General features: G+C 42.1%; 3 protein-coding genes across 4 annotated transcripts; 2 read left to right on the top strand and 1 right to left on the bottom strand.

Moving 5' to 3' along the window:
- The first annotated feature begins 10,720 nt into the window (after positions 1–10,720).
- On the top strand, positions 10,721–14,503 carry LOC147620928 (dnaJ protein homolog). Its single transcript, XM_086825198.1, has 7 exons — positions 10,721–11,306; positions 12,166–12,337; positions 12,823–12,964; positions 13,048–13,181; positions 13,329–13,471; positions 13,568–13,766; positions 13,967–14,503. The coding sequence occupies exons 1-7, from the start codon at positions 11,157–11,159 to the stop codon at positions 14,287–14,289; spliced, it is 1,263 nt and encodes a 420-aa protein (XP_086681324.1). The 5' UTR covers positions 10,721–11,156; the 3' UTR covers positions 14,290–14,503.
- A 24,119-nt stretch (positions 14,504–38,622) lies between these two features.
- Positions 38,623–42,456, top strand: LOC147620927 (DOMON domain-containing protein / dopamine beta-monooxygenase N-terminal domain-containing protein). Its single transcript, XM_086825197.1, has 2 exons — positions 38,623–39,085; positions 39,323–42,456. Exons 1-2 carry the CDS (start codon positions 39,028–39,030, stop codon positions 42,016–42,018), a joined length of 2,754 nt encoding a protein of 917 aa, XP_086681323.1. The 5' UTR covers positions 38,623–39,027; the 3' UTR covers positions 42,019–42,456.
- A 17,861-nt stretch (positions 42,457–60,317) lies between these two features.
- Positions 60,318–105,871, bottom strand: LOC147620926 (MACPF domain-containing protein At4g24290-like). 2 transcript variants are annotated; one of them, XM_086825199.1, is made up of 8 exons: positions 105,478–105,871; positions 104,862–105,155; positions 104,334–104,572; positions 91,553–91,754; positions 91,150–91,221; positions 90,772–90,955; positions 90,522–90,688; positions 60,318–61,914 (listed from the first exon to the last, which is right to left on the bottom strand). In XM_086825199.1, exons 2-8 carry the CDS (start codon positions 105,126–105,128, stop codon positions 61,219–61,221), a joined length of 1,827 nt encoding a protein of 608 aa, XP_086681325.1. In that variant the 5' UTR covers positions 105,129–105,155; positions 105,478–105,871; the 3' UTR covers positions 60,318–61,218. The 2 variants fall into 2 exon arrangements, with proteins under 2 accessions (XP_086681325.1, XP_086681326.1); XM_086825200.1 differs by having other exon boundaries at positions 105,495–105,799.
- Between the last annotated feature and the right edge of the window lie 6,150 nt (positions 105,872–112,021).

Below are 112,021 nucleotides of genomic sequence, written 5' to 3'. Positions count from 1 at the left end.
GACATAGAGGGATTAGAGTGGGATCTAGGTAGTAGACATGTAATGCTACAAGTGAGAATTTAGTGGACAATGCAAGTAGAGGGCAATTTAGGTAGGATATATGCAATGCTGCACATGAAAAGCTTCTTAACCTAGTGGAAGCCTTCATAGGAGATAGTATGTCTACTTTGGCTCACCTCCGTAGTTGCTTCAAATGAAGTGGTCCTACTAAGGAAGGAGTGGGGTTTCCAAAAGCAGAAGGAAGAATAATTACAATACTCCAATAATTAAGGAAGGAATTGAAACAAATGAAGACCAATTATAGTACTCCAACAATTAAGGAATTGAAACAAATGAAAACCAAAGAGTCCAAACCAAAGAATTCATTGCTCCAACTAAAGAAGGAAGTGGAAGTAGATGAAAAGGACAAATATAAGGTGTCCATAGTACAGTGTAGTCTGTGCCACACCCTCAATCTATCCCATTGGTGATTTTCCCCAACAAAAACATTGTATTGCACATGAAAGGACTTGGTACCACATCTTGGAGTCCTTCTACATGAAGGGGTTTAGGAATGTGCAACAACTTCAAGGTATGCAACCTACTCAAGTAGAGGACAACTCAAGTAGAGGACAACTTCAAGGTATGCAACCTACTCAAGTAGAGGACAACTCGGTGTCCCTTTGAAAAGGTATACCTTTATTTCTATTATACTTCTACATCGAGCTCCAATTTTGATACTACCCTTATTGTATGCAACTTCTCGCACTTAAGCTCTAGCACCACTTAAGCCTCCACGAACATATCCCATCATATGCTTTAGGTGTGTTCAATATGGCCATACTTATAACATGTGTGAGAATGCTTCTCCATGTATGAATTGGTCGACCACCTCTATAAGGGTTGCTCCAAGAGCCATTCAATGCCACAACTACACACTATACACCCTAATGGCAAATGCGTTAGGTGTATTTTGAGATCTCATTTGAGCCCTATAGCATTTTGGAAAAAAACTCTTAAAACTCTCTCAAAACCAATACACAAGTGAAGCGGATATGTATCATAGAACTTTACTAGACTTTAAAAAAATATATAAAGAGATTTTGATTTTGGACAATACTTGGGAACTCTCTCATTGGTTGTCCTCTTTTGTAGTAAAAGGAAAAAGTCTTTTACTTCATAAATTACTCATTTGGAACTAATAAGAAACTCGATGATGTGATGCATATAATCTTTGCAAATATTCATAAGATTGAATGAAAACATCTGATATTTAGAATATCCCTTAAATAAAGATAATATTTTCAATACTTGCAAAACTGTTTCAACTGCAATTTCTAGTAATTGTCAAATTTGAAGCATCATTTACAATACTTCTCTTTCTCTTTCTTGGTTCTTTAGCTCTTAGTATTCTAGCGTATGTTGTTTTTGTCATTGTCCACCTTTAGAGATTGCCAATCTTTTATCAATTCTGCAGTCTTGTACAACATGAAGGTTGAAAATGGAAACTGGAGACCTCGAAAAATGTCTAAGGGTGCTTGGGTTCTTCTTTAATGTAAGATGAGAAAGATGGATACTTGATTTACATTTGTTGATAATAAGAAATCTAGAGTACTTGACTTTGACTTATTAAGAGACCAAAAAAGTGGTAAAAGAGGGTCTTGTTCCAACATGTCTACATGCACAAATAATACCTGCATCATTGGTTGTTCACACTTTAAGTAGTGGTGTTTCGAGCCTCAATACTAAATGATCTAATATGTATTCTCTTCTACATCTAGAGAATACATACTAGCCATTAACCACCATGGTTGTTTAAGTTTGTGTTCTCGAGATTAGGTTTTTTTAACACTTGGGAACTAATAATATTATAACATCTATTTTTATCTAATCTAAAGGTCACTCACTTGTGCTTTAAAATGTCATTTATGTGTAGTATCTTGTAGAGTTTCTAGTGCGTTTCTTGTCTTTATTTATGATCTCTCCCTCTTGCTTGGCAAAAAGGGCAACCACGTCACTAAAGGTCAATGCTAATTCAAGGACTCATGTCTCATTGATGGTTTCCCTCTTGCTTGGAAAAAGTGTTACCTATGTAACTAAGCTATATTGAAGATAATAGCTATTCTCACCAAAGATAGTTAATTAGTCCTAAGAAATCTCGTTTCTATGATACATAATCTCATGGAAATACAAAGATCATGCTATTTCTAATCCAATTATATTTTATTTTAGAAAATGCAATCTTAACTTTATTATGTAATACGGCTAACAAATTTTGCAATAACCTCAAAACTCTTTTAAAGACAAGTTATGCATGCTATCTTCAAATACTAATTTTGCAATAATGAAACTTTTCATTTACTAAAGAGCACGATGTTACTTTCCATTTTTCTTCCTTCTTAAACAAATGTTGCCTTAGTTTGTAATTTCTGCAAGGTCTCAATAGACAAGATGAGTGACAAAAAACTCAAAGTGGAATGATCCAAGTGGTAATAATGTCGGTTACAACTCAATTGAGTTGTAGACAGAGTAAAAAGGTCCACCTTCGGATGCCGTAGAGAGCTCAGATGATAAACATGGAAACCAATGATATTGTCTTCATTTTGCAGGTTTTCAAAACCTCTTTTGCTTGGTCTCCCACTTGTGCAAAGGAAAGATTTTTGGGCTTTACATACTTGAAAAGGCTTAATATAATAAATATATTTGATATGGATACCTTAAACTATTTGGTGCCTTTTAGGGGTTGGGCGACATGTTCTACTCACCAAATCCTCATATCTTTACATATATGAACTCTCTAAACGATGGCATAGGAAGACTAGGCAAGAGTAAAGATTAGAGGCGACACAAGAAGACTAGACAAGAGTAAAGGTTGGAGGCGACATAAGAAGACTAGACAAGAGTAAAGGTTGGAGGCGACATAAGAAGCCCAAGATACGACAAGAAAAGTCAATAAGAGAAGTTCTGAGTAGAACCAGAGTGAGGTTACTAGTAAGGATAAAGGGAAAACAAAGGTAATTGGTCCAAAATAACTTGAGAGGTGTTGAGCAGGACCCGAAGTAAGGTTGGTAGTAGAGATAAAAGAAAGACCAAAGTAACCAAAGATAATTGAGTAAGGTTGGTAGTAGAGATAAAAGAAAGACCAAAGTAACCAAAGATAATTGACCACGTCAGCAAAGCAGTATGTTGATAGCTTGATAAACATGGATGATGTGAACGACATCTTAGAATTCTTTGTTGTTAGAAATGAAGAATCGAAAGCTGTTGCATGAAGATTCAGTTGGGGTGCAAAACAATTAAAATAACATAGTGCCACTATATACAAGGGTAGTGAAGATACCAACAAGGCCGAAGAAATAGAGTATGACCTCTGCAAATTAATTATAAAGCATGAAGCTGAACATAACACTGAGTTGGCTGTTGAACTTAGTTCCCAACTACTAGAAGACGCAGCTCTTGGCTAGGTTAATGGGGCAATTTGAAGAAGAGGAATTTGCTGCAGAATAAATTGTTGGAAACAAGATAAAAAACAGCCCTAGAGGTAGACAACATTGTCCCATAGGTGACAATCACACTTCGAGTAAAGAATATACCTGGAGCTCTCTACTGCATGGAGGATCATAAGTAAATATTATCTTAGGACAATAGATAGCTACGGAGCTAGGTCTGATGAATAGACAAGCAACACCAATTCAACATAAGAATGGTGGATTCGAGGATAGTGGAATGCTTGGGCATAATAAAAAATGAGGAGATGATGGTGGACAAGATACAAATTTCTTGTCTCGTTTGTGGTGCTAAAGATGGAGTCAATTACAGTGCTCTTATTTGTGATGGGCATGGGATGATAAAACAAGATTGGAAAAGGGATACCATCTCCATCAGAAGGGGTAAGAATAAGACAAGGATTGCAGTCTTAAGGGACACACTTGTCAAAATCAGTAGAGCAGATGGTATGATTGCTACATGCAGAAGGACTAAACTCGATGGAAGGAGTAGATGACGACAAGGAAGAAAGAATCATAAGGGAAAACATTCATCTAGTCACACTGTTCATGGATGTGGGAAAAATAGTAGCTCAATACATTACACCCACACCTCGACACAAGAAGTCTAAAGAGGACAATCAAGAGAGCTCTCAAAAGGATAGACAAAGTTCACAGAAGAAGGTTGAGCCTAATAACCACATGGAAGAACTAGAAAAAATGAAACACCCGTCAAAGTAGTTGAAAAATGAGAAGCTAAAGGAGAAAATGTGCAGTGAGCCTATTAGAGTGTAGAAGTAAATCTAGGTCCATAGAATGATTGGTAGAATAAGTGCACATTTGGAGGAAAAAATATGAAAATGAATGAAAATCAAGTGGTTTCCTTTCCTCAAAGTCCTACATGCGCCATACCCTCATCATTGACAACAACTATCTAGGTACGTCTTTGGATGGGAACACTATGATTGGTCCATAGTACGACCCATCACCTAGATTCTCATTAAAGGTGCATGCATAAGTGGTTGTTTCCTCAGTGAGCCAATTACCACATCCTTGCAGTAACGTACCGCGATGACAACCTTCTCATAACTCTATGTTAGCTTACAATGGAGCTAAACTCTCACACACACACAATGCTCAATGAGAAGAACACAAGGGTGTAGAGTGTGTGAAAGAATGGCTATGTTAAGACCTTTATGACACTTGGAGAACAAATTCTAATTATCAAGCACAAAAATTAGAACATAACATAGACTTGCACAAATGCATAAACCTTAATAAACAAGAGAGCTAGAGAGAATAAGAAAGAGATCATTTTGACACAACATTGGGTCGAATCTTCCCTGGTGATTGTAGCCCTTGTACCACTGACCCATATTTCTATGCATTAGAAAGCTTGCTTTTTAAAAATTCAACTCCAAAATCAAAGCATAAGCGCTTTTCAATTTTTGAGCGTAAAATCTCTACAAAAATATAGCAAGCTACAAATATAAAGTCTTGGGTCTACCAAAAGTATAAAATACTAATTGGTATATAAAAAGGTTTAAGGCCTTAGCTTTACAAAAATATTTATGCCAAAATATGAAACCATAAAAAATATTCACATGTCTTCCAAAATATCTTAGTGGTCCAACATATGTTCCACCCTGCGATTAATACATAATCTGCCACTCAATTATCATCTACATCCAAAATAATATTAATCAGTGCACACAGTTGATTAAACACATTAATTGTGACTATATCACACCAATGCACACAGCTGATTAAACACATTAATCTTGGTAGATGATATAAATAAAGGTTCATCCAAATAAAATATCTTAAAACATAATAATGGGCGTCCCCATAGAGGTTATGATTAACATTCCCTCTTACTCAAGTTGCAATCGACCTTAATTGCATGGATGGTATGAGTGGATGAGATTTTGGTAAGAATGGGCGTCCCCATAGAGGTTATGATTAACATTTCCTCTTGCTCGAGTTGTAATTGACCTTAATTGCATGGATGGTATGAGTGGATGAGATTTTGGTAAGAATGAAAAAAACTTTCTAGCATCCATTTAGCATCTTCAATATGATGATTAACATAAGTGTTGCTTATGTGTGTAGTGATGGTCTTATGGTCAATGATGATAGACTCAGGTATAAGATGTTCTTCTTCTATAATGTTGAAAGATACATAAAATCTAGGGGCTAATTCTACCCCATAGGTTACTTCCTTGTCCTTAATTTGTCCTTTTATTTTTAGAATCAGATGAGGTGAGACTTTATTTTTAATAGGTTAGGCATACCAGGATCATTAGAAATACATTTGTATTCAGAATTACCCTCTTGCTTGAGAGAGAAGTCGTCATCGTCGTCATGGTTGAATCATGCAAAAAAAAGATGTCGAAGAAGCCGTATGGTGGAGAACCTTGATGCTTGAATTGCCTTTGAAATTCTCCTCTTGCTTGATGCTCAATTTGCTAAAGGCCTTGCACCCCTTTGGAAGCTTTTCAAAGTAGATTTATAAATTTTGAGAAAGAAGCATCGAGAAGTCCAAAAAATATAGGTAGTTGATGATAAATTGCCTTTGAAACCCCTTGATGTTGTGTGTAAAAATCAACCTTGGATAAAACCTTTGAAAACCTCCTTGTGAGTGGAATCCTCAATGAAATTTGGAAAAAGCACACCTTCACAAAACCTTTGAAGTTCTCTTGTTGGTTGTAACCCTTGATGGTCATTTTCAAAAAAGTAACTCTTTTGTAAGGTTTTACTATGAGGCCTAGGCTTTTAACGTTAAGCCTTAGAGGGCTTTTAAGAAATTAAGCCTTGAAATCTTGGAAAGGTTTTTAAAGCTTCTGAAGTTAAAGCTTTTTTTAAAAAGATAATAAATTTTAGCTTATGATCTATAAAGCTTTAGACTTAAAAAAAAAAAGCTTTTGAATTTAAAGCTTCATAGCTTTTAAAGATTGTAGTAAGCTCTTAAAAAAAAAAGGTTATTATAAGCTTTAAAGCTTTAACAATTAAAGCATATGGTACCTCTATTGTTTGACTTGGCGCTCTCTACTGCAGTGCGATCCTTATGCTGCATGGACACTAAGCTCCCTCATCACTTTCATTTCCTTGCAAGCTTCTAGACGATCTGTTGAAATTCTGTGCCTGTTGGCCTACACTTGCTCTTCTCTGCCAACGTTTGCAGAAACCAGGCTGCCATTGTTGGCTACAGCCTTGTGCTTCCCGTGATGGACCAGCATTCAAGCTTTTTGTTGATTAAGGCTGCATATTACACCGCTTTGACGACTATTGGTATATGCTGCGTTGATGGCTGCTGTTGTTTGCACAGAGAGCCTTGTTGGCAAGTAAGTCAAACATCAATAAAGCATACATGCAAAGGGAATAATCAGAGAGGGATTTTTATGCTCTTTGAGGTTGGCACTTCTCTCTTGGGTATCACCCACAAAGAGCTACCGCGCGACTCCATTAGGTGCATCTCCATCTTTGGCTTGCCACTCCTTTCTCATGTGCCTCCCATGAGCTTGCCACTCCTCTACCCGGTGCCTCTTCACCCTTGGGCGGCGCTGCCCTCGCGTTTATCTCCCCTCTCTTGGGTGACACCTATGAGCTCGCCACTCCATCTAGTGCGGCCCATGAGTTGGATGCCACTCTTCCTCGAAGTGGAGCCCATGCACTTCTCTCACCCCACTGTCACTCCTTACTAGGGCGATGTTGATGACATTGTCGACCATGTGCCACTCTACCCTCCGATGTTGTTCATGATGCATCTTCTCATGGGAAATCCTTTTCTAGGTTTGGTGCATGAAACCGTGCCAATGCTTTCTTCGACAAGTACTTTGTTGACCTTGATGTGGCATTACAATCTAGTGTTCTAGATGCGTTGTTGCTACGGCACTCATGCATGGGATAGTTTATCACCACTTTCGCAATTTGAAGCCCACATTTGAGGAGGGCCAGTGATGGTGTGCTACTGAGCCTAGGATAGTCTTACAACACACTTAAGCGTAAGATGCATTCAGATGGATTGGTTGCTAGATGGAACCCATTAGTGTCCTACTAAGTACACATTGTGCCACTTCTCGCATACTTTAGATTCATTGTCGGGCACTTTAGGTAGGGTTTATGAGGAGACATAGCTTGGAGAGTGGGGTTGAGGGTGCCATATGGGCTGGTAGTGGTCTTGCACCTAGATGCACTGGTTTATTGGACCCTAAGATAAGGGTGATGATAGAGGTTTTGGGAGGAGCATTGTCATGCATCACCAGAGTACAAGAAGGCATTGTGAGATAGGGTTCATTGTGGGGAGTACATAGTGCATGGGGCTTGCTTTCTTGAGATGACACAAACAGAGTTGTACTCTGAGTTCAAGTCTTCACTTGTTGAGATCACCATCAGCCACACCAACATTCATCCAAGGCTTATAAGCCTTGATTTGTGCGCTACTTGAGAAAACGTGACACATGTCTTTGTAGGTACCCTGGTGGATTTTAGATTTTGTATGATGTCTTTCGTGGCTTGTTTGGGCATCAAGGGGTGGTGCCTTATAGCATGAGGGATTTTACTCACTCGCTATTATGCCCGCGAGCGGAGGATGCCATCATGGGATGGCTTGTGCCATGTGGGGACATTTACCTCGTGTGGCAGCTTGGCCATGCTTCACTTGTGCGAGAAGGATTTCTCGGTGGTCAAGGTGGTGATATGGCAACAATACGAGTATGTGACACATGGGTAGTCGAGAAGATTACAGCTTAGCACGTGGCGAGTGCTTGAGCACATTTATATCTTCTGTTGACTACACACATCATGCTCGATCTGGTGATTTTGGCTTGGGAATTACATCTTGCCTTTATCAAGTTAGGCTCAAGGGGCTCAAGGGGGTATGAGTGAAGACGAGAGTTGGCGTGATGTGCACGATAAAGTAAGGGTGGAAGTGGCTTTTTGTTGATGGTTTAACCATTGGTCTGGCTTGGGAGACACTATATCAGAGGAGAGGTGAGAGGGGGAATAGAGGGCGAAGGAAAAAAGTATGCAAAGTGGGACAGGCAGGCAGAGGAGAGTCAACACAAGCAGAAGGCGAAGCTGGAAACGTAAGCAAAGCGCCTATACCTTAAAGGGAAAATCCATATTTTGATTTTTTTTTGGAAAGTTTTATTTTACTAGTTGATTAATAGAACATGGTGATTAATTTCTAAGGGCACACCTTAGTCTTAGGGTGGAGTGATTCATTGTCTTAACACCTTAATCAAGTTACTCATCCTTCTTGGGGGAATGGGATTTGAAGCTTCACAAACTTATTGTTGATTCTTGCATATTAATATTTAACTTGTATTTCATATTCACTCTCTATTGAAAATTTGTGATTGTATCATATTCATCTCTCAACTAAAAATTCATGATTATATTATATTTACTCTCATCTAAAAGTTCATGATTGCTCTACACTATGTAAAGGGTATTAAATGTTCAATTAATAAGAAGATCCGGCCTCCTCAATTTCTTCTTGCCCAACTTACTGTCCTAGCAATCCCCACCATTTGATTGTTAACCTACGCTATTGACAAAGGGATGTTTGGCCCCTCTTAGACTAAATGTGCGTGCATGCGTGTGTGTGCGTGTAAAGAGAGAGAGAGAGAGAGAGAGAGAGAGAGAGAGAGAGAGAGAGAGAGAGAGAGAGAGAGAGAGAGAGAGAGAGAGATGGTCATGTGCCCTAAAAGATCCATGAGAAAAAAAATTATATTAATTTCTATGAAAGGCCAAAATGGCATCTGAAACCAAATTCACAATAAAGGTCTTGAGCCAGATTTGTGGTCTAATAAGATAAAACAATAAAAAAGGGGAAAAAATGCTACTAAATCAACTACTATGCTAGGCATTAGATCTATTTCTCTCAACTAAAAGAGATTTGGTTTTATTTCAGGTTTTGGATTGGGTTTTGGTTTGATAGTGTGGAGATCTTCAATGCAGGCTCTACCCTCACAATAGGTTGCCCACTAACTTGCCTTCTTTGTGAGTTGCTTGAACATTGGTTCATTCTAAATTCTTATGCTTGAGTTGCATTAGGGTCAATTTCTATATGATCCACATCTTTATGCTTTTAAGTTTGTTTAGAACCCCAATATTGTTAGATTTGGTGTGGTGAGTGATTATTGCATGATTACCTTATCATGTTAATAGGCGGCTCAAAAACAAAAATACCTTGTCATGAAATGTGATCTAATATGATCCCATTTGATCATTGGCACGACTTCAAGTAATTGATCACTCCTCATCTCCATCTATTTGCCATCCTTCTAGTAAATAGCCCACATGGATTTGAAGGGCCTTCGACTCGATCTATTTACCTTGATTTCGATAGTGATTTCAAGAATAATTTACTGTCGCACATCATCATTGATTGATGCTACTAGTCATCTCTTGGAATTTTTGCTTCACCTTGGCTTTCACCCTTCACAAGAGTTTCAATTGTTAGACTCGATTTATTTTGGAGGGTCACAAGACGACCCTCTAGCTCATGACGCTGCTCCTTTGTGTGACATTCTCTTGTCGAAGTATGTTGATTTGTTCTAGCAATTAAATGGATTATTTTCTCTCTGTAGGGTGGTTGTGCAACATTGAATTGCATGTAGATAAGTGCTTTGACATGCTTGAATACAAGGAAGATTAATTCTTTTATGTATCAACCCACTCGTTTGTGTGTTTGTGTGTGTGTGTGTGTGTGAGAGAGAGAGAGAGAGAGAGAGAGAGAGAGAGAGAGAGAGAGAGGGGCTATGCATTGCGCATTGCAAGATGGACACAAAGATGTGCAAAACTTGAAAGGATCTATAAAACCTTGAAAACAACTTGCTTGAATTTAATTGAAAGTGAGGGGGACTTATATTAATCTTTTTGTTTTGGATTGCTAAGTCTTAAACTTGATTGAAATACCCCTAAATACTTGAAATGGCAAGATTTGAAAGTGAGGGACACTTGTATTTAATTTATTTTTGGATTGATAAGTCGTGTAGGTGTGCATTCTAAGTAAACATGCAAGGTAACACAATCAAATGGCAATCTATCTACTCTTTATTCAACACAACTTACGGCCAAACGCTCGGGAGAAAAGAGGCCAAGAAGAAAGGATGATTTTTGGATTTTTGGATTTGAAATGAAATATAAATTTTCAAGTTTGGGAAAGTATTTTTTGTTGTATGGGGTAATAATTATTAACTACATTTCTCAAATGGCACGGGTAATAATTATTGACTACATTGGCTTTACGACCTTTTGGTTTTTCCACTGATCGCGAGAAACTCCTGGAAGGTTCCAGCAAGCGCATCTTTTGTGTGTTAAAAATCCCATCAAGCGCTCGGGATCTCTGTTTCTCTGCGTTGTCGAAGCCCTAGCCGCTAATCCTGAAGCCCTCCTCTGTTATTGTCTGAATTTCTCGTAACCCTAGCCAGTAGGCCTCTTGTTTTCTGTGATTTCGAAACCCTAATCCCTTGCTTTTTTGTGTTTCTGGAAACTCTAGCCATCAGACCTCTGGTTTTTTGCGTGTCCTAGTTATCGCAAGTTCCGTCGCCTCCATCGACATCGATTGGGAACCCTAGGCATCAGACCTCTAGTTATCGCAAGCTCCATCGCCTCCATACATCGATTGTCTAGCAACCACCGAGCGGTAGCTATTGCAGCTTAGCATCCAACACCATCACAGCCATGTTCGGCCGGGCTCCCAAGAAGAGCAACAACACCAGGTACTATGAGATTCTGGGGGTCTCCAAGAACGCCTCTGCGGATGAGCTCAAGAAAGCCTACAGGAAAGCAGCCATCAAGAACCATCCTGACAAAGGCGGAGACCCTGAAAAGGTACTCCGTAACTCTCCTTTTCTGAAGTTAAGGCCGGAACGTGATTGTATTGCATGTTCTTCTTTTCTTCGTGACCTTTAATTGGGATATTGTAGGAAATCTAACTTTTCTGCACATGGCTGCAAGTTTCGTAATTATTCATACAATACATACGCGCACTTCCGTGTTTAGCACTTACATTTTCGGGGTTTCACAGATTTTATTGCATCAAACACATGCGTATATAAATACATAACGAGACACGTATCACACAAATTGCAGGAAGCATTGGTCCTGAATTGCAGGAACTAATTCTTTACTGCCAGATTTTGTCACCGGAAATTTCAGAAATTAATGCCTGGCAAGTTTTTTCCGATCTGATAATCGGAAGCACATTGATTGTTTCTGCAAGTTTCTTGCACCACATGTACATCCACACATACAAGCTACATGCATATGTACATGCATGTCCAATTTATAGGGAAGCTTGATCTTGAATCGCAGGAAATATTTCTTTGCTGCCAGAGATTGTCACTGGAAAATTCCAGGCACACCCCCCACCACCAAAAGAAAGAAAGAGAAGAACACATGCATGCCTACAAACATAATTCACTTACAAATTTTCACTTGCATTTTCTTAAATCATGCATGCCTGTACACACTTGCATATTCTTACACATTATACAAACATGCAAGCACTTGCTAATGTATGTACATATGTAATGCTTGTACGAATCATCTATGGACACACACGTGGAAGGAGGCATTTTCTGGTGCCAGCTTGTGCACTTCGCTATGACCTTACAATGATTAGATCAAACATTTCTGATTATTGTCCTTAATTCTACATCTATGTTAACGAGTCCTTTGCTCATTTCAGTTCAAAGAATTGGCACAAGCATATGATGTCTTGAGTGATCCAGAGAAGAGAGATATTTATGATCAGTATGGAGAGGATGCCATCAAAGAAGGCATGGCAGGTGGTGGTGATGCACACAATCCTTTTGACATTTTTGAGTCTTTCTTTGGGGGAGCCAATCCCTTTGGTGGAGGTATGTCTTCTCTGCTTATATGAGGACAGTTGGGTGCTTAAATTTTATTCTCCTGCGGATATGAAATGACCTAATATGTGATGTAAATGATTAAATGCTAAGCTATGCCCAGTGTATTAGTTGAAAATCACAAAAAAAAGTGAATCCTCTGACTCGTAAGGGGAGCTTGTGGCCCGGGCGATGCCATAACTTGGCCAATATCCCGGAAGGGCTTCTACTGTAGGGTTAAATCTTTCTAATTACTCAAGCAAGTGTAGCGTGTTTTAGAATTTGACTTCACACAAACAGTCCAGCTTTATTGATACCTTGAAGACATAAATACTATGATCTTAGGTATGTTTTGGCTCATTGTTAATCTTGGAAGTTTCCAACTTTTGACAGTGCTCTGTTGATGCCCTAAGCTCAAGGACAAGTTCTTTCAAATAAAGATGATGCTCCTCAAGGGGCCTTAATATTCAGTATCTAACTTCATTCTCACTATGCAGGTGGAAGTTCAAGAGGCGGACGGAGGCAGAGGCGTGGGGAGGATGTTGTCCACCCATTGAAGGTGTCTCTAGAAGAGCTGTACAATGGAACCTCCAAAAAGCTATCTCTGTCAAGAAACGTGTTGTGCACCAAATGCAAAGGGTGAGCTGTTACTGTCAATTTCATCTTCAACTCATGTTGATTGCATGTGGAATGCAATGCACTCATTATATGATATTTGCCAGCACGGGATCAAAGTCTGGCTCCTCGGTGAAGTGTGCTGGTTGTCAAGGATCTGGCATGAAGATATCTGTCAGGCAGCTCGGACCCGGCATGATACAGCAAATGCAACATGTCTGTCCTGACTGTAAAGGCTCTGGTATGTTTTTATTGCTTATAACATATAATGAGGTACAAACAGTTTTTAGTTGTCACAGTCACTGGTATGGTTTTATTGCTTAAAACATATAATGAGGTAGAGACAGTTTTTAGTTGTGGGTTTTTGACCATGACTGCTCTCTCCCAGGTGAGACGATAAGTGAGAAAGACAGATGCTCGCAATGCAAAGGTGAAAAGGTGGTGCAAGAGAAAAAGGTTCTAGAAGTACATGTTGACAAGGGCATGAAGCATGGACAGAAGATCACTTTTTCTGGTGAAGCTGACGAGGCGGTAAGTGGTTTATTGATCAATACACAGCTTCTACAGACCTTAGTGTCTGCTTTTGTTTTATCTCAAGTCTTGATGGAGATGACGGGGTTTGTGCAGCCTGATACTATTACTGGTGATATAGTGTTTGTCCTTCAAGTCAAGGACCATGCCAAGTTTAAGAGAAAGGGTGAAGACCTCTTTGTGGAGCACACATTAACTCTTTCTGAGGCCCTGTGTGGCTACCAGTTCATTCTCACTCATCTTGATGGGCGCCAATTGCTCATAAAGTCAGTTCCTTCAGAGATCGTGAAGCCTGGTAAGTATATCCAGCTTCTCTGATTTGCACCATTTGATGGTTTTGAAAGTATCGTCGCAATTTGTAGCTGTATGAGGATGTTAAGCGAGGTATAGGGTGGTAGGTTCTATATGGAGTTGTTCTAAACCAAGGTTGTGAGACTTGGATTGTACTTAGTTAAATTGTTTCATTAACTACCCTGTTTTGTTTAAACTTGACAGGACAATTCAAGGCCATCAATGATGAAGGTATGCCCATTTATCAACGGCCTTTCATGAAAGGCAAATTGTACATCCACTTCTCTGTGGAATTTCCAGAGTCTGGTTCTCTCTCCCAAGAGCAGTGCAAGGCTTTGGAAGCTATATTACCCCCCAGGCCTTCCAGTGAAATGACAGATATGGAACTTGATGAGTGTGAAGAAACGATTCTACAGGATGTGAACATGGAGGAGGAAATGAGAAGGAAACAGCAGCAGGTACGGCAGGAGGCATACGAAGAAGAAGAAGAATCAGCTGGGCCACAGGTGCAGTGTGCCCAGCAGTAGTTGTCTAAGTACGTGAAGCTCAGTACAGGAATGAAATGAAATGGGAATTGAGGCCTGTTATATTCTAGGCTGTTATTGCTGACTAGAGGATATGATGATTGTACAGCAGATCAGTTATGAGGTGATTGAACTGATAAATAATGAAATTCCAGGTCATTGGCTTAATCAAGAGATGAATATAATCAAAGAGGATCATGTAATGTTTGTACGAAAATCATGTAATGTTTGTACTGATTTATTTATGCTGTATGCTTTTGCCATTTAATTTGTTTAAGTTGTCAAAGAGGGTAATGGAGTTGTAGCCGGCGGGTAGTGGTGGGAGCTCCCGAATGGGAACTGGGGATCTGAAGTTCAAATCCCCTCACGTGCCATTGAGCAGTCACCTTGGGCAAGTTATCATCACTGCCTTTGGGCTGCCTTGAACGTCTACTGTTGAAGGATCTACTATCTGAAAAAAGAATAGAAATCTAAAGAGGGTGAAGAGGGAAAATATATTATAAGAGGGGAAATATATCATTTTATAATAAAAAGTAGGGTTTTTGTAAAAAAATGCGAAGCAGCGTACTTGATTGCTATAACATTGTGATCTTCAAGGAATAGTTATATAGCTTCCTTGATCATTATGTCCAAACTAGCACCCTTCTGCTGCTTGGCCAACTTTTCACTGCTGGAAAGTGCTAACAGGGCAGGCATGACCGTGTGTGAAGGTCCTTAGATCTGGTAGGCTTGTAAAGACTTGACAAAGTCACAGTGCTCTGTTTAAGTGCATGAGCGGATGAGCGGATGTTTAAAAAGATCATGATTGCACAGAAGCAAGTAACAAGAGTAATAACTGGCATTCAAAAGGAACATCTTAGAGAGGAAAGAAACTACCATAGGAATGAAGGTCATCTGCAGAGACTGCCCTTCGCATAGGTGGAAAGCGAAGGTTTGACGTTCAGGAGACTCTAGCTCTTATAGCCAGCAGATTAGCCCTGGTTGTGAATGTTATTTTTAGAAGTAAAAACTGGTTGTGATGGACATTATGATGAAAAGAGGTAATCACGGTCCTTAATCAAATTGTTTTTCTTAACCTATCACCCTGACCTTCCCTCACCATTTTCATTTACCCCTTTTGCATCATACCATTACAAAGACATGTTCACACGTACCCACCATCAAAACTCCTTTGGCAATTCTTAAATCACCACCATCAACAAACTCACTCGGCAATTCTTACCATCAAAACCCCTTTGGCAATTCTTGAATCATTTCCTTTGGCAATTCCCCAAAATGAAAAACTGCACCCAACCCAAATCTATCTTGATAGATGAAAGCTTAGAGTAGCTGCCATATATCCAATCGCCAGCGATGCATCAATCGTTCCTTTGTAAATGCATGTGGCATATCCAATCGCTAGCGAAGTATCAATCGTGCCTTTGGTAGAGTGCTGTAATTGCTAAACTCATGACTAAAGCTTTCGTGTCATAGGTGTCTTTTATTGGAGTGACCCTGTGTACTAAGGTGACCTTGTCTACTAAGCCCATAAGAGGTGGGAAGCTTCTTCAACCACCTTATCTAGAAAGATGGTTCGGTCTTATCTAGAAAGATGGTTCCCTTCCAATCAAATGGACTGTCCATGTTCTAGTGAAGGGATGGGGGCTATTCATTAAAAGGTATTCCTCTTTAAATCTATTACAAAGACAGTATCTAGCCATATCAAACTCTCTACCAATCTTGTTGATGAGTCGTATCAAGCTTTCATTGTTCCGTTTGGCTCCTTGAGAGCCCTTCTTGATAATCACTAAAAGGTTAAGTTAATGCGATTTTTAGCCTTCAAAGAAGTATTATTTTTGGCATCCAATTGCTTCTTCATGCACTCCGAAATTTAAGTGCTCTTATAAAGCAGATATACATGAAGTACAAGATGTGAGTCATATAAACATCGCCACTGGTTGGCGAGGATTGAAAGAATTACGTCGACTTGTGAGACTAATATAGATATCTTCACTAAGGATTGATTTGTGAAGATGGTAGCATCATTTGGAGAGGTTTGTAATTTGAAGGAAAATTTCAGGTGATGGATTGTACCATTGACTAGGCTTTCGCCCACCATGGCTCCCCCATCCAGAGATGTACCTAGAAGTTGTCGATGGTGAGGATTTGGTGTAAATGTTCTCCAATGCATGAGTATGGATATGTACTCACGGAGCAGCTGCTACATTAACATAGCCAAAAGAATAGTAAGCTATAAGCTTAATAAAATATAATGGCTATTGAAGATCCTTGGGAGTTGCTTGTGATATCCTACCACTTCTAGTAGGTAGGCCCTATGTGTAACTCCATTGTGTTTGTGTGTGTTGTTTTTTTTGGGTTACCACCTTGCGAGCAACAGGTGGTTGTGGTGGCTACTCTCCTTTTTGAGAGAATAGGTTCTTATGTCTGCCGCATAGCTTTTGCACTTATGTTTCACATCTAGAGGGGTTAAAAGAGCATTGTGAGTTTGTCTTTGATGTGCTCATAAGTCTCCGTTGTTGCAGACGTGGGAATTGATTCTTGAATTTTTGGCTCAAATGTTGTCGAGGTGGTAGGTAAGACTGGTGGTGGGCTACCATTGGGATTTCTTGAACACACAAGCTCTTGTGTAAGTGTTGAATGCACGAGAGTGGTTGAGTGACTTGCTTGGTGTTGCTTGGGCCTTCATTCTTGTCGAACTCTAGGTGAAGTTGTTGGGATTGAAGTCGATAGCGAGGTTGTCTTCACTTTGTTCGATTTTTATGATAAGATTACCATCATAGTATCCTTGTTGTTGAAGCACGGACACATGCACCCATCTTTGATGAACATTTTAAATTAGTGGCTAATGCCTTTGGTGCTGATGTTTGTTTCTTTGAACATGCTTAGGGGACTTTTTGATGCGCTTGGGAATCCAAGCTTTGGTATTACTTTGGTAGTACCGTTGTGCTTGTAGTAACTTTTTTAGTATCCACAAGTCTTGTTGACTTGGTGGAGCTCTTTGAGAAACTCGCATAGGCTTTTGTGGACGGTGTTGTGGAAAACTTATATTTTTCCTTGGCAGCATCGGGGTGTTGCGTTGAGGAAGAGGCTTTGACTATCGAGGCACCCAAATTTGATTGGCACCTTCATAGTAGCCTTGAGAAACAAGTAGCTCCTTCTCCACCCACATGTTGATACCATTAAGATACCTTGATTTTGGCTATCTTGGTGGAGTTTTCTTTTTGGTTGATGTGAAGTAGCTCCTTCTCCACCCACATGTTGATACCATTAAGATACCTTGATTTTGGCTATCTTGGTGGAGTTTTCTTTTTGGTTGATGTGGAAGGTTGTGAGCCCTCCTTCACATTAGTTGGTGCTGAGGCTGGAGGTTTGAGACTCTTGGTTATTTTTGACAATGATGAGGCTAGAGTCTCTTGTGGAGTGGCTTTTGATGATGAGGCTTTCGAGCACGTGGTTGTCTCCTTTGGTGAGGCTCGTGGATGAAGAGGTATAGGCTCCGGGGCTTTTCCTGTGAGTTTCTTGTTAGAGATAGATGGTTGTGCGGGGGGAAACTTCTTCAAGAATAGCCATCGATTTGTGAGGTTTTGACATCGAACTTCGTTTGGTGAGGATGGGGTTGAAGGAGTAGATGCTTTATCGGAGTCGGTCGTTGACGCAGATGGTAGGTCATTGTGTAGAGGGGCTTTCGTGGAAGAGGCTTGTAACTTTTTGCATTCTGCATCATGGAAATCCATTAGGGTTGGATCCTCTTCCTTGCGGTATGGTATTGTCAACTTGGTGTCGTTGACCATCATGATGACCCTATTGGTGGCAAAGCACAGTGTTGCTTGGGCAGCAACAGTCCATTTATGCCCCAAGATCAAATCTACTTCCAACACATACTCAACCACAAAAAACTTGCAAGTAAGGGGTTAGTTTCAATATACATTGTATGTTCAAAGTACCCCAAACATGGCATGTTCAAGTCTTGTGTAAAGGGAATTCTTTTAGCATGAGCCATGAGTGTTGGTTGACCTAGCAAATCCCATAATGCGAGGGTCATGAGATCGTGTTCCCATGTTGGATAAAGCTATGCTTGAGCTGTGATTTTATTGGAAAGTTTCAATCCAACGAGAATCCTAGGGATCTCTTCAGTAAGATATGTTGGAAGTTCCAGCTCCTCCAAGGTCTCTTCCTCTCGTAATAGCAATTATACAATGCTTGCAAGAGTGTTCAAAGTGTCTGTTTGCGTGGATTCATCAATTGAATACAATAAGTCACGTATCCTGTTGAGATATCGAGCTCTAGTGAGGCGGTGGACATTGATGACCCGCCTGGGGGATAGGCCCCGCACTTACACCACTGGCATGGTTGGTGAGATCTTGGGTGATATGCGGCCAGTGGGATAACAGGCTGTGTGACAGCCACTCTAGAGACTGGCATAGTTATAGCGCCAGCTCATTTAGTCGGGTTCACACTATAGAGAACCCGTGTATGTATTTGGTTGAGTACCTTTCATATGGTGTGTACTCTTATTCTTGTATATGGTGTGTTGAGTGATGAGTAGAGAAGAAGAAGATTTTCAGCCTCTCACCTTGTGTGTTCTCTATTAGGGTTTTGTGAGTGTGTGTGTGTGCTTGCAAGAGCTCAAGCTCTCTTCCCCCCTGCATCTTTTCATGGTATCAGAGCCTGGTTCGTGCTAAGGGCTGAGCTGCAAGCAAGAGAACCACAGGAAGCGGTACGAGGGTAAGAGCTTCAACTACTCTTCCCTATTGTGTTGGTGACTACACCCTTGTCGGGAGCTCTACGGGAGGCACCGGCAAACGATCTCCGATTGAGGAGCTTTCTTCGCGGGAGTGAAGCTATAGGGCAACTATACAGTCCTACGGACTACAATTTTCGGACCGAAAACGCGTTTCGGGCGCGTCTGGACCTCCGTTTTTCAGAAAGCAGGCGATTTCGAGCACTGCGGGTAAGTCATCGATTCTCTGCAGAACTCTGTTTTACGAACTGCAGGAAGACAGATTGACTGTGCAGGCACTGTTGGTGCTGCAAAGAGGTCTACAGTTGCCATTGGGTGTATGTATGCACATTGAAGTCACTGTTGGTGACATTTGAGATTACTACAGTACCGCTGTACAGAAAATACAGCAGTTTGTGCAGAAAAACCAGAGTGCAGTTTCTGGTGAAATTGTGTGTTTGGCAAGATGTCTAATGATGGCATAACACAGATTGTGGCTGAGAAGCTGGATAAGAATAACTTCCATGCTTGGAGGTTTGGTGCAAAAAATGGTTCACATGTAAACCATTTTTTCGTATATTTTTTGGACACACATTCCGAGGGCGTGAGAGTTCAAAAAATGGTTCACGTGTGATGCGGACCCCTAGGACATGAACCCTTAAGGCTTGAGAGTGTAGAAAATGGTTCACGAGTGAACCTTTTTTTTTTGGGAGTCTAGTAGGAAATTCAAATTTCCTTGTTTGGGAGGGATGTTTTTTGAATTTTAAATTAAGGAAATATAGACATTTTTTCAAAAAGATAAGTGGGAATAAAAAAAGTCAACCTTTTTATGACACCTCCTTACACCCTTCATAAATGACCCCAAAATGGATAATTTGACAACTCATGGGCATCTACTCATTGAATGCTCATTAGTCTTAATGAGTTATGTAAAAAAGTGATTAAGAATCAATCAAAGATTAATACTTTCACTAATTGTTTTCTCTTTTACACTAATCAAGGACTCTAATTAACTACTAATTCATAATTAATTCACACAATTGAGCACATCATTGGATAGAGCAAGGGAATGCTAAGCTATGTGCACCATACAAATGTGTAAATTAATCTAAAATATGATATCAATTAGACTCTTAATTTTGGTCTCTTCTTTTAAGGCAAAATTAAGCAAAAGAGAGTCAAGTTTCTCCAATTCACGAAGAAATTGATGTAATTAGGTGTTTTGAAGCATGTAGATACTCCCATCCCTTCCATGAAGTCTTCATGGTGCCGTTCTTCTCATCAGCATGCTTCTTGAATAAGATTAATCATTCTTAATAACAAAAGCTAGTCCATTAAGAGAAATTAGTTGAATTCAAGGGTTTTTAATGGTTTTGAGATTTTTTTTGAAGGATTAAGCTACTCCTAATGCTTGCTAATACTCTAATGCAAATAATTTCAACAAAAAACACACAAATTAAGCAAAAATTAATGATTTAAGTTCTATTTTTAACACTAAGAGAGCTAACATTCACTAAAAGTTGCATTGTTTGATGCAATGGATGCAAACTAAGCCTAATACACTCTATGTGCAAGCCCTAAGAGCATTAAAAATCACATTAACAACAACAAAAACAACAAATTAAACTAAAAATTAAGCAAAAAGCATTCTTTACAAAAACAAAAAAGAAAGCTATTATACAACAAATCACCATCAAATCCATATCTTTTTCATGGAAAACCATTAATCAAGACAATGGGCCAAGGAATGGTTCCCCGACAGCGACGCAAAAAATGTTATGGCTCACCTTAACCCCCATCAAAACACACCCAACAAGAGATTACCTAGTGAACTGCCACTGTCGTGAGGATCTTTCTAATGGCCGAGCTCACAACCCTTGAGGTCTCCAAGCTCTACAACTCCTTGAGAAGCAATTCCACCACACCTCCCGTCGCACGAGCATTGTCACACTGCCGTGTTGCATTATGGGTACTCATCCCTCCTCTCACCTCACATCACTCACACACACTCACTAGCATACATTAGAGAGAGCAATTAGCAAGTGCAAGACAATTACACAATGGGAGAGTATGTTGTATTATGAGAGATATTCACTTATATACATGGCCATAAGTGTTCACACTCACTTAAACTGTGACCGACCGGGCACTTTAGGCTCATAAGAGGCCTAATGCTATTACAATGACTACTCTCATAATATATCCATGAAGTACATCACTTGATACTTCATCCTAACTTACTACAACACGCTCTTGAATGCTATTACAATGACTACTCTCATAATATATCCATGAAGTACATCACTTGATACTTCATCCTAACTTACTACAACACGCTCTTGAAGCAGGAATCGCCTTAAGTATTCCATTGGACCATTACGGACGCTCATCCAAATTGTAGATTTGGACACCATTGCTTCATATCTTGAATGTATGACCCTTTGGTGTATCTACCTTGACTCCTTGTTGATGTAAGATAATGGCAGGAGCTCTTGTTAACTCTACGAATGGGTTAACATTCTCCTCTTCTTGATGGTGATCGCATCCTCGTGATCGCGTTGTTGAAGACCTTTGTGGAGAATGGACAAGCTTTGTCGATGGCTTTGATGTTGAGTGACGTTCAATGGTCTTTGTTCCTTTGGAAGGAATACGAAAAGCTAGTTAGTGAATGAAAAGGTTAGTGGTTTATTGGGAATTCCTAACGGGGTGGGAGTGGGTTTATCGCGAATAATTATATTGTTATTTTTATGTGAGCATTTTTTTGGGGGGTTTTTTACTCACTTTGTTTTTGGCAATCATAAGCAAGGTTACATTCGATTTGTGTTAGTGGGGAAACTAAGAGATGTTAATAATGGGAGAGAAGAGAGGGAAGGATCCGGAGGAATGTAGACATAATCAGAACGAGACCAAGCAATTAAAATATAGTAGAAAATTAGGTGGAGATTGTTAAAGAGAATGCTACAAAAGTGTATCGTAAATTTATTGACATGAGGTGTAAAGTGGAAGCAAGAATTTGCTCATATATGTATGACCAACTTGCTTTCCATGACTATGGACCAACCTTCTTTCCATGACTATGGGCAATGCTATACCTCAGGCATGTTTAAATCCAAAGTAAACATCCTGCCATTTCTGTTACCCTTTGCAACGAAGCTACACTGGTTTTTGAAGTCTTTCACAAAACATCCTTGAGGATTAAACCTTACTTGTAGACCTTGCTGAGCCATTTGTCTAACAAAAACCAGGTTCTTTATAATATCTGGAACATGAAGTACATTTGCCAAGTACTTCATTTTGCCATCCTGCATAGACAATGGCACTCTACCAACATGCACAATGGGATGTGTAGTATCATCACCTATTTCTACATAACCTAGTTTTTTTGTTTTCTACATATCTCTAAATCACTTTCCACCATGACTGGTCATGTGGTTAGAGGTGCTAGAATCCATATACCATATTATCTTGAGATCCTGACACATCTTCAGTTGTGGAATTGAGCATGTGCTACATCACAAACAACTGCTCACTTCTATCATCACCACCCTATTTACTAGATGATGCATAGTTGCCTTGCCCACAACTTTACCTTTTTAATGTCATTCTGCTTTTTATAGCAGTCCTTTGCCATGTACCTTGGTTTGCCATAATAATAGCACTCTATGCTATTTTCAATCTGTTTTCTTTGCCAACCACCTCGGCCTCTTTGGCTCCCCTTGCCTCTAGACTAGTCTCTTCTACCTCTGTATGATTCTGCTACAAATCATTGGACTGTTGTTTTCCAGAATTTTGGCCTCCTCATCAGACACCACTTTAGTCTCGATCACGATCTCACCTCTGCCTCTACCTGAATTAGAGTAGAAGGCCTGTTGTGATGTGTTCTTGCTTTGTGAAGAAGAGTCCTCCCCTAGAGACTTTTCTTCTATGATTAGCATAGACACCAAGTCCCGAAAGTTGGGAACATTCTCTCTGACTAAAATGGAGTCTTGAATGGCTTGTACTCTTTGTCAAGCCCATTCAAACACACACTTACCAAATCATCATCTTTCACTTATACACTGATAGACCCACGGGATTCAACAATGCTCTTTATCTTTAAAGCATACTCATTGTTGATAGAATACTTTTCTTTTCCACAATATGCAGCTCTTGTTTTAGCTGCACTTTCCTTGCCTTTGTATTGGTTTGGAACATCTGCACTAGGTTCTGCTATGCAATTGCTAGAGTGTTAGCATCCTATATGTGTCCTATCATTGTGTCTGTGACACTGATCAAAAGCCAATGCATGACTTTCCTTGCACCGTGATTCTAATCCTTGAATGCCTTTATATCTACTGGAGTGGCATTCTTTTCAGACAACTCTGGAGGCTCCTCATTGCCTTCTTCGACATAGTTCCAAAATTATTTATTTTGAACTTCCATGCATGGAAGTTGTTCTTTTCCAGCTTCTCTCACTGACAATCAGATTGAGTCCGTCAAACATGTTTGCCTGTGCAACAATCAGAAACCTACAAACAGACAATTTCTATATGTAACCTATAACACAATAGTATCTGCTATAATTGCTGCAACCCGATACTTCAGCACAATTTGTATGTCACCAAATTTGACCAGAGTATATGTACATGCATCCAATATCAATAACACGTGCAAACACTGTCTACATTCCCACAATGCATTGCTGCATAACCAGATTTCGACCAAAGATAGCTCTCTACCAAAGCTTCTCGAAACTACCGAAAATACCTTATAGTGACCAAACAGAGACCGAAAAACGAATTTGGTCGTAAAACTGTTACATTACAAAGTATTGCAAAACCACGCAGTACAAAGTACTGCATACCACATAGGCACCTATAAGTCTACCCTCAATCGAATATGTGTAGCTCTCGAAGCTATCGAGGGGGTGTTGTTCCTAAACAAGGAGAGAAAGAGATAATGATGCTCTTACCCGTGTACCGCTTCCTTCCTTGCTTGTTCTTGCCTCCTTAGCTCTCACATGAACCAGAGCTCTAAAACCATAAAGAGAATGCGGGGGAGAGTGAGAGCTTGAGTTTCTTTTGCAAGAAAACACACGCACACACACAAAAGAGAGTGTAAGACACAAGAGAGAGAGATGGATGGCTGAATTTTCTTATATCTTCTCTTTTCTACAAACCATATAACTAAAAGATAAGAGTACATATATAAAGGGAAAGTACTCTCCTATAATAACATACAATAGTCGGTCCATATTGTGAATCCGACTATACGAGCTGGCGCTATAACTATGCCATAACTCTAGTGACTGAGGAGTGTCAAGAAGCTTATGATCATCTCTGAAGAGCAAGCATTGGCAAGCATGCCTATTTTGCGACCCCCCAATTGGGATCTCATATTTCACGTACACATTGTTATAACTAAGAATTTATCTATACATTAGATGAATGTAAAGAATGTATTTCTACATGTTGATTTACAGGAGGAGCTCTACATGGTGCAGTCGCGAGGATATGAGGACCAAGCACATCCAGATTTTGTTTGCAAGTTGGATAAAAGCCTTGTATGGTGTGAAACAAGAAATTAGAGCATGGTCAAATAAGATAGGAGAGTATCTTGTCACAATTGGATTTCATTAGTCTATAGATTTTTTTTGCTTTATGTAAAAAATACTGACATAAGCATTATTTTAGTTGCCATCTATGTTGATGACTTGATTTATCAAAGGGGAAAATGATAACTTAATTATCACAGAGGACAATGATGATGACATTCATGAGGTGAAGATGCTCCTTAAAAGGATGTTTGAAATGAAGGATTTGGGTGAGCTACAATACACATGATAGGATTTGGCTATTACAGAGGCAGTATACTTTGGACATGTTATCCAAGTATGGAACGATAGGTTATAAGCCAATATCAACCATTGGAGAAGAACACAAAATTGGCTAGGTGATCTTTTGGAGGACCCTCCTAGGTACATGCACATTGTAGGGAGTTTTATTTACATGACTATCACCAACAAGCCAGATTTAATCTATGCTATCGGGTTGGTGACTTCGTTTTTATGCAAGCCCCAAGGAAGACAAACTTAAATGTTTATGAGAGGATACTCAGGTATATAAATAAAGTCCACACTACACTATGGACTGTGCTATGTGGCTAGAGTACATGTATAAGTATATGTGTTGGTAGTGTCTCACGCACGAGATCTGCTACTAGTGGCTTCATGTTTTCTTTCAGGAGTTCTACTATTAGTTGGAGAAACAAAAAGAAACCAATGGTTTCTTTGTCAAGTACAAAGTATAAGGGTGCTACTATGGTAGCATGTGAGATAGCTTGGTTGCAGAAGCTACTGATAGATATGGGTGAGCCTATGGATAGGGCTATTATCATTACATAAGTAGCATAAAATTGGTGAGTAACCTAGTGTATCATGTTAGGTAAAGCACATTAAGGACATCACTTTGTGAAGGAGAAGGTGTTAGCAGGTGACATAGATTTGGTGTACGTCAGCATAGAGGATCAAGTAGCTGTTGTGCTGCTACCTGGCTGTTGACATCTTCACAAAACCATTGGGTACAGAGAAGCTCCACAGTTAAGGAGCTTACTTAGAGTACATGGTGTGGATTCGAGCTAAGGTGCTGCAAGTGGTTTATAGAACACTTTGGTGGATTTGAGTTATGACATAGTTATAGCGCCAGCTCATGTAGAAGGAGAGTAATTTTCCTTATAGTATGTACTCTTATCTTTATGTTATGTTTATAGATAAGAGAAGAGAATTAAAAAAATTCAGCCATCCATATCTCTTGTGTGCTTGTTTGTGTTTGTGTGTGTTTGCTTTGTAAGGATATCAAGCTCACCCTCTCCCCTGCATTCTTCTTAGTTGTGATGCACACAACTAATCTTATATCACATGTTGACCCAGCCCACTCTCTTGCCATATATCACATGTTGGCCCCAACCTACTTTCTTGCTATATAACTTGCTAGTCACTAGTGGTTTAGTAGTATAGTATTGAATTCAAAACTATCCTTTTCGCCAAATCTATCATGCCATTGGTCTTAATTCCACATCTCACATAGCATATTCACTTCAATATATTTCTCCTTATTGAGCAGAGTGCGTGTGAAGTTCCCTTATTGTTAAGCAGATCACTCGTGAATTCAAAACTACCCTTTTCCCAAATCTATCATGCCATTGGTCTTACTTCCACATATCACATTATTCACTTTGATTGCTTTAAAATATTTCTCTCCTTGTTGAGTAGAGTTCCTGTGAAGTTCAACCCTAACAAAGCAAAACTTGACAACCTTTAAACTCTTAGGGATGAAAGGAAATGCGATTAATAGTAGCCAAAACATGATTAGAACATAACTTGTTCGAACTAAAAATAGTTATGTTCAAAATATAATTTAGGGTTCAGATGCACTTATTGTGATCTGTTTTTCCCAATCATATTATCATTTATATGTTCAAAATATAATTTAGGGTTCAGATGCACTTATTGTGATCTGTTTTTCCCAATCATATTGGTGATGTTTCCCAAAATAGCCATGGGTTTTAGTGATATGTTTTGAGAAACACTAGTATACAAGAATAAAACATGGTTATACAATTGGATGCATGCATTAAAAGAAACAATCATAATAGCTTTAAAAGAATGTCAGTAACAATTACAAGTTAGAGGGCTGTCTGAACTAGGTGTGTCACAGATTGCGTTCGATGTTCCATGCCTCGATATAACATCATCATCTTTTTCCTCCACCTCCTCGTCTTCCTCGTCCTCTTCCTCCTTGTTATCCTCGTCGTCTTCACTTATAACATTTCTTTTTTTGGTGACTTTCTTCTTTTTCTAGGGAGGAGCAATTCTCTCCATAGTTAACTTGCCACCTTTCTTTTTCGTGTCTGCATTTGTTGCACCTTTGATTTTCCTACCTGCATCTTTTGATCTTGCAATTGTGGTACTCTATCTTGCATGCAACATTTGTAGGCAATACTTGTTATAACTTGACGAGTAGGTTGTTTTAATCCTTCGGCTCTAGACTGCTTAGGTTGATGTAAATCTACATCGTTTAATCACATTAAAGGAATTCTGAATTATGCAAGGCATGCAACGTATCACATGGAGCAAGGAGTGGGACTATACCTTTCCACAAGGCCTTCTTGTTAGGGGGTATGTCTCATTAGAATAATCTAACCACTATGGGCACAAACCCCAAACCTTTTTTTTTTGGAAAGTTCTTCTATCTAGCCTTCTGGATATATTCCAGTATCCTCGCCCTCACTCAACACCCAATTATTTGTGGGATAAAGCGAAGCTTGGGAAACAAAACTATGTCTTTCATCAATACCCTAGTAAATAGGTATTATAGGACCTTTTCTCCAAGTATAAGATTTCGACAAATTTTATAAATTACTTTAAATAAGTTAATTACAAGTTAACTTATTTAATTAACTACAAGTTAATACATCAACCTTAGAAGAAGAATTAAATGGAAAACTTAAATGAAAAAATATTTATGAACACAAGACAAAAGCATTGGGTCCAATCTGCCCCCCATATATAAGACCCACAGTCTCACATATGAGTATTTCAATGATTTATTAAGGTATGAAGTAATTTGATACAATCATACATCTTCTCATCAGAGGAGAAAAGAGAACATAAAAAGAAAAGAGAGCTTCATCCAAGGAACCTGCAATTCTTACAAACCATGTTTAATCTCTCTCTCTCTCTCACTCATGAAATAATTAAACCATATAAGGAAAACAATAAGAGAATTAATACTCCTTGTAGATGTTTGCCTGTCTCAGCTTGTCTTGACTCCCTGTATACAAGTACAAGCCTACAACTTGCACCCACTGTATCTCTCTGGTTTTTCACCAGAATATAGTCGAGTTAGTACTTAAAATTACGAGAATAGGCTTGGTCTACATTTAGCACGGGCTGTTTCGCTAAATTCAACCGTATGCAAAAATCGACCTACTTTTTGGGGATCTTTATCATAAATATGCTATTTTTTATCATAAATTTATTTTCTTTATATTTCTCTAATTGTTTAGATACATTCATGTACTCTCATCTTTGACTATAATTTTTATTAAATAAATATAATTAAATTCTCAAGAAAGTTCACTCACATAACAGTCCTCCCGGCGGTTAAGAGAGCAACTATCCTTAGTTGTGTAGCTTGTAAATCCTAGCCTAGAAATTTGACAAAAGAAAAGTCCAACAAACGAGCAGGGTTGTAGACATGGTACATTAGATCATACATTACCAATAAAGTGTGTTTGGCAAGTCCTACCAAAATCATCAACAACAAAGTATGCATGTTAAATATATTTCTTTTTTTCGTCAAAAAATAATAAGAAGCATACCCGTCATACCAAAAGCCTGATATTGTTGTTAAGATATCAACCATCTTGATCCATTGTCTTATATTCATGCCATATTCACCCTGGATCAATGAACAACACATGCTCACACTCTCTCCAACTATACCAGTTGTCCATCACACAATGTTAGCAGCTCACAACTACTAACATTGACAGTAATCATGAGTACTAACCCATAATCAAGTCCAGTTTTCCCTAAGCCATGGGCATCCCCAAATGACCCTAGAGGGTGATCAAACACATCAGATCAGTGCCTCTTTCCGAGAAAACAATTGTCATCTAGTGTATGGCTGAGAAAACCCTTCTCGATAATTACTCACACCATATCACCACCATCACGTCCCAGACATTCCCGCTTACAAGCACAAAGCCCGTCAATCTCACCAACCTACACAAGGTTGTCCATTCAAACACACTATAAGTTAGCAACACATGCTAAAAGTCCACGACAACACATAAGTAATAAATCCAATACTTAGTTCCAGCTATCCCTAATTTCATATATCCTACACATAGAATATTCAAAATCACCCAAGTGCCATGCTATGAACATAGTGGTAATTAGGCGTCCCCAATTAACCACAAAAAGATGAACGGACAAACTGTGACATCCCTCCTGCCCGGGATAGCAACTGTCCTCAGTTGGTGCTATCATATCAACTGTTCTCAGTTGCTATCCTCAGTTGCTATCATATCAACTGGCCCGTTTGAAACTAAGATTGGCTGAGGTTGGGATAGGTGGGACAAAATCGTTCAGGTATCCATTTAAGAATTGACAAATAGAGTATAACTGTTAGTGTGATTGAAATTATCGTTCAAAACAACTTAACACTCCAAGAGATGTGAATCGTTATGGTTTCTATGAATAAGCAATATAAAATTCTTGAACATAATTTGTGAGCAAATTAACATCATAACAATGAAAGATAAATTGATTATGGATACAAGATAACAGATACTAACCTTGAGTGTTGAAAAGTTATCTGAGAGGATGTGAGATTATAAATAAAAAATAGATAGAAATGACTTTTCAATACATTGAAAGTTTAAATACAAATATAAATATGAATGACTAGCAACAATTTTAACAATCTTGATTAATAAAATGAAAACTTGAATTTAACCATTTAATAATAACTCCCTCTTATGAATGAAAAATAACAAAGTTCAAGACATAAAAGAAAGATAGATCAAATTAAACCGAACAAAATAAACTTGTACAAAATGTAACTCAAATCCTTAGGTTCGAAATGGCTCAAATCAACAAGTCTAAATATATGTGCTTACCTTAATGTCAAAGGAGATAATGAAAAGATTAATTCCTATTTGAAGTTGAAATAAACTTGAATAATAAACATGAAACTTGGCAATCATAAGATTGAGTTAAGAGTAGGAAGGTAGCATCTTACATAGATTCGATTGCAACAATGATGTTTTGCAAAATAGCAAAAGCATTATAGTTCAATTATTAATAGGTTAGTCCATAACCCACATCTTTGATTTTCTTTCCCTGAGCATGTGAAAAATCTTGAACTTGGCCTATAGCTCTAATACCACTATTACATGACCTTTTTCCAAGTACAAGATTTCAACAAATTTTATAAATTACTTTAAATAAGTTAACTCTACAAGTTACTACATCAACCTTAGAAGAAGAAGTAAATGGAAAACTTGAACGAAAAAATATTTATGAATACAAGACAAAAGCATTCCAATCTGCCTCCCCATATGTAAGATCCACGGTCTCACATATGAGTATTTCAATAATTTATTAAGGTATGAAGTAATTTGATACAATCATACATCTTCTCATCAGAGGAGGAGAAAAGAGAACATAGAAAGAAAAGAGAGCTTCATCCAAAGAATCTCCAATTCTTACAAACCATGTTTAATCTCTCTCTCTCTCTCTCTCTCTCTCTCTCTCTCTCTCTCTCTCTCTCTCATGAAATAATTAAACCATATAAGGAAAACAATAAGAGAATTAATACTCCCTGTAGATGTTTGCTTGTCTTAGCGTGTCTTGACTCCCTGTATACAAGTACAAGCCTGCAACTTGCAGCCACTGTATCTCTCTGGTCGAGTTGGTATTTAAAATTACGGGAATAGGCCTGGTCTACAACACAACGAGGGCCGTTTTGCTAAATTCAACCGTATGCAAAAATTGACGTGCTTTTTGGGGATCTTTATCATAAATATGCTATTTTTATCATAAATTTATTTTCTTTATATTTCTCTAAGTCTGTCATCATCCACAAAGTGTGAAGACTCTCATCATCCACAACGTGTGAAGACACCTAGTCCCACAACATCTCAGTTTGCATCAGTCTCCCAAAATTTTCAAGTAGTGAGGGCAAGTTCTCATCCTCTTCTTCCATCGGCTGATAATCCTTTTTTGAGAGCTCTTTGGGGCAGAAGAGACTGTTACAATAGTTTCTTAGACCAGATTTGACATAATCTCACTTGGCCCTACATTTTCGGCGCTCTTGGACATTGTCGGGGTTGAGAAATGTTAATGACCTCTGGCTGTTGTGGACGAGATTTTCAAGATTAGGTTTATGAAGCCATTCTACAACATACAACATTACAAATGAGTTAAAATCCAAGGGGAGAGGCGTCAGTTCATTTGTGTGTATTTACAGAGTGTGTGTGTGTGTGTGTGTGTGTTAAGGAGAGAGAGAGAGAGAGAGAGTGAATAAAGTTTGTGTTTGATTATTTGTATTTCTGTTTTTCAACATGTGTGTATTTGTGGGGGGAGAGATGCATGCATGTGTGTATTTGTGGGGGGAGAGATGCATGCATGTGTATTTATGGGGAGAGATGCATGCATGTGTATTCATGGGCAGAGATGCATGCATGTGTATTCATGGGGAGAGATGTGCAAGAATTTGTATTCAAAAATGAAAAAGAGAGAGACAGATAGTCATGTCCTTGCTCCTGATGGCCAATACAAAAAAAGGCATCAAGATGACCTTTTATAAACACACAAACTAATTATGGTTAGATCTAACCCAATCCAAACCCTAACCTAACCATGCACTTGTTTTCTCTATCTTATGGAATAGGTTCGAGCCTCCCCTTAATATAAAAGTAAGATGATGGTTGTCTATAGTAGCCCACAATGTATGCAAAACCAGTAACACCCATCCTATGGGTGATCCAGAAGGGACAAGTTGCCAACATCAACACATGAGGGCTCAGCATGAACTGTAGCAGCATGCTTAAGAACCTTAAGTAAGGGCTTCCATGGCAGGGGCCTTTGTTGCATAGGTAGGTAGGCTCATTTTAAGGAGGGAATTTTCTATTGTAGGGATCAACAACCCCCCTCTTAGAGTTGGTAAGGGCCCTTCATCATTTAAGGGGGATCCTTTATAGGAGCACATGCCCATCCTTCATTGGGGAGAGGTAGTACATGATTAAAGGAGAGAGTTCCCCCATGTGTTAAGGGGATTCTATGGCATGTGGGTGCGAGGTGGGCCTTGCTTTTGAAGATAGGGTCAAAAAACTCTGAGAAAGAGGCCTTGGTTTCTTCTGTGCCAGCAAAGTGATGTACTAGCCCCAACAATCTTGGGGGCATGGTTCACATAGTTGGTGTAGGGATGCCTTCCAGAAGTATATCAAACAAGGTTGATGGGAGAGGTCATTCTAGGAGACTACATGGCAGCTATAGTGGGCCTCAGCAGAGGGGGCTTTATGTTAAGGAGCCCTTAAAATGGTATTTGAAGTAGTAGAGAAGGTCATTGGGTGGCTGTGGATGCTAAGAGGCATACGTGTGCTGAGAAATTTTCATAGGGGAAGGTTGCGAATAGAGTTTGTCCTAGGCACAAGGACGTGACTACCTTTCCATGAACATGCAAGTAATAGTTGATGAAGGGGCATAGGAGCCAAGTAGGGCATGGAGGTAAGATTCATTTGTAGGATGAGGGCACCATTAGTGGCAGATGACACACAAGGGAAGGATATGTTATTGATTGCAAAAACACTATTTTTAGCACTACATGATGTGGCCATATTTGTATGCAGGTGTGTGTGTGTGTGTGTGTGTGTGTGTTTGAGAGATTGATAAAGAGAGATAGAGAGGTGGGGTGTGTGTGTGTGTGAGAGAGAGAGAGAGAGAGAGAGAGGTGAGGTATGTGTGTGTGTGTTTGAGATATTGATAGAGAGAGACAGAGGTGAGGTGTGTGTGTGAGAGAGAGAGAGAGAGAGAGAGGTGAGGTATGTGTGTGTGTGTTTGAGATATTGATAGAGAGAGACAGAGGTGAGGTGTGTGTGTGTGTGTGTGTGTGTGTGTGTGTGTGTGTGAGAGAGAGAGAGAGAGAGAGAGAGAGAGAGGTGAGGTGTGTGTGTGTGTGTGTGTGTGTGTTTGAGAGAGAGAGGGAGAGAGAGAGAGAGAGAGAGAGAGAGAGGTGTGTGTGTGAAAGAGAGAGATGGAGAGAGAGGTGAGGGGTGTGTATGTGTATGAGAGAGAGAGAGAGAGAGAGAGAGAGAGAGAGAGAGAGGAGGTGTGTGTGTGTGTGTGTGTGTGTTTCAGAGAGAGAGAGGTGTGTGTGTGTTTTAGAGAGAGCGAGAGGGAGGAGAGAGAGTGATAGGTGAGGGGTGATGATGAAGTGAGAGAAGTGCTAGAGGAGGATGCCACGAATGAAGAGGAAGAAGAAAATGCAAGAGGGGAAGAAGATGACGAGGATGCTAACATTGCATCAGAATACAACGATGCGATTCTGAGTATGACATTCGGCCCATCGGGGTAACACCAAAGAATGAGGAAGCAGATCATGTTGCAACACAGGCAAGTCACTTTTGTCATTGTAATTTATTACTTTCATTAATATATAGTTGGACTACTAACTTACATGATTCGGTTATGGATGTAAATAAGCTTGTTTAGAGGTAAAGCACTAAATACACCATTATGGATGTAAATAAGCTTGTCTAGAGGTAAAGCACTAAATACACCATTATGACACAATAATCCACCTACCCTTGGTGTTTTGACACCTATCTAAATAAGTTTTCTAGGTATGATTTTAAAAAATAGTAACGACAATGTAATATATATGTGAAATGAATATACTTACAAAATGAATGCTTTGTAGGAGTGTCTCGTGGTACGATAAGTGCATTGTCTCGTGGTACAACCAATATACTATATGCACCTAAAACTACTGGTAAGTATGAATTTGTGCCTTTATCGCATTACTTTACAATCCATAAGATTAAATTTTTTTACTAATAAAAATATGTGCTACACATTAATCCTCGATGTTCCAAGCATGTTGCAACATCAAAGTGCAAGTTCCTCTAGTGTTATAGGAACCTCTACGCTCATAGATATACTAATCAATTGTGCATCACATGTATAATGACATGTAATTTGTGTCTTTTATATCGTTCTTAACAAACTCTTCTCAACATGGTGTAGCATTAGATACTTTTGCAAAGGTGAGAGCATATGTAGGGGATCTTATCAAGATAGGACATGCAATGCAAAATCAGGAGAGTCCAGAGGAGATAGCACGTCTTCAAGAAATGTTACAAAGTGTGAAAGAGGCAAATTGGACCTTCAATATTAAAGGTATCAATACAAGCGCGTGATGTGATTGTATTATAGTGAGGTTTCCCACAAGAGGTTTCGTTTATGGCTTCCCTAATGACGTAATCCCACCATGGAATCTCTGTACATATGAGTGATTAAGAGGAATTGCTTAACATAAAACCTTACGTGTTCTTATGTAAGCTAAGGCACAAATTCTCGTGTTTTCATGTTAATGTCACATAGATGAAGATGAGCCTTTATTGCTCAAGATTTGTGAGACCATCCTTGATGACAATGGCTCCCTCACTTGATGCAATGTATCAAGTGCCAACCATGATAGGCAAGACTGAGCAATATGGCTTCATGTTGGACACACTATTGAATGTGTAGTGTACAACGAAGATTGGAAAAGCGTTTGGACAAGAGGTGAGTAACACTAACCATAGAGGTGCTTATGGTTCTCATAAAAGGTTGCCATTGAACAACACTTTCTATTATCATAAATCTTTTAATACTCTTGTGTAGACACATACCCTTGTCGCGCTGCTCCCTTCTTGAGCATAGTTGAACAAACCATGCACAACCATTTTCACTTGATTATGTCATTGATCCTTGCTCCACTATGCAGTAGGGAAGATGCCCAAATGGGACTGCATGGCAAGATAAGAACATATGAATACTCTAAATTATGGGTATTGCACATTATGTTAAATTTAGAGAAATGTTTTCTTTGATGTTGAATGTCAACTTGGAAAAGAGTTTTGGAATAACCCCTTGAAGCACCATGCAAAAGAAGGGAAATTGATTGTAGAGCTTTACACAAGATGTGGAGATTGTACTATGATAGCCCATAAATTAGGCACGAACATAGTTTGTATTTATTCTGAAGAGGAGGTTGTGAAGGTTTTCTTGACAAACATGTCATTGTAGTTCAATGAACATATTTGTTTACAAATATTCAAGTGATTGGGTTTAACAATTGGTTGCAATTATGTCATGATCTTATTTTACATATGGATGGAGAGAGAGAGAGAGAGAGAGAGAGAGAGAGAGAGAGAGAGAGAGAGAGAGAGAGAGAGATGTGTGTTGGGGTTTAACATAAAATAAGAATGAGACTTTCAACCATGTTTTTGTTCAACATGTCAAATAAACTAATCAATTAATGACATTGTGTGTATTATGTATATGAATAAGGTAGTGTTAAGTTTGTAGACTCAAAGGATCTATAGGGGATAATGGAATTGTAGGTTAAATGAGGTTATGTGTACTGTGTAAATAAATGAACGATAAGTTTGTAGGCTCAAATGATCATAAGGACAAGAGAGAGAGAACATGAAGAGAAAGAGAGATGCAAGAGGTGACAACATGGAAAAAAGAGCGAGAGAACATGAAAAGAGAGAGGATGCTATCTCCCTTATCACATCATAGGAACAATCCAAAGAGAGTGATACTGACAAGAAGGAAGAGTGAAAATGACTGGGAAAGGTAGAGACAATGATAGACTACTAATGAATAAAGGAGGGGAGAGGGTTAAGAGTGATGGAGACAAGGAGGGAGGAAGGGAGAGAGGGATACAAGAGAGAAGAGAGACAAGGGAGAGAGAAAGAGATAGTAGGAGGAGAGAGAGAGAGAGAGAGAGAGAGAGAGAGAGGATCTTCCTTGGAGTGTTCCTCAACCAACAAGCATCATGGGTCCCTCATACTCTGAGGGTTTTCATAGACTCTAACATTGCCATCTCCAACCATATGCCTTTGAAATGGAGATGGTATGCAACTGGGGAGGAACTGGAACTAACTTAGTTTTATACTAGGAAATTGAGAGTTAATATCCTTCTGCTTAGAGATGATCTTTTTGTTGGATACACTGAGGAAGCCATTGGGGGGCTGAAAAGGAGAGGTATGCTGGGATGGATCATGGAGGTGGTTTGCTAATGAAATGCAAGGAATCATCAGAGATGTTGGCAAACTGAGAGCTGAGGAGAGGAGGAAGGTAAGGAAGAAATGGGCAATGCAATTGAGGAGCCTACAAAAGAAAAGCCAGGTTGATAAACTCACTACTGAGGAAGCCATTGGCATCTTCCTCAGCCGTGAGTTTATCAACCTGCTTTTTCTTTTGCAGGATCTGCAATTCCATTGCCCACTTCTTCCTTACCTGCCTCCTCCTATCAGCTCTTAGTTTGCCAATAGCTCTGATGATTTCTTGCATTTCATTAGCAAACTGGCTCCACGATCGATAAGACATACCTCTCCTTTTTAGCCTCCCAATGGCTTCCTCAATATATCCAACAAAAAGATCATCTCTAAGTAGAAGGTTATTAACTCTCAATTTCCTAGTCGGCAAAATGACCGTATTACCTTGCTTATGAAAGAAGGCATATGTATGTAAAAAGGAATCAACAAGAAACTATGTTGAGAGTACTATGAGTAAACAAGTATTTGGTTTGGTAGGTTAGTGATAAGGGAGAGTGATGTGTGTAACTTAAAATGGAGAAGGTAATGTATACATAATATACTTATAAATAAATGTAATATAAGATGTTAATTTAAAAGAAAAATATTAGGCAAGTTTTGTATGCTTATAAATTTTACCACACCAAAAAGTTGTTAAAGGTTTTAGTTTGACAATAAAACAAATTGTTTACTCACAATGCTTTTCCATTGCTCAACGGAGTTTGAGCAATGGAAAAGTGGTTAAAGGTTTTAGTTTGACGATAAACAAATTGTTTACTCACAATGACTTTTCCATTGCTCAAAGGAGTTTTCACATGTCTTTTATTGCTTCCAATAGATAGTGAAACAAACTCTTGCTACAATCTATGTATATTAAAAGACTAACTTGTTAGTTATCTTATTGAGCTTCACATCATGGAAGGCTCTTAATGCAAGGCGATTGTCAAAAAAAATCTATATTAATACAAATCTTCTTATACTTTGGAAGTAATCGATCAAATTCAATTCCAAAAATATCTTACTTGGGATAATATAGTGCTTCAAAATTATATTGATGAAGAGGCTCCATTTATAAGGAAACTAGAAAGGGTTTTTTATAGGACCTTGCATATGAGCTTCAAGAGATACACGTAAGAATGTTGCATACATCATTACTTTTATGTGTTGTAGTAAACTCCCCCTCAAGTCACTTTGTGTACACATCCCCATGCATTTTTTTAAATACTTTGAGATGATCGATCTAAAAACATGATCTAATACTTGTAAATACTAACCTTACTGAATCCATGTACTAATTAAGTACTTGTAAATACCAACCTTAGTAAACCTATGTACTGATTAGGTAGAGATGAGGTGGATTAAAAAGGTGGTTAATGAATTATTTATTACCTATGAAATTAAAAAACACAAACAAAATGCAACAAGTTTGTTCATCGTGCTAAATAATTAAGGTTATCATAATTATTCAGAGCTTGAATTATGCACAATTATGTTGGATGCTTGCATGTGAAAATCGGTTAGGTGCTAATGGAAAAATTATTTTTTATTCATGGAAAATTTTTAACATTGCTAAGACGCTCGTGACGGTTATAAAGTTATTACATTATGTGATGTGGTAGCTTGGAAGACATTGGAAGCAAGACTAGCTTACACATATGTGAATGTTGAACTTTTGGCACCAATCTCTTTCCCCATCATTGTAAGCTTTAGTACTACTAAAACTTCGCAATCAACTTTGCACACATTTAAAGTGATTCAGGAAGGTTTACTTTTTCGTGTTGAAAAATCAACGAGCTTTCAATTAATGTATGAATAATGTTTCTTGATATTGGACTTCGTAAAGATACAAGGCTGACCTACTTATAAGTTTGAACAATCTTGACACATTCGTGAAGAAGCTATTAATCAACGATGTGAGAATGGTTTCAAAGCACATGTATTCATAAGTTTCTTGACTTCAAGATGTTTTGTCTCCATAAGTAATTGTATTGCTTGTATAACTGTATACACCTTTCAAATATATCCATTTTTAAAGGCGAAATAATACGTTATGATATTTACTTGGCAATGTGGTTGTTGTTATGACTGGAGCACGTATGTAGTGAAAACTAATCACTAAATATCAAAGGTAAGTTAAAAAAAAAATTTGGTGCATGAAGCCAATAAAATGTTGACAAGTAACTCGTTCTTCCATGAGCTATTTGGGTTGGATCACATATTTATCTCAAGTTAATTGGTTACACATTGCTCAAGCATAAAACCTTGCCAAAACCATTGTGTAGGCAAGGGATCAAGTGGGATGATAGCTCACCCCTTTCCACATGGGGGAAGGGGAGAAACCATTAGAGATGCCCATGGAGTCGTCCTCTCCCAAAAAAACAATTCATGGGGGGTGAGTAGGGGCTTCTATTGTTCATGGAGCATCCACCATCGCATATCGGGCCTTAGTCATCACGTATAAGGCCTTAGTTGGCTACCCTTTTTTTTTTCCAATCATGGGCACTAGGTCGCAACCTAATTAGTATTCATGTGTTTCATCTGTTTTTATGAGTAATGCCTATGTATAAGTTGCTCATTGGCTATACAAGAACATTGATGAATGCCTACGTTATGTGAACAATGCCAATCTTTTGTGAAGTTCCACTCTTAGTTAGATGTTTGGTGAGTTGGGCATTCACAAATGTGGTCAATTCTATGGGCTGCATAGGGCTTTCATCACGGAGGTTTGTTGCTTGGGCTATGCAATTTTTTATATGTTAGGGCATTTGTAAAATGATATAGGACGGCATAACGCGGTAGCAAGTTAGCCACAACTTCCGTGCACATACATGGGAAGCTCAATGCTCTCATGTGTTTGTTTTGCTTACTGTGTAATTCCTTTTTGCTTCAATAAGGACCAACAAATCGCCCACCTCCACTTTGCCTCGGAAAGGGTCCATGTAGCACGTGTTTGCTAAAGGCAACAAGCGGTGCTATTCATCGCCTGGTTTCGCAGCAATTCAGGTCTCTGCATAACCGACCACTTGATCTTAAATCAGGCCTTTGGAATTCGCCTTTCGCGGGAATCTATCCTTGTATTCGGCCAATTTGATCTCTGCAATTCAGCTCGGATCTAACCGGATCTCCGTGTACAGGTTGGATCGTTCAGACTCCCACTCATCTAAATGCAGTTTCAAACTGTTTTGTGGGCGCTCTCCTTTCTTTACGCAATCTCAGATTCAGGTCCAATTTACACTAAATGCACCGTTTGCGTGCTTAATTACATCTAATCAAGAAGTGGGCTTTGATTTCTGTGTTGGGAACCTGAGAAGAGGGCTGTGATTTGTGTGTGTGTGCGTGTGTGCTTCTGTGTGTGTGCGCGCGCGCGCATGTGTTGCTAGCCTGGCTTCTGAGGGCTCAACAGTGCCCATTTCATGATGGCTTCAATATACCCCTTTTTACATGTAGTTTTTCTTTTAGGGTTTCTGCTTTTATGCAGCGCAGAAATTCAAAGGGGCACTAGTAAGAATTGCAGCAGCCTTAGCCCCTTAGTGGGCTTTACCGCCCAGCTGAGCATGCTCCAACATCAGCTCAGAGGTCAGATTGAGGTTTTGGATGATTGCTCCTTTGAGGTCACCAAGTTTGACATGATTGCTGGCAAAGAGGTTTACTGGTGGGGATCAAAGGGTGGAGACTTTGAGAATTTAACCAACGGTTTTGTGATTTCTGGGGTTAAACTGAACAGGACCTTCAGCAATGAGTCCATGGTGGTAACCTTAGCCAATTGCACATGGGAAGACTTTCAAGTGCTTGGCGTTTGGGACAAGGCATTCGAAGCTGATTATGGCCATCTTCTTCTCTCTGCTGCGGACAGCGAGCCACAGTCACCTGATTTGGTCCCTACCGCAGCTCCCGAGCCTTCAGCAAGTGCGCCTAATAGCTCACCATACATAAAAATTTATTGGGGAGCAAAGCAGCCAACTATGTTTGAGAATTGTATAGTCCTGGATCCTCTTTACCGCCTTCGGTGGACTCTAAACCAGGTCACAGGAACAGTTGATCTTGGACTAGAAGCTGCGGTGGCAGAGACTCATTATATGGCCTTTGGCTGGGCCAAACCTGGAAAAGTGAGCCATTTCATGCTGAATGCAGATGTTGTACTTGGAGGTTTCAGGAACCACACCAATGCATTTGTGGAGGATTACTACATTACCAGGTACAGTGGGTGTACATGGGGAAAAGATGAGACCCCAATGGGTGTCTGTCCCGACTCTCTTTACCCCGGGAACGAGGAGGATGAAATGGTTGGTGAATTGAAGTTTTTACATGGTCAGTGGCAAGATGGAGTTGCTTTGATTCGGTATCGGAGGTCCCTTCAGCGCTCTGACAAGCAGTTCGATGTGTCCATCAATGCAACTGATGAAATGGATGTCATATGGGCACTCGGCCGGCTGAAACTGCCTGATAGCCTCCGACCCCTTTACCTTCCTGAAAACCATGGCCCAGCATATGGTCATCTGAAGCTAAACCTATCCAATGCAGTAAATGGATGTAAAGGTCCTCTACAAGCTCTAGATTCAGATGAACCGGACCTAATAGTTGCAGAGGCAGGTGCTGACATTGTGGTTGGTGTAGGATCAGCAACACGTTACCCCAATCCTCCAAATCCAGAGAAAGTCATTTATCTAAATAAGATCGAGGCTCCTGTGCTGAAGGTTGAGAGGGGGGTTCAAGTGACTTTCTCCATTCAAGCTGGGCATGATGTGGCATTTTACATCACGGGGGATCCTGTGGGAGGTGAACCTGCTGCAAATGCAACCATCTTTGCAGGTGGGCCAAACGCTCATGGGGTGCCTGCAAGCCCTTTTACATTGACATGGAAGCCAGATCGTTTCACCCCTGATGAGGTCTTCTATCAGTCGTACTTCCAGAAAAAGATGGGGTGGAAGGTTCAGGTTGTAGATGGGGGTTTAACTGACATGTACAACAGTAGTGTCCTCCTGGCTGATCAGATGGTAATGCTATACTGGATGTTGACAGAGTCAGGGATCTCATTTGCAGTGAGAGGAGTGCCAAAAAGTGGCTATGTAGCAATTGGTTTTGGAGAAAGAATGGTGAATTCGTTTGCCTATGTTGGCTGGCTTGAGAATGATGATTGCAGAGTGGGTACATATTGGATAGATGGTAGAGAGCCATCTAGCATCCATGCCACAACGGAGAATCTCACAGATGTACAGTGTGCACATCAGAATGGCATGCTGACGTTTCAGTTTAGCAGGCCGTTAGATCCAGATTGCACTGGGCGCCAGGAGTGCCGAAATGTCATTGACCCATCCATTCCATTGAAGGTTGTTTGGGCTTTGGGGACACAATGGAAAGCTAATCAGCTCACTGATAGGAACATGCACTCGTCAAGGAGTAGCAAGTACATGTCTGTCTACCTGACGAGGGGGCTAGCTGAGGCAGAACAGGAGCTAAGACCTGTTTTAGCAGTCCATGGATTCATCATGTTCTTGGCCTGGGCTCTGCTTTTCCCAGGGGGAGTTCTGGCTGCAAGGTACCTCAAGCATCTAAAAAATGATGGGTGGTTCCAAATTCATGTGTATTCACAGTATTCAGGGATTGCAGTGATGTTTCTAGGTGTGCTTTTTGCTGTGGCTGAGATTAGGGAGTTCCGTACAGGATCTTGGCATGTAAAACTTGGCTTGACAAGCATTTTTCTTGCATGTGGGCAGCCATTGAATGCTTTCTTTCGGCCCAAAAAGCCTGCAGCAGGAGAGCAACCTTCATCAAGAAGATTTGCTTGGCAGCTTGTACATAGGTATAGTGGGGGGGCTGCACTTATCGTGGGCTTTATAAGCCTTCTGACGGGTATATCTGCACTGAGCAATGAGTACGGTGGAGAACAGATGAGAGGGTTAGGTTGGGCTCTTGCTGGCTGGCTCCTTTGCATTGCCTTGCTTACGTGCTACCTAGAATTCCGAGCATTAAGAAATACTAGACCTGGTATGGGGCCTGCGTTTGCAAAGGGAACTTGGGTCATGGCTAACAATGAGGATGATGACTCTACAGATTTGTTAAGGTCTAATCACATCTCTTCAGCAGATGCTAATCATGAGGAAGTGCATCTTTATCCTGCGAAGAGAATGGAGGTTCAACTGCAGGCACTCCGATAGAAATCTATGAGATTATTGTGCATTTTGCTGCTAATCTATACCTCAGATATAAAGTATACAGAGTTCAAAATTTTGAGGCAACTTCATCATCAACATGGCTTCTGAGCTCTGAAGATGCCACTCAGAGGGAATGATTTGCTTGTCATGAAGACTTACATGGAAGAAGCCCACGTATATTCAATCCAGCCCTTTCTCCTTCTAAGATTGGTTTCAAAAAAACCAAATTGGAGGTTGGCCGCCCATGAAGATCATATGGAATGCAGAGTTGTAATATCATTATGATTTTTTTTTTTTCACGGAATGGCAAGGATGCGTTGGAAACACGATGTGCTGTCTTGTAATGCTGTGTACCCTGTTTTGAGGCACTCTAATACATCTCAAAGGTACTGATACCATGGACTTTTTATTATTGGATTGCAAAATGTGCTAGTTATGATACCCTTTCTTCATTGTCTTCTTTAGCACATAAGTTTGTGAGGATTGCTCTTGTTTACCAGGGTTTCATGCTTTTTTTGTCCTCCAATAGATGGCTTAACCAGCTTGATCCTGGGTACAGCCAGGGCCCCCTTTTTTTGGGGCTGTTGGGCAAGCTTGCAACAGGCTCTGTGTGTCCCTTTCTCAATTCACTTTGTGCCTTTCTCAATAGAGCTCACAATTGGCATGTTTCTTTGCTTGACTTTAACCTGTATAACCACCCCCAGATTCACGACACATCTAACTGGAGGGCTGACAATACCTGGAGATATGTAATTTCTCTCCAGTGAGATATATTTCAAATTCAAGGAGAGGCTCTAAGCCTATTGTGTCTAGCATTCTTGACACTGTAGTCAAAGAATAAGTAGGGTTTGCAGCTACTGCTGAGCATTGACCCAACCCCACCGCCCACCCACCTAAGAGTTGAAGAGAGGCAAGAGAGGGAGGAGGAGGGGCAGGACAGTGGGCTGCAAGTCCAGGGAAGTAGGGAAATACTCACAAATAAGCCAAAAGCATGAATATATTGAATGCCAAATGATAATACAGCCAGTACAATGAGTAGAAGCTCGCAAGAGCTTTAGGCTGTATACTTTGGAATGCCATAAGAAGTGTTGGAATTTGTAATGATAAGGTAGAATCACTCAATCCTAAGCCTAAAGAACTCTAATCATTCCAACAATGCAGTAATCTATTTTGCTTTTTTCACATGATCCCCATGCTTACATAGTATGTTCAATTGTCACCTAACTATTCTTGATTCCTTGCAATTTAGGCTGTTGGAAATCATGCCATAACTTCAATTTCTTGTTAGAGCGCCGAGGATAGACCTGTAAATGGTTTTTTTATGCGCTGGATTCCTGCCAAAGTCCCCCGTGTGAATCACCAACGAGCATCAGATCCGAGTAGGAATATCTGCCCCGAAGTTTTTCCACAAAGGTTTAGATTCTGGTGCTGTAAAGGCTTTTGTACTCAGCGTGCCCTGATCAGCAAATGATCACTAGAGTATAGCACAGGATCGCTTTTCCTTGTAATAAAGTCGACATTTCGACAAGGTAAACCCAATGGGCTCCCCTCGGGAGGTCTGGTCGTGAGATTAGATACCGTCTAGTGGGCAGAAGACGGCACGAAAAGCCACCAGCTTGCTTTACCGGGTAGGGTGAAATAGGTGGCGAAGGTAGATAGATACATATCTATTCAATGAATCGCCGACCTGACCTTGGGCCCGGTGCTAACTCGTATCATGAGTGACGAAACAGGAAAAATACCACTCATACTATCACGCTTTCGTGCTTCGGGTGAATAATTGTGAGCAGTAATGCCACGAAGGTTGTGCGAGGGCTCGAGGCCGGGCCCACTAGGGACTGGAAAAGGGCCGTAAGGCCATTTCTCCTCCGTCGGTTTCATGCCGGAAACCGAGGGAACCGAGTTGCGCCTTATTCCCAAGCGCGTGGTTAGCCCCCCCTAATTGGAGCAGGGAATGCAGGAACCCAAAGCTTTGGGCTAACAAGGGGCCAACTAAGGTAGATAATGAGATTGGGTCTGCAATACCCAAATACTTCTTCATCAAACTTTAATGATGAAATCATGCCATAACTTCAATTTCTTGGTGAGTTAGGAATATATCCCACCAAGTTTTTCCACAAATGTTTAGATTCTAGTGCTGTTAAGGCTTTTGTACTCATTTTTTGTAGATGATGATGAGATTCGGTCTGCAATACCCAAATACCTTCTTCATCAAACATTACATTTCTACTAACCATGAAATGCTTATGGATAGGATCATACAACTTGTCATGTGCACAGTGTGTATCTACTGTGTGCAACACGCACACAAGACTAGCTTCGAGGTTTGGGGAAGCTTGGAGCTAGGCAGGCTGATTGGCGAGCTGAGTTAGGGATAGACTAACGGGCGGGCACCCAAGTATGGACGGGCGGGCGCCCAAGTGTGGATGCCCGATGCCCGGCCAAGAGCCTATAAAAGGGTGGCCAAGGTTAGTCATTAGTTCATAGAGTCTCGCGTGTCTTTGTGAGAGCTCTATGGTTAGGAGCCTAGATCTTTTGTAGACGTGCACCTACTTTATGCAGCCGAGGTCGGCAACAGTCTCGAGGCCTGCGAGGGTAGCTTCGTGTGTCAAGGTTGGGAGGTGAGTCAGCAGGCCTGCACCCCCTTTATGTTTGTTTGGTTTGTTTGCAGGTTTCGAATCTTGTACCAGGAGCGTTCTACGAGGAGATCCTATGGGGATTTGACACAACTTGCGAGTATTGACGTGCTGTGAGTATCCCCCAGCATGAGAACCTTCCTTGACTTCACATCAAGCTTTCACCTATGATCATCTAATATATGTGCACAGTGGGCAGCCAAAATATTCTCAAATGTGATATAATAGGCTTTCTTCTATGTAAAGCTTGACAAGGTGTTTTATTAGGCATCCTGTTCATGATGTAACAAGAACTATTGATGCTTTTTCTCAATATGAATGAGGTAATAACTCAACATTTAGAAAACATCTTGTACTTTTCACCAAAGTCCCCTTTCTCCTTTCAGCTATCCCATTTTATTGAGGGATATGTGGGCATGCCACTTGCTTGTGAATGCCCTATAAAACACTCATAAAATGCATTTTATGCATACTCATCTTCACTGCTCCCAGAGCATTGAAAGGCTTGACCGGTGGTGTTAATTCGGAACTTGCTCTAAGATAGAATGATAGACTTTGGGGTAGCCAGGGAGCATAGGGTCTTTTGGCACCCATTTTGAACAGAGTTCATGTCTCCCAATCTTGTTCTACCTGTTGTGTGGTCTTTTGTGCCTGCTTACTTTGGTCGATTTGCTTTCCGATTGAGTTTCCCATTATGTCCTTTTTATGATAGATTGGACAGCTTTCTTCTTTATTGATGGGTCCACTTTTTCACCTCCACTTATGTAAAATCAAAAGTTCTTTTTGTGGATGGATCGTGCTACACTCCTATGTTTTGGTGTGTGCTCTGGAGAAGCTAAAGTGGTTGTTTCTACTTTCAGCACACTACTGGATGATGTGGGGGATGTGTTTCTGCTATCACAAACGAGATGTGTTGGAAAAGAATTTGGTCAATGCCCCACCCTTGCGTTGCTACTATGGGTAACGGATGTGCTCTATTTTGAAAGGCCCCCTTTTTATGAGTAGCTGTTGTGGTGAACACCCGAGCAGTTCCCAGTTTTGACACTAGTAGATGGTCGCCAAATGTCTAGATGTTTAGGGGATGGCTTACGTAGACTTGCCATGCTACCAAGTAGGATGCATGCTTGTGCCCGCAGGCTATGTGATCGCCAAGGACACACTGTTCTGGGGTTGCGGGGCCTGTTTAAGTGTCCATACGATCTCAAATGGCCGTGGGAGCTAACATGGTCCCAATCGAATAATGATATGGTTGGTTGGTTTAATATGGTCTGAGTAGTTGGATGATATGGTCGATTGTTTGGTCATTTTGGACCAAGTCGTGGGTTGGTCAATGTGGTTGATCTACGTCCAATAAACCCTTAAAATAGGCCCTACAACCCAAGAACAATGTGTCCTTGGTTCTAGCACTCACTAATGCCATCACATAGCCTACAAAAGCATGCATCCTACTTAGTAGACAGTGCCAAGTAGGATGCATCACATAGCCCGCACAATCATGCATACTACTTGGCAGAGAGTGCCAAGTAGGATGTATCACATTGCTTGTACAAGCATGCATCCTACTTGGCAGAGTTCCAAGTAGCATGTGGTTACATACCCTGCACAAGCATGCATTCTACTTGACAGAGTGCCAAGTTTACATAAGCTGTCTCCTAACCATCTAGCCACATTTGGCCATCCGTGTCTAAACTGGGAATTGTGCCAGGTACCTGAGGTCAGGTACCTGAGGTCATACCACAATGGCACTCCTCATAAAGGGGGCCTTACAAAATATAACACATCCATCACCAATAGTAACAACACGAGGCTGGAGAATTGAACAAATGATTTTCCAACACCCCTCCTCAATGTCCACTCGTAGGTAAACTACCTCTTTGGTCCAACCTCGAGTCGATGTAGATGGTGCTCTAACAAATCTCTCCTAAGGGACTTTGTGAAAATGTCTGCACAATTCTCTCCATTGTAGGGTATAGACAAGCTCCACCTCTCCATCCATGATAAGCTCATACACATAATGATATTATCGTGTGTGAGTATGAAATACTAGGTTCTTGGCAATTATCCCAATGTAGATTTGATTATTGCACAGTAATATTGTCACTTCCTTTTGATCAACACCCATGTCCCTTAAGATCCTTCACATCTTCATTCATTCTTGTGTAAGTAAGAGAATTCTAGCCCAAGCTTAAAGGTTAAGAACAAATGGGTACATTGGTAGGAACAGATAATCCTGAATATTAGCCCCATCTCAAAGGTTAAGCACAAATTTGTACATTGGTAGGAAAAGATAATCCTGAATTTTAGCCCTAGCTCAAAGGGTAAGCACAAATGTGTGCATTGGTAGGAGCAGATAATCATAGATGTATCTAGTGTGACTAAGGCATAATGTGAGAGATCAAAGAAGACATTAGAGTTATCATAATCCTAGATGTATCTCTATCTATAATCGCCATAGAATGATCTAAAGACTAGTGTGGACAAGGCATAATGTGAGATAAGACATAAGAATTAACACATTATCTCTTTGAGATCCAACATTAAAAAATAGCATTTGATTATTCTTCTCATAGTGTACACATTTCTACATGCTAGGCTAATCTATAAGAAGAAGCCTAACCAACCCAATGTTTCAAATGCCACAAGGGGGCGTTTCCTCCATATAAGCATCTCTAATGAATGCTCCAAGTTTCTAAAATTTTTAGCTACCACTCCCTTTGTTGTGCTATGTTTCTCCCTCTTGATTGAAATCCTCTTGCACATCTAGAATTTTCTGCTCAATTTTTGAAAAGAGATTAAGTAATTTTCAAGCTACCTTTTTGGTCTGAACTTGATAGCCTTACCCATTTCTAGGGTTAACAAGAGCTACTGGCATTATCTTACATCAAGGAGTCAAGGTAGACACACCAAAAGGTCATACATTCAAGATATGAAGCAACAGTGTCCAAATCTACAACTAGGACAGGCGCTCGTAATGGTTCGACGGAATACTTATGTGGTGATTCCTGCTTCAAGAGCGTGTGGTAGTTAGGATGAAGTCCCAAGTGATGTACTTCATGGAGATATTATGAGAGTAGTCATTGTAATAGCATTAGGCCTCTTATGAGCCTAAAGTGCCAGGTCGGCCACAATTAAGTGAGTGTGAATACTTATGGCCATGTATATAAGTGAAAATCTCTCATAATACAAAGGAGACTCTCATTGTACAATAGAGTCTTTCTCTTACTAATCTCTCTCTAATCCATGCTAGTGAGTATGTGTGAGTGAAATGAGGTGAGAGGAGGGACGAGTACACATAGTGCAACGCGGCGGTGTGACAACGCGTACAGGAAGCACGATGGAATTGCTTCTCAAGGAGTTGTGGATCTTGGAGACCTCAAGGGTTACAAGCTCGGCCATCAGAAAGACCCTTACAATAGTTGCTATTTGCCAGGTAATCTTCTTGTTGGATGTGTTAACAAGGGTTTGGGTGAACCATAACATTTTTGGTGCCATTGCCGGGGAGCCATCCCTTGGCTTTTTCCACTGTTTGCTCTCTAATCTATGCAAATCCATAGCCCATTGTCTTTATTAATGGTTTCCCACAAAAAATATGTGGTTAATATGGAGATTTGTGTGTGATTTTGTGAGAAATAGCTCTCTTTGTTGTCTTTTGAAAGAATGATTTTTTTGGCTTAAATGTGTTGTTTTGTTAGTTTTAATCTAGTTTTTAGTGTTTGTTTAGTGTGCACATAGAGTGTGTTAGGTTTAGTTTGCATCCATTGCATCAAACAATGCAATGGATTACAATATTGTGATTTTTAGCTCGCTTTAGAGTTAAAAATAGAGCTAAAATTATTAATGTTTGCTTGATTCGTGTGTTTTTTGTTTGATTTGTATGCATTAGAGTGTTAGCAAGTATTAGGGGTAGCTTAATCAAGAATTTTTTTGGTTGTCTTATATGTAGATAACTTAAACATTTCAGGTGACAATGAAGAAATGATCCAGCAAACAATGGATATGTTGAGCCATGAGTTTGAGATGATAGACTTGGGTCTTATGCATTTCTGTTTGGGAATTGAGGTCTTGCAAGAGTGAGGTAAAATCTTCATTTCGCAGCAAAAGTATGCTTGGGAGATTCTCAAAGCATTTGGGATGACAAACTGCAAGCTTGTGTCTACGCCAGTGGAAGTAAACGTGAAGCTTTCTGCAGAGGATTCTTCATCACTTGTTGACATCAAGAAGTACAGGTTGTTGGTAGGGAGTTTGATTTTTCTCACTAACACTAGACTTGATATCAGCTTCACAGTTGGTGTGTTGAGCAGGTTTTCCAACAAGCCAGGAGAGAGTCATTGGAAGAAAGGGATGAAGAAACTTAGGTACATTAGAGGTACTCTTGAGTATTGCATCACTTACAGCATGGGTGACACTCTGATTGGTTATTGTGACTCACATTGGGCAGGAGATTGTGATTCTAGGAAATAAATTTTTGGATATTGTTTTTCTCTTGGTTTCAATGCTTTCTCTTGGACCAGCAAAAAGCAACCTATAGTGACACTTTCTTCCAAAGAGGTTGAGTATAAGGCAGCTTGCTTTGCTGCATGTGAGGTAGTGTGGTTGAGGAGAATCTTGGTTTACATGGAAGTTTAGATCAAGGAGGCTGCAATCTTGTGGTACGACAATCATAGTTGCATGGCTATCTCCAAGAACCATGTGTTTCATGCTCGCACACGAAGCACATTGAGATTCAGTATCATTGTGTGTTGGAGCTGATAGAGAATGAGATAGTGGAGCTGGAGTATTGCTCTACAAAGCAAAACTATGTCGACATCTTCACTAAGGCTCTTGAGAAGGACCATCTCACTCGGCATCTTCATCGACTTGGTGTTGGGCCAAAAACCTAGTTCATCTTCGGGAGGGGGGGTGTTAGTATACACTCAATGCCCGCCTCTCACCATGTATCTCACTTTGATGTATAATGTACATTTGTTAGGCCCCCATTATGAAGTAGCCATGGTGCATATGTTTTTAGTGGGAGCCCTGTCTTAGATGCCAATGGGTCATTATTATGACCATTGATGATGGTTAGGAGATGGTCAGGGATACGAGCATTAGCTGGGGCCCAGCGCATTGCCCCGACTGGGGGGTCCTAGGGGGGCTAGCAGGCCCCTTGGGGGCAGGAGCCCCTTGGTGGGGGTTGGGGGCAGGAGCCCCCGAGGCGATGGTACGAGGAATATTCCCTCGGATGGCATGTCCATCATTAGTGGGCGGTGGTCAGTGGGTTGCGTTCTTGATATGCGAGCGATGGCCTAGTCTATGCAGTGTATAACCGCCCTTGTTCTATACGTGTCTACCACACTGCCTACAATACTATATATGGACATGGTTGCCATGAGCTAAGGTATCCAATGCTCCTGAGTATCCACCCCCTTCTACACTTAGTACATCCTCCATCCAGAGTTTGTCTAGATTGCCATCTAAGCTCTAGTTGAGAGCGCACGGGTGGACAACACCATCACTTGTACCTCTTGGTATAATCAAAAATTTTAAATGCTCTCCATTGTTCTTTTGCATTGTCTATTGTGCATTGTCCTACTATCTCTCTTTTCGCTGTGTCATATTCTTATAGAGGCCTGGCACACCCTTCGCTAGCTTAAATGAGCGGCTGTTTGCCGTAATTTTCTAAGGCGCTAAATGTACGTAAACCTTTGAGGTATTTTTTTGAAAAAAGTGCATGCCACTAGTGCCTTAGTTGGTAGATGAGGTCTTAAAAGTGCATGTGAACGTCCTTATAGGATGAACTTTTCTGAAAAAAGTGCACGTGTAGCATCCCAAATGGAAGAGGAGGTCTCACAACCTATTTACCCATTTTTTACTGTGTTCCAAAAGGAATTTGGAAAAACATTGTATGAGAGAGTTGTAGTATTTTTGGAGTAATACACTTTTGTCTCTTTGACTTTTTTGTGATTTTGTCGTTTAGCCACTCAAAAAGTAGCCCGAATATAGTACGCGGTCTTTTTCGGGCTATTTTGTATGATTTTGTGCTTTTAAACTCGTTTTTTGCCTCGATTTTTGGGTCAATTTTTGAGGCTACTGGTTGGAGGCCAAAACAATGGATTTTGCCCTTAGACGCTCAAGACCGATTTCGAAGAGATCGATGCAAGCTTTTCGATGAGCACTAGCACACGCTGATCGATCCCACAATTTAGGAGATATAAGCCTCCAAACAAAGCCGCTTTCTATACTCCCTTTTTTTCCCCCACAGATCCTTTTTCACGCCGTGAAATACAAGAACCTTTTCATGCCGTGAAATGCATCACAATTTTTATTTTAAATTTTTGCTCCACGGACCCTTTTCACATTGTGAAATGCAAGGCCTTTTCATGCCGTGAAATGGAGTATCCACGAATTTTAATTTTTTATTTTCTCAATGGACCCTTTTCACGCCATGAAATGTAGGGACCTTTTCATGCCGTGAGATGCATCTCACGATTTTATTTTATTTTATTCTCCCACGGACCCTTTTCATGCCGTGAAATTTAGGGACCTTTTCACGCTGTGAAATGCATCTTACGATTTTTTTTTGGCTCCATGTACCCTTTTCACGTCGTGAAATGGAATATCTCACGATTTTTATGTTATTTTTTGCTTCACGGACCCTTTTCTCACCGTGAAATGCATGGCTTTTTCATGCCATGAAATGGAGTATTTCACCCAAAAAAAAATGGAGTCTTTAGGGAAATACGAGTTTCCTTGTGTGGAGGGAATATTTTTTGAATTTTAAATTGAGCGATATGGGCATTTTTCCAAAAAGGTAAGTAGGAATAAAAAATGTCATTGAGCGATATGGGCATTTTTTCAAAAAGGTAAGTAGGAATAAAAAATGTCAACACTTTTATGACACCCCCTTCTTATAGCCTTCTTAAATGACTCCCAAAAGTGGAGATTTGCCAACTAAAAAGCATCTTTTCATTGAATTCTCATTAATCTTAATGAGTTCAGGAAAAAAGTGCTTAAGAACTAATCAAAGATTAATCCTTTTACTAATCTTTTCTCCTTTTAAATTAATCAAGAGTTTTTAATTAACCATTAATCATCAATTAATCCACACCACTAAGCACATCATTAGATAGATCCTTGGATTGCTAACCTTTGTGCTTAATCTAAAGTGTAAATTAACTATTAATAAAATATTAATTAAGTCCTTAATTTTATGTAAATTAGGCCAAAGAGATTAAAAAAATCTCTAATTGGTGAAGAAATTGATGTAATTAGATGTTTTGGTGCATCTAGATGCTCCTAAAACACGCAAGAAAGATTAATTTTGACAGCCTACGTGATCAATTTTGACCCCAAAAAACACATTTTCTAAAATTGTTACCTCTTGAACTAGATTAATCACCCCTTAATGGTAAGAACCAGTCAATTAAGGAAGATTAGTCAATTTCAAGAGTTTTTAAAAGTTTTTGTAAAATTTTTCAAATGCCCTTTTAGAACATATAAGTTAGCATCAGTTAGCATCAGAATCACTTGTTATAAACCCAATCTTTTTGAAAAGTTGGTCTATCTTGTGATTCCATGCCCTTGGGGCCTATTTCAGCCCGTACACTGCCTTCTTCAACCTGCAAAGTTTGTTTTCTGATCTGGGCATCTCAAAACCTGGGGGTGGCTGAGCTACATATATCTCCTCCTTGATATTGCCGTTTAGAAATGCTAATTTGACATCCATGTGAAAGAGTGGCCACTTTTTGTGAGCAGCCAAGGCAAGTACTGCCCTGATAGTTGTCATACGAACTATGGGAGCAAAGGTTTCATCAAAGTCGAAACCCTCTGCCTGTGCAAATCCTTGTGCAACCAACCTAGCTTTGTATCTTTCAAGTGAGCCATTAATCTTATACTTAGCTTTCCAAACCCATTTGGTACCACAATTACCTTTCTGTTTGGTGGTAAGTCAACTAGCTCCCAGGTGTTATTCTTTATGATGCTGTCATACTCAAACTTCATCGTAGCTTCCACTTTGGATTTGCTAAGGCTTCATCCAAGGTGGCTGTCTCCTTCATTGTTGCCATTATCTTAGCCATAAATGCCATATTGACAATGAGATCAGATGCTCTTCTCTACTCCTCTATTCTCCTTGATGAAGATTTTGGCCTCTCAGGTACTGGATTACGCTCATCAAAGAGTTGTTGTGCCCACTTTGGAAGTGGCTTTCCTTGTGGTGCAGCAACAGGTTGTGATGATGTGTGAGAGTCTTCATCCTCTGAAAACTCCTACTCCTTGAGAGAAAATCTGACTGGTGGGTTGGGCTCATGGTGGACTCTTATGATAGAGTGGACGAACCTCCTTCCTCCACACTGAGTGTGGCTGTTCTGCATATACCACATATTGGCTAGCCACAATCTTCTTTGCCTCTATATCATAGAGCCGATATGCCTTTGACTCTTCACTATATCCAAGAAAGATACACTTCTTGCTTTTGGCATCTAGCTTGGTCCTAGATGCATCTGGAATACGCACATAACATTCACAACCAAATGTTTTGAAATGAGAAACTGAAGGTTTCTTACCAAAGTAGGCCTCTTGAGGTGTAACATCCTTGAGTGCCTTTGTGTAGCTCTGATTGAGGACATAAATTGCTATGTTGACTGCTTCAGTCCAAAATGTATTAGCTAAACCCTTTGCCTTCAACATGCATCGAGCCATCTCCTTGATAGTTCGATTGTGGCGTTCTACAATACCATTTTGCTGAGGTGTGAGCAGTGGTGGGTCAGTTGGTGCTTGATGCCAGAGGCACCCACTTTCCACCCACACCCAATCATTTCTGTTATCTAATTAGGTTCTACCACACTGTGAAACATATAAAAACATGTTCTTTAATTAAATACCTTCCACAATGTTCCTTAAAATAGCCTTTGAGAATAATATTTACATCAAACAGTTCTTACAACAAAATGTTCACAAAAGAGACCTTGAAACCAGGTCAATAGCCAAATCCAGGCTTCCATATCCATGTCCATAGATATATCCAAACCAATATCAATCCACCAATGATCTAGAATTTGGTATTCCAACCTAAACTAGCTAGGCATACCTCATGGACAAAACTTCCTCGTTGTACCAGTCGGGAGGGCCAAGCCAGCCTATCACCCCCTTAGGTCCTGTCACTTGTACCAAACCCTCCCTCCCCCCTCAGAGAGGACGTCTACTCATAAGGTGGGCTAGTTCACTGCACTAGCCTGGGCCCACAGAACTACATAGCATCATAATCACATGTCCACCCTCGCAGGGTGAAAATCCAATTCCCAATGGCATAGGAGCAGATTACCTGGGGCCAACTCCCAAGCTTGCTATTACCTCCGCCTGCTCTGCTGACTATCCAAGCCTAGAGCGAAGTTAGCGAAGTAGGGGGAAAGATGTACCTAAATATTAGCAATGAAACTAGAAAACATATCCATAGGAATTTTTAAAAAAAGTATTCTTTTTTTCAATAATTCATTATACTATTTTTATCGTACTTTGTATCTTAATTAAACTTTAACTAGTAAACCAATCAAATAGATCACTATTGACAAATAATAGAGAAGCCGAGGCCATACCTCGACCCCCAAGAATGATATATAATTGAAAAACTAAAAATATATACCTTATAGAAATTATGTAAAAATCTATCGTTTATCATTATCTTTGCTTATTAACAAGAGCTTCAAAACTTGAAATATGAGAACGGAGAGTCTTCTAATGCCTTCTCCTGGAATTGAAATTATCTAACCATCCCCGAGCTTAATCTCCTCTTACTCGTACTACTCTGACTCTTGTCTCTTTCGAAGGACTATGATAAAGTAGCCTTCTCTTGCTGGGCTACGGCATACTATTCTTCCTCCGAAAGACCATAGCAAACTAGCCTTCTCTTCCAAGAGATTAGATAAGAATAAAGGATATATACATCTACAGCTACTTACTATCTTCTTACAGTTTCCCAGTATAGAGACCCTGACATAACTAGCGAATTGTTCGACCATGACTCTGATAAAAACTCAGAATACAGTTGTATAACCAGTCAAAAGAAGCAGAAGGCATCTGTTCTACAAGACAACACGAGTAGAATAGGCAAAAACGTCAGCAAGATCGCAAACATGCCATCTTTAGAAACACGTTGCTTTTTCATATTTTTAGTATGTATGGCCTCTAAATATGTAAAAGTACTCTAAATATGACCTCCTATCACCTAAATTCAAAATTTTTTTTTCGGAGATACTTATCTTTTAATAGATCTATTCTTTTCTTCTTATTTCTTTTCAGATTTCTAGAGCGAATAATCATAACATGGCTTGGAAGGGATCTTACATTAGGGATCATGCTCTAGCTGTATAAAAGAAAGTCCAATTATTGAAAGATGAATACAACTCTCTCCAGCTGCAATTAAAGGAATACGAAGATGAGACGAAGGAGCTTGCCAACAAGGAAAATCAATAGCTATGGCACACGGAACCGATACATTAAAGAGCTTAGTTGGAGGTGGACCAACTCGTGGGAAAATCATTCGTGAGCTTCTAAAGCATATCAAGGAGCTAAAAAAAGTTAAAACTATTCTAGAACCATTGTGGATCAAAGTACAAGAGTTTCACAAGACCCAAATAGATCGGTTTCATAAAATTTTTGAAGATTCAACAACTCGGTTATACAAAAGGGACTAAAAGCTTACCGCTCTGTGCACGCAAGGTGTAGATTCAAATGGAAAAACCTCATATTCAGACACTCCTATTAACCATGTTGGTTTGGTGCAACACGCAACAACTAAGGAAGGTGAATGATTTTTTAACTCTTCGCTTTCCGCATGATCCACATCAATTCACATCCATTCATATCATCCCACATCAATTCTCATCCATTCACATCATCCCACATTATTCCCACATTCATTCACATTATCCCACATCATTCCCACATTCATTCACATCAATCCACATCATCCACACATCAATCCTCACATCCCACACATCACTTCTCATCACTCCACATCATTCCATACATCCCACATCACATCCATCCATCCAATCATCATCTATCTAATTCACATCTTCTCTCATCACATCTATTCACCTCATATTCTCATCACCTCTATTCACAGAATTTAAACATAGAATTTAAGATGATTTTAATTTTTTATATAAAGATTCTTTAGGCATCTATTTATGCATAATTCAATTTTAAAGAAAATAACACTTTTGTAATAAAATTAAATTCTTTATGCATCTCTCTATACATAAATTCAATCTTAATGAGAATAACTCTTTTGAAATAAAAATAACTCTTTCATGCATCTTTCTATGCATAAATTCAATTTTAATGAGAATGACACTTTTGAAAAAAAAAACTCTTTTCAAAAATCAACATCTTGAGACTTCTTCAGGTATTACAAAGCAACGTAAATCTTTGGGATATAATTCAAGTCATTAAAAAAACTATATTTGAAGGTATTACAAAGCTTCATTGCTATCAATCAAACCTAGCAAGGGAAGTATATTAATCTAACGAAATTAGTAATGACACATCACTTCATGGTCCTCAAAACTAAGGGGGACTCCAAAAACCGCAATAGAATTTGCACCATAGACTGCCGGTGCTCTGCAATGTTCCTAGCAAACCGTAACGCCCTTGTGCGGTCCACTATACAACAAATTCATTGTATGAACGATGGAACACTATTACAGTTTAATTCAGATTATGTCTTAGTGTTGCTCTATGTATTTTGTTATGTGTCTGTTCTTTATGCAAAACTCACTAAGTGTTGGTTGACTCCCAAGAGTGCAGGTTTTCTAGACTTTGAAACCCAAATGTAGGGGTTCCCTTCGTAGAAGCCTTGTGCTTTTAATAGCTTAGTTGGGACCCAATAGAATGTCGACTAGGCTTGAATTGGCGTTCAGGTCCACTGATTGACTCTCTTTAACTTTGAAAATTGGGGTGCAGTCCACGAGGTTTTTGAGACCCAAATGAAAGGGTTTCCATCATACAAGCCTTGGGCTTCTAATATCTTAACAAGGCTCAAGGTTTGGATAAAACTATGTTGCATGGGGTTCCCGCTTTGTAGATCTTTGCTCATGAGTAGACTTTTGGCTAAATGGTCTTTGCTTGGGCATCATACTTTCCTTGGCTAGCCATGGTACTCTAGGTAGCCACTCCTTTGATGACCTCCCTAAAGGGTTCTTGAGGTTGAGATTTGAGGAGTGGTCTTCGCCATAATGGTGGTTTGAGAGGATGGTTGGACATAAATGAGGCGAGATGAGTGTTACCTGAGGTGAAGGCTTATAAGTCAAGGATGAGGCTTGGAATGTTAATAGATATGGGGTGCTCTCATCCACCACCAAGGATACATTACCCCTTCCATGGGGAAGCTCGAGTATTGTAGTTTTTTTTTTTCCAACTCACTACACAATTGATGGTTGCAATTCATCCCTTTCTTTCATTATAATTGTGGGGTTAATACAACTTTCAAGATGCAGGTTTAGTTCCAATATAAAATTCATCATCAAGAAAAATTGAGTCATGGATTGGGAATTGTTTACCATAGTAATGGTTGATGCGATGGTGTGAGGGGTGGGTGGCATGGATGTCTCCCAAAATAACACGTTATAGCGAACCTTAGTGTCAACCAAGGCAGGATATATAGCTAGATGATCTTTCTAGGGGAACTCTAGTGCAAGGCAAGCAAGTCCCACCATTGGTTCTGTTTCAAATACGTCGACCAAGAATAGGAATGTGATTTCGGCATCTTCCAATTGTGCAAACCATCCCAACCTTCTATGGAAGAGTGTCCATGATTGCCAACATGTGAGTCCAATCCTCAGAATCAACATGCTCTGAGAGGGGCTCATATTCTTGGTCCTCATCTTTACCATCCAACATCTTGTTACAAGCTCTACATATATAAATTGACGTGGTCAGAGTGGTTGTGTCAAACCCATTGGCGAGAATGCCTTTACCTATGGGATGAGTCCTAGTTTTCAAGTTTATTTTTAAGCATTGGTTACGTTTAGGGATGTAAATGAGATTGGTTTCCCAATCGTGAACTAGCCTAGCCTTGCACCTCTCATGTAAGGCCTTCTAATAAGGATCATGGTGTATGACCCACTTCTCTGAAAATCCATCACCACAATGTGTGATGGAATCTTAGCTAGAAGATCTTAATCTTTGCATCTTAAAGGATGCTCAAGGTTTAGTTGTGTTCCCGTGGGCAAGTTTGGCCATGTGGCGTACGCCTACGAGTGGTGGGATTCCCCAGATCTCCCAACAATCCTTAATAAATATGTTGACACTTGCATCACCATCCAAGATTACAAAGACTGTCATTCCTTTGAAAGCGGCAAGTAACATGTCGTTCATTTCATCACTTTTTTCAAAATAGTATCCTAGCTTATTCATGGGTACTTTTCAACTGTCCTTTTGTCTTGTGTATGGAAGGAGAGCACTCAATGTGGCATGGATCATCCTCCTCGTCTTTAGGTTCAAGTGTGGGTTCTTAGATACCAAGTCATGCAATCGGATAAGTCTCTCCAAAGTTGAGGATTTCCTTATACAATAGAAGTTATCGAGACTCGGACTTCCGAGGATAAGAAGGTTGTGTCCCTTAAGCCATATTCGTGCTCACTTTACTCGTATGTGAGCTTGAACCTACCAGAGTGTAAGGGATGTGCAATTATTCTTCCCTAGGAGGCGGTACCTTTGATGGAGTCCAAATGAAATCGTCACCTATCACATCGGAGAAAAATATTGTGATGACCATGACGATCCATGGAAGGCCAACTTTCACCTCCCACTTTGACGACTCCACAACATCTAGCAATGCAAAAATTCGTTGGATTAGTTCTAGAGGCAGAGGCTCCCAAACTGGATCTTTCTACTGCTTTTTGAGGACAATCACGAGGTCGACACACTATGAGGTTCCCTTATTAACAGGTTCTATGATTGACTCTATAATGGAATCAGTGATAGTCTTCAGCCAACACCAGTGATTCGTACTCGACCACTTGCTCAAGTACTGGCTCTAGGTCAGCATGCACCTTCCTTATAAGCTCTTGGGCTTGTTTCATTCGCTCCTTCTCCAACACGAGGTTGGAATACTTTTTGAATTGATTTGGAAGGTTTCCTTAGTCAATGGATTTCTTTTCTTTGAGAAGAGCTCATTTAAGTGGAAGATCATTGCTTGTCTCCATCGCAAGACAAGAAGCTTTGGAGCTATCATCCAAGGGTCACGATGTCGTTGCCTTGGACAACTGATCATGCTGTACGTTTTCATGTGTTCTTCAAGTTTTCTTTTCTTTGGACCTCTGGTTCCGATCCTTTAGCCTTTTTAGGGGCTACTGTGCTTGTGCCTTAGACTCTTTGGCGGTTAGCTTCGAGGTTGAAGCCCAAGCTTTCTACTTCTTAGCCACCTTATATGTTTCCATGGCAACTACCCCCGTTTTGGTCTGGAGTGGAGCCTTGTGATGGTATTAAGCCTTGCGTTTCCACGTGTTGTTCAAGTTCTCTTTTTGGACCTCTTGTTCCGTCCCTTTAGGCTTTTAAGTGACTACTATGCTTGTGCCTCAGGCTCTTTGGCGATTCAAGATTGAAGCCTAAGCTTTCTGGTTCTTAGCCGCCTTAGACGTTTCCTTGGCAACTACCCGTGTCTTGGTTTGGAGCAGAGCCCTATGATTGTATATTAAGGAGGACTGTATGAATAAGTCATTCTTGTAGGCTTAACAAGTTGAGGCTCACCGAAGTAACTGATGCTCCTACCACAAGGGTGATCGTCACTCTGTTGGAACAATCCTTAAAAGCATGTTTGAATCCACACTTGTAACATGTACCTCCATATAAATTGGCACATTGGGATTTCGTATACTCGATTCGGATATGGAGTTGGGGTACTCAGTGCAAGGGCTCTATGAGCACACACAACAACATGATGTGGGCCCTTGCAGGTGGCCTACATGACATGTTATTGAAGTCTCACCTTTCGTTGCGCACCATAGCTTTGAACAAAGAGGCATAGTCAATGGATGGAGGTTATTCACGATATCCATATGAATCATATTGCTCATATGACTCAAAGCTCACTCGAAGAGTCATCGAGTACTATTGTACTGATGCGATTCCACAAAGAACTGGTCATGGAACCGGCTGGGGTGATAATACCGAAGTTGGGTATGGCATTGGTGGCAGTCCGTGCATACCTCTCAATATAGGGTTCTGATATATGGACATTGGATTATGTACTAGTTGAGAAGCATTCGGTATGGGCAATAGGGCTAGTGGCTGCTCTGGCTATAAACTGGAAAAGCTATCTAAGTTGAAATGGAAAGATTATAGCCATTTCAAGATCAATGCGTCTACTTATCCGGACTTTGGCACAAGTTCTATATAGCAAAATTATCCAAAACAAAAGGAGACCTTACACATTTCCAATTTTTTAATCAAATTATATTTTTAGGTGAGCAAGAAGGTATTAAAAATGAAGCTCACTAAGCAAATGCTAATGAGAATGGGACAATCAACATGTGATTCATGGACCAATAGTAACTAGATTAGGGCAAACTAAAACTATGTGAACTAAGCAAGACTAGAGCTAATCAAGAAAGCATGAGACACTTAGATTAAGCTAATGAGAAGCATAATCAAATGATAACACACATACCATGTGCAAGAGCAAGATTCACTAAGTAACACTAAGCCCGTATTAATCACCAAAAGGTTACACATGAGCTAGGTTCTCACATACAAAATGAGCGTGTACACCTCATCATATAGGCCTCATAGAGAGCCTGCCATACAACCGTGTTCTTGAAGCTGCTGGGGCACACCATACAACTCAACTGAGTGAGATTGAACTCATTTCAGAGAGAGAGAGAGAGAGAGAGAAAGAGAGAGAGATCAACATGCGTACGAGGCCTGCATACGACTGTGTGCATGCTGCCTGCAGTCGCTTTCAATGTCCAGCCCTCTTGCAGACCAGACCTCCCAAACCCATCAATTGCCACTCTTATCTCCACATGAAACCGGCCTTACCTTTCAGAAAAACGGTTCTGTGCGTTGGCACTCTCCACAATATGATAAATAACATCTCAAAGTCCCCTGCATTATTCCATAGTCATGCCATGAACTCTGCTCATACACTTGGCACAACTCCGGCAACAAGTAGAATGTCATATTAACGAGTCTCTAAGCCTCTTATATTAATGCTGACTCACAAAACTTACGTGGTTTTTCACATGCTACTCACTCTCATATTCATCATAGGCCTTGGGGAGAAAGGATTCATAGGCGTGCAACAATAGTGGCCAGCTCACCACACGAGAACTTGATGTGGCAGATGATTCAGCAACCATCCACTAACTGTAATCGTCTTTTGGTGATTATTGGACATTGCCAAGAACATTGAAAATTTTGCGCATTTTCTTTTTCACCAGCTTGCAACAAATTGCGAACACTGTACACAGCCGAAGCAAAAGCTCACACCTACTAGAACAAACTCCTCTCTCAATTGAGCCCCCAAAACCTCCCTGGACTCCCATACAATGACCATTACGAAGCGGAATCAAATACAAATGCCCAATCAGTCAGAGCTGATGGTTAAAAGAGAATATTTCACCCGCAAGGATATCTTCCTATTGTCCAAGTAGAGCTTGGCGCCCGTCACTAACCAATGTCCAGGCATGTCCTGAGGGCCCTTGGTCATTTCAGTCATATCAACATACTTCAAAAGCTTGGGCTCCTGCACAGGTTTTGGCGGACCTTCTGGATACACCCCTGAATTCATAACCACAGTTGGAGCCTTTGGAGGCGGTGGTGTGGACGAAAAGGTGGTACTTAGCAAGGTTGAGAACATTCCAGACTTCTGCATGGAAGCTGGCATGTGATCCCACTCCGATCTGCGGATCTTAGCTTCTGGTATCTTTGAATACAACAGCCGCAGGTATAACACATTCTTAATGCCAAAGCTTTGGACTCCGAGCTGTGCTCCGACAACTACAGATGCACCAGCATGGTCCCCAATCCATGTCTCTGTGTTTTCCACAGGTGCCGTGCAGACGTGAGAGAAATTCTTCCACTGTATGGGCTCAAAATATCTTGGATTGTAGTCCTCTGGGTCTTGCCACATTGGCTCTCCTGCAAAGGCATGCTCTTCCCACAAGGGCTGTAAGACCTTGGGAACAGCTGACAAGTGTTGGAGATGCACTGCCAGTTTGTCACATTTCTTTCCCTCCAAGTACAGGCGCATTCCTGTGACTGGCGTTTTCCCGACTGTCACCTACATTGGCAAACAGCACTCGTGTTTTCTTCTTGAGAACACTCCATTATGAAGGTACATGCCTCTATAATAAACATAAACCTCCATTGATGGCACATGCCTAAATTAATAAATATAAACCTTCATCAATTTTAACTAATCCTCAACTCCATCAATAGCACAAGCACAGTCCATACTCAATTTAGGAAGGCTTCAGATGCAACAGACAGACACCATCTTCTTGTATTTGCGCTCCAGCCTGGTGGTTAAGCTATAGAAAAAAAAGAGACCCAACAGAAAGCACTTCACATGCAATGTCCTGACACATCTACAGCAGTCTGAAAGCATTTGTATGCCATGAGGAGTAGATCTCGGAGCACTTAATGATCAAAACACACAATTAAACAAACAGAAACTGGCACAGATTCACAAGACCATTGAAACCATGACAGGGGTTCAAGATCAGCTGAAAACGGCTCATGTTTATGCAACGGAAACGGCATAACACTAAGAAACACAAACGGCTCTAGGATAACATACATGAACGGTAAAATTGTAAAATTAGTCAGAAATGAGGGAAAACATTGAGGGAAATAGAGGAGAAATGTAGGGTGAATGAGATAACAAGTATAGGAAAAATTTGCAAGAAGAAACTTGAGAGGAGATTAGGAAATGAGAAAGGGAACGAAACAACAACTCTAGACAAACAGTGTTTCCGCATTTTCTGCTGGGAAAACGGTTGTTTCTTGTTATGCCAAAACACACACGTACACACATTTTATTACCACAAGGAGCAATTGTTTTGTACAAAATTGAGGTGATTCGAAAATCTCCAGTTTGCATCAAATATAGCTGTGAAATTAAAACAAGATTCAAACAGTTTGCTGATGTTGAATCTTCAATCCTCTAAAGCTTTATCCTTCAAATCTTCACATCTCCAGCATTGCACATCTAATCAAGGTATTGAAATTCATGGTGCCTAGGGCGGCTCATAGCGAGTAATGCACGACATGATTGAGAGTGAAGATAATTAAAACTTGATTAAGAAAAGCCAAGCAAGATTAATAAGCTCACAAATCGCAATAATCATATCATTGATTGAAAAGAGTTTGTTACAAGTGAGCCCAAAGGCCTGCTTTTAAAGCATTGAAAAATATCCATTTGGCCATCGCTAACACCAAGAGGTTTGACTCTTTTTAGCATCCAAGGGGTATACCCTTTGCCATCACCAACATCCACCTTTAACCACACCATGATGTCATGTGGAATCTCCACTTTTACATTCACCCATTTACATTTGGCTTATAACATTTGAGCTATGAACCCTTCATAATATTTCTAAGGTTACATGCTCCCCTTAATGCCCAAATGGTTGCACCCTTCATCACTTTTTTTTCAACACAAGGACCTCAAGGCCATTCCCGATCTCATGGTTTTATGGGGAATAATAAGCCTTGTTGAGAAGAGGAAAGCCCAATCAATGCATGAGCTAAACGGCCACTTTTCCGAATAGGTCAGCCACACATGCAATCACCAAAACACCAACAGGCACTTGGTTGCCAGTACAGCAGGATGGACAGACGGTACATAAGGTCGGGCAGCCGGTACAGTGGTCGTACATACTACGGAGTGCAGTAGGTACAGGTATGGTATGGACAGCAAGTACAGAAATCAGGCAGCCTATGCAGGTGTTCTACAAACCATATCAGCGGGTACGGATGCTGTACTAACGGCTGCAGAAAATATTGGAGCTGTATGGGCATTAGCTGCAGCTACAGAGGCTGTACGGGCAACAGAAATGGGTACAACAGCAGCAGCAAGTCGTACCACTGCTGTACAGTCAGCAACAGAAAGTATGGATGTAGTACGGGCAGCAGGTACAGGTGTTCTTGGCCCTTTCAGCCGTGAGGAGGGATACAGGGCCCATGCGGCATGTCATCCCCTTTGATAGGAGTGGTAGGCCACCATACACACCCCACCACCGTGCATGGTGGTGCCAATTGTTGGGCACTCTCACACCAAGTCCCCTCCTCCACACCATATGTACCAGCTTGGTGCCGGGTCACTACCTTGGGAATTCGGTTAAGTTGTACAGCCTTTTATAAGTCGAGTGTGTACACATATTAGATATAACCTTGTCAAAAATAAAAGGATGTAGGATATATACTTACCACCTACAAAACCCCAAAAACACAATACATTAGGCCCAAACAAGTTCATGCACACTCCTCCACCAGGTTCTTATGCACCTACACTTGCACCTACATTTGAAAACAGCAGAGGATGCACTGCTAGATATTTGGGATGCCAAGTTGGGATTGATATTTCTCCTGCACAGCAGTTTGCTCCGGTACTTATGAGTATCCGGGAGAAGCTTCTCCATTGGAGCTCCAAGAGATTAGATTTAGCCTCGAGAGCTTTGGTGTCTAATCAAGTTTTGCTTGCCTCAGCTTGGTTTATTGCCTCTTGTTGGTGCTTCTCTCGTGCGTGCATTGGCCAATTGCGGAGATTGATCCACAATTTTCTCTGGTCGGGCTTGGATGGCACCTCAGACACTCGTGCCAGGGTAGCTTGGCTCACAGTTATTCAGCCCAAAAGAGAGGGGGGCTTGAATATCATCGATCCGGATGTTCAGTGCAGGGCGTTGCTTTGCAAACTTGTGGTCAGAGGTTTCCTACCAGGCACTAAGCCTTGGAAGGATTTTTTCTTGTCTCAGATTTCCAGATGTACACCCAGGGTCAGGAGAGATTGGATGCCCAGCACACGTTTTTTGTTCACAGAGGCTGATATTAGGGCACCATCTTCCCCTCTTATTGCAGCCATTGTCAGAGCATGGAGAAGCATGATATATTTTTTAAGACAAAGGCTTCCTAGGTCTTTGGACGAGGCTGACCGACAACCTATTATGTGGAACGAGTTCATTAGGGATGAGGCTAGTCGGCCACTTGGTGCATCTCGTTATATGCAATGGTCAGGATGGGAGAGATGCGCATACACAGTTCTTGCTTGGAAGACCTTTAAGAGTCTTCCGGAGGATCGGAGAGTTGCATCCACTCAGCATCTTAGGGGCTCTCGCATTCGTATTGATCAGATTGATGCAGCTATCCCGCATGAGTGGCTTTCTGGGACCTTTCACGGAGACTATCATCCGAGTTGGCTGGGAGTTTTTTCGAGGATACGCATACCTCTTTAGGTCATTGCTCTCCCGGGCCAGGAGGATACAGATTGCCTCATTTATTCTATCATGCCTGGTGGGCGATTGAGGAGATGTAGTATGGAGGAGATCATCCCAAATACTAGGCTTAGTCCAATGAGGATTGTTGGTCGCTCGGGGAAGCACTGGTATATTGACCCTTCTCCTCAGATAGTGACTCATGGCTCTTGGTGTTTGTGGCTATATGGTGGCAGTCCTATCAGATATCTTCAGTGGGATCCAAGAGAGTGAGAGAAGATTGATGCCTTCGATCCTTTGAAAAGCCTTCCTTTTTTTAGTTTCACTGTTCGGAATGCCAGGCTTCTCCTCACTCGACAGATGCATAGGATCCCTACTCTCAGGCCTCATTGGGAGAGCTATGATATTTCTCCAGTGATATAGGGCAGATATTGGTATAGACTTTGGCACTCATACAGAAGGAGCCAGATCTCTCATTTCTTTTGGTTATTCTTACATGGTGGTTCCCCACCAATCAGTGGAGATCAGTTTTCGGTGTAGCACCTTCCTGTCCTAGATGTGCGGCAAATTCTGAGTCCGTACAACATTGTCTATGGGGATGCAGCATTGCACAGCAGATTTGGGGTCTTGCAGCCCAACTTATGGGCAAACTGAGTGGCCGAGCCATGCATGTGACTTGGGGGGCAGTTGCTTGGCTCTCCCAGTCCGGTCCGCAGCTTTTTTACGAGGGCAGTGGTACAGATTCTACTTTTTTCATTCGTAGAGGTATTGCCCAGCATGGTTTATTGCAGGATGTTTCTCACTCTGATTATACACCCCCTAGACAGAGGATTGACACCAGTTGGGAGATTATTGCGAGTATTACAGCATGGCAAATCTTAGATGCACAGAGGCTATTGAGGGTGTCAGTGCATTAGTACTATATGGGGTGATATCATCCACACTCTTATGGCTACTTGGGCTCGCATTCAGGGGCCCTCTCGTTCTGCGCAGGCGAAGCGTGTGATATTTATGCGGGAATGGAACCATGGCATCTTCTTTTCCTCTAGTACCACAGGTCTTACATGGCATCATGATGCTCCTCAGTGGTTGAAATCACCTTACATATTGGAGTGATTCTATTCTTTTCCGGCTTATAGCTGTGATTGTTGTATGTTTTTCTCATACTTAATAGAAGTCTCTTTCTGGAAAAACAAAAAACAAAACAAAAAAAATTTCACGTGTGCACGTCATATCTCAAACAAATATGCACAATACAAAATGTACTAGGCAGTAGTGTAAGCTTTTGTGGCTCTCCACATGAAATCCACCACGTGGGAATCCAGGCAAGTCCACAAAATGTTCATCACACCACTAAAGCCAAGTCGAACTCATGCATGAGGTCAACCCATTTAGCCTTTGACCCTTTCAGGTCAGTCACAAATATACTTCAACGATTCCAGAAAACAAATCAAAACCAATACAGATAGTGTCGCCAAATTTTCATTGCATGGTTAAGAGCCAGAAGCTCCTTTTCCTGGGTAGGATACCTCATATGTGTCTCTAAAAGCTTCTTTCTTTCAAAGGCTATGGATCTCCCATCTTGGAACAGGGCAACACCTATTGCGGACTCGACATATTATCATAGTTGTTCGCGTACAATCGTACGATACGGTACGGTATGATATCTTGCAAGAACTTACAATACCGTATGAAATTTTGATGTACGATACGGTAAGTATGGTTTTTGAAAAAAAAAACACTTATAAATTCAATTTGAAAGAATAGAGAGCTCAGAGGTTGTTACAAAGCTTGAAATCAATGGGAGCTTGAGCTTGAGAGGCTAGAGCTATGAGAGCATGAGCTTGACAGCTTGAAACTTGTGATGGAGAAAAGGTTCGAGGAGAACTTTTTAAAGGGAGGACAAAGAGTCCAAGACTCCAAGTACCCACCGAAGGTTGTCGGAAGGTCATGGCATGGCCGTCTACATAACACATGCATAGTGCTAGGGATAATGAGATCATACATAAATGAAAGAAGACTAGGACCATTATCATCCCTCCACCAATTTTCATGGCTTGGAAGGGATTAGAGTGGTGGAGGTTAAGCGCACAGTAGCGTGAACACTACTAGGATGGGTGAACTCCTAGGAAGTGGGCCCCAATTTCCAACATGGTATCAGAGCCAGGGAGGGCATGTTGGGATGTTGTTAATGGAGCTGGTAGGCTTGCCAATTCCTCTCAGTGGAGCTAAACGGTAGTAGTCCAGATACTGTGACTTGCAATGTGCCGATCGATTGGGCCGAAAGTGTTGTTTGATAGAAGGCCAAATGCGTGTACGACTAAGAAGGCTACATCGTGCTGGTATGCTCGGGGTAATGCGGGCATATGCCGGAATAGCCGGGTGACAGCTCTGTGAGAGCAAGCAGACCTCTGAACCAAGTGTCGTCAGAGTCTCTCGGTACCTACGTCCTAGCGATCGAGGGAGGGTGTCGGAAGCTCATGGCCTGGCCGTCTACATACCACAAGCATAGTGCTAGGGATAATGAGATCGTACATAAATAATAGAAGACTAGGGCCATTCATCCCTCATCCACCAATTTTCGTGGCTTGGAAGGGATTAGAGTGGTGGAGATTAAGCGCGCAGTGGCGTGAACATTACTGGGATGGGTGACCTCCCGAGAAGTGACCCCTAATTGATGGGAGAAACAGAGTTTAGGGTTAGGTCATGTGGGAGACATACACAGAGAAACAAGGGAGAGAGAGAGAGAGAGTTGTGGGGATAAGTCAACTCATGAGGCATGAGTGTGTGACTCCCCTATCACACATGTATATTGCACTAGTACACATAGTGCACTTAGTACATTAAAAGTACTAAGTGTACTATGTACTATAACTTATGGGCTTGTACACACTATAAGGGTGGGCATAACGCCTTTACCCCAACAACCTCCCACTTAAAGGCAAAGTGCCCTTAAGTAAAGGAAAAGAAAAAATCAGCATGTACATGATAATATACAAGGCCATATCAAGGCTGAAACTGGCCTCATCCAATGCCCATCAAGTGTCTGCAATGAGCAAACCGCTCCGGAGGCAAACTCTTCGTCAACAGATCACCGGGTTGTCATCCGTATGAATCTTAACAAGCTGAATTTGCTTGTTCTCTATCACCTCTCTGATGAAGTGATACTTCACATCCACATGCTTCGTCTTTGCATGAAAGACAGGGTTCTTTGCCAACTGGATGGCACTCTGACTATCACAATGCAACAATGGAATATCCCCTGTATAGCCCAAATCAACCACTAACCGAGATAGCCATAATGCCTCCTTGCAAGCCTCTGTGGCTGCAATATACTCGGCCTCTGTAGTAGATAAGGCAGTGCACTTCTGCATCCTGGATATCCATGACACAGCACCTCCTGTGAATGTAAACACATAACCGGTAGTAGACTTCCGGTTATCTGGATGACCGGCATAATCTGAATCCGTGTAACCATGCACTAATGCATCCTGTTTGCCAAAGCAAATGCACATATCCTGTGTGCCCTTCAGGTATCTCATGACACCTTTCACTGCTTCCCAATGCTTCTTGCCAGGGTTGGCCATGTATCTAGAAACCACTCCCACTGCAAATGCAATGTCCGGCCTAGTAGCAACCATGGCATACATGAGACTGCCACAAGCTGAAGCATACGGAATCTTGGCCATATCAGCCCTGTCTCTATCCGACTGTGGGCTGTCCATAGCACTGAGTTTCACATATGGAGGCAAAGCAGTACTAGTCTTCTTCCCCCCGTCCATATTGAACCTCTGCAAGACTTTGCCAATGTATTCCTTCTGAGACAAATACAACACATGCTGATTTCTGTCCCGAAGTATCCGCATACCCAAGATGTGATTAGCATCACCCAAATCCTTCATATCAAAGGTTTGATGCAGCCTCTGCTTCAAGGCATCCATCTCTTTACGAGATTTCCCGGCAATCAACATATCATCAACATACAAGATGAGGATCAATAGACTGCCATCCAAAGCCTTCTTGGTGTACAAGCAGTGATCTATGTCACTTCTCCTGAATTTCTGTGATTTCATGAATGTATCAAATTTATGATACCATTCTCTTGGTGCCTGTTTGAGCCCATAAAGACTCTTTTTCAGCTTGCATACAAGCTTCTCCTTTCCACTTACTGCATAACCCTCTGGCTGCTGCATATATATCTCCTCATGGAGATCACCGTGAAGAAAAGCAGTCTTCACATCCATCTGAATCAAGTCCAGATCATCATGTGCAACCAAAGCTAACATAGCTCTAAGTGTGGTCATTTTGACCACTGGAGAGAAGATCTCCTCAAAGTCCACACCATATTCCTGCTTAAAGCCCTTAGCCACTAACCTAGCTTTGTATCTTGGCTTTGCATCTGGTGCAACTTTGAGCCTGTATACCCACTTGCATGGCAAAACCTTCTTGCCTGCAGGCAAATGCACCAACTTCCATGTTTCATTTTTATGCAGAGAATCCATCTCTGACTTCATGGCACGCTCCCATAGAGCCTTGTCTGCCCTCTGTAAAGCCTCTTTATAACATGAGGGCTCCCCACAGTCAGTAAGCATCAAATAGTCAACCCCTGGAACAAACCTGTCAGGGGCTCTGGAGGGTCTTGTGGACCTCCGTACCCAATGACCATCATTTGCAGGTTGCTGTCCAGCCTGCATATCACCCATTGGTGGCTCCTGTTCCATGCCATAAGGCTGAAATATCATGCCCGGTATATCCTCCAACTGTGGTATATCCATAGGGATATCTTCTGCCATATCTGGCTGTCCATTTGGACCATTTTCAGCACCATTTAAGGGCTGGTTTTCCTACTGTAATGGCTGATTTACAGCCCTTTGTTGTTGTCCATGATGTCCATCATCATCAAAGATGACTCTGCTAGGCTCCTGTTGCCTTGCAGGCTCCTTATACATGCATGTTTCATCAAAAATGACATCATTGCTGCGTATGATCTTTCTATTCATGGGATCCCAAAGTCTATACCCCATTTCACCTCTGTCACCATATCCTAGGAATATGCATTTGTGAGACTTAGGATAAAGTTTGGTACGCATTTCCCTGCGTATGTGCACGTACGCAACGCAACCAAACACTCTCAAGTGCTTGTATGACGGAGGCTTCCCTGTCCATACTTCTTCTGGCACTTTCCCACCAAGCCTCGTGTTAGGTGACTTGTTTATAAGGTGAACGGCTGTCATAACAGCTTCAGCCCAAAAACCATGAGGTAATGCAGCATGTGACAACATAGAACGGACCTTCTCCTGTATGGTCCTGTTCATCCTCTCTGCTGTCCCGTTTTGTGGAGGATCATAAGGAGTAGAGAGCTCCCTCTTGATGCCTTTAGCATCACAAAAGTCCTGAAACTGTTTGGACATGTACTCTCCACCATTGTCGGAACGCAAAGCTTTCAGTGTTTTGCCAGTTTGATTCTCAACAACAGCAACAAACTTCTGAAACACTGAGAATGTATCACTCTTCAAACGAAGAGGATAAACCCACACCTTGCGTGTGGCATCATCTATAAAAGACACAAAATATTTTGCCCCTCCCAAAGAAAGCTGAGGCATCTCACATACATCTGTATGCACAAGCTCTAACTGAGCATCTTTCTGTCCAAGAGCTTTCTTGTGGGGGCACTGTAGTTGCCTACCATATATACAATGCTCACAAAACTGAAAACTTGAAAACTTTAGAGAAGGCAAGTAACCCAAACGAGACAATTGCTCCATTCCCTTGACACTCATGTGTCCCAACCGGCTATGCCACATAGAAATTTCCAGCAGCTCGGTTGCATTTACATTAGCATGGTGACAAACACCTGCATGCATGAAATAAAGAGTGTCCACCTTAGAGCCCCTAGCAACAACCAGTGAGCCCTTACTAATTTTCCACTTTCCACTACCAAATGTGGTAACATAATCAGCATCATCAAGCTGTCCAGTAGAAAGCAGATTCTTCTTGATCTCAGGCACATGCCTGACATCATGGAGCATAAGCTGTGAGCCATCTGAAAATACAAGCCTCACATCACCTCTGCCAAGAATCTTGCATGCATGGTTATCACCCAAATAAACCACTCCTTCATTGCCAGCAGTGTACCTGACAAACAAGTCTCTGCAACCTGTGACATGAAAGGAGGCACCTGAATCAATGATCCATGAGTGCATACCATGACCACCTGTAAGAAGTGAATGGGCATCAAGTGAAGACGTAAAGAGGACCTCATCCTCACTGCCACCTGCATGTGACACATTGATTTCTTCGATCTTGACTCCACTTTTGCCCTTTGGCTTTACATCTTTGGCTTCATCTTTCTCTTTGTCTTTGCCTTTTCCCTTTTCTTTTTGATCATTTTTCCATTTGTAGCATTGCTTTTTAATGTGTCCCTTTTTGCCACAATAATGGCATTCCAAATCCTTTTTGGAGCGAGACTTGCTCCTTCCCCTTTCTTGGCTTTTCCCCCTTTGCTGGGATCTCCCACGTGCATTCATTGCATTGGACTTGCCAACAGAGTTGTTTTTCCTGTTCATCTCTTCTTGAAGAAGAGCACCCTCAACATCTGCATATGACAGCATAGCATTCGAATTGCTAGTGGCTGTCCTGAATGTGTCCCAACTCTCTGGCAAAGTGCATAACAGAAAAGTGGCTTTGAACTCATCGTCCATTGCCAACTTTTGATTAATGACCTGGCTGACAATACCATTAAACTCATTTAGATGGGCTGTCATAGATGCCCCTTCCTTCATATGAAGACCTATGAGTTTCTTCAACCAATACACTTTGCTTGAGGCACTTTGTTGGGCATACAAGTCCTGCAATCTCTGCCACATTCCCCAAGCTGTCTTCTCTTCACGAATGCTGAAAAGTAATGAGTCTGACACAGACAACATGATAGTAGATCTTGCCAGCTCATCCATATCTTCCCACTCTTCAGCAGTAAGAGAAGCGGGCATCACACCCCTTTCTTTGATAGGCTTGTGCTGCTTTTTCTGAAGCAACACATTGTAGCACTGGGTATGCTTGTTGAGCTTGGCAAAGCAGCAGGCAAGACATTTATGCCTTGAATCCTCAAAAATCAGCTTGCAGTCAAGGGGCTTTTGCCCAATTTCTGTTCGGGACTGTTTTATGCAGTGTTCGGGACTGTAAAAGTCTGATTTTTACTCATTTGGACAGCCAGGGGAGCATTTATTGCTACTGTACCTGCTGGTACAGATTTGGCACAGCTTTGTGCATGTTTTGGCATGGCTGTACACTGTTTTGAGTCACCAAAAGGTTCAATTTCAGCTGCTGTACTTGCCGGGACAGGTTTGGTACATCATTGGTGAGCACTTGGTACTGCTGTACAGTACTTTGGAAGGGCAAAAGAGCACATTTAAGGTGCTGTCCAAAATCTGCAGCAACCAGATTTTGTTGATTTCATCACATAAAGTGGAAGAAAAGCTGCATTCTTGCTTCCGCAGTGGGAGATAAAGCTTGGGAGAAAAACTGTGAGCACTTTGTGTGCTTTTGGTGCAGTGTTTGCACATTTTGCAGGGAGTCAGGCATTGACAGGTTGCATTTTGCTATGGCAACCACAGGTGAGAGCTCTTCATTGCTTCACATCAAGAAGCTTGAAGGCTCTCATAATTATGATATTTGGCTTGATGGGAGAAACAGAGTTTAGGGTTAGGTCATGTGGGAGACATACACAGAGAAACAAGGGAGAGAGAGAGAGAGAGTTGTGGGGATAAGTCAACTCATGAGGCATGAGTGTGTGACTCCCCTATCACACATGTATATTGCACTAGTACACATAGTGCACTTAGTACATTAAAAGTACCAAGTGTACTATGTACTATAACTTATGGGCTTGTACACACTATAAGGGTGGGCATAACGCCTTTACCCCAACACTAATTTCCAACAAAGGTCGGGGGCCAAGGCCCAATTGTTGGAAGACAGTCTGCAAAGACACAAAGAGAGGGAGGTAGTTGAAGAGAAGCCTTTACTTCTTGTTGCTAGGTGCCTCACCTCAACCCTCCAAATACCGAGCAGTGATCAGAAGGATAGAGAGAACACATCCTTCGCATCCACACCAAAAGTCAACATCCACAAATCCTTGGTTGCTAAGCCTGAAAGGACACCAAAAACAAGCCAACCCCATAACAATCAAAAACAGCCATTTTTTCCACAAAAAAAGGGTCAAAAAAACAACAGTCAAAAACAAAAGAGGGCCATCGGGGGGGTGGGGGGGCCCGTAGATTTGACCTTCAGGTATCTCAGGCGAGCTCTGCTGACGGCCGGTCCAAAGCTCTATGGTCAGCTGAGTTCGCCTGAGATACCTGAAGGCCAAATCTGTGGGGCCTTCGGCGTACATATGTGCTAAATCTCCAAAGATATCCATTGCCGACATGTCACAAGCTACCTTTCCAGATAGAAGCCTTTCCACATATGGGTAGCGTCGGTAGTTGCTCAACAAAGCCTATCGCGTGGCCAATTGTTCCAAGAGTTTGTCTAACTGTCTGGTATAAAACTCCTTCTGAGCATCAAGGGTCTTATGGAACCCTGTACCCATGTGCTCAAACATTATTTTGATATCGTCTCGTAACAAGGCTATTCTATATCTATAGAATAGATGTCGGAGAGAACTATAAAAATTTTCTGGATCCTCCCAAAATCTTTGCTCTTCTCCAAGCAATCTGGAAAAGATGTGCTCTGATACCACTGTAACAGATCGGGGACCCAGAACAAAAGATAAGACACTTCAAATACCAAACAAAGCAGGAAGTCACATAAATATAGAGACACTGCACTGAGCCGGAACGGCTGGTGTCCCCATAGGAACTTTTTTATTCAGTAGAAGTTTTTTACAAGAACTCAAGGTGAGGGTGCATATGGCACCAGACTTTCCACAAAAAACTCAGCAACCTTCCACAAGACTCGGGCTTGGCCCTCTTTGCAAAAGACAGGCCACAAATCAGCCCAAAACTGTCTTCAAAATAGTCCCAATATCTGCCCTCAAAACTGTCTTCGAACCAGTCCCTGTAGGCAACCAGTAGTAGGCACTTTACGGCTGCAACCACCACCAAGGTGGCCAGAAGAGTGAGAGAAAGAGAGACCAGCAGCTGTACGGCCAGTACAGCAGCTGTATGGCCAGTACTGAAAGCGGGTGCTGCTGTACGGCTGGTTGTGTCAACCAACTGGAGGAGGAAAGAGCATAGTCACATGGGACGCGAAATGGGGACGGGGAACGGGGACGGAAAAGATTGAGAATGGCCATTCCCTGTGACTATAGAGTGACATGGGACGGGAATGGGAACAAGAAGATGCTGCCATCCCCAACATTCCCGAGTCTAAAAATGCCCATTCCCTGTGACTATGGGAAAGAGAAACGACCAACTGCAGTCGGCTAGCAAAGAGCAAGGCGAACTCTGCTCACAGCCAGTCCAGAGCTGTATGGCCAGCACAAAGTAGAGAAGGAGAGTAGCTATGCTTTTCCTTTTGTGCCAAAAATGGCTTGGCTGCCCAAAATATCTGCTTTTTTATGCTTTTCCCAGCTTGTTGCCCAAGTTGTAGCTAGGTGCCTCCATAGTTGCATTCCGTACTCATACTCATCTGTTCAGTACTTTCAATACGTACCGTACCAGTACCATTCCACGGGGACCGGGGGCACATGAGGGCACGGCACGTGAGGGCCGGGGGGCGTGAGGGCACGGCTCCGCGGGGGGGCAGGAGGCTTGAGGGGGAGGCTTGAGGTTCCGTACCGGTACTTTAAAAAAAAAAAACATGTTCATTGATTGATTTGCACTTTGTAGCCTATCTATGTGCCATCTTTGCTTGATACCGACTCTTCAAACCCCTATTCATGTTTCTCGCACCCTCGTTCCTAGCCCTCAACTTCTCCCAATTGCCTTGCTCCCTCAATTTTCCTTTTCAATGGACTCATAATGCACAAGGATCTATACATATTTCAGCTTGTAGTTGTCTTGTCACTGATAGCTTCCTTATTTTCATACTTATTTGTGTGTCATTGATGATTTCAAATTTACACTAGCATCTCTGATCTATTTGTGTGCCTTAGTGAGTTTGACATTTCATGTCTAAGAGTATAGTCGATTACCTGTCCATTTCATGTTAGTTGTGACTGATGAGTGCTTGATCATTTATTCTTTATATATATTTTCAACCAAATTTGTTGACTAGTTTCTAGACTTTTTTAACTCTCTACATAACTAAAGTATGTATCCTCATGTGCATCATACCATAGTCGTACTATACACCTATCATCTCATACCGCACCTACATATACTTGACCACCTTGTAGGTGAGTTATAAACTCATTAGTCATTTATAATATATATATTATTATTTATATATGCTAATTGAGAAAGTAACATACTCAAAGTACTTATCTTGATGCATGCTTTGCGTACTCGTACCATACACGTACCATACCGCATCGTACCTAAAGTACTCAACCACTATGGGCACCTCCTGTCCACTTGTACATGCCCAAAATAATAATATGTCCAGACCAACTTTAATGTTGTGTGAACATACTGACTTATAAACCTTATAAGTCACTTCAATGATTAAATCCCATGATGCTCATGCTATATAACCATTTTCACACCAATCTTTGCAATGAATGCTTCATCGTTCTTCTGTGGTGGAAACTCCCCGTTCTCACCTTGGTTCTGTTCTGTGTATGGGCTTGCCCCAAAACACTAATCAAGACACGTGAAGGGACCAAATGGTGACACTCACCCCCTTTAAAAGCTGAGTCAAAGGGTAGCAATCTTGGCATACGTCTCGATGAACTTATTGAAAAAGCCAATGAAACCAAGAAATGATTTCGCTTGCCTAATCGTCCGTGGGATTAGCCATTCGAAGATCTTGCGAACCTTATCTAGATCAATCTTCACAACACCAATAGAGATGATGTGACCCAGATACAAGAGTTCCTACTTGAAGATATCACACTTTGATTCCTTCGCATACAACTACTCTCGTCTGAGTATCTCCAAGATGACTCTAAGATGTTGTATGTACTCTTCAAATGACTTACTATAAATCAGTATGTCATCCAAGAAGACAACAATCCACTTTCCCAAATAAGGACAGAATAAATTGTTCATCTACTAAAAAGTAGGAGCAGCATCAGTCAACCCAAAGATAGGACGAAAAACTCATAGTTACCATAGCACGTTCGAAACACTGTCTTAGGCATGTCGTCAAGTTTAATCTATATTTGATGATAGCCTGGCCGTAGATCAATCTTGGTGACATACTTACACCCTGAAGACGATCTATCAAGTCATCCATCCTTGCCAAAGGATATCTATTCTTGACAGTGAGTTTGTTCAAGCCTTTGTAATCTACACAGAGGCGCATGCTACTATCTTTCTTCAATGACAGAAGAACGGGAGCGTCCCATGGAGACTTACTAGATTGAACAAAACATTTATTAAGAAATCTTGCAGTTGTTGCTCAGCAATCTCGTCATCCTCCTTTTGGCTAAGCCGATAAGGTTGCCAAGAGACGGGATTACTACCACACAATACCTCAATCCCATGATCAACATCCCTCTTGGGTGGCCAACCATAAGGTAACTTGCTCAAAAACACGTCACGAAACTCTTTTAAAATATCATCCAAAACTTGTTGTCCTTTAGAAACTTCATCGCTTCAAATTGAATTACATTCACAAGAAAATCATCTTAACAAAATTTCGGAATTAAAAAGATCATGAAAACAACAATATGACTCAAAATTTGGATCAAAAAGAGCCTCATATATATCCTCACCAAATCTTAAGTCGAGTTTACATCACAAAATCCATTAGGAACATCACCCCGGATTGCATGCGATTCCCGTCATGAACAAATGAGAGCCTATGAGACTCGTAATCTAACATCATCGTCTCGCTCTTATTAAAAAACCAAACATTCCCAAGATCACATCCACCCTGTCAAGGTTCATGATGTTAACGTCCAAAGCCTCCCGGTAGTCCTGAATCTAGAAATCCAACCTAGGCATCATTTGATCTCCCACTTCCAGGTCTGCACCACTGGCAAGATTAACCACATAACGGTGATCACGTGCCACCATGGATAGCTAGAGTGTTCGCACCAAACGTGAAAAAATAAGATGTGAATAGAGTCATTGTCAAACAGAATCTGCACCCGACGGTCGTCTATAGATCCCTTAGCTCGAAGGAGATCATGCAGACCAAAGGAAGAGTCACTTATCTGACACCCCTGGCAACTACTACTACCCAGATGATGAATTTCAACAGAAGAGATCAAAGAGTTACCTTGTAGTTCTGTAATGTGTACCTAGGTCTTACCCCCCAAAGACTTCTTCTTTGGACAATCCCTGTAGTGATGGCCAGGTTGCTTGCACTTGAAGCATAGGTTGTCTTTCCACACCTCCACCACCTGTTCCTCGGTAAGCAACGCAGACCTTCTCTTGCCTCTTGGGTGCTTCTTGGTGGGATTGTGCTGTGATGATTGAATTAGGACTTGTTTGCACATTAAGTGAACTAGTATTTGCCGACAACTTATGGGAGATGCCATTTGGTATGATTGACGAGTTGTGCTATGGGTCTATGCTAGGGTTGTTATGGTAGAGCTTGTTGCACTTTGTGACTGGTTGTCCTATTGGGATTCAGCTCTTGGACGAGAGTTGGATTGACAATAAGCAATTGAATCTTTATAAAAAAATCTGCAAGAGGAGTCTTACACTAGCTTGGGGCAATAGACTTGAGTAGATGCTATGAATGGATGTTCGGATCAAAGGATTTGCTTAGAGAAGCTTGTTCTCCTTATGCACTAGCAAGGATGCCAATTAAAGTACGTTACTTCCCGACCGGCATAGGGCTAGGGTGGGGAACACGTGGACTAACCTAGGATTAAGGTTAGGGTTAATCCATAATTAGGGTTAAGGCTTAGCCAAGGGCATTGGGGACCTAGAGGGTTCACATGTAAGGTAAGTGCGCTAGCAAGAGGAGGTCTAGATTGATAGTGGGATTGGAAATAATAGTCATGGGCTAATAATAGTCACTAGGGACTAATAATGGCTAAAAGCTTGTATATAAAGCAAGAAAGCTTTATAAATAAAAGTAGGCCACTTATAGCGAGGTTATTACTATTTAAGTGACCTTGGGGTCACTTATTAGACACAACAGATCAAGTAGCCACATTGTAGCTTGGGGTTACCAACAAGGAGCGTGCAGGATCTCTCTACCATGGTGCTATTAGTGGATTATTCGGCTTGGTTGTATGGGACGCCAAGTTGGGGTCATTGGTGACTGGCAGGCTTGCGGCAATTGGACCTCACGCTCGGGGGTGAGTCCTGAGGACTCTACGGTTGGGTGGTGAGTTGCTAGCCACAATCCATTGCAGTCAAGCTGTGAGTTCAACGTTAGGTCTATGGAAACCTTGCTAGGGTTTCTCAGGTATGCCTCTATCTTGATCCACAGTGGTTCTATGCAGATAATCCATGGGCATGGTCTAGTGAAGACTTTACACTTAGTCCTTGTGTGTTGTCCTTTTTGTTTATACTTAATTGCATGGTCTGTTAGCCTGGTGGCTTTACATTGGTATATCAAAGCCTGACCTGCTGGAATTAAGGTGGAAACACTCCGGAAAGAGAGGAGAGAATCCATCATGTGTATCTTCCGGGTTCTAATCTGTTGGCTGTTTTTAGTCTTCCAAGGCCTGGTGGAATGGGAAACTTAGAGCATAGGACGGAGTCAAAGGTGAACACGGAAGACACCTTGGTTAGATGTGTGCAGACGGTTCTTGGAATCGTTGCATATCTATGGAAAAAGAAGGAGCTTTTGACGTGTCTGTATGTGCTGCATGTTCTCTGACAGGTCCGGTATACTTGTGTGTGAGGGTAACACCTTGCACCATGGACGTGTTCCTGCATTCCTAGAAGTATTTTGGACTGATTCATCGCATTGTTCAGAGGGCTCGTCAGGTTCTGCAGAATGCTGAATTCTCTGCACTTTTGGTTGTGCATGGGAGTTTGTGCTTTTTGGGACTCAACACTGCTTTTTCTCTCTATGGCTGTGAATAGCAGTACCTCCATCTGTGAACAAGAAAACGCCTATGGTAAGGTAAACCTAACCAAAATACTGCAGCATCTGTTGAGAGAAAGATGCCTCCAAGATAGAGTGAAAAACTGTGAACTGTAGGGTACTGTGATGAGCTTCTAGGCCATACAGCACTGTCTACCTGAGACACATGAGTATGTAGGCCTGTCACACATGCGGGTACAGTCCAGGCCCACACCTGTGAGCTTACAGAGCGGACAGCAGGGATGAGACGGGCTGGAGCATGATCGCATGGTCTCACTACAGGAGTACACAGCTTTTCATTTTTAAAAAAGCAAGTGCATGTAGTATTTTAAGCATATTTTCCCATAAGTGGATTTTACACTAAAAAAGGAGGAGAAGAAAGCTGAAAGCTGGGCATCCTGTTATTTTAAGCATCAGTGGCTTTTACGCTAAAAAAAGAGGAGAAGAAAACTGAAAGCTGGGCGTCTTGTTATTTTGGGGCTATGCTTGCTTGCTTTTTTGGGGTACAACCTCATAAAAGCCTCCATTCGTGAAGGGTGGGCTAAAAGTCAACCTTTGTGAGTTGTGCCTAGGCCCTACACTAAAAGCTGAAGCTTAAGTGCTCCACCCATTCAAAGCGACCATCTTTAACCTTCTGTACTCTCTAATTCTCTACACGGTTTGTGAGATCTTTCCATCTTCTACTCCATGGCGGAACAACAACAAAAACTTCCGGGGTGCATGTGGATGCTTTTGGTGACCAGCCCACGACGATATCAATAGTTTATGACCTCGTGAGAGATATTATCATGCAGTCCACAGAGGTACCCCTCGACCCTCAAGTACACATGCTTCGCCACCTCAGCCATATCATCAATATATGGGCTATGTGCAGCCTCCTTTGCCTTTTGGACAGCCATCACCTGCACCTCAACCTCTTGCATCTCCTTTTGTGGATTCTCTGTATTCCACTCTGCTTGATTTACAGAGACAGTTGGCAAAGCTAGGCTCCCACGCTCCCCAGGCTGCAACTAGTAATCCTCCTCCTCAGCAGGTTTCCTTCCATTTGGAACCTTTTTCCGGTGAGAAGAAAGAATGTGAGGAACTCTACTTAGATAGCTAGCTTGGGAAGTGGACCGCTTTTTTTAATCTGTACAAGTACAATGATGCTCACCGTATTAGTCAGATTCAAATTATTCTTCAGCATAAAGCGTTCACCTAGTGGAAGGACCTCCGTATGAAGCCAACAATGTGGGCTGATTTTCAGCATGTGTTTAAGACACAGTTTGTCTCTAATTAACAAGATAGACAACTTTCGTTGGTTGTTTAAACTGGAGATGGGAAAGAAGAGCTTGGACAGCTATTCCCTGGAGTTTAAAGACCTGGTTAACCGTTCCAAGGCTCTTGAGGAGCCACGTGTTGGTTTATACGCTACACTTGTTCGGCCTTCTGCCAGATTATTAGAATGAGCTTCTCCAGAACCATATTCGCTGACATCTACCGTTATGCCAAAAAAATTGATGATACCCTTGCAATCAAAGTCAAAAGCGGTAGTAAGGCTGTAGGTGATACCTCATGCAAGAGCCAAAAATTCTCTAAAGACAGGAAGCGAGGGCATGTTGCACCATCCCAGGAGAGGTACTTCCAATGTGTTTTCACATAACCACTAGATACTCACTTCTACTTTAGGGAAAGTGTAAAACTTCCCATCAAATTATGTGTATGTCCCATGTGCTCGAAAGCCTAAAGACCACATATGACTTTCAAACAATCATGCGTATGTCCCTTGTCCTCAAATAACCTGAAGACAACATACAACTTTATAGCAAATTCCATCTCTAACATGTCGATGGGTTATCCCCATCGAACAAGTGGAAAGTCCCTTACTCCATGAGTAACTTATCATATCACTCTTTTTCTCACTCCCCCAAATTGGGATGAACATGTCCTCATGTAGAGACCCTACTTCCAAGAGTATAACATCATACATGGAGTTACATCCACTACTGGGAGATCCTGAATCTTGGATACGCAACCTGGTCTTGGGCACTTAGTCCTAGACGTAGCAGTTCCAAACTTCTCATCTCTCTCATGTACAATTTCGAGACTGCCTCATGCATCACTATACATCAATATCACTTGGCGATCACGAGAAAGTGTGTGAGGAACCACCCTACAGGCAACATGTCATGCTCAAACAACCAAGAAAGGTTCTTATCATGTTGTCACTCACAGACTAGCAATGCCCCTCATAATGTAAGGACAAACCCCACAAGTTAGTCGCTCAGCCAATTGGAGTGAACGTGCCCACTTGCACGTGAACACACCCTTAGTTCATATAAAGGTGTGTCCCCAAAAGGATTTGAGCCCAAGACCTTTCGTTAAAAAGTCCAAGGTCTTATCCACTAGGCCATCGTCTTAATCCTAATTTTGGGTTAACCCTAACCCTAATCCCAGGTTAGCCCACGTGTTGATTCCACGTGTTCTTTGCCCTAGCCCTAGACCGGTCCAGACGTAACACTAATGTATCTAGCTCACCACCCAAGGATAGTAGGATCAAAGACATGCTCCATGTGGAAAGTCTCTAGCGTCCCATGTCACAATCCTCCACAGATATGTGCCATGCGAAAGGATTTCCTCGAGCATGATGGATTCACTCATATTAGAATTGGTGACTTTAATGAGTGATTAGAGTTGGTCACTCTAAGTCAGTAAGAAGAGTTGGTGACTCTGACTACTGAATTTATGCATTCATGGAAGGGTTGGTGACCCTAGTGAGTGCGTAAACACATGAAAGAGTTGGTGACTATGTTCAGTGCGTATTTGAACTCATGGAAGGGTTGGTGATCCTGGTGAGTTAGCTGGGCTCATGCAAGGGCAAATTGCTCTAGTGAGTACAGTATTTGGATCCAACATGGGTGGTGCCCATGGTCACGACAATTTTGGTGTACAAGATGGCAAGTTGGGAGATTTAATCCAAATCATCGCGCACAAGCATTTGCCTGTGAAATGCACTTGCATGTGTGACTTGTTTTGTTTGCCTGGACATTGCATGGTATTTTGTCTCTAAATGTCCACGGGCATTGGGGACGCCTGGACACCCCGTGGACACATGTGTGCACACCTGTTTGGGACTAAGGCAATGAATTTTATGTGTTTTGCAGGTGAAAAGTGCGCACACTAGACCTTATTTTATTATTATTTCCTTTGTCTACTAAAGTTTATGGTTGCAGGTTCACATTCATTAAAGTTCGAGCGGACAAACTTATAATTTATAAGAGAGTTCACATCAGGCTGGACTTTATTAATGAACCAGGATCAATTATGAGGCTTGGGCACCCGGGCAGTGGACCAAAAGCCCACGAGTTGCTAAAAGTGACTGTGAAGTTATTTTTAACACTATGAGTTGCTTTTCTGGGAGTTTGGTGTGTTGGACAAGTCAGGGCAGCCAAAAAAGAGCTGGTCGACTTCTTCTGTAGAGAGCATAGGGCTGTTGGACAGCAAGGCGGAGAGCTTTGTGGCTGGTCGTGAAACGGGAGGCGGACGCGTGTATTGGAATCGTATAAATGTGAACAAGATTCTGAGCACTTAACACTTGAGCATTACAACCACAAAGCTGAAAAATGACAATACACCACATAAAGGGGCCGATGATAGGCTGACCCCCCCCCCTTTAGGTTATATTACCAAAAGAGTCTGCAAAGTACAAGATTACGGGTGCCTGGGGATTCACCACCAGCCTGCACCTGATTCTTCCAAATACATTATGAATGAATACATTTCAAACAAGAGAATCTGTAGGTACATCCGCCCTACACACAGGTACATCCGCCTTGCACAAGCCTCTTCACAGGTACATCCGCCCTGCACAAGCCTCTTCACAGGTACATCCGCCCTGCACAAGAGTATCACAATCCTCATAGGTACTCCGCCCTGCACAAGATGTAAATGGATCTTTAGGCCCTGTTTCCACGCGAGAAACTGATCCAGAAAACCTGTGTTCTCCACGAGCAAGTGTCCCCAATGCTTGCCCTAAGCACCTACTATACCAGGAATCCTTGAGACACATCCATGCTCACATATTCCGAGAAGCAAGCAACCAGCCCTGTAGCAACTCCCAAAGTAGAACAACCCAAAAGGGCCTCTTGAGGGAGGCGCCTTTTTCAGGTGCCACCTCAGGGGCCTGGTGGGTACACATGCTGGCTGACATGTGTCCCCATAAGGTGTCCAGGTAGGTGTCCAGCCCATAGTGCTCCATTTGTCCTGTTTCTATAAGTTTAGGTCCAACCAAATGGGAAATGGCCATAAGTTGTCCGGACTTCGTTAATTTTGGTCCAACCAAATGCGAACGCATTATAAGTTGTCCGGCCACTTATTAATGAGTGTGGACCTGCAAACCAATAAACCTTAGTAGTAAATGAAGTAAGCTGTAAATTGAGTGTGGACGCACTTACCACCTGCAAAACCCATAAGCCCACAGTTTTAGGCCCAAACAGGAGTGCACACACGTGTCCACAAGGTGCCCGGGCGTCCCCGGTCCCTCGGACTTCACAAGCCAAAATAACAAGCATTGTCCAGGCAGCAAGACAATGTCACACAAAGTAAAATAAAGTTATGGCATGCATCATTTATGCATTGTGCACATGTAAACTTGGAGAACCACCTATCATCATTCTTGTACTTGAAAATATTCCGCCTGCCATCATAACACACCATGTGTGCATGGCCGGAATCCACACGGGCACCGCCCGAAAATCCACAAATGTCCTGCCATGTCCTTGGACTCATATGCATCCACTCATATGATCCATACACATGCCCAGGTATAATACATACATGCATCCGCATGTTTCTAGGCCTGACACGCATCCGCATGTCCCTAGAATATAGGGGTTTGTGACATTCCCCCCGGCTTCTAATCAGTTGACCGCAACTGAAAAGCCTCCAGATAGGCCTTCAAAAGATCTGGGTAATCCTCGAAGTAGGCCTCATCCATCCATTTCGCATCCAAAGCTGAATAATTCTTGAACTTCACAAGGTACCTACGAACAAGTTTGCCTCCCGCAAGCTTTCGTTCCTTGTGAAAAACAATCTGTTCAGGTTGAAGAATCTCTTCCAGCTCATCCACCTCGGGTGGGTCTTCCAAAGCCGGCTCAAACGGTGTCGGTCCCACATAAGGCCTCAATAGGCTCACATGAAAAGCATTATGCATGTTCCAATGATCTGGGAGTACGAGCCGAAATGCAACATCATTGATCTTCTCCAAGATCTAAAAAGGTCCATAGTACCTGTTGGAAAGTTTAGGGTACTTTCCCTCTTTCCCTGGCCTCTTCCGAAGGCGTGCCTTTTCAAATTTCAGCAAGACCCAATCACCTTGTTTGAATTGTACATCCCTTCTATGCTTATCAGCTGCCTTTTTATTCTTGGTTTGAGACCTCTCTATGGCTGTCCGTAGCTGTGCAAATGCAGTATCCAAGTCTCTGACATACTCATCTGCTGCAAAAATCTCATCCTTTGTACGAAGGATGGGTGGTAGTACCACCTTGCCATAGATAATCTCAAAGGGCGCCTTGCCCGTAGAAGTATGTACCGTATTGTTGTAGGCAAACTCCACAAGTGGTAAATACTTCTCCCAATCCCATTTGCGGTTGGATACATAAGATTTCAACAAGTCGAGGACGGCTGAATTTGCTATTTCACTTTGCCCATCTGTCTGTGGATGGTAAGCTGATGAGAAGTTCCGCTTTGTACCCATATTGTCAAACAATGCGCGCCAAAATAAGCTTGTGGTTCTAGGATCTCTATCCCCCACAATAGATTTAGGCATGCCATGGTGTTTGAATATCTGTGCCAAAAACATCCTAGCCATATGATCTGGCTTTATTGTCTTGCGCACGGGAATGAAATGTGCCTGCTTGCTAAACTTGTCAATGATGGTCCAAATAGCATCATTTCCCTGTGGTGTCCTTGGCAAATCCATAATGAAATCCATAGCAATGCTTTCCCATGGTTCATTTGGTATAGGCAAAGGCTGAAGCAATCCAGGTGCTTTATGTCGGTCAAACTTGACCTTTTGACATACCATACATTCACGTACATATGCTTCAATATCCTTGCGAATATCTGGCCAAAAGAAATACCTCTCTAAAGCTTGTGCTGTGGCCAAAATGCCTCTATGACCTGCATATGGAGGAGCATGGCACTCATCCATAACCTTATGGCGAAGGTTCTTTACCACACACATACGATTTTGCATCATGAGATATCCATCTCTTATGACATAAGATGGGACAGCAATACTCTCTTGCATTTGAGAATACAATAATGTCATCAAAGAATATACCCGTGAACTTTCTATGCTTTCTGAACACCCTGTCCATCATCCTGTTGAAGGTAGCGGGTGCATTTGTAAGACCAAAAGGCACCACCAAAAACTCATAAAGACCAAAGGCTGTCCTAAATGCAGTCTTGTGTACATCTTGAGGTGCCACTCTCACTTGATGATACCCACTCTTGAGGTCTATTCGGCTGAAACATGCCGAACCTTCAAGCTTGTCCAAGATGTCATCAATGCGCGGAATCGGAAACCGATTCTTGATGGTTATCTTATTGAGGACACGGTAATCAACACACATCCTGTAAGTACCATCCTTTTTTTGAACAAGAAGTACCGGCGAGCAATATGACGAGGAACTAGGCCGAATCAAACCCTTTTCCAAAAGTTCATTCACCTGTGCCATAATCTCTTCTTGTTGACTAGCACTCACCCTGTATGGTGGCCTATTAGGCAGAGAGTTACCGGGAATTAGATCTATGCAATGATCTTCCGGCCTCTCGGGTGGCAACCTTGCTGGCAAAGCATTCGCAAAACAATCTTTGAACTCATTCAAAAAGTTAAGCTTGTCTTGATCTAATGTACTAACATCAACACTAGAATGTTCAATGGTATCACGTACAAAAACCAAGTAAGAACAAGCTGATTTCTTTATTGCCTTATTAATTTGTACATGGCTTACAAGAGGTATGGTACTTCCAGTAGTACCAGCATCTATAGAGTGCTCACGGCCTCTATGTACAAAGCTGATTTTCTTCTCTTTGTAAGCCTTAATAGGCTCTAAACGGTGATGCCAGGGCATCCCCAACAAAACATCACAACCTGTAAGAGGAGCCACTAAAAAGCTCTCAAGGTAGCCCTGTATATGTACAAGGAGCTTACCAATGACCGGAGTTACATCAACCTGTTTGCCCTCAAAGGCGGCATCTGCATTCATTTGCATTCCCATGTCTTCCACATTGAGACCTATGGCGGCAGCCATTTGTACGGATATAAAGTTATCTGTGGAAGCATCATCAAAAAGAAACAAAGCGGGCTGATCCTTCGATTTGCCCCAAGCCTTGCATATGACTCTACTCTTGGGCTCATGCCCTGTATTACCCTGCACATCGGGTACAACATTCACAAGAGGCTTTTCCACATTAGGCTCAGCATTCTTAGGATTCTGTGGGCATTTAGGATATATATGATCTTTACTGCCACACTTAAAGCATTTTCCAGCCTTCCTGTACTCTTCCAATTGCTGTTTTGAGAGCCCAAAATTGTGGCGTTTACCCCCCGGCTTCTTTTCGGAGTCATCCTTTGCATCTCGGCCATCTTTGGGAGCTTTCTTAGGTGGCTATCCACCCTTTTTCTGGTCATAACCAGCCCTGAATTTGCTCTTGTTTTGACCAGCAAATGGCTTATTTGTGGGTGCTTTCATGTGCAAGTTCTCCGCAATCATGGCTGAGTGTATAAGCTCTTGTATGGTCTTATTTGGGTACACTCCCAAGCTTTGTTGGATGATGTGATGGAGCCCCGATTCAAACTTTCTCTTCTTCTCGTCCTCTCCAATCTTCATGAAGGGAGTAACCTTGAGAAGGACTTTCCAAAACTTTGCTATGTATGAAGCAACAGACTCTCCCTCATCTTGGGACAGCCAATCCCACTCCTTGCGTACATCCTTTGCAAAGTTTGGTGGTAAGAATTGATCATAAAACTGAATTTTGAAAGAAGACCAAGTTGGGGCAGCACTTCCATCAAGTATTTTTGCAAGCCACCAATCACTTGCCGTATCCTTGAGATGCATTCCCACATGCCTGAGCATAGACTTTTCCGAAAAGTCTTCATTGCAAAAAGCTATCTCAAACTGTCTAATGAAAGCAAGTGCTTTGGTAGAGTCCATCCATCCCTGAAAGTTTTCAAACTTTACATCCTTGTCACTGGACTTGAACTCTCGAGGCTTCTTCCTTCCATGTGCATCCCTATGTACATCCTGTTCATCTCCATGGTGATGATGCCGCGATGAAGATTCACGATCCCTCTTCGTTCTCTCTTGAGCCACACTCTCCGAATGAGTGGAAAGCTCAACACGAGAAGAGATATGTCTTCTTGGAGCAAAGCGGGAATGAGTAGAGGATCCCTCATCCTTACTCTTCTCTTGACCTGCATCAAGCCTAGCACCAGGGACTCTTGTCCTTTCAGCATTTGGCACTTGCTGTGCTCTTCCTGCTTGTTGTGCATCATGTGCACCACCACGGGCAGCCATGAGGGGTTGCTTCTTGAAAGCCAATCTACCATCTGCTTCGGTGTATACATCACCCTTAACCATTAGGTATGCAAGTGCAAGCTCTTGGGGTTTCTCAACATCCATTTCCTTTGCAATTGCTTCAAAAGTGACTTCATGGACCGAAGCCTTTGCCTTCGCAGCCAACACCCTTTGTACATCCGGGTCATTTTTCAATGACCTGAGCTCTTCGGTTTCAGCCCTATAGCGTCGCACTTGACGCCTCAAAGATTCCAAATCAGAATGCATAGTGTCATGAGTACCTGCATCTCCATAGACATCATTGCCTGCAGCATCTCTTGCATCCCTTGTACCATGAAATTCACGGTCTTGTGTGTTCTCCACACTGTCAGAAATGTGGCTGTCCATGACACTCAAATCAGGTCACCAGTTATGATTCCAAGCCTCAGACCGTTTTCCAATGAGGGGAAAAACTGAGCTCTGATACCAATGAAACGGGAGGCGGACGCGTGTATTGGAATCGTATAAATGTGAACAAGATTCTGAGCACTTAACACTTGAGCATTACAACCACAAAGCTGAAAAATGACAATACACCACATAAAGGGGCCGATGATAGGATGACCCCCCCCCTTTAGGTTATATTACCAAAAGAGTCTGCAAAGTACAAGATTACGGGTGCCTGGGGATTCACCACCAGCCTGCACCTGATTCTTCCAAATACATTATGAATGAATACATTTCAAACAAGAGAATCTGTAGGTACATCCGCCCTACACACAGGTACATCCGCCTTGCACAAGCCTCTTCACAGGTACATCTACCCTGCACAAGAGTATCACAATCCTCACAGGTACTCCGCCCTGCACAAGATGTAAATGGATCTTTAGGCCCTGTTTCCACGCGAGAAACTGATCCAGAAAACCTGTGTTCTCCGCGAGCAAGTGTCCCCAATGCTTGCCCTAAGCACCTACTATACCAGGAATCCTTGAGACACATCCATGCTCACATATTCCATTGCTGTCCGGCCTGTTTTGTGCAATAACCAGTCCAAAACAACAACTTTTTGTCGCGAGAAATCTACCTGTAAAGGGTCCTACAGCCCTGTGGAGGTCCCTAGAGCTGTCCTGTACTGTCCAAGTTGACTTTGGACACCTGTAACCAGCCCAAAACTCGCAATAACCAGAAATTGCAGGTCTGAAATTTACCAACCAGCCTTTTAGAAGAGTGTGGGGATCGTTGTCCAAGCTTGTGTGAGTCCGGGAAGCAAGCAACCAGCCCTGTAGCAACTCCCAAAGCTCCAACCAGCTCTCCAATATGTTGAATAATGAGTAAAACAACCCAAAAGGGCCTCTTGAGGGAGGCGCCTTTTTCAGGTGCCACCTCAGGGGCCTGGTGGGTACACATGCTGGCTGACATGTGTCCCCATAAGGTGTCCAGGTAGGTGTCCAGCCCATAGTGCTCCATTTGTCCTGTTTCTATAAGTTTAGGTCCAACCAAATGGGAAATGGCCATAAGCTGTCCGGACTTCGTTAATTTTGGTCCAACCAAATGCGAACGCATTATAAGTTGTCCGGCCACTTATTAATGAGTGTGGACCTGCAAACCAATAAACCTTAGTAGTAAATGAAGTAAGCTGTAAATTGAGTGTGGACGCACTTACCACCTGCAAAACTCATAAGCCCACAGTTTTAGGCCCACACAGGAGTGCACACACGTGTCCACAAGGTGCCCGGGCGTCCCCGGTCCCTCGGACTTCACAAGCCAAAATAACAAGCATTGTCCAGGCAGCAAGACAATGTCACACAAAGTAAAATAAAGTTATGGCATGCATCATTTATGCATTGTGCACATGTAAACTTGGAGAACCACCTATCATCATTCTTGTACTTGAAAATATTCCGCTTGCCATCATAACACACCATGTGTGCATGGCCGGAATCCACACGGGCACCGCCCGAAAATCCACAAATGTCCTGCCATGTCCTTGGACTCATATGCATCCACTCATATGATCCATACACATGCCCAGGTATAATACATACATGCATCCGCATGTTTCTAGGCCTGACACGCATCCGCATGTCCCTAGAATATAGGGGTTTGTGACAGGTCGACTTCTTTTGCGGCCAGACAACGGGCCGACTCCATGTGCATGAGATGGGTCGACCATCAAAACCGGTGCTGCAGAGCTGACCGTCAGCATTTTCTCTCTCCTAGTGCTGGCCCAGTTGTTTACAGGCTGTGGGGAGCCAGTCAAGTTGCATACAGGCTCCCTAGGGCTGGTCGACTTCCTCTACTGCTTCTCTACTGGCTGGCTGTGCCTACACATATGCAATGCATTGCATCAATCAATTTGTCATCCTGCATTAGTTAATATCAAATATACACATTGATTGTCAAGAGTCAATTGGAAAAAGCCTTCCGTTAAACTGATCTTTTGACACATGCGACACAGGGCCGGCAGCCTCTGTCAAGGACAGGCTGCCTGGGACAGACATGTAGGCAGAATGCAGGCCCACACAGGAATCAGGCTGAAGGGCAGACATGCCAGGCAAATATGGGAGTGCTTGTGGGCAGAAGGCAGGTCAGGGTGCCCACTGCAAGAAAGCCAGGCAGCATATATAAACAAGGCGAGAAAATCTTTAGCGCTCAACCTAAACTTTACTTTTTTTTTTAACATTTTTCAGTCAAATAGCATGAATCCCAAGGTTCTGGAGGAGATCATTAAGACTCTTTGTCCAAAATAACAAGACCAAACTTATTATCTTACAGTAAAGTAAATTATCCTACGAAACCCAAATCAAACATCATACCTGCAAGTTACTGACTTTAAGCTTGGGACCCATCAGACTGAACTGCAGAGTTGAAGGGCTACGCTCTTTCCTAGACAAGGTTAAATGTAGTTCATTATAGACCGGTGCCCATTGACGGGGGAGTTGAAATTCCAAAAACTGACGCAGCTCTTCAATAGGTGGTTTATCTAGGAAAAAAGAAGGAAACTCACAAGTCAACATCCTCTATAACAGAACAAATTTTATAGATGCTAAAGGAAAAAGTACTCACATCGAAGGTAGAGGTTTACAGCATGGCTCAAAAAACCACTCCCAGCAACGCCACTCAGTAGAGACGTGATGGGTACCAAGCTCATAGATATAACATCGGGGGCAAGAGGGACAGTGTAAATCCATTCCGAATGGGTCTGTACCCAGTCATGGCCACCCTTTCTTCTCGGTATAATTGTCACATGCTTCGCAATGGAGCGAGCCCCAACATAAAAGTCACCACCGACACAATCACAACACACAATAAGGTTGATTTGATTTTGCACCCTCTTTTCCAAAAGTTAAAATATATTGTAAACACCAAACCCCGAAACCCAAACTCCAAACTAAAACCCTACAGCTGTGGTTACTCACACGGGAAACAAAAGATGAGATTTACTTGCTTCTCATTGGAGATCATCAGGCTGAAGGTGTCCATCTGAGCTGACCATGAATGAAACTCTATGTCACGCTGCAAAAAACGAACCCACAAGAGCTAATCTTTACATCTGCCAATGAGTACCTCCTTCCACACCGAAAACGCATCATAGTACTTTCTGCCCAGACAGTCATCCCTGGAATATACTGGTTAGGGAATCACTGACCCAACAAAGGGTCAGTAACAGTCACCCCTGGAATATACTGGTTAGGGAATGACTGAACCAACAAAGGTCATCAGCTGGATGAAGGGTCAGCCGTGACCCAATGACAGGTCAGCCAATCTCTTGTGCAATACATTAAGATGGTGAAAATTGGTCTTTTCTTTGTATTAGCCATATTTGCTGAACACAAAAAATAAGAACCTTTTTATTGGTGTGATTGTCCTTGGAGCCCATGCTGGAACGTCCTTCCACCTGCGAAAACCTTTCATCTGACACTTCGGCGAGTAGTTTTTGAAAATCAACTGGCGTTAAGGGTGATGACGGGTGCTGTTTCAAGTAAACAACATCTTTTCCTCCAACTTTGACACCTACTATTATGTGGGTCCCATAAGTCTCAATAAACCTGGCCCACAACAAGAAAAACACAAGCTTAGATCCCTTGACAAATTCTCTTTTTTCTTTGGGAAGCATCGTTATGTCCTCTCTTCAAATATAAGGCATTATGGCCCTGACCCAAAAGGGCAAGAGAGAAGGGAAAGGGAGAGGGAGAGGGAAGGGCGGGTGTGGGGTTGTTAGGCATACACATCTCTTGATTGTTTACAAGATAACGAGTGTGAGCAAAGGTAATTTTTATTTTGAAAAACAAGGGTAACCCTAATTAACGAAAGCAGCTTCTTTCCTGTTTTTTCTTTGGAAAAAACAGTTGAAACAGTATGGTCCTAACCCAAAAGAACAAGAGGGAAGGGGAAGGGGGAAGCAAGAAAGGGTGTGGGGTTGTTGGGCATACACATCTCTTGATTGTTTGCAAGATAATGACTATCTCAGTAGGAACCTGCAAAGCATAACCGCTTTACCCAAAACATAGACCCAATCATAGTGCAAATACTACCCAACTACAGAACACTATCCAATCATCTCCAATCCTCAATCTTGCTCTTCCTTCCTTCCGATCTCCTAAACACAGTCCAACACAAGATTAGAGAAACCAAATAGAAGGGATGCAGGCAAGCTCACCACCCAACCATAGGTTAGCGTCAGCAAACCTCCCCCAAGCCATAGGCTAAGACTTCAATCCCACGAACCATGCCAGTCAGCACTTGTATACCACCAATGCCTGTCTGATGTGCTGAGGTCTTCGGCATGACCCTCTATGATACGTCAAATCCAATCATGTTTGCGACGGTAATCCTAGTCCATCACAGAGTAAATAACTCTCTATGAATAATAATAACCCATCTCACTTATATAGTTGCTACTGCTGCTATAAATAACTGTTCGGTCATAAATAGCCAGTATACTTGGTATTATTAACCATGAGCCTTAGCTGCCTGTATCAACTTGCTTCCTCTAACCCAAGGCTCCCCTAACCCTGCTAGATTAGGCTAAAGATTAGTACTAGGTACATAACAAAGGCGGTCCATGGGTAGCCCATGTCCCGAGAACCAAGTGGAAACTCGTGCATACCATACTCGAGGGTGGCCCTCGAGTGCTGGCTGAATCAAGGACTCCAAGGCAAGCCTCGGGTACCTGTGGGGATCCATGTGATTGATGCGATGGAGGTATGTGACTATCTGGAAGAGTGCATCCACTACCATCGGGACTGCAGCAAACTCTGCCTCAATAATCTGTGAGGGACTGATGGTTTGCTGCAGATCGTACGGGAGAACCTCATTACCTACAGACTATTGACTCGTTGTCACTCCTCATTAGATAAATCTGGCCCCCAGAAGGCTGCTCCATACATCAAGGCTGGTGTAACGAGGGTGTCAAAAAGCCAACCCTCCGTCCTGGGCTCCTGGAAATGTGCTCGTCACTCTGGCATGTGCTACGGGAAGCATGGTGAAGCACTAAGGTAGACATAAGATGAGACAATCTCCACACGATCCCCTCTGTATGTGAAACTCAATCTGGATGTGAAGAGGAGAGGCGAGAGGTATTGAAGACCATTACCTTGGTTTTACCAAGGTTAACAGTGCAGTCCCGCTGAGTGCAGAAGTCCTGTAAGGCATCCAAATGTCTCTGAAGCCTCTTGACTAAATCTGAAGGGATGACGATGTCATCCACATAAAGTAGTAGGCCTGCACAGATAGCCTGCAGCTGTATAGACAATGTGTGTACATGTGAGCTGCGGTAGTGCTGCTGCATCGTACACAGATATGAAACTGCAGATTGCACGGAGTGCAAGAAAGAGCACTGTACAGACAGCTGACATCAGACTGTAGGAATGGTATGGACAGCATGCCAGCTGTGCAAATTGGCTGTATGTGGACAGGGCAGGGCTGCACGCATCACAAATCGACCATGAGGGCTGCTTTACACTACACGTGGGTGTACTATCAGGATTCACTCATCTGATGGACTGTTAGCCAAAATGTGCAAAACTTCTAACTTGACAAAGACCAAGAATCACAATGTGATTGTGAGATCCAAGTGTTATCAATGGTGAGGAGTTAGTTATATGTGTGCAGCATAGTTGTCAAAACTTGGTGTTGGGCTCGTGACCTGCCCGACTGCTGAGGCTGTACCCCTCCCTCGCTGTCCTTTGTGCGCCCTCCTCTGCCCACCTGCAACCCCCCCTCCCTCTGCTACCCACCATTGCCTGTTGCAAACCTTCGCCCTCCTCTATGCGCCGCCTCCCCTCCTCTGGTGCCCACCTGCAACCCCCCCTTCCCCCTGCTGCACCTTCTTCCCCCTGCCCATCTCTTCTTCCTTGTTGCTGCCCTACCTAGGCCTGCTGCCCAGCCTTGGTATTGGGCCTCCCCCCTCCTTTTCTGCTTTCTAGAGGCTCTTTGTCCTCCCGGAGGATTGGCTTTGGAGATGGGTAGTGGTACAGCCCCTTTGATGCGTGCATGCATTGCATCTGGCCGCCCCTGTTATTCTTTTGATAGTGACCCTGACCTTTTCCTGTTTAGCCTCGGCGTCGGAAATTTTTTTCTAGTGTTCAATTTAGCCTTTTTATGCTCAAATTAGCATCATGGCTAATCATCCCCCCCCCCCCGCCCCCCACACGCGCGGCCAGGCGTACCATTAATTTTATAGAAGCCGAGCTCATGACCCTCTTCGCCGAGATCGGCAAAGATGCCACAACGACCCTCATTTGCAAAATCTTCGAGTCGCATCCATCCCATCTCCAAGCCCATTATTGGGTACTTGCAGTGTTGCCCTCCAACTTCGCACTCTAGTTTAAAGATGTGAGGTTCCTTGGGAGATGTTTCTTCCAAGTGGACTTCAATGCTGCAGAAGCAGCCTCAGAGGTGCTGAAGGGCAGCCCATTCCCATTGGGCCCAAGACGATGTTTTTCCTACTACACCCCAGCTATTTTGACCCTGTCGAAGAAGACCGGAACCGCTTTCGTCTCACACTCAGATTCCCACGTCTTCCACACGCGTATTGGCTGATGCTGGAGGCCATTGGGTCAGCTTTTTGGGCTGGTCCTACAGGTGCCCCCTATCCCTGCCTTGCCAACCTTTGCAGCCCAGGTTCTCACTGCCTTGGCAGACGTTGTTCCCAAGGTTATGGTGCTTGCTTATGGCAATGAGCTTATTGAGGACTTCGTGCTGGTTCTGGTCTGTTGAAGCAACGTATGGAGATCGCAGGTAGGCCTGACCAATGCCAAGTCTGTCACCAGCAGGGGCACTTTGCTAGGGATTGCCCTAGGGCTAGCGGTCGTAGGAGATGGCGCAAACGTGCCTCTCAAGCAACACAGCCTAAGGCTCTGTCTCAGCCAGCATGGCGAGTCATCTCTCATGGCTGCCCTCGTGGTGAGAATGCTCGGACACAAGCTCATGCATCACCCACACAATGTATTGCAGAGAATGATGATGCATTGGGTCAAAGTGAGGAAGCTCCTGAGACATCTTCACAGCCAGAAGGATGATGCATCAGGCCAGAATGACTTTGTTGAGTCCTCCATGCTGGGGTTGGACAGTACGCAGGATACATATGGCATGGAGGATCATGAAGATGCACACTAGGACATATCGCCCTCTCATGAGCCTTGGCAGGATGTACAGCATGATGTATCTAATCACAATGCCTTGCAAGGCGCTCATGTATTGCGTATGTAGAGACTGTGCAGAGTGATTATCCCCTCCTTCAGCATTATGGGAGGCGAGCACAAACACCAGCTAAGCATTTTCCTAGGGCCGGGGTCTAAACCGCATCTTTACCGTGAGGATTGTCTCATGGAATGTGCAAGGCCTTGGAGGGCTTCCCACCCGCAGTAGGAAGCACCTCATGAGGACCAGCTCCATCCCGCTGTTATAGGTGGAACTATGGATGTGCTCTTGTTGCACGAGCACAAATTGGATAGGCACCAATGTGGTCAAACTAGTAAGATACTTTCTGGATACGCTTATTGATCCTGGGTAGATGGGACAAGGGGGTGTACGCATTTCTATTGTAGTGTCACTTATGCCTCATGTTATTGAATATGGTGTTATCATACCTACTACGGCACAGTGGATTATGGTCATACATGAGGGTCAAAAAATTAGGCATCTTGAATATTTATGCACCTAATGTGAGAGGTGAGAGGGTGGCCTTTTGGGACACCATCATGAACCTCCTCCCCCAGACAGATCATTGAATAGTTGAGGGGTTTTCAACATGGTTGTGCAGCCCTCTGACAAAAAGGGTGGCCGTGAGAGAGCCTCATGAGAACGATTCACACTCTCCTTCTATGGCAGGGATTGTTGGACAGATGATGACTTCCAAAGCGGCCTAACTCTTTATCGTACTCTTGGCATAACCAGAAAGCGGAGATGGATGTATCTTGGCACGATTGGATAGGTTTTATGTGGACGGTTGGGGTCTCGATAGGGGAACTGTACACTATGTCAGGGCCTCTGTTGTGGGTCTGCCCGCCCGTATTTGGTGTCTTCCCATTTTTCCTCACTCTTTATTTTTTCCCATTTATTTGGAGCTGTGTGTGGGCTGTCGGCTGCCCCCAGGTGCTGACCGACTTTGTATGCTGGCTGCCCGACTGCTCTGTTGATGCCCAACCACCCCCTCAGTGCTGGCCGACTGAACTTGATCTGGCCGATTGACCATTGTGCTGGTCGTGAGCAGTCACGCTACTATCGGCCTGTTTTGAGCTAGTGAACAGCAGCCAGGGGCCATATAAAACGGCCCCTTGCCCTCACACTTCTGTATTCTGTATTCCGGGATTTTATTGGTGTATATAGCAGAGTTACACTAGCTTCTCTCTCTCTCTTTCATCTGTGTATTGCTCTCTACAGCAGTTGTCTTCATTTCCGCTGTGCATTTTGACATGGTATCAGAGCCCCAGGTGGCTTGAAGCTTGGAGACAGTGGGACGTCAAGGGTTTGCTGATTGAGGTGATGATTGGAGATTGTTTTGGGCTGTACGGGGCTTGGAGATCGGGTAGAAGGCGGCCATCACCGTTGGACAGCCACCTTGCATTCTATTTGCAGCCTCTTCTTCTTCTTTTTTCCCACCCACCCTCCCTTCACAAGACCTTGTGAACCCTTGAGATGGCATATTTGCTTGAGATGGCTGAGAAACACGTGAAGATCCCGACACTCCCCACGTTCCCGGTGGACCGCCAGTTGGATGGAAACAACTACGGCATATGGAAGGTAATGATGGAATCTGTTTTGGAGTCCACGGCCGGAGTTGGAAGAAGGGAAGTTACCCTCTATTCGAAAGGAACGGGAGGCACAGGCACAGTTATGGGATCGTGTTAATGCATGAGTCCGTTCTTTCATCTTTCTCAACTGCACACCACAGGTGATCAATCACATAAAGCATATGATGCTGGCTAGAGGGATTTGGCAGCATTTGGCTTCTCTCTACAACAGGGTATCACCCATGAAGAGAATCTCCTTGGAAGTTCATATGCGGGTGATGAATCCTACAAAGTCATCGACAATGCAGGAGCACATCAACAAGCGCTGCAGGCTCTTCAGCAAGAAGTTCTCCAGGCAGGGAAAGAGATATCGACAAAGGATATGGCCATAATGTTGTTGTCACATTTGCCCTCTCAGTACTCAGCCTTTTACTCCTCTTTGATCACCAGTGGCAGGCTCAACACCATCACATGGGAGGAGCTTGTGCCCATGGTCTTGGACCAGGAAGAGTAATTCATGAACCCTCCATAGGGCGGAGGTTCTGAGGCCTTGACTGGCCAACAGTCGAAAGGCCGTAACAACAACAACAACAAGGGCAAAGGGAAGTCTTCATCGGAGAAGTCTTCTGAGAAGAAGCCCGATTCAGACGAGGGAAACTGAAGGCCGAGAGGACCTGTAATGATTGTGGCGAGAAAGGCCACTATTGGAGAAAGTGTCCCAAGCAGACTAGGAAGAGTGCTGATTCTTCAGCTTCAGCTGCAAAGACTCCAGCCTTTGTGCACTTGGAGATGTTGGACACCCATGCTTCATCTTCTTCGAGCGAGGAGACAGTTGGCTTCACCGCCAAGGATACTCGGGAATGGATTCTTGATAGTGGAGCTTCCAAGGACATGACTCCTTCCTGTGACTTTTTTCAAGATCTCAAACGGTAGTCAGGTCGCATTTTCATTGGCGACAATTCCACCATACCGATTCATAGTGAGGGCCGGATGGAGATCATTCCCAATGGCAAAGAAGGGAAACATTCCTCTCGTGTTCTTTACGTCCCCGCACTTGGTTTTCATCTGTTCTCAGTGCATGAGGTGTGCAAGACTCGGGTGCAGCTTGAGGAGCATTCTGTTGTTCTACGGTACCACGAGATTGGCCAGGTTATTTGGGAAGGCGGCGTGGACAATGGTATATACAAACTCTCCGCACTCTCCTCTTTGACAAGTTCTTAGATTGGTGATTTGTGGCACTTTCAGTTTGGCCACTTGAATGTGGATGCGCTACGGCGAGCTTTCCGGATCCAGATGGTGGTTGGCTTGCCAGATGCTGGCAGCAGGCAAGGACGTTGTAGTTCTTGCATTCGTGGTAATGCAGCATAGGGAATCTTTTCCGAAGCAGGCTTCCAAGCGGGCTTCGAAACCTTTGGAGTTGGTAGACACTGACTTGTGTGGCTCTATGTAGACAGCATCCTTCGGAGGTTCTTTGTACTTTATGCTGCTGCTTGATGATTGTAGGAGATTCACATGGGTTTATTTTATCTCACAGAAGGACCAAGCTTTTGCTCGGTTCAAGGAGTGGTGGTGGAGAAAGAGTCTCGCTCTTGCAGATAAAGACTCTTCAGCTGACAAAGGAGGAGAATTTTCTTCCAATGCTTTCGTGCGGTTTTGTGCGGAACAAGGCATCAAGCGGGAGCTAGCCAATACAGGTTTGCCGTCAGAGAATGGAGTAGTTGAGCATAAGAACAGGACTATGGTGGAGATGGCGAGGACGATGCTGGAGCATCGTGATCTTCCTCGTCCACTTTGGGGAGAGGCTGTGGCTACGGCTGTCCATATCCTCAACCGTTCTCCGACGACTTCAGTACTGAACATGACTCCCTTTGAGGTGTATTTTGGCAAGAAACCAGATGTCTCCCATTTCCGTGTGTTTGGGAGTGATGCATATGTTCACAGTCCAAAGAAGCAGCGGGGAAAGTCCCAAAAGCTTGTCTTTGTGGGATATAACTCTCTTTCCAAGGGATACAGGTTGTATGATCCAGAGAGGAACGAGGTTGTCGTCAGCACGATGTGGTTTTTGATGAACATGTTCCGGTTTCCACTGTTGACAAGCCGCCACTTCTTGGAGACCTAGATGATTCTGATGATGATTCCTAGTCGATTGTTCCAGCTAGACAACCTCAGTCAGTTGAGGAGGTTGAGCCCGCAACTGGAGATGAGCCCCCAGCAGCAGGAGGATCCGCATTCTGTTCGAGTACCGAGGTGGTTGGTAGACACCCTTTGGGAGTCAGGTGTTACGAAGCTTCCCTCCGAATGGACCATAGAGGACGGACCTCAAAAATCGCATAGAGTTTGTGATAAAAGTCATTCAGCGGAGCTTTTACAGGTAAACTATGCTTTGATCTTGAATCATACAAGACAAAGAGCCCACTTCCATCAAGGAAGCCCTTGGACAGGATACTTGGAGGAAAGCCATGCAAGTGGAACTGGATGCCATTGAGAAGAATAACACTTGGGAGTTGGTTCCGAGGCCGTTGAAACGGTCTGTCATTGGTGTCAAGTGGGTCTTTAAGACCAAGTATACATCAGATGGGTCGTTGGACAAACACAAAATCAAACTTGTGGCTAAGGGTTATGCTCAGCGGCCTAGCATCGACTATGAGGACACCTTTGCACGGACAACGAGGATGACCACGATTCGGACCATTCTTGCCCTTGCTTCTTCTCACCAGTGGCCCGTATTTCAGATGGATGTTAAATCTGCATTCCTTAATGGTGACCTGCAAGAGGAGGTGTATGTTGAGTAGCCTCCAGGCTTTGAGGTTCCAAGATCAAAGGGGATGGTTTACAGATTGCGGAAGGCCTTGTGTGGTCTTAAGCAGGCTCCTAGGGCTTGGAATCAAAAGATTGATTCCTTCTTTCTACGGACTGGATTTCAGAGATCGGTTGCAGATCCCAACCTATATCTCTTTCGGGAACACGGTATGGTCACGTTGATCATCCTTTATGTGGATGACCTCATTCTCACCGGCGGTCATATGGAGCACATTACAGTGACAAAGGCTGCATTATCAAAGGAGTTTGAGATGATCGATTTAGGCTTACTCCACTTCTTCTTGGGATTGGAGATCTGGCAAACTCAGAGGGGGTTCTTTGTCTCTCAACAGCGGTATGTTCATGAGTTGCTTGAGGCCTTTGGGATGGAGAACTGCAAGCCTATCACATCACTGATGGACCCAAACACAAAACTTACAGTGAATGATCCTTGTGAGCCAGTTGATGCCTCTCTGTACCGGAAGCTGGTTGATTCATTGATTTGGTTGCTGAACACCACATTGAACTTGAGCTTTCCTGTGGGGCTGTTGAGCTCATTTATGCAGACGCCGTTGAAGACTCATTGGGACGCACGATTGCGGATCTTACGCTATCTGCAGGGTACAAAGGATCTTGGACTCTTCTACACCACTGGAGGTGAAATGAAGGAATGAGTTCAACTCCAAGGTTGGAGTGACTCAGATTGGGGAGGAGATCCAGACACGAGGAGATCTACATCAGGCCAGTTTTACCCTCGGCTCAAGAGCTGTTTCATGGAGCAGCAAGAGGCAGCCAATTATTGCCTTGTCGTCTACAGAGGCAAAGTACCGAGCTGCTTGTGGTGTTGCTTGCGAGGTTGTGTGGTTGCGGAGGTTGCTTGGTGAGATTGGGTTTCCACAAAAGGAGCCCACGGTCATCCAATGCGATAACCAAAGCTATATTGCTATTGCTCGGAACCCGGTCTCCAATGCCCGGACCAAGCACATAGAGATACAATATCACTTTGTTCGTGAGAAGATCTTGGCTGGTGACATCTTACTTCTTTATTGTTCGATGGAAGACAATGCAGCGGACCTCTTCACGAAGTCTCTACCTCAGGCTATGCTCCGGCGGCACTCCAGATCACTGGGGTTGGTTCCACATCCAGGAGCTGAGAGGGGGTGTTAGTAGTCATCTCTTGTGTGTACACTATGTCAGGGCCTCTGTTGTGGGTGTGCCCGCCCGTATTTGGTGTCTTCCCATTTTTCCTCACTCTCCGTATTTTTTCCCATTTATTTGGAGCTGTGTGTGGGCTGTCGGCTGCCCCCAGGTGCTGGCCGACTTTGTCTGCTGGCTGCCCGACTGCTCTGATGATGCCTGACCACCACCTCAGTGCTGGCCGACTGAACTTGATCTGGCCGACTGACCATTGTGTTGGTGGCCAGATCATTGTGCTGGTCGTGAGCAGTCGCGCTGCAATCGGGCTATTTTGAGCTGGCCGACCAGCAACCAGGGGCCATATAAAATGGCCCCTTGCCCTCACACTTCTGTATTCTGTATTCCGGGATTTTATTGGTGTATATAGCAGAGTTACACTAGCTTCTCTCTCTTTCATATGTGTTTCTCTCTACAGCAGTTGTCTTCATTTCCGCTGTGCATTCTGACAGCACTCTGTTGCGGATAGGGCATTGACTTCTGAATCAGAAGTCTCCTCTGTGACCACCAGGATGGATTCATCCTGCTCCTGTGAAGATGAAAGAACAGGGGGATCATAGACAGCAAGAAAAGCCATCTTAGCATGAGACTTCGTACCCTCCTTTGTCGTTGGTGAAGTATCTGAACAATTTGTCATGGGTGAAGTGTCTCATCGGAGGAGGACTCTTGTTTTGCTTTAGCTTTGGCTTTAGCTTTGTCTTTAGCTTTGCGGGAAGTAGCCTGTCTGGCAAAACATTTGGCCTCAGAATGACCAAGTCGGCCACAAAACTCACAAGATTCCTTTATCCTGGAACCCTTGTTGCTGTCAGAATCGTCGTCGTCAGAAGATGACTTTGTGGTGACTTTCTGCTTGTTGTTGTTGGAGTTCCCTTTTCCGCCTTTGCCTTTGTCCTTGCCCTTGTTAGATGCAACAAAAGTAGACTCTGAATTGCCTTTTTCGCGAAGCATGCACTTGTCGTGGAGATAACTCACGACTTCCTCAAAAGGGGGGAGAGGCTCACGGAAGTAGATGTGATCTTTGAAAGAGTCAAAGGATGATGGCAGCTTACCAAGCAGTTTATGGATCGGGTTGTTGATTGAACTCCCATACTCCTCAAGCTGCCTCTTGATCCTTGTGAATTCCCCAATCTTATCAATGATATTATCTAAGTCACTAATGGTAATCTTCTCAAGATCCGCCTCCAACTTAGCAATCTTCACGGAAGATACTCTCCCGTACCTCCTCTGAATCTCATTCCACATCGGACTGGCATCACTCCGGGAAGATATGAATTGTGCCTGGATAGATGGTGTCATACAATGGATGATGATGAGACGGGCCCGTGCATCCAGAACTCCACGAAACGTGGCATCCACCAAGTGAGGAGTGGTGACAGAGAGCCACACACCTGCTCCTTCAAGACGCAATTGCGTATAAAACGACCAAGTATGGTAGTTGGTAGTAGTCAGCTTCATGGAATCACTCACTTGAGAGGGTGAATAGGATGGCACATGGGAAGGGGTTGGGATGAGGGTTTGTGGGAGGGGAGAAACAAGAGAAGTGGTGGTGGTGGGGAATATGGAAGGAAAAGAAGCAGGAATCTAGGAATAAGGTATAGAGAAACAGGAAGCTGGGAAGAAGAAGCCTGTGAAGTTGGGGCTTGGGATCGGGGAGAAGAAAAGAGAATCCCCGAGAGAGAAGAATGACTATGACCAGAAGCCATATCCTCCGATAACGCAGCAGAATCCTCCTCTTCAACAAAGCTGATCAAAAAATCAGCAAACATCAGCAAACTCCTCGCGAAAGCTGAGTGCAGCCAAGAGAAAGGAAGGAGATGAAGGGATGGGAGGGTGGGAAACCAAAAGGAGAGGTAAGAAATGACTCCCCTGGGTTAAAACCCTATTGTAGCACCAAAATACCGGGCTGAGATCTAAAAACGCGGATCTGAGACTGAAAACACAGCACCTCTGTGGAAAACGGAGGTCCTCAGTGGAAAACGCAGCTCCTCAATGGAAAACGCAGGTCCACAGCAGAAAACGCAGCTCCTTTGTGGATGTAGATGTGGTGGATCTTTTTTTATGAGTCACAATGCATTTGCAAGGTTTGGAGTGCTATTATCCACACCCTTATGGCCACTTGGGCCTAAATCCAGGGATCTTTGAGGGTTGCCGAGAAAAAGCGCGGCCAATTTATGAGGGGGATTATGGCATCTTTTACACTCCCACTCATATGGGACCTTGTTGGCAACACAAAATACTGGATTGGTTGAGATTTTCCCCGTGTTTGGTTTGAAATCTCCCTCTTGTATATTTTTTCATGCTTAATAGAAATCACTTTTTTGGGGGAAAAAAACTTGGTGTTGGCAAGGACCCAACCCCATTCTCACGTTTTTGCCTAGGAGATGTTGCCAACCCCGTTGAGACATTTGCATCCCAATTTGCTAGCCAACCTTTTCCAACCCCCTTCGTGGCAACATTAGAAGCGTTGGTTGGCAAGTTGGAAAAGGCTACATTATTAAGCTTTTCCAACCCCCTTCACAGCAAGGTTGTATCTAGCCCGTCGTGGTTGTACTTACCCATTTGTGGCTGTTTTTTCATTGACTAATTGAAGGATCTTTTTCTCGGGGAAAAAAAAACATTGGAAGCATTGGTTGGCAAGTTGGGAAAGGCTACATTATTAAGCTTGCACCTACGAAAATAATGTCCTATCTAGTTGATTGCAAGCGCCATCCGAAGTGCAGTTGTGTCATTGCCATTGTGGTGCACCTTCAAATAACTTTATAACCTTGCACAAAGTCCTACTTGTGCATGTGAGCCTACCTATGGAATACAACTAGCCCTACATGGCATTGAGATCCGCTTCCATTTTCATTTTTTGCCATTTTCAACATGCTTTAGGGGTTGCTGTTTTCATTCTGTTGGGATGTTTTAACAACTATGGTGTGCAGGCTTCCATGCATCATGGTGTGTTTAGCACGCAGTAAAGGCAAGAGATAACATCTACATCAGCAATCAACTTCCCTGGTGTTTTGTCAATGCTTTTTGTGTGTTTCTGACTGACTGGTAGAATCTCATGATTCTGGCAAGAGTCCTCATCTGAGTCACGCAAAGCATTGTAAAATCTATCTTGCATTGTGATTAAAAGTGTTTTTAAGTATATAATTAGGTCTTGACTGGCACCAACCATGTTTTGTTAAATAGCACTTCCTTGTGAAATAATACAAGCTACTAAAGGCTAACGGTCTTTACTGAAAGATGTCCCACCTATTGGACATTAGAGGTGTGAATGTCCTAATCTAAGACCTTGTTCTTCTAACATGACCTAAGGGTGTTATAAATTTGCACAGACCGGTTACCTCTAAAAGGTTCACAAGCAGATGCACATTGTTAGAGTTGAGTGCATTATCACCAATCCCTCACCTGGCTAAGACAGCTGCATCCCATGAGGATGGTACTAGAGCTTTCAAGTCCTCCTTCAAAACAAGCTGGGATCTTGGCATCTCCACGGTATACAGTGTATAAAACCACCCATCAAGGGCAAGGCGTTTTGCTGTTGATGCATCCTTTTGCCATGCTCCAGTAAACTGGAACATAGAATTGAAGAGGCCAGATGGGATCTTGCCAGTTAGCGAGAGACCCTGATTGAACTGCTGAGACATCTGCAATTTGAAATTAGAAATAAGGGAAAACTGAAAGCAAGAAATCATAAGTCCTACTAGAACCAAGGTAATTAAAGTACTTGAGAAGTGAGCTTTGGCATCAATAAAAGAAGCACGTGTACTGTGATACATATACATAGCGCATGTGCTGTCGGGGCAATTTCAGCACGTATGCATATACATGCGTTACGGTAGAGTAGCTTAAAGAAGACGTGTATGTGCACTTTGATCATGTAGCCTAGACTAGAAACCTTTGTATTACCCGTATAAATATACAAAAGAACGCTACCTGATCAAATGTGAGGATGTCTGATCGGAAACGTGTGCGTTCACCCTTGTCACATTTGACAATTGTGGGCACATTGGCAACAAGAACACCCCCAGGGAGGGAGAGTTCCTGTGTCTTTTCATCATTAAGCTCAATTAGGGATGTACCATTGGCATCCTTGCAAGAAGAAAACCTCAAATCACATGTGATATCGTAACCTCGCCCCAGAGCTTGGATGGCAAGCTTAGCTACAATCTCTGCATCTGGCATGTGTTGCTTAGAAGCCATTTACCACATCCTTTACCCACACTATTCCTGCCAAATGGAGCCAGACCACTTCATATATAATGCATAACTTTGGACAAGTTTAGCCTAAATGGAGCCAAATACAAAGGGCCAATCTAACCTAACTTTACCGCGCCCAATTCCAGAAATCCACATAATTTAGCAAATTCAGTATAAATGGGGCCAAATGCAAAGCGCCCATTTCCTGACTATGACATAATTTGGCCAATTAAAAGGCGCCCAATTCCTTTTAATTCACTTAATTTGGCTAGTTTAGCATGAATGGACCTATGGACACACAGGTCAATTCGATTGAGTGAAGAAAGCAGCTCAAATATAAGGAGGAACCCACAAAGAGGAAAGCTTAGCTGTTCGGTGGAAAGGACTCAGAGTGGCTACACGCGCAGAGCCGGCCCGTGGTTCTAGTGTTGAAGAGACTCCCTGTTTCGATAATTTCTTAAGCTTAGCCGTGCGTCTTGTTGTTGGTTTCCTAACCCGCTTTAAATTAAAGGATAGGCTTCTCTTCGAAGTTCAAACGCCTTCATCCCCTCCCCCGCGGCCCGCCTGCAAAAAGCCTTAAAGCTCCTCGTACCACTTTAACTATTACGCTGAATTACCCTATGACAGTTCATAGCTGTTAAGACTACGCTTTATTGTTAGTGCTTTCAACTTCAGGCTTGGCTAAAAAGACCATTAAAGCATTTCTTTCCAATGATACTAAACAACATAATAATAATATGCACCCACAATCTTTTTTTCCTTGGGACTCATCAATTAGCTCCTCATTCATTTTAGGTATGTAAGGTTTGACTTTGATGTACATGTTTGGTAATCTACCTATATTTAACTGGACATCTACCTTCCCTCCATGTGGAGAAATTTTTTTGTCTTCTACCTGGCGTCAACCCCCCTCCACATGGCTTGACCACCTTTGCACTGCGCTGCCTTCCTCTGTCCGTTGGGCAGGCTACCCCTCCATGCTGAGTTGAGAGCCGCCTCTTTCAACCTCTCCTCTGTCAAAGCGCAGGTTGCAGGGCCACCACTCCATGCAGAGGCGCCTCCTTCAATGTGGGCAGCTAAATTTGAATTCGAGCGACCTTTCCTCTTCGAGCGACCTTTCCTTCTTCGTTCCTATTGTACTTCGTTTCTATTCATCCTAAGAACTGTGTGCTATGTCCGATTGGTGAGCTCTCTCTCTCTCTCTCTCTCTCTCTCTCTCTCTCTCTCTCTCTCTCTCTCTCTCTCTCTCTCTCTCTCTCTGTTGTTGTTGTAGGTTGTTTGCAAGCCTTCCCGACACTTTCGAGCACTTCTATCGACCATGTCGCTTTTTCTGAAGGAAGTCCGTTTCAAGCGTTTCTATTGACCGTGTCGCTTTCTCTGAAGGAAGTCCGTCTCTTTTATGTTGCTTCTTCTTTTCTTTTTGCACAAGGTACGGGGGTTTCTGTTTTTTTTTTTTACATTGAGGTCACTTTTGTTTTCTTCCCGCGTAAGGTGGTTGCATGGTGTTTCTTTCCGTCGTGTGTGTGTGTGTGTGTGTGTGCATGTGCGTGTGCATGTGCGTGTGACGTGTGCGTGTACGTGTGCGTGTGCGTGTGTGTGTGCATGTGCGTGTGTGTGTGTGTGTGTGTGTGTGTGTGTGTGTGTGTGTGTGTGAGAGAGAGAGAGAGAGAGAGAGAGTATATGCATCATTCTATGCATTAACGGTGGTATGCATTAACTTCGTGTGTGTGTGTGTGTGTTTGTGTGTGTGTGTGTGTGTGAGAGAGAGAGAGAGAGAGAGAAAGAGAGAGATTGATTTCACTTTGTGAGTGTGGGTGTGTGTGTGTGTGAAATATACAAATAACATATCTGCAGCAGAACCCAAAGATTTCGAGAACCTAAACAATCTTGATAAATGAAATGTTTAACATGATTATAAAACAAGAGTATTGCTACAATAATCATGTTATCAATATTATGAGACAATCTCTCAGGTAGTACACCATGTGTCCAAGAGCTTAGATTGCGAGATATTTGAGAGGGTAGAACCTGTTACCTGCATCCATCCAACACAGACAAACAGATAGTTAGCATGTGTGTGTCTTACAGGTGTCTTAGGCCATACCACGTGTTGTAGGTCACTCAAGTACCCCAAAGTTTAAACTAAAGTTGGGTTAATTAGTCCCAGAATAATCCAATCGCGAGTCCATTCCAAAATTCGGATAACCCGTGGGCCAGTAAGTAATCTTCCATAAGAAATGCATAACAATCCACAAAGTGGATAGTCATATGAGTCTTCATACCTATACAAGTCATTAGTAATATAGATAGGCATCATAATGCATCCTATTGATCAGACTAGCATAAGATTTAGAAGTAAGTAACCTACAAGGTATCAACATACAAAGTGCCAATATACCCAAACCGGTATGGAGCTATAATCCAAAAAATAAATTCAATCATGTTTAAGTAATGGAAACAAATATATACATACCAATCAGTAAACCATTATAGACCGTAGCGCCAGTTACACATATCAAGCCACAAAAAATCAAACCCGAAAATAAATATACATCAAAATGTATGGTCAGCAAACAACAGAGCTAAAACCATAAGTCGTTACACATTTAACTAGTCGACAAAATTCATAGTACACGTATCCAGAGAAATCTACAGAAACTAGTCAAAGTACTAATCCATAAAATCGCAGCATGCACAAATTCGCATGCACAAATTTAGCACAGAAAAAATCCAAACAAATTATCTAAACTAGCAAGCCGAGTTTAATACTCGGCTAATACAAGCCTTCTCAGGCCCTTTCCAATAAAGCCTAACAATTAATTTATCAGAAGACACAGAAAGGTTAATCCGAACTGCAAACCATTTTGGTTATGTAATCCAAACATAATTACAAAAATAGGGGTTAGACAATTCATCAACAAAGTCATCAGAAAAGCCTGACATCAAGCGTACCCATTCACAATATTTTGTGAAGGTCGAGATAAAAAAATATACAACATGCATGTGCAATATTTAACATTAAAAAAATGATAACATAAGATAGTGCATGCAGGTTTTTAGTATGGATAAATAGTTTATGAAGAGAACCAGGATGGTTCTCAAAATACCTTCAACATGCATATGCCATAACCAAGAACCCATCAAATGGTTTTCACAAGTGTCAATATCACAAAAGGTACATAATTAATCAACGATAGTAGGGCAAGAAGGCCACAAACCCCTAGCTAAAATACATGAGAATAAGAACTTCCCACAGAAGCCAATACCAGTGGCATGGCAGGAGAACTCGTAAAACACACAGGCTAAGTGAGTGCAGTGAACTCACAAGCAGAAAGGCCATTTTATATCTGCCATGAGCTGAAGAAGCCATGCTAACACTGCCTTGTGGTCTCAATGAGGATCCGTTAATTTGTAGAGCTCCCTCCTTAGGTCCCGCCAAGCAATACTCAGAAACATATTGCCCCATAATCAGATACCGCCAAACAAGAGATAATGCAGCATTTTGCCTCCAAAATGACAACCATGCAAGAGAAGTGTGTTTGTGTGTGCGAGTCTATGTATCCACGAGCCCATGCATGCCGTGCAATAAGTGTTGCTCATGCCCCATCAATACGATTTACATCAATATTAGGATAGAGGTAGCAATCATTATACTACACCTTGAAACCTACGAGGTTTTAAAAAAACCCATAAATTGATATCATATATACTTAGGTTAGTTTAAATAAAAGCTAAATGAAATGTGTGTGTGTGTGTGTGTGTTTGTGCATCTATAAGTGTGTGTGCGCGTGCGTGAGAGAGAGAGAGAGTACATACATACATTTTGTTCATTATGACTAATAGTATATGCATCTTTATATGCATTAACTTGTGTGTGTGTGTGTGTGTGTGTGTGTGTGTGTGTGTGTGTGTGTGTGTGAGAGAGAGAGAGAGAGAGAGAGAGAGAGAGAGAGAGAGAGAGGTTATGTGGGGTTATGATTGAAGAATAAAATCTAATAACATTTTTCATCGAGTTTTTCTTCATTATGAATAATAGTATATGTATTATTCTATGATAATGGTCTATATGAGAGTGATATGTACATGAAGCACCACATTTTTCTTCATTATCAATAATAGTATATGCATTATTCTATCTACATGAGAGTGACCATCATCATAGAATAAAGCTTAAAAACATGCATGAAGTAAAGAGATGTTCAATTGGTATCTTATGAGTACGTGTGTAGTGCATGAGTACATATACATGTAACACATAGATCGCACACAGATGCACAATGCACAATCACATGCTATTTGTAGTTATTACATATATTTTTACATATATTTGTAGTAAAGTTTATACACCTACCTTGAAGATAAATATATATATATGTGTGTGCTGACAAAGACATGCCACCTACACTCACACACATGTAGATACATGTAACACATAAATCACACATGGATGCACATGCTCAATCACATGGTAATTTGAAATGTAATATTCATCTTTAATTGAAGTTTCAATGAAAATTTACATGTTTGTTACCTTTGATTGCATGAGAGAGAGAGAGAGAGAGAGAGAGAGAGTGTGTGTGTGTGTACATACATACATTTTGTTCATTATGAATAATAGTATATGCATCATTCTATGCATTTAAGGCGGTGGCATGCATTAACTTTGGGGTGTGTGCGTGTGTGCGTGCGCGAGAGAGAGAGAGAGAGAGAGAGAGAGAGAGAGAGAGAGAGGTTATGTGGGGTTGTGATTGAAGAATAAAATTTGATAACATTTTTCATCGAGTTTTTCTTCATTATGAATAATAAATAGTATATGAGAGTGATATATACATGAAGCACCACATTTTTCTTCATCATGAATAATAGTATATGCATTATTCTACAACGATGGTCTACATGATAGTGACCATCGTCATGGAATAAAGCTAATAAGCATGCATGAAGTAAAGAGATGTTCAATTGGTAGTGCATGAGTGCATGTAACACATAGATCACACATGGATGCACATGCACAATCACATGCTATTTGAAACGGACTTCATGAAAAATTAAATTTCATTTTTTTTTTGCCGCATGAACTGGTGTTCCACGTCGTGAAATGGTTTTCACGCGTGAACCGGACGGACTTCACGTCGTGGAAATTAAATTTTGATTTATGTATGTATATATATATATATATATATATATATACATTGGCCGCGTGAACTGGTGTTTCATGCCGTGAAACGGTTTTCACGCGTGAACCGGACTTCACGTGGAAATTAAATTTTGATTTTTTATTTTTGATATTTTTTTCGCGTGAACTAGTGTTTTACTCCATGAAACGGTTTTCACGTATGAACCGGACTTACGTGGAAATTAAATTTTAATTTTTTTAATTTTTTACTACTTGAACTGGTGTTTCACGCTGTGAAACGGTTTTCACGCGTGAATCGGACTTCACGTGGAAATTAAATTTTGATTTTTTTTTTAGTCTAGTGGGAAATACGAATTTTCCTTTTGGAGGGAATATTTTTTGAATTTAAAATGAAAGGGATATGGACATTTTCCCAAAAAGGTAAGTGGAATAAAAAAAGTCAACCTTTTAATGACACCCCTTACACCCTTCATAAATGACTCCCAAAATGGACAATTGACAACTCATGAGCATCTTCTCATTGAATGCTCATTAGCCTTAATGAGTTATGTAAAAAAGTGATTAAGGATTAATCATTTCACTAATCTTTCTCTCTTTTACACTAATCAAGGACTCTAATTAACCACTAATCTCTAATTAATTCACACAATTAAGCATACCATTGGATAGAGCAAGAAAAAACTAATCTTTGTGCATTAACCATTGTGTAAATTAATCTAAATTAGGAGATTAATTAGACTCTTAATTATAGTCTCCGGCAAAATTAAGCAGAGTCAAATTTCTCCAATTGATCAAAAAATTGATGTTATTAAGTGGTTTGATGTATCTAGATGCTCTCAAAACACTCAAAATCCTCAATTTCGACTACTCATATGATCAATTTAGACCCCAATTAACACTAATTTTTTAGCCTCTTGAACAAGATTAATCACCCTTAATGACAAAAATCAGTCCATTAAGAGAAATTAGTCAAATTCAAGGGTTTTTCGATGGTTTTAAGAAATTCTTTGAAAGATTAAGCTACTCCTAATGCTTGCTAACACTCTAATCCAAACAATTTCAACAAAAAACACACAATTAAACTAAAATTAATGATCTTAGATCTATGTTTAAACTAAAGAGAGCTAACATTCACTAAGAAATGCATTCTCTTGCATTATTTGATGCAATGGATGCAAACTAAGCCTAATACAAACTATGTGCAAGCCTTAAGAACATGAAAAACCACAAAAACAACAACAAAAACACAAATTAATCTAAAAATTAAATAAAAAGCATTCTTTTCAAAAATAAAAAAGAGAGCTATTCTATACCAAATCTCACACAATTCACCATCAAATCCACATCTTTTTCATGGGAAACCACTAATCAAGATAATGGGCAATGGGTTATGCGTAGATTAGAGGCAAAATGATGGAAAAAGCCAAGGGATGGCTCCTCGGCAATGACGCCAAAAATGTTATGGCTCACCCTAACCCTCCTTAAAACACATCCTAAAAGAGATTACCTGGTGACCCACAACTGTCATGAGGATCTTTCCAATGGCCGAGCTCGTAACCCTTAAGATCTCCAAGCTCTACAACTCCTTGAGAAGCAATTCCATCGCGTCTCCCGCGCGAGCATTGTCACACCGCCGCGTTGCACTACGGGTCCTCGTTCCTCCTCTCACCTCACTTCACTCACACACACTCACTAGCATGCATTAGGGAGAGAGATTAGCAAGAGCAAGACTCAATTGCACAATGGGAGAGTATGTTGT

Source organism: Cibotium barometz, chromosome 31 (assembly GCF_041138505.1).
Source record: "Cibotium barometz isolate CiBa-2024 chromosome 31, ASM4113850v1, whole genome shotgun sequence".
Classification (NCBI taxonomy): domain Eukaryota; kingdom Viridiplantae; phylum Streptophyta; class Polypodiopsida; order Cyatheales; family Cibotiaceae; genus Cibotium; species Cibotium barometz.
The sequence above is the reverse complement of the archived record's forward strand: the minus strand, read 5'-3'. Positions and strand labels throughout refer to the sequence as shown.

What these genes read in the sequence shown, in the direction of transcription:
- LOC147620926 (XM_086825199.1), bottom strand. Translation starts at nt 105,128, where the DNA reads ATGGCTTCTAAGCAACACATGCCAGATGCAGAGATTGTAGCTAAGCTT. An exon ending in ACATCCTCACATTTGATCAG is followed by an intron (nt 104,573 to 104,861) that starts GTAGCGTTCTTT and finishes TTCAAATTGCAG; the next exon opens with ATGTCTCAGCAGTTCAATCA. An exon ending in TGTAAACCTCTACCTTCGAT is followed by an intron (nt 90,689 to 90,771) that starts GTGAGTACTTTT and finishes CTTTTTTCCTAG; the next exon opens with ATAAACCACCTATTGAAGAG.
- LOC147620927 (XM_086825197.1), top strand. Translation starts at nt 39,028, where the DNA reads ATGCAGTTTCAAACTGTTTTGTGGGCGCTCTCCTTTCTTTACGCAATC. An exon ending in TTACGCAATCTCAGATTCAG is followed by an intron (nt 39,086 to 39,322) that starts GTCCAATTTACA and finishes TTTTTCTTTTAG; the next exon opens with GGTTTCTGCTTTTATGCAGC.
- LOC147620928 (XM_086825198.1), top strand. Translation starts at nt 11,157, where the DNA reads ATGTTCGGCCGGGCTCCCAAGAAGAGCAACAACACCAGGTACTATGAG. An exon ending in AAGGCGGAGACCCTGAAAAG is followed by an intron (nt 11,307 to 12,165) that starts GTACTCCGTAAC and finishes TGCTCATTTCAG; the next exon opens with TTCAAAGAATTGGCACAAGC. An exon ending in AGCCAATCCCTTTGGTGGAG is followed by an intron (nt 12,338 to 12,822) that starts GTATGTCTTCTC and finishes CTCACTATGCAG; the next exon opens with GTGGAAGTTCAAGAGGCGGA.